Source organism: Saimiri boliviensis, chromosome 8 (genome assembly GCF_048565385.1).
Source record: "Saimiri boliviensis isolate mSaiBol1 chromosome 8, mSaiBol1.pri, whole genome shotgun sequence".
NCBI lineage: Eukaryota > Metazoa > Chordata > Mammalia > Primates > Cebidae > Saimiri > Saimiri boliviensis.
The window spans coordinates 20,840,026-20,983,362 of NC_133456.1; the positions used below are offsets into that span (position 1 = coordinate 20,840,026).

At 49.6% G+C, this 143,337-nt stretch overlaps 1 protein-coding gene across 1 annotated transcript; it reads right to left on the reverse strand.

Annotated features, from left to right (window-relative positions):
• Positions 1-40,488: 40,488 nt before the first annotated feature.
• On the reverse strand, positions 40,489-101,660 carry WNT7A (Wnt family member 7A). The gene is made up of 4 exons (XM_003926178.4): positions 101,322-101,660; positions 96,564-96,790; positions 77,781-78,052; positions 40,489-42,928 (listed from the first exon to the last, which is right to left on the reverse strand). Exons 1-4 carry the CDS (start codon positions 101,390-101,392, stop codon positions 42,449-42,451), a joined length of 1,050 nt encoding a protein of 349 aa, XP_003926227.1. The 5' UTR covers positions 101,393-101,660; the 3' UTR covers positions 40,489-42,448.
• Between the last annotated feature and the right edge of the window lie 41,677 nt (positions 101,661-143,337).

Sequence of the window (143,337 nt, forward strand, 5' to 3'; positions counted from 1 at the left end):
GAGGTGGATGACGGGAGGGCATCAGAAGGGTGCTGCTGGCCTCCAGGGCAAGGGTGGCCACTGCCGGGGCTGATTGAAGAAGGGCTGATTCCCAGGGGCAGAGGTGTTTCCACTGGTGGGAAGGCTGCCTGGGTCTCTGCAGGGCAGAGCAGGACAGCCTAGTGGGAGAAGAGCCAGGCAAAGGTGTGGGGATATTTGGGGCAGAAAGGAGGCCAATGAGGCTGGGAACTGGGGGCCCTGGGTCGTGGTAGAAGCTGGGAGGAGGGCTGGTCAGGGGCCTGGCTGCTCCCGAGTGGACGTGGCCTTCCATAGACTCTGTGGTCCTGGCGGGCATGGTGGCTACTGCTCCCAGTGTGCTCAGAATGGGGCCACCTTGGGTGATGAGGAGAACAAGGGACCCTGGGTATTCCTGCTGCAGGGGTGCTGGAAAGTCAGGCAGCCACCAACCCAGCAAAGATAGCCCCCAGAGGCTGGCCGGCAGCCCCAGCTGCACACGTTCCAGCACGAGGCAGCTGCTTCTCCACAGCGGCTCAGGGTGGGGACGGTCGTTCTCCACAGGGCACGTTGAGTCTGCCTTCCCGTGACCCCGCCCCTTCCCAGGCCAGGGCTCTGTCCTTGCAGACATAGGTGTAGAGCAGCCCTGCAGGGACTGAGGACCATGATGAATTCTCCAGCTACTCCTCGAAGCCTGTCTCCAGCCTGGTTCCTCCTCCCGTGACTCCCTGCCTGTCTCTGCTCTTCTTGCTGGGAGATGCAGAGCGAGAGGAAGCCCTGTCCTGCAGGACCAGCGCGTGGGGTACCCCCAGCTTACCTGTGACTTTGGGCATGTCACAGCCCTGCTCACAGCCTCAGTTTCCTGCTCCAGAATGTGGATATGAATCAGAGCTTCCCTCGCAGGGTGAGCATGAGGCCCTTGCAAATGGTGCCAGGTCTGGTCCCATGGGATTGCTGGGTGTCCCCCACTGCTTTCCTGAGGAGCTGGTTCTGAGCATGGGCTGCCAGGTGGGTGGGCAGGTGAGTGGGCAGGCCTGGCCCATTGCAGAGATTAATGGGTGGCTGGCTTTGGAATGATCACCCTGCCATACGTGGGAGGTGGGGTGGGGGGCAGCCAGGGAGCCAGGAGTGATTTCACACCTGCACATAATTACCAAAGGATCTGCCTCCTGGGAATTATTTTTATTTTAATATTTTATTTGGTTCCAAAAATTGGGAGAGCATTGAGCAGGACCTGGGACACAAGGAACAGGGGTTGTTGAGGCACCAGGAGGTCACTGCCCCTCATGGCTATCTGTCCAGGCACCTGGCACTGGAGTTTGCCTGCCGGGAGAGGATGCTCAGCTTCTCTGGGCCCTGCAGATCACCTGGGAAGGGTGAGAGAGAGCCCATTGAAGGCAATGGAGGCCCTATGCTGCTGTGTGCACATGTGTGTGCATGTGTGTGTGCAGTGTAGTGGGTGTGGCATAGTGGCTGAGTGAGTGAATTTAGATGAGATGTATCTGAGCAGGTGGGTGTGTGTGTCAGGGCAGCATGTGCCTGTGCCTCTGAGTGTGTCTTAGAGGAGGGCTGGGGTTGATCTTTAGTGGGGGCCGATTGTAGGTTTGGGTGCAGCACAGCACGATGGTATGTGTCTGCGCTGTGGGGTTGCATTTGGTTTGGGTGTGTGGCAGTGCTGGACTGTGAGTGTGCATCTCAACTGGGCAGGTACTGGGAGAGGTGAGGAGGTTGTGTGTGGGGTGGGATGTGTACACTGTGGGTGCTTAGGACCAGAGGGAGGTGCTGAGTCAGTGACAGTGAGGGGAGAACTGTGAGCGTGCAGTGGTGAAGGTGTGAGGGCTATTTGTGTATGACTGGGTGGGGATGAGTATGTATATTTGGTCTGAGCCCAGATAGGGTGTGTGTATGGGGGGAGGGAGAGAGGAAGGAGAGAGAGAGAGAGAAAGATGAGTGTGTGTGAGATGAGTGGGTGGGCGTATTTAAAGCTGTGCAGTTCTGTGGTTCCTACTTGGGTTGAGGGGCCCGTGTCTGAGTGCCTGTGGGATTGCCTGGCTGGGGCTGACCACCAGTGAGTGTGGGATGGCCCAACCAGTGAGGTGCCTGTAAGTGTTTAGCAAGGGTGCAATCTGGGCTCACTGTGACTTATACCTCCTGGACTCAAGTGATCCTCCTACTTCGGCCTCCCAAATAGCTGGAACCACAGGGATACACCACCATGGCTGGCTAATTTTCATAGAGTTAGGGTTTTGCCATGTTGCCCAGGCTGTCTGGAACTCCCGGCCCCATGTGATCCAACTGTCTTGGCTTCCCAAAGTGTTGGAATTACAGGCGTCAGCCACTGTGCTCGGCCAGATTGTTGTAAACTTAATGAGATGGTGGCTCAGTCGTGGCAGCTGCTCCGTGCTCATTTGCTTATTTCTAACCTAGAGCAAATCAGAACAGCCCCTTGCAGCTGGTGGCACCTGCTTTCTTTGTTCTTCTCGTTCACGGAGCCCTGGAAGCAGCTGGCTGCCATCTGGAGGGGCAGCAGCACCCCTGCCCTTCCTTCCCTCAGTGTTCTATCAATTCACCAGTCCTCCCTTGAAATCTAGAGCAGCCAGCCATCCTGCAGGCCACCATGCTGGTCGACTTCATTGATAACATGCCATTCGGACCTGGGAAATGAGAACCGTGAATATCTTAGCCACCTTGGTCAGATTCGTATTGTGAGGAGACAGGAAAAAAGCCGCAGAAAAATTCAGGAACCTGCCACCTTGGTGAAACTGCTAGGGGTCCCATAAGTTGGGGCATGTCAGGGTATCCCCTCCTGGGTGAAGGTGGCTGGATGGCTACACCTCGCTCCTCCTGCCACTAAGAAAGAAGCCATGACTAGTGGGCCTTGGATTGTGAGGACAGTGTTGAGTGTGTGACTCTCACCCAGATTGCTGCCAGTTTCTAGTGTGACCCCAAACAAGGAAAGGCTCTGCAATAGGTCCAGGTTGCTGTACAAAAGGCTTTGTCACTTGGGCCGTATGACCCAGCAGACCCAATGATGTTATAGGTGGCAATGGCAGATAGTGAAGCTACATGGAGCCTTGAGCAGCTCCTACAGGTGAATTACAGGAAGGACCCTTGGGGTATTGGAACAGAGCCATATGATCATCTTCAGAGAATTATTTCCCTTTGGAGAAAGAGTTACTGGGTTGTTACTGGACCTTGGAGAGACTGAATGCTCGATCAGGGAGCTGCCTGTCATGGCTTGAATGCTGTCTGGCTCACAAGGCATAGGGCTGGGTGCCCTCGGTAGCACTTCACCTGCAGGTGGAAATGGCCTATACAACACTGGGCTGGAACAGGCGCTGGAGACACAAGTGAGTAGCATAAACAAGCGACCCAGAACCCCGTGCCACCTGCTTCTCCTCTCCTCATACCTATGTTTTGTGGGGAGGTTGCTATGAGTACTTGGTGGAGGAAGAAAACATCCACCCCAGTTGACAGATGACTCTGCATGGTATGTTGGCACCACTCAACAGACAGCCATGGCACTCCAGCTCCTCTCAGTGTGGCCCTGAAGGACAGCAGTGAAGAGAAATCCTCTTTGTGGGAAGAACTTGAACAGTGCATCTGGATGGACATTTTGGCTTCAGGTAGAGATAAGGGTATGGATCTACACAGGTTCATGGGCAACAGCTAATGATTTGGCTGGATCATGAGGAACACAGAAGGATGGAAGGAATAGCGGAAAATGAGTGACAAGCAAGCCTGTGATGAAGTACGCAGCTAGACCTTTGCAAATGAGCACACGCTGTCAGACATGAGTATCCCATCATTGTGCCCACCAAAGGGCAAGCTCAGCAGAGGAACCTCCCAGCAATCCGATGGCAAGATGACCTGTCTTAAGGATGTCAGTCAGCCTCTTCCCTCAGCCACATCTGTCATTGACTAATGGCTTTATGAACAAAGTGGCCATGGTGGCAGAAATCGAGGTTCTGCTTGAGCTCAGCAAAACATGGATTTCCGCTTATTGAGGGTGATTTAGCTGCAGGCACTGCTGATATACTCCATCCCACCAACAGCAGACACGAGTACTGAGCTCCTCTAAGCCCTTACTGGGATAACACCAGCCAGACACCTCATGGCGGGTAGATGACACTGGAACACTTCCATCATGGAAAAGCAATGATTTGACATCACGGGAATTGTCACTTTTTCTGGATATGGATTTGCCTTCCATCTGCACTGCTTCTCCCAAAGCCACCATCTGTGGTCTCACAGAACGCTCCACCCACTGTCCACAGTATTCTGCACAGCATTCCATATAGGCAGGAAAACTCATTTTGTCGTGCATTAAGTGAAGCAACAGGCTTGTGATTGTGCAGTGAACTGGTCTTTACATCTCCCCATCTCCCTGAAGCAGCTGGCCTGATAGAACTGAGGAGTGGTTGCTTAAAGATTCCCAACTGCATGACAATTTGTGGAGCTGAGGGAAGGTTCTACAGGATGTGGCCTGTGCTCTGACACAGTGACCAATATATCTGTGTGGTTTCTCCCACAACCAGGATTCACAGATCTGAATGTCAAGGGCTAGAGCTGGGGGTGGATCTTCTCACCATGACCTCCGACATCCCATTCGCCAATGGTTTGCTTTCTCTCTCAACAACTTTATGCTATACTGGTTTAGAGATGTTGATTCTCAAGGAAGAAATGCTCCCACTAGGAGACATCAAAAAATCGTTCCAGCGATTGTAAGTCAAAACTGCCACCTAGCCTTTCATACCACTGAACTAATGGGCTCAGAGAGGTGTTTTTCTCATGACTGGGGCAATTGATACTGAGAATCAGAAACAGAGGGCAGACAGAGGGGAGTAGAGCTGGTACTTAGGTGTTCTCTGGGGCACCTCTTGGGACATTTGAATCTTGTTGTTACTAGAAAACTATAGCAGCCTGGTATAGGCAGAACCATGAATAACATCATCCCTCCAGGAATGCAGCTGTCAGGCTAGGAACTAAGCTCAGATGAGGGCAAAGGGGATATGGAATAGGGAAGGGAAGACGGAATTTGCAAATACAGCTGCATGACTAGTTGCAGAAATAGAGGCTGCAGAATTTTGTGTGTGTGTGTGTGTGTGTGTGTGTGTGTGTGTGTGTGTTTCTTGCTTTTCTGTGCATATATCTGTATAGATTAATCCACCCTCTTTCTCTTTCCTCCCTCTGCCATTTCCGTACTGTTGAAATCCAAACTAGATGAACAGTAACGAATCTGTATCTCTGCATTCAAGTTAAAGACATCAAAGGGGGCGTGTGCCTCAGCTAGCAGAGGGGAAGTGACCTGTGCAACATGTGTCTCCTCTTGGGGGAGAGGGTAGATGCTTCCAGTTGGTTGAGGGGTAGTTGTATTGGCTTTGACGTAAGTGCAGTATTAGGGTCTTCATTCAGGGGTTAAATGTGGTTAAAATAGGTGGGCAGAATGCCAACTGGACAAAGTGTGGTCGTGTTGGATCATCTGTCATTCAGCTTGGCACACTACAAAGGCTAGCAGCAATGTTTTCAGGGATCCCTTCCAGGTTGGTCCAGGGAAGAGTTTTTCCAATGAGTGGTATCCATGTGAGGTTGGGAGGTAGAGCAGACGTGGCTTGGACGTGGCAGGGTTAGATGCCATGGCCTGGGCAGACGTGGTGGCTTCTGTGAACCTCTGCATGAGCTCTCATTTCATAGCTGCCTCTTGGGAGGCAGACCCCACAGATTCTCAGATATCTTGACTTTTCCTACATGGAACTGTATTGATGGAATGACGTGTGATAAATGCCTACTGCTATGCCCTGAGTATTTGTGACCCCCTGAAATTCATATGTTGACATCCTCACCCCCAAGGTGATGGCATTAGGAGGTGGGGTCTTTGGGAGGTGATTAGGTCATGGGGCAGAGTTCTTATGAATGGGATTAGTGCCTTATGAAAGAGGCCTGAGAGAGCTTCCTGGCCCCATATACCATGTGAAGACACAGTGAAGGAAGCCATCTGTGAACTACAAAGTGGGCCCTCAAAAACCAGACACCCAATCTGCAGGCTCGCTAATCTCGGACTTCCAGCCTCTGGAACTATGAGAAACAAATTTCTGTTATTTATAAGCTACTGAGTCTATGGTATTTTTTTTCCCCATAGGGTCTTACTCTGTCACCCAGACTGGAGTGCAGTGATGCACTCTCAGCTCACTGCAGCTTTGACCTCCTGAGTACAAGCGATCCTCCCAGCCCAGCCTCCTGAGTAGCTGGGACTATAGGCGCACACCACTGTGTCCGGCTAAGTTTTGTATTTTTTTTGGTGGAGGCAGTATTTCTCCATGTTGCCTAGGCTGTCTCTAATTCCTGAGCTCAAATGGTCCACCTGCCTTGGCCTCCCACAGTGCAGGGATAACAGGCATGAGCCACTGTGTCTGGTATTACAGTATTTTGTTATAGCACCCTGAATGGGCTAAGACATATCTGTGCCAAGATGCTGAAGGGACAAGGGTATCTCCACATGGGTGGGGACCCCAATCTTGCAGAATTGTTAAAATGGTAGAGTCCAGGTCCTCACCCAAAAGCTACTAAATAGGCCAAGATTACTTGGAGCCAAGAAATCTGCATTTTTAGCAAGCTACATTGCTCCAGGCAATTGTAGAGGCAGCAAAGACAGGCTGGGAAGCTGAGAGAGAAGAGTCAGACCTTATCTCCTAATGGTGGTCAGCATCTTGCATTGAAGAAAGATAGAGCCAGCCAAGAGTTCTCATGGTTCTCATGACTCTTTCAAAACAACAGCAGTAATAATCATCAATAAACCAAAGCAGCATTTTGTACTCAAAAAAAAAAAATATCCTAAATAACAGGCATGTCCAATCTTTTGGCTTCCCTGGGTCACATTGGAAAAAGAATAATTGTCTTGGGCCACACATAGAATATACTAAGAATATACTAAGAATATACTAATTAGCTACTAAGTAGCTAATTAACTGGAAAAAAAAAAGAAATCACACACAAAAAAATCTCATAATGTCTTAAGAAAGTTTATGAATTTGTCTTGGGCAACATTCAAAGTTGCCCTGGGCCGCATGCTGCCTGTGGGCCGAGGGCTGGACGAGCTTGCTAAGTAATATATATCAGTATTTGTCAAAAGTGGCATCTGTAGCCTTGGAGGCCATTGAGATGATTTTAGGTGGCACAGGGAAAAGATATTTTCTGTTTTAGTAGCTGTAGCACGTCAAACCCATCACAGTTTGAGGGATGTTCTTGCTTACGGTTACATTAAATCAGGCAGTAAGTTTAAAAGAAGAGGGTGGGTTTAGGCAAAGACAGAGGTGACAGGAGAGGTGGGCAGTGATAAGACACACCATTGTGCACCCCCTGAGCAAGGCCTTGGGACGTGCCCCATGTCACTTCTGCAACATTCTTGCCAAAAATACATAACCTTGTTCTGATCATGAGAAAACATCAGACAGATCCAAACTGAAGCTCACTCTACAAAATAACTGACCTGTGTTCTTTAAAAACATCAAGTAAAACGTAAGTGACCAAGCATGACTGAGGAATGGTCCCAAGTTGGCAGAGACATGACAACTAAAGGCAATATGGGATCTTGATCAGATCTGAGACCAGAAGGACATTTTGGGAAAGTTGGCAAAATCCAAATGAGGTTCTTAGGTTGGTTAACAGTATTTTATTCATGACAATTTCCTGGTTTCAATTATTGTACTTTATTTTGCAAGATACAAACAGGGGGAAGGTGAGTGAAGGCTACACAGGAAAACTTTGTGAGTCTGAAATATTCCAAAATAACAAATTACAAAGGAAGATAAATGACATCTGACTGAATTGGAAAATGAAAGAAAATCAGTAGGGTCTATGTGGAGAGGGCAAAAGTTTTGCAGGATGTGTAAGAGTGTCTGACTCAGGAGAAATTCACTCAGAAGTTTCTGCTCATTTGAAAGTTTGAATAATTCTTTAAAAATCAAAACACTTGGAAGTTCTAAGGATTCCAAACATTCTCCCTCCTCTCTCAAATCGAATATTCCCCAATTCTAAAGATTTTAAGTGGCCTAAAAGATCAGATTATTGCAAAGTTCTCAAACTGCCAAAGCTCCTGCAGTGCTAAGGCAATGCTCTTCAAACTGGAGGATGCCCGGGGTCACACTGTTTAAAATGCAGATTCATGACCTTTGTCTCCAGAGATTTGGAATTGGTAGGTTTGGGATAAAGCCCGGGGAATCTGCATTGTGAATGCCCCATCTGTGAGGTGTTGTAAGCATTCCAGAGGCCGCTCTGAAATCTCTGTTCTAGGGGTCCCAAGCTGCCCCCCAGATTAGCCCAGTAGCAGGGACCAGCCCGACTGAGAAGGGGTCTGTGTGGAGCAGAGGATGGGGCATTCTCTGGTGGGTGTTGAACAGCAGCCCCGCAGTCCTTACCTGTCCCAGGCTTGAGCCTGGCTGTGCCAGGCGAATGGGGACGTGGAGAGGGGTATCTGGGGACTCAGGGTTCCTGCCCTGCCCTGATCCTTGCTTATCTGCTGCCCGGGAAGCCATGCCACTTTTGGGGCTGGATGTGTGGGGCAGGCAGTCTGGCTGGTTTGCTACCAGGTGCCCTGTATCTTGGGGCTGAAGCACGAATGCTTCCTGCCACAGGTTCGGGAAGGAGCCAGAGAGGGAGCAGGGGCCAGGCCTGCAGCAACAGGCTGGGGTGGTGACACAAAGCACCCATTCACCATCTCCAGGGCAGTGGCGACTCTCAGGGGACTCCGTCAGTGGCTGGGGGTGGAGAGAAGCCAGTTCCCAGGAGACAGCTTCATGCCTGTGTGGCGTGACATCTCTGTTTTCTCCCAAGGCTCTAGAACTCAGGGACCTGCAGCCTAGGTGCCCTCATCCTAAGTAACGGTGGCAGGCGCTCCTCTCAACACCTTAGCTGCTCTTACTTGCTGAATTCTCACAACAATCCTGTTAGCTGCGGGTGGGCAAACTGAGGCCCAGAGAAACCAGGATTCAAATCTATGTAGTTGGGCCCTAAAATCTACAAACCTGGACAAGTTGCTGTGCTGCAGGCTCTCTAACATCCCCAAACCCAGGTCTCATGGGAAGGTGAGTTGAGGGACATCACTGGGTAAGGATGTCATGATGGATCAAGGGCTCAAACCCCAACCCCGGGCTACGGTCAGCTCCCCAGCACCCCCATGCAGGCTGTTCTGTTACCCTGCTTGCACCCGTCCCTCAACACTTTAGACCACCCATTCAGTCCCACACAGCTCTGGCAGTGAAGATGTTCTTTCTTCCAGGGAACTTGAGTTGGCCTCCCTGTGAGTTTCCTTATGGTTCTGGCTCCTCCCAGGCTGGAATCTCCAGCCTGTCTCTTCCTCTCTCCTAAACGTACCTAGGATGCTCCTGCTTCTCCTCAAGGATAGGACCCAGTTCTTTCTAGGGTACTCTGCATAGTACAGGCTATAACTGAACAATCACCTCCCTTGTGCTGGGTATAGGTCTTGGTTAATGTGATCTGAACTATGCACTTCCTTCTTTAGAGAAGCTATCCTACTGTTGATGCCAGTCAGTTCTCAGGTAGGCCTTAAAGTATTAATGCTTTTCACTTGCCTTTACTATGACATCTGCATTTTGGGCATTTTACTTTTTGTCTCTTTTTAGCTCCATCATTCTCAAGGAATCATGGGGCATCCTTGCAGGGTCTGACTCTAGTGCCCTCACCCCAGCAATACCAATACCAATAGCACCCATCGCACACTCACTGCTTCACACAAACCTGCTTCCCCGCCACTGGTATCTCACAAACACTGTGCAAGCATCAGGAAACTGAGGCTTGGAAACGTGGAAGGACTTGCTCAAGGTCACACGGCAGAGAGGAGCAGAGCTGAAGACAGCACTAACTACAGCCTTTTTGGTTTTTTTTTTTTTTTTTTTTTTTTTGAGACAGAGTCTCGTACTGTCGCCAGGCTGGAGTGTAGTAGCCCGATCTTGGCTCACTGCAACTTCCACCTCCTGGGTTCAAGCAATTCTCCTGCCTCAGCCTCCAGAGTAGCTGGGACTGCAGGTGTGCGCCACCATGCCTGGCTAATTTTTGTATTTTTAGTACAGACGGGGTTTCACCATGTTGGTCAGGATGGTCTCGATCTCTTGACCTCGTGATCTGCCCGCCTCAGCCTCCCAAAGTGCTGGGATTACAGGCGTGAGCCACCACGCCTGGACCTAACTACCACTTTTTAACTTTGCTGTGTGCTAGATGTTGAGCGGGGTCTCTCTTACAGCTACCTACTGAGGTAGACCCCATGCTACTCGCTTTGTATAGGTGAGGGAACAGGTGCAGTGTGGTGTAATCACCCATCTGTGCCTTAGGTGCACAACCTGTGTGATATTTGAACCTGATGGGGAGGTTTGGGTCTACACTTTTCAGTCCTGAGCTGTTCTGCCTCCTGAGGCTGCAAGGCTTCCTCAGCCATGCCAGGCCCCTCTCAGGCTCTTTCCTCACTGTGACTTGGGGAGAATGGTCGCTTCCCCGTGGGCTTTGGGGCTGACTTGCATGAGCCAACCTCCCGTCTTGCACAGAGCATGTGGTCAGGGGATGAGCGTTTATAATGAAAGGAAAAGAAAGGAAATGCTCGAAAGCCTTTTCTGATGCCTGAATGGAGTTAGACTGCCTCTCAGGTTCCCTCCAGCTCCCCCAATTCATTCCTTCAACAAATATTTTTCAAGCACCCGCCCGAGTCCCTAGTGGCCTACAAGGCCCCTGTGATCCGGGTCCTGTGACCTCTCTCACTCCATCCCCTTCACCCTCTGTGGTCACTGCACTCTGGCCACGTGTTCTCAGCTTTGCCCAGTACTCTCCTGCCCCGGGCATTTGCACTGGCTGTTTCCTCTCCCAGAAATCTCTTCCCCCACATGTCCTGTTGGCTCACTGCCTCGGGTCCAAAGACCTTTCATTCCTCAGGGAGATCTTCTGCGACCACAGTGTCTAACATTTCCACACCTGGCCCACGCAGCACGTCCCATCTCCCTTCTCAGGGTCACGGTTTCTTGTTAGCCTTTATGGTGCTCTCCCACACCAAATACCTTCCTCACGTTTGCGGTTGTTGCTATTTGTCAGTTTCACTGGGAGGGATTGCTGCCTGGCACACTCATGGCTGTAACCTCAGCCCCTAGCTGGTGCCTGGCACCCGGAAGGTTCTCAGTGAACATCGATGGGATGAGTGCAGGCTGTGTGCCTGGAGTAGATGTATGGGACGCAGACTCTTCCTTAAGGAGCTGATGCCTGTCTTTGTTCATTCATGAATATTTCTTGGATATCCTCTGTTTCAAATTTCATGGCCCTCCTCAATTTTTTTTAGTGATCACGCATCATGAGCATGGATGGCTCATGAATTATTTAGTCAGCCCCATTTCTGCTAGATATTCGGACTGTTTCTGATTTTCACTATCATGAGCTACAAACCCCTGCGCTGGTGGCCACCACCCAGGAAGCTGCAAAGCCCTCACTGAAGCCAGCTTGGGTCCTCAGAAGAGCTGAAGTGGACCTTGAGCCCTTGGCTGGCTGGGAAAGGGCATCAGAGTTGGGGGAGGGGCAGAACTTACAAATTTGCCATTAATACCCCGGGACCTAATTCATAAAAGCATCTAATTACAGGGTGCCAGTGTTTAATTGTAATTTTGGTAATGACCTGCAACTGCATACAAATTATAGGGTAATCAACTCAAACGTGCTGACAGCTGTTATAAATGCCATTTAATCTGATGTGGAGCACCCCAGCCAGTGTCTCTGGGGCTCTGGCAAGGGCAGGGTGTGGAGGGTGGCCTGCATTTGGTTTCTAATACCAAGACAACAGGAATGGCATAAGGCCAGACTGCAAACACCAGCTGCCATGCATTTTTACTCACCCCTCGCCCCTGCCCATGAAGTGTGCCCCCTGCTAAGGGCCCAGGAAGGATTGCAGCAAGAGGTCAAACCCAGATTGAACCTCGAACAGTTTGGAAGATGGAAGAGGAAGGCGGCCTCCCTGGGCTGGCTTAGGGCAGGATAAGGAGCTCAGAGACAGGGATGTGGCTGAATTGGCTTCCTCTGCACCTTTGGCGGGGGACCAAGTCAGAGGTTAGAGAGTGGTGGCCCTTAATGTGTATTATCCGGCCTCACGTGCTCTGGAATAATACATCTGGAAACCTTAGGTGAGGCCCATGCTGCCTTTTAACCACACTCCCCACCATTCTCTATCATCTTTCCTGTGGCCTGCTGTCTTCCATTTTCACCTGTACCACCTGGAGCCTGTTGGCACTGAGTTGCCATCACCTTTCCAGAGATAGTGTCAGTGGTCAGGGGAACGCAGGCTTTGGAGCTGGACCCACAGCGTTAAAGTCTGCAGTCTATCCCTTACCAGCTGAGGGGCTGCAGGCAAGGAAGAGACCTCTCTGTGCTTTACCACATGCCAGAGAGAGTGTGCACACGTCTACAATGCCCCGCTTGAAGGGTTCCGTCAACAAGTTCTCTGGCTGCCAGGAGAATGTAGTGCAATGTGAGCTCAGGTGCAGATCGCCCGGGTACCCGTCCCAGCCCAGGCTCCAGCGTACTTCTGGAAGTTGGATTAGCTGCTTCAGCTCTTAAAGTCACAGCTTCTTTATCTATAAACTAGGGAAACTAATAGAGAGTGAGACCTACCTCGGAGGGTTATGTAAGAGTTTATGAATATGAAGGGCTAGAACAGTGCCTGGCACACAGCTGGCACTTTACAAGTGGTAGCTAACACTGATATATGCAATGTTGGCTTTTGATGTCTGATGGGACACTTGGAGTACATCTCAATGAGTGCCTACCATGTGCTGGGGAATTAAGGACAGGGTAGAGGACAAGACAGACAAAGACTTTCACACACACACACACACACACACACACCCACACCCCATCCCCTTTTCCTCTCTCTCTCTCTTTGAAAACTCTTCCTTGTTGATCTGCCCAGCAAACTCATACTCATCCTTTGAGACCCAGCTGGTTTCCCCGACTCTGTCCAGTCTTTGGCGCCCCCCTCCTCCCTCCTCTGGGGCAATATCTGATGCGCGCCGGCTGCCTTCATGGCATCCAGCTGAGGAGGCCATTGGCGTGTCTCTGTCTCTGAGTGGGGCTGTTTTGGTGGCTGGATCATGACCACACAGAACACAGCTCCCTGAAGAACTTGCTCAGTGTGGGTTGAACTGATCCTATTGAAATGGCAAGCCGGGAGGACCTTCTTAGAGGACTTCTGTGCCCGGGCGGTTGCCTTTCTATTATTTTACTTTTAAAGGAAATACATGTTCATAGGGGCAAAAATATATTACAGTAAAGAAGTGCATAAGCTACAAAGTAAAAATTTCCTTTTCAACCTCTTGAACTTTTTAGAGATGACCAATGTCAGCGGTTTTCTGTGCTTCGTTCTCTATGCGTCTCCACACCGTCTCTTTCCCCCTAAACACACTCGTCTGTACCTTTCATTATTCGTCTGCTAAATTTCTTGGACTCTTTCATTTCAAATTTCACAGCCCTCCCCCGTTCATTTTAGTGGCCACGTTGGGTCACAGCATATGGATGGTTTGTGATTTACTTAGCCGATCTCCTATTTATGGGCATTCGGGCTATTCTGAATTTTGCTATCCCCAGCCTCACTTTGCGAGTGCCTTGGTACGAACCTTCCCGTGCGTAATCTGCTGCTGGTGACATATTCGGCAGGGGTGCAGTCCCCTGAGTGAGCTGGCCTGTCCTCTATTGTTGGGCCTCCCTGTTGCTTTCAGTACTTTTGTATTTCACACACCTTTCATCTGCTGAGTGCTGCTACTAACCCGCTTTAGAAACAGCCTTATCCCACGGGGCTGTCCGTGATTCACGATCTCCAGAGTTTTGCTGGGAAACACCCCGAAGTTTGGACAGCCAGGCACATCCATGCCACCCTCTTGTCCTGCCCCCACCCAAGTGGGACAGCTGTGCTTTGTCCTGTATTGCATGCATTTTTTACTGTCAACTTGGAGTTTCTCAGCTACAGAACTAAGTCTGAAGGCGCTCATTTAGTTGGGAGCCTCCCTCTGCCTCCCTATTTCAGGCCTAGGGAAGCTGAGGCCCAGGGGACTGTGTGCCCCCAGGTCATCTGGGAACCTCAGCTGCAGGTTTGAGGCCTGCTCAGGCTGGGTGGGCAGCGGCCGATACCGGCCTTCCCTGGGGTGGCCCCCCCGCAAGGGCCGTCAGCCCAGTCCTTGGCCTAATCCCGTTTTCTGCCCAGCTGAACAGCCGAGAAGGCTTATTTCTCGTCCCATTTTAATGCAAAGGAGGCTGCTCAGCCTGGCCTGGCTTGTTCTGAGTGCAGTGACAGTGGCCGTGAATGGGGACCCCAGTAACGGGGACAAAAATGTGACAGGGCCCTCCATCATGGCATTGTGCGACAATCGGGACATTATGGTTGCTCCTGGAACCCTCTCCAGGAAGGGGTGGGAGCCTCCGCCTGGTATGCTAAGCAGACAGAGGCCAGGCCTGCCTTGGGCCCCCGGCCTTGGCCTGGTCAGTGATTCCATTGTGTGAGTCGCTTGGACCTGAGCAATTCAAAGGGATCCCCAGCTGCCTCCCTCCCTCCCACCTCCTGCTACCGAGGCCTGGGGTGTGGGTGGAGGGGCTCTCAGATCCCACTGCTGGTCCCACCATCCTGCTGCGTGTCCCCAGGGCAGCTGCTTCTCTCTCTGGGCCTAAGCTGGTGATAACAGTAGCAGCAGGCAACAACCACCACATAAGGGGGATATTTGAGCGTTGGCCACAGCGCTTGGCATACATTCCCTCTACCCTTCTCACTGCCTTCCGCTGATTGAGGAGGCCATGGAGGCCCCGGAAGTTAAATGATAGGTGTGAGAGGCACAGTGTGGCATAGGGAGTGGGCCTGACTGTCCCATAGAAACACAGTGCAAGCTTCACGCGAGATTTCCAACTTCATGGAAGTTAGATTAAAGAATGTATCAAAGGGAACAGGTGAAATCAGATTTAATTGTCTAATTTACATAACTCAATCTACCCAAAATATTATTTCAACATGTAATCTATATTTCAACTACTACAAATGAGACATTTTGCATTTTCTTTTTCTTCATGAAGTCTGGTGTGCCTTTGACGCTTAGAGCACATCTCAGTTCAGCACCAGCCACGTTTCAAGTGCTGAAGAGCCACACGTGGCTGGTGGCTGCCGGGCTGGGCAGGGCAGCTCTGAAGGGGACCCGCACACGTGCTCACTTCCAGCCTGGGCTGCTCACTCACTCCATGACCCCAGGCAGGTCACTCTGCCTCTCTGAGAATCAATTTCTGGGTGATGAAGAGGAGCAAAGTAATCCCGGGGTCTAGGCTGCTTGGGGATAGGTACCCTGAAAGGGCCTCTTGAAGGCCTCTGGGTCATTCTTCAGCTCCACTACCCACAGGGGTCTGCCCCTCAGACTGTGGCTGGGGTGGTCCCTTATCCATTAAGGCACCAGCAGAGCCCAGGTATCTTCAGTATACTGCATCCCGGGGTGGGGGGCCAGGGGTAATCTAGATGGGCCCTAAGTCAGGGATGGGGGTCCCCAAAAGATTGTTTCCCTGTGCTAAGTCTCCCCACAATGAATCTATTTTGCAGCAGTGGAAACAAAGGCCCCCTCACCCAAAGACACACAGGGAGGGAGTGGCTGAGCAGAACTTTCTCCTGCCTCTTGTCAAACTTTAGCTAGGAGCATCTCCCTGTCATCAGGTTCCTCAGGGCTCCATGAGATTCTCCTGCTGACAAACAGAAATCCTCCTACCCTGGATGTGCAAACCCAGCCAGCAGCTGCTGGGGAGAATTTTCCACCGGGAACTGAGGCTGGCCGACCTTGGTTCCAGCTGGGTCTATCTGCTGAGCAGCTTCCAGTGGGTCCTTTCCCCTCTCCACCTCAGTTTTTGCATGGGCGGGTCCGGTCCCTGCAGCGGGGGGCACGGGGTGTCAGTGTGTGCAGGCCACCACGGGGGGGTTCCAGGTCAGGGGCTGGAGGCCAAGGCAGGGGCAAGACATGGCTCTTTCCTCTCCCCCCGCAGCATTCTCCCCAGACCCCATTGATCGGAGGAGGCTCCCATCCTCAGAACCACAGACCCGCCTGCTCTGCCAACCCCTGGCGCCTTTCTATTTGTGACTGCACAACTTCCAGGGCCGGAGTTGGGATAGGCGGTAATGGACCACAGAGTGAGTTATGGAGGCATGCAAGGCGACCTCAGAGGTCACGGGGACTGGGTTGCAGAGGACACAGCCCCGGGGCTGCCGTGCAATGAAGGGGTGGTACCCTGCCTGTCCTCGCTCCCTCAGCCCCCAGCTCCTCCCCTGCGCCCCATCCTGTGCCTCCGCTGAGCCTCTCTCCAGCCCTCCTAGGTTAGCTAAATGGCTCCATTGTCCAGAATTGGAGACTGAGGCCTGGAGGAAGAAAGGAGTTTGTCCAAGGTCACGTCGTAAGTGAATCTGGAGTCCAAGCCCCTTCTTCCCCTGGTCTGGAGGTTCCAGCAGCCCAAGCCACAAGCCCACCCCACAACCTACTCCAGTGCTAAGGAGTCTAGCCTGAGGCTCCCAAATCTGTTCTTTCCCTACCTTGGATTGACTCTGTCTGCCCTAGGATGCTGGTCCTGCTGCTTCTCACCTTTATGTGCTGTGCGACTTTGGCCAGGTCACTTCTCACTGCGTCTCAGTTTTCTCATATATAAAATGGGGACAGGCACCCTGGTAGGTCCTCTGTGGGACCTCTGGATCATAGAGCAGTCAGGGACAATGTGAGAATTACCTGGGACCTTTATGACATGCAGGAAGATCCCAGAGAATAATCAGGAGCTTCGTATCAGCCTTATTATGTCGCACATGTGTGTGAGACCCTCAATGAACAGGACAATGGAGACAACAGGGAGGTAAGCCCACGGCTGGGTCAACTTGAACTCAGGTCCAATTAATCAAGGTCTATGCCAGAAATGAAGGAGGTGAATTTTGTGCTTTATGCTGCTTAGACTTTTCCTGGATCGTGTCCTTGGGGCTGGTTGAGAGAAGCCAATCATTTGGCTTCTCCGTTTGCTGGCAGTCACTGAAGTCTGCCCTAGGGCAGGGGAGGAAGTATGGTTGTGGGTAGAGAAGGCAGAGCTGGGCTCCAGTGGCCAGAGCACAGAGAGGTAGGCTCCAGGTTGGCAGGAGGGAAAGCTTGCTCCCAGGCAGGCTCCACAGGGCTGGGGCAGGCTGGCCCAAAAGGAGGTAGCTCCCTATTCGGGGAGCTATGTGAGCTGTGGATGGACAGCTCTGCATGGAGGAGGACACAAAGGGTCTCAAGCATCCGGTGGGGCTGGCCTCTGGGATCTGCAGGGCTCCTCCTGCTCAGAGATGCAGATGGGGAGCAATGTTCCCAGGGAGCAGCAAGAACCATGGCTGATTACAAATTGCTCTGTGATTTTCTCCTGTTACCATGGTGACAGCTGGTCTAGCATCTTAAGCAGCAGCAGGATGCAAGTGATCTTTAAAAGCCCTTCAGGCTTCTTCATCCTCCCTTTCTCTTTCCCCTCCCTGCCTCCGTAACGCTGTTGACTCGCTCCCTCATTCACACGTGATTACTCACCCTCTCTGTGCTTGGCATGAGGAATCACCCCTATTTCCTGCTCACCTTCCGAGTCCTGTACCTTCTCCTTGTAACTAATGCTGAGGCTCCTTGCTCACTTCTCTGGGCCTTAGTTTCCCCATCTGTAGAACAGGAAGGGCATGAGCCTGCGCCATCCTGTCTATCCCCATGTTTCCAAATACAGCTCACCCTTGGCTGTCCAATGCCAGAGCTGGTTCCCAGTGCAGCTGGAAGCCTTCCGCCCGCTCATCTCCACTTTCCACTCACAGCTTTATTTCCCCATGTTCTCCTCAACTTTCCTTTCCTTTTGGAAGCTGACCCAGTCAAGCAGTCCTGAAAGTGTGCTCCCAGCCCCGCCTTCGGAGGTGAGCTCGCACCTGGGGGAAGGCTCACAGGGCCGTGCCCTCTTCACACCTCACGCCACCTCCCGGCTGGCCTCGTCTGTCCCAGCTTCTCACCTTCTCGCTCCGCTGGCTGGCTCCCTGCCGCCTGTCCTGGGCATGCGGTGGATGGAGGCACATCAGCCAGGCCAGCAGCTCCGTGGGCCCTTCCCAGGGTGGGTGCACCCCCCTTGCCCGGCCGGCCGTGTAACTGGAGCTGCAGGCACTGGAGCTGAGTACCCCGGTGGCCAGATCGCACAGGTATCAGCTGACTGCCTGTGTCCCGTTTTCCTTCATACGCGGCACAGTTAACAATGGCTGACAGTCCTCACAGGGGGCCTGGGCCCCCCCCAGGGAGAGGCCCCGGCCTGCTATCGGGCCACACGATCTCACCCCTTAAAAGGCCTTCCCTCCCCGCTGACATAGCACACAAATGGGGCCTTCACTCTCTGCCAGCGACCGTCTGCCGCCCTGGGAGTGCGAGCCGGAACCAGGGCCCCTGTGCCAGCCAGGCCCGCAAGCCTCGCTCTCTCCCTCCATGTGAACCTGCCTCTCAATACACCTGACCATTCTTCTCCCCTCGGCCTGGATTACACCCCATGAAAGCCCTTTGTTCCTCAGCCCTGGACTAAACTGGACCTGGCACCGCAGGGGGCTCTGCCAATGTAGCCATCTGCCCCAACCCAGTGTTGGTGGGACACCAGCTCCGGGTGAGGAATCAGGTCGGGTGTGGTGAGCGAGGTGATGGGGGTGCTGCTGTTGTCCCAGGTAACCCTCGTGGGTCTCTGCAGCAAGACGCTGGGCTCCTTGGCTCTAGAAGTTTCTCTGCAGCAGTACATGGGAGGTCTGGGTTTATTGTCTTGTGCGGCCTCTGCTTTCCTCGGGGACCTGGAGAAGCCTCTGGCCCCTGCTGAATCTTTCCCCTCTTGCTCTGCAAAATGGGTAACAATGATTCCTCTCTCCCTGGGCATACCCGGCTCCTGGCAGGCCCCAATAGGGCCTGTCAGGGACCAGAATTTCTACGTGGGGTGGGGAGAAGGACTGGGCCCAGGTCCTAAAATTGGCATTGATACCTTTACAAATACACCTCTCAGATGGGGCAGTGGGGTGTCGGGGGAAGTAAGTTGAAGAGGCCCAACATAGGCAAGCATTTGGGGTCCTGAGGAGACCATTCTAAGCAAAGACCTGCCCTTGGAACCAAGTCGGAGTCTGTAGAGAACCCAGGTCCTGGGAAGACGCTAGGGCTGCTCTGTCCAATGCTGAAGCCACTAGCCACAGGTGACTATTTAAATTTACAAAAAGAAAAATGCAAAATCTAATTCCTCAGCTGTATCAGCCCTGTTTCAAGTACTCAGTAGCCACTCATGGCTAGTGGCTGCCACACTCAGCGGTGCAGAATACAATATTTTCATCATCACAGAAAGTTCGCCTGGACTGTGCCACTCTGCAGGCTGTGGGGATTAATTCAACATACACTGCTGAGCGCCTCCAATATGGCATGTCACATGAATATGACAGTCACAGGAGCCCTCTGATCTTCCATGGTTTGCTCCCTCCATGCCCGTTTATTAAACGTGACCGTGGGGTGGGCTGGCGCTAGAGAGAGGGGCACCAAGCTCTGCCCTCTGCAAACTCGCAGGCAAGTACCCCAGTTATTCAAACCTGCGTGTGCAGGCCAAGTGCTGGGGGCCCCGGGGAGGAGAAGTCACCCCCAGTGTAGGGCCAGGATGCTTCAGTGTTTCCAGATGGGCTAAGGATGGGTTCCCGGGTCTTCAGCTTCTGAGTTAAACATCCAGGAGCTTCACCACCAGATTTTCTAGTGGGCCCAAAATGTGCTTATAGACATCTAGGAAGGAGGAGATCATTGCCTCTGCCTTCAGCAAAACACCTGGCTCAGCTGTGGTGAGCAGGATAATGGGCTCCAAATATGTCCATGCTCTAGTCTCTGGGACCTGGGAGTATGTTACCTTACGTGGCAAAAGGGACTTTGATTCTGGGAAGGAATGAAAGCTCTTCAGATAGAAAGATCAACCTGGATTATACACGAGGGCCAGGCATGACCATGTAATGACAAGGGTCATTACAAGAGGGACGTGGGGGGTCCGAGTCAGAGGAGAAGGGGCAGGGAGGATGGAAGCAGAGTGGAGCCCTGTGCTCTGGAGCTGGGGAAGGAAGCTCAAGCCAAGGCGTGCAGGAGCTGAACAAGGCAAGGACGGCTTCTCCCCTCGGAGCTTCAGAGGAGCCAGCCCTGCCTACAACTTGACTTCAGCCCGGTGAAACTGATTACAGACTTCTGGCCCCCAGAACTGTAAGAAAATACATTTGTATTGTTTTAAGCCACTGAGTCTGTGGCCATTTGCTTCAGCAGCGAGAGGGAATTCATACACTAGCATGGAGGTGACAATCATAAGTTTTGGCACAGGATAGAAACAGGTTTGAATCCCAGCTAGTCCCTTTTCTAATGGGATAATCTTGAACAAGTGGCTCCATTTCTCTGCTCCTCAGTTTACCTTATCTAAAAATGGGAACATTAATGGTACCCACCTTCTAGGGTCATTATGGGGCCTGAAAGAAAGAAACCAAATGGCTTATTCCAAAACTGCTCCCTACTAGCCTCAGTATTGCTATCTCTTGGAAGGCAATCTGCGGTTTATTGACTGTGGAATGCCCAGAGCCGACCATCTGGGCTGTACTATTGCTCAACCCTGCCTCAGTTTCCTTAAGTGAGGGTAACAACAGAGGGTGCAATGATCACCAAATGAAATAATCTGCACGTGGCACTAAGAATAGCGCCTGGCCTCTAGCAGGCATTTTGTCAACAGTGATTATCACTGATGTCATTTTATTCCCAGCTCAAGCACCCCATGCTGAGGCCCCACACAGGCCTGTCCCCCTGACAGAAGGGCCCGAGGTTCGGGGCTGGGCACATGGCCAGAAAGACTGCCCAGCAGTGCCCTGGAGAGGAGCGGGGCGGAAGGGGGCTGTGCTAGGTCTGGCTCTCGCGTCTTTACTTTCTCTGCCCCCGCACCCCTCAAGCTGTCCAAACACCAGCCAGGCGCCCGAGGGGGACTCCCGAGGATCAGCCCTGGGAAAGGCTGGCCGTCCGCAGTGTGCGGTTGGAGGAAATGGCCCTTGTTTGCTTTCCCGCAGCCCGAGGAGCTTCCTTCCCTCTGCATGTTTGCTTTGCTTTCTTGCGGCTGCCTGCTGTCGAGAGCTGGCCGCCCAGTGGACCTGGGCCCTGGAGCCCCAGATGCTTCCAGACCTGGAGAAGCACCCACAACAAAAGCTCTGTCCCAGGCCTCTGCTCCCAGGATTGACTCCTGGACTCATTGCGGCTGAAGCTCAGGGCAAAGCTGCCAAAGCCAGCATGAGCTGCACACTCCCTGTGTGCTGCGCCCCACTTCAGTGCTCCCTAAATGCTCTCACGACACCACAAGCCCAGACATTCTCTCCCCATCTGCAACCCAGGAAATGGGCACAGAGCTGGCTGGCAATGTGCCCACGTTCTGCAAACTACTCGGAGTCAGACTTGGTCCTCAGTAGCCTCGCTCCAAAAACTCCTGCCCTGTGGGGCCTCCCTGGAGCTTCAACATAGAACGAGAGGCTCAGAATCATAAGATCAGAGCATTGAAAAAAGAATTACAGAATCCAGGAATCTGATTATGAAAATTCTCAACAGTATTACAGAATCTTGTAACGAAATCAGATTCTTGGAGTCTCTGGCTCATCATATTTCATTGCCAAAAGAGACCCTAAATATTCTAGGGTTGCCTCTCCTCTCCTCTTTACCATTTTACATGGTAAAATCCCATCTGCCTCTCCTCTGTCCCTCCGCTAATGCATTTCCTTGCAACCCCCAGCACAGGCCTCTCCCAGCCTGCCCATCCTATAGCACTGTGGTTAGAATTGTCTTCCTGCCACCTCCGCGGCCCCCCTCCCATCTTCCAGCTCCCTCTGCTCATCTCTCCTCTTCCTACTTGCCTGCATAAATTAGCACCCCAGCCTCTGAACATCTGGTGACAAACAGTGGCACTGATTCTAAAAGGCTGTGTATTTCTCGTATGTATTTCACAGGGCCGTCTCTGAGAGGTGGTTGGGAACATTTCATCTTCAAGCTGTTTGTTTGGCTCAGGGTTGCTCTAGTTCCGCCAAGCAGGCTCTGGGAGAGGGAACTTCAGCTGTGAAGGAACCTCACGCAGCTCTCAGCCAGGATCGGTCCCCAGAGGTTTGTATGAAAATAAAATCTGCTAGTGGGAACAAATGACAGGTCATCCTGGGCGCCCGGCGCTTGATGGAGAAACCCCGCCTACAGCATCCTTGTGGGTGGTTGTCTGAAGCCACTTGCATCCCTTCAGCAAAGGAAAGCTCACTACCTCCCGGGCTCTGCGAGGTTTATCCAGGGCCATGGTATAGAACGCACAATGCTCCAGCCCCCAGGTTCTGACACCCTCTGTTGAGTAGTCAATGGGGGCATCTCTTTTGACAGGGAATCTAACAAAAATGTAAAAGCCACCACTGTCAGCCCCAAAACCCTGCTTCCAGGAACCAATCTCACAGTAACACTTGTGCAAAAGAGAAATGTTTGAGGATCTTTGTTAGGATATCGTTTGTGATAGCAGCAAACCCATGAAATCTTATTCAATGTCCATAAATAGGAGACTGATGAAATACATTTGGATTTCATGATGCTCAGAAAATGTCATGATGCTCAGAAAAAAACTTGTAAAACAGTCACATAACGGGAATATGTGTGTATATGTTTATCATTCACATAGGCAAAACTGGTCATAGGGATTACTTCTGGGGAGTAGGATTATGGAGGAGATGGGTATATTTTAACCTTTTGCTTCAGATACTTCTACATTTTAAACTAGGGAACATGTATTACTTTTGTTAATAAAAATATAAAGGATATGACCACGCATGGTGGCTTACCCCTGTAATCCCAGCACTTTGGGTGGCTGAGGCGGGTGGATCACTTGAGGGCAGGAATTCGAGACCAGCCTGGCCAACATGGTAAAATCCCATCTCTACTAAAAATATGAAAAATAGCCAGACGTGGTCGCGCGTGCCTATAATCCCAGCTACTTGGGAGACAGAGGTGAGAGATTCACTTGAACCCAGGAGGCAGCAGTTGCAGTGAGCTGAGATTGTGCCTTTGCACTCCAGCCTGAGCGACGGAGTGAGACCCTGTTGAACAACAACAATAACTATAACTATATATATGGATATTACTTCCTTACACGGGAGGGAGCACAGAGAGGCAAGGGCTGGCTCATTTCATCCCATCTCTGCGGTCATTCACTGAGATGGATCGGGAACTGGCTTACTCTGGTTTCCACCTGCAGTGAATGTGATAGACCTGCCTCAATCCATGTTTTAGTTGGTTGTTCCAGTTGTGGCTAAACCGAGGCATCCTGGTGGCCCACTGTGGAGGTTGGTTTCTTGGGTTTCAGCAGTCCAGGAGGGCATGCAGGAAGGGGGTCCGCATGGGCAAGGTGGGGCCCAGCCTCCTGCCACCTGTGGCTCCTCTGTTAAGGTGACTGTCAGGAGTAGAGGTGGGCTAGGTCCACCGGCTTCCCCCACCCAGGTCTGGCTGTGGTGTGTTTCCACTCCTGCTCATAGTTCCCTGGAAAGAAGCGGTCCTACAGAACCATCCTCTAAGTGCGCGAGGCTGGGGCTGGGGCTGGGTGGGAGATCCGTGCTGGGGCCTGCGGGCAGTGGCTGTGCTCTGAGGAGGTGGAAGCACAAATGTGCTCGGCCTGTCCGTCTCCACTGCAAAGATCTTGTCTGGCACCGATTAAGCCGCCATGACTTAGGAGCAGTCAGGGGAGAGGTATTAGGTAGAATCTCATAAATACTAGAGTTTAAACAGCCCTGGGCACCACGTCAGGGTGGGGTGGGGAAGGCACCCAGGGGCCTGGGCTCCTGTACAGGGGCTACATTCTTTGTTACGGACTTGGTATTCATCAGCTGCCTCACCTCCAAAACCCCACAAAACATGCATGACCTAATGACCAGATTGGTAAGGGCCAGGAAAAGATGAGCTAGCTCATTGGTAGAGTGGAGGCAGGAATCCATGCACCGGTACTTCAGGCAGGGAGGCCAGGAAGGCCTCTGGGAGGAGGTGACTTTTTTTTTTTTTTTTTTTTTTTTTTGAGACAGAGTCTCACTCTGTTGCCCAGGCTGGAGTGCAGTGGCACGATCTCAGCTCACTGCAACCTCTGCCTCCTGGGTTCAAGCAATTCTCCTGCCTTAGCCTTCTGAGTAGCTGGGACTACAGGTACCTGCCACCATGCCTGGCTAATTCTTGTATTTTTGGTAGAGACGGGGTTTCACCATATTGGCCAGGCTTGTGTCAAACTCCTGACCTTGTGATCTGTCTGGCTCGCCCTCCCAAAGTGCTGGGATTATGGGCATGAGCCTGGCTGGGAGGCAGTGACTTCTAGAGGAGAACCTGCCTGAAGGAAGGGAGGGTGGGGTAGAGCATGGCAGGTCAGACCCAGCCAGGAAGCCCAAGTGGCTTAAACAAGCGAGCAGGCACATGAAGAGTGCTCAGCATCAGCTGGGGCCAGAGTGGACCCTCTGGCCGTGGTAAGGAGTTTGAATTTTATCCCAGATGTGAAGGGATCCCAGTGGGTGAGTGAGTGAGGCAGACAGGTGAGCAGGACTGAGGATGCAGCACAGTCTCTCCTCCAGCTGGGGAGGTGATGCCCAGGGAACTCCGGGAGTGCAGAGAGCCCAGGGCACGAGGGGCTGGTGCGGGCTTCCGAAGGAGCCAGGGAGGCTGGCCAGATGGGAAGCTCAGAGGAGGTTTTTCAGATAGAGGACCCAGTGGGAAAATGCACCAAAGGTATAAAATAGCAATTCACAGAAGTGGAAACAGAAAAGCCCAAACAGCTCAGGAAGAGATGGGCAAACTCATTAGTAAACAGAGAAACGCAAATTAAAATAACAATGACCTATCACCTTATATTGATTAGACTGGCAGGAATTAGAAAGCTGGGTTATGCCAAGTGCTGGCGTGGGCATAGAGACCCTCTGGTGTCCTGAGTGGGAGTGGTGACTGGTGGAACCAGTCAAGAAAGCCATCTCCTAATCTCCCAGTTCTTATGCACATAAAGTCACACCCACCCGAGAAGCATCAATTCTGCTCCTGAACGTTTATCCTGAGACATTCTCTTGGGTCCCTTAGGCCAGATGCAATCTGTGAGGATGTGCCCTGCAGGGTGCCCACCACTCAGGTGCTGATGGACCAGTTCTCACCAACCTCCACTTGCTGGGTGCGGTGAAAGGCATGTGATCTTGTTCCTTCACTGAAGAAAGAATCCCTTATCATTCCCATTTGACTGCTGAGGAGACAGGCCCTGGACCAAGACACGCAGAGAGTCAGTAGCTAAGGTGTGGGACGCTACCTCACCAAAGTCAGCCAAGGTCCCAATGTCTTCAATGGTTTTACTCTGCTCCCCTTTAAGGGGCAGTTCTTGCAGACATGGAGGCTGTCAGTTCGAGCGGAGTGTGGTCTTGCGGTACATACCCTGGCTATTTTTTGGGAGCCCAGGTGTGGATCCTGGCTCTGCCACTCAGCAGCCAGTGCTTGACAGGCTCAGGCTTCCCACCTGTGAAGTGGGCCCTCATGAGACCTGCCTCAGAGGCTTTAGTGAGATTTCTTATGCCAAGCTCCTGGCATCAGAAAGATGTTTCTTTCCCCTCTCCCCACGTCCCAAGTTGATGAGGGGGAAATCAGCCATCACTGCTCCACATTTAAATGAGAGTGGCTTATCACAGGGGTGTGTCTGATCATGGAAACCAGTTTTGCAAAGGAGAGTTCTGGGCAAACTGAGCTTTCGTGCCTGCTGCGCAGCCTCTGCTAAGTGCCCATTCATCTTGGGGCCTCCATCCCACCCATTGTTAAATGCAGAGGCCGACGGTGAGTAGATCCTTTATGACCCAACCAATGCTACTTGGTCAGGGACGAGGAGCACTGGATGCTCTTGAAGAAATTGCCCAGAGTGGGGAAGAGGGGAATCCCAAAGAAGCATGGAATGATCTACACACTGACTCATGTGGGGCACGTTAAAGGGTTCCAAGCAGCCAGAGGCTGCGTCCTGGTGCCTGCTAGATCCCCATCCTTGCCCTGACCAGGAGCCCCTCTCCCACGTAACCCCCTTAGCAAAGCCAGCTGGAGCTTAGCATACCCTGCCCTCCATCTGGGCCCAAATATATCCAACAGGGAAGCCTGACACTAAGCTGCAAGCCTTCCTTGGACAGCAAGCTGGAAGCTGGAATGGGGATGGCAAGAACCTGAATCATGAGAGAGGCAGAAACAGAACCACCTGATATGGGGCTCGCTTAAGAGTCCAGACCCTGGAGCTAGCCCGCCCGGGGTAAGTCCCAGCCCCAGCACCTCACAGCTCTGCACCTGGGCAAGTCTTCTTGCCCCTCTGTGCCTCCAAAGGGACAATAGCAGTACCTGGTCACTGGGTTGTGCTGAGGATGAAGTGGGACAGCTGTGGGGTGGTCCACACACAACACAGATAAACTACTGTTACTGCGACACCTGCCAGGCCACCCTCCCCAGTGTCCGGGGTGGGCAGCAGGGGCAGCATGCTCTTAGGGTAAAACATAGACAAAGATTGCAGATTCAGATCTGTCAGGATCAGAGCATATTCTGTTGGCATCAGTCAGGAGAGGCGAGGCAATGCTGCAGTGACAAAAGGCCCCAAATCCCAGTGGCTTAATACAACAAAGCTTATTGCTCATGCATGCCACACGTCCAAATGGGCCAGCAGCGGCTTTACTTTGTGCCATTCTCACTCGGGGAGCAGGCTGATGGGGCAGCCACTATTGGGAACACCGCCAATCTTTGGGCAGAGGGGAAAAGAGAGTAGTGAATCATACACCGGCAGTTATGGAGTCTCATCACTTCCTCTTCCGTTCAAACTGGCCAAGGTGTGTCACATGCTAAACCCCAATGGGGCAGGAGGCAGAGCCCAATTGTGTGCCTGGAAGTTGGACAGACGGAATATCCATGAGCATTCCAATGACTGCCATACCATCCACCCAATGGCAGCCAATGTCCTAGAGAGTCCTTCATTACATTGTTGTTGTTGCTATTGTTATTCTAAGGATGAGTATGCAGGAGCTCAGAGGGATTAAGGAGTTGGCCCCAGACCACAGAGCCGTCAGCGCAAAGCAAGAGCCATTTTCTCATTCAATAAGTATTTATTGGACACTCATGTTAGACAGACACTGTTTTAGGCACTGGGGAAATTACACAAAACAAAGATCTGTGTTTAAAACAATTGCTATTCCGGTGGCAGATGGGACACAGATGATAAGTGATAAACATAATAAGCAAGTGAAAGGGATCCTAAGTCAGGAGATGAAACAGCGGAGCAGCAGGGAGGGGAGGTTGGAGTCCTGGAAAGAAGCAGGTGCTTTCAGTTTCAAATAGGTTGGTCGGACCTCCTTGAGAAGGTGACATTTGAGCAAAGACTTGCAGGAGGCAAAAGTGTGAGCCATGGGGATATCTGGGGAAAGAGCGTTCCAGACAGAAGGTCCATTCTGTTATTCAATCAACAAACATTCATTAGGGTCTGCTCAGGCAAGGCCAGTGCTGAGAGTATGGCACACAGAGCAGAATAAAAGAATCCTTCACTTTGAATCCTTGGAGCCAATGGGGAGAAGGAAAAGACCTGATCATTAATGAATTTGTCATTCATCAATTCCCTCATTCGTTGAATTTGTTGACTCATTCACTAAGCATTTATTGGTATCCACAGTGTGCCTTGCTTGTGTAGGGTGCTGAGGCCTTGTTGCAGGATCGATGTGGTCCCTGTCCTTGAGGAGCCCCCTGTATGGTGGGGGGAGGCAGGAATAGATAGGCAGCTACTAGCCAATGGGAGAGAGAGAGGAATACAGGGTCAGAGGAGCCCAGAGAGGGACTGTAGCTTGGAGAGCTGGGAGACCTGGCCACATTTCGGGGAAAGACTGGGGAAGCCTGAGTAGGTGATGACAGTGGGTTTGGAGCAGGGAGATTTGGGAGATGGGATCAGTGGGACCCGGTGACTGATTAGATGGGCAAGCTGGGAGGAGAAGGGGAACCAAGATTGGCTTTGGCGGGGAGTCCCACCTTAGGTTACTGAAAATCTGGAGAAGGGACCATTCTCTGAGATCGCAAATAGGCAATGCAGAACGATTCTTGTAGAAAATGCTGAGTCTAGACTCGGCCATGTGGGGAGTGAGGCGTCTGTGCTGCATTATAGCAGGGAACAGGGTTCTAACCTAGGTCTGCCCTTGCCTGACTACGTGATCTGGGACAAGTCAGAACTCAGTCCCGTTCTGGGTCTTACTCTATCATCCGTAACTGAGGAATGCCGAATATCTGCCTTGCAGAGTTCTAGGGGGAGAGGGCAGTTCTAGGGAGGTCAAGTAAGCGATGCATCTGTGGTCACCAGCCCTGGCTGCTCCCCTGCCCAGCCCAAGGCTCTGGGCATTTGTCTTCTCTAAGCTCCACTGTCACGCTGATATGCAGCCAAGGTCGGGGACTGCTGTGGCATCTGCTGTGCCTGGTGCACCCAGGGAGCCTGACTGGTGGAGCCGCTTTTTTATTTATAGTTTTGATGCTATTAGTTTTTGTACTGTTATTCAGATGGCAACATCTAGGAGGCAAGTAGAGAGCTGGCTCTGGAGCGAGGTCCTGCTGGTGGCTGCAGGCCTCTGGGCTCCCATGTGGGCCACAGCATTTCCAAGTGGGAGTCCTGCTGCCTGGGGCTTCTTGAGATGGGGGCCCTGTGGAGACCTACTCAAAAATGGGTAAGAAAGGAAATAGATTGTGGAAACAGTCTCCACACCCCCATGAAACTAGGAGCTTTATTCTTCTCTAGGCAATTTAAAGTTTTTGTACCAAATCAGGATGAAGTAAAATTACAAAATGCAGGCTGGGCGTGGTGGCTCACGCCTATAATCCTAGCACTTTGGGAGGCTGAGGCGGATGGATCACCTGAGGTCAGGAGTTCGAGACCAGCCTGGCCAACATGGTAAAACCCCATGTCTACTAAAAGTACAGAAATTAGCCAGATGTGGTGGTTCACACCTGTAATTCCAGCTATTCGGGAGGCTGAGGCAGGAGAATTGCTTGAACCTGGGAGGCAGAGGTTGCAGTAAGCCAAGATCGCACCACTGGACTCTAGCCTGGGTCACAGAGCAAGACTCGTCTCCAAAAAAAAAAAGTTACGAAATACAGATAAGCAAAAAACTCCAGAAAACTCATAGGCCCACCACCTGGGAAAGCCACTATATACGCCATTCCAGGCAAATTTCATGCAAATAGATTCACTATCTAGGCATCTATATATGCACACATACATACATATATATGCATATGTAAGTATATCCACTCACAGCTGATCTTTGAGCAACGCAGTTGGAACTCCTTGGAGCCAATTATCCTCAGAGTTTCTTCTGTATTTGGCACCCCTGAGACAGCAGACCAATTCTTCCTCTTCCTCCTCCTCAGCCTACTCAATGGGAAGATGAGGGTGGAGACCTTTATGAACCTTTATGACGATCCACTTCCACTGAATGAACAGTAAATATCTTTTCTCTTCCTATGATTTTCTTACTAACATTTTATATTCTTAAGCTTACTTTACTGTAAGAATACAGTACATAGTATGCATTAACTGACTGCTGGTGTTACCAGTAAGGCTTCTGGTTAACAGTAGGCGATTAGTAGCTAAGTTTTTGGGGAGTCAAAAGTTATACATAGATTTTCAACTGCAAGAGGAGCCAGTTCCCCTAACCCCCATGTTGTTCCAGGGTCAACTGTACTTAAAACTAGTATATTTTCATTTCACCAAAAATGAAACCAAACTCTTAAAGCCTGGATTTACATTCACCCCATGTGCAGCAGGCGACTTACCCTTTCTGTCCCTCATTCTCCACGTTTAAATGATGACCTCTGCAACAGGCTGGTATTTTTGTTTAAACAGTCAGGTGTGGTGGGTTGTTCCTATAATCCCAGCTACCTGGGAGGCTGAGACAGGAGGATCCCGTGGGCTCAGGAGTTTGAGACCAGCTTGGGCAAAATAGTGAGATCCTATCTCTAAAACCACATTTTGAAACAACAGTCAATTATTCTTGAAAGATATTTAAATAACACAAAAATCATCTTTTACATCACCCCATGGAATGACCATTTCCAATACTGTTTGTTCCTTTGAATAAATCCAGCTTTCCAGCTGGTGTTGTTTTCCTTTTGCCTAAAGGGCATTCTTTAGAATTTCTTGCAGGTAGTGTGGGTCTGCTGGTAATGAATTCTTTCACCTTTTGTGTGTCTACAAAAGTAACGCCTTCTTTTCCTCTGGCTGCTTTTAGGATTTTCTCTTTTTCACTGGGTTTGAGCAATTTGATTCTGCTGTGCCTTGGTGTGGTTTCTTTCATGTTTCTGTGTTTGGGGTCTGTGGAGCCCTGGGCTCTGTGGGTTTATAGTTTTCCTTAGATTTGGAACATTTGGGGCCATTATTTTTTCAAATACTTTTTCTGTTCCCCTAACCCCTTCTCCTTCCCAGACCCAATTCCTTGCATGTTAGGCTGCCTGAAGTTGTCCCACAGATCACTGATGCACTTTTTTTGTTGAAAAGTTATGTTTTCTCTGTGTGTTTCATGTTGGATAGTTTCTATTGCTCTGTCTTCAAATTGCTAATTTTTTCTTCTACAGTGTCTAATCTACTGGTAACCCTGTCTGGTATATTTCTTCTTCTCAGAACCTGTATTTTTCATCTTTAGAAATTTCATCTCTAGAAGGCTTTTTTCATATCATACGTATCTCAACTTAACTTTCTGAACATACAGCATGCAGTTACAATGACGATTTTAATGTTCTCTGCTTATTCTACTGTCTGTAGCAGTTCTGTTTTTTCTTAGTTTTTTTTTTTTTTTTTTTTTTTTTGGAGTTGGAGAGAGGAAAGACAAGGTTTCTCTCTGTCATCATGCTGGAGGGCAGTGGTATGATCATAGCTTACTGCAGCCTCGACCTCCTGGGTTCAAGAGATCCTTCCACTTGAACCTCACCAGTAGCTGAGACTACAGATGCAAGCCACCGCACTCAGTTAATTTTTGTATATTTTGTAAAGACAGGGTTTTGCCATGTTGCCCAGGCTGGTTTCAATCTCCTGGGTTCAAACAATTTGCCTACCTCGGCCTCCCAAAATGTTGGGATTATAGGCATGAACCACCGAGCCCAGCTCTGCGTTGGTTTTGATTTTTCTCCTCATTGTGGTGTTTTCCTGTGCCTGCCTGGTAATCATAGAATGCCAGACACCATGAGTTTTTCTCTGTTGGGTGCTGAATATTTTTGTGTTCCTGTGAATCTCCTTGAGCTTTCAGGTCTTGCTTTTATGCTTTGATAGAGAAGTCTGAAACCTCTTCAGGTGCCCAGGCTAGGACTAATCATTCCCCGCTACGGAGGCAAGACTTCCCGAGCAGTCTAGCTGCTGCCCTGGCAGTTGTGAGGCTTTTCCGTCTGGCTGGCAGGAACATGTACTATCCCCAGCCGTGGGAGACTGCAGGCAACCTTCTCTCTAATCCTTTTGCATGGTTCTTCCCTCCTAGCCTCAACTAGTTTCCTCACGCACATGCCCTGACCAGTGCTCTGCAACTACTTGGGGGGACCCTCTACAGGTCTCCAGAGCTCCTCTCTTCTCCCTGGCACTTTGCTCTCTGAACCGTGGCTGCCCACATCTTCCTGGACTCCCAGGACCTCTCTGGGCTCTGTGTAGCCTCACCTTCCCGGGCCGCCACCTGGAAGCTCTCAAGGCCATAACTGGATGACCATTGCGTACTTTGTTGCCTGAAATCCAGCGCCTTGAAAGTCACTATCTCCAGGATTCTTTGCCTGTTTGTTTCATGTTAAGAGTCTAAATTTGGCTGCTGTGACTCCATCTTCCCCAGCGATTCTCTGCCTTCCTCACCTGAATAAACTCAGCTCTTCTCCTCTCCCCCTCTTCCCTTCTGCCAACCGAGGCTGATAGGTTGGGTCAGGCCCTCCACTGTGCCTCAAGGGAGGCCACGGGAAGGTGGAATTGCAAGGTCTAAAGAGCCTTGGACATCAACAGTCCCAGCAACTGGGGAGAAGGAGAAATGACTCACCTGGCAGTGCTGTTGCAGTGCCCAGGGGCCTGTGCTTAGGTGGACATCTGGGAGCCCGTCGGAACCTGGCAGCAGATGTCTGGGGAAGGATTGCTACCCAATCTGAGAGAGGAATGAAACCCTAACCCCTAGGCTGCAGAGCCATGAGAGATCAGGGCTGCATTTGAACCCAGGTCTGGCAGACTCTCATATTAACAACTAACAGGTACTGTTCCAAACACGTCCTATGGCTTACGGCATTTAATGTCCAGCACAGCCCTTGTGGCCTTGACAAAAAATAACCCTGCCCACACCTTGATTTTAAACTTCCTGCTGCTGAACGGTGAGGAAATGAATTTCCATTGTTGAAGCCCCCCAGTGTGCAGTACTTCATGACAGCAGCCCTAGCAAACAAATGCAGCCAGATTCCACAGCTCCAGGGACAGCCTCTCAAAGCAGGCCTCACTGGCTATGAGGGGAGACAGAATTTGGGGGAAAGTGTTGTCAGAAAGAAAAGTGCCCATAATCACCACAACATCTCAGCTGCCCACTCTACCTACCTCCGTCTCCGCCCTAGAGAGAGAGACCAGAATGCCTCCCTCTGCAGCTCAGAGAGGTGGAGGCCCTGGCTGCAGGTGCGCAGCTGGAAACAGCTGGGTAGTCCTGTCTGGGCCAGAAATCTAGGAGGCAGGGGTCTCCCTGTCTTATTCAGCATCCAGAGCAGCCTGGCGCAGTTAGGGTGGCCAGATTCAGCAAATAAAAATATAGGACACCAGTGAAAAGCGAAAGTTCAGATGAAATTCAAATGAACAATTTTTAGCATGTGTAATATTTGCAACGTATTTATACTAAATTTTGTTGTTGTCGTTTATCAGAAATTCTAATATAAACTGGGCATTTCTAGGCACAGGGAGAGCCAAGAGGGGGTGGGGTGGGGTGGACTCGCTTCATATTGCCTCGGTTTGAGACCTGACTCCGCCACTTGCAAGCACACAGCTTCATGAAGTTGCTGGAAACTCAGCCTTGGCTTCCTGCTCCATCTTTTCCTAAAATCATCCATTTAATGGTTTCATTTTATTGATTTACTTATTATTTCAATAGTTTTTTGGGGGGAACAGGTGTTGTTTGATTAGATGAATAAGTTCTTTAGTGATGGTTTCTGCGATTTTGGTGCACCCAGCACCCGAGCAGTGTACACTGTACCCAATATATAGTCTTTTATCCCTCGCTCCCTTCTCACACTGTCCCCCGAGTGCCCAAAATCCATTGTGTCATTCTTATGCCTTTGCGTCCTCATAACTTCACTCCCACTTATGAGTGAGAACACATGATGTTTGTTTTTCCATTCCTGAGTTACTTCACTTAGAATAATGGTCCCCAGTTCCATCCAGGTTACTGCAAGTGCCATTATCTCGTTCCTTTTCATGGCTGAGTAGTGTTCCATTGTGTATATATGATGGAACACTATATATATATATATATATATATATATATATATATATATATATATATATAACATAGTTGTCTATTATATAATATATATATATAACATTGTTGTTGATTGCTGGGCATTTGGGCTGGTTCCGTATTTTCGTACTTGTGAGTTGTGCTGCTATACACAGGTGTGTGCAGGTGTCTCAACAGCACCTATCTTGTAGGGCTGGACTCTGAGGTAACTCTTCTAATGCCCTCAGAATAGGGCCTGGCGCACAGTGAAGGCGTGATGATGTGCTCCCTATTTATATTACGTATTACAGGGGAGCTATAATTAATTGCCAGCAGTGTGTCTAAGACAGCAGTTCTCAAGCTTTTGGATCTCAGGACCCTTTAACCTTTAGAAAAGTTAGTGCAGACCTTGAGCTGATGTGTATGGGTCTGTCGTATCCATCCATATTCACAATAATGGGAATTAGAGCTGTGAAAAAATTAGTTCACTTGAAAATGTTAACGAACCTATTGTTTACATAAGTAATACATTTTTCATGAAAAATAGCTCTATGTTTTAAAACCAATAAAAGAACATGAAAGTGAGAAGTGACCTCATTTTACATTTTTGCAAACCTCTTCACTGCTTGGCTTACTAGAAGTCAGCTGGACTCTCACATCCACTGTTGTCTTCATTCTGCCACGGTATCATTCCACGTGTAGCCCTGGGAAACTCCACTGCACACCTGTGAGAGCAAGAGCGTGAGAAGGCAAATATCTTCCTATTGCTATGGAAATAGTTTTGGCCTTTTGCTTTCCTGATACTCTGAGAGACATCTTAGGACCTCACTTTGAGAATCACTGTCTAAGGTCTATTTCAGGCAGGGGCCTCTCCAGCCCCTGATGCCCACCTGGCACCTGCTGGGCTGGGGGCTGAGTCTAGCAGTAGCACTGGGGAGGCACACCTGGGACTTCCCTGCACTTTACAGTGAGGATGCGCGCGCTCAGAGGGTGGAAGGGCCTGACTCAACCTCTGCACACTAAGAGTGGCAAGCTATAATTGGAATCCAGCCTTTTGGGCCAAGAATGGGGGCTGTGCATGGGGCATGCTGCTCTGTGTGAGGTAGGAGGGAGCCTCAGAAGGGTGCTTTCTTGGGCCTTGGAGTTTGTCTCTATGCTCAAGAACCTCTTGCCCGATATGACCTCCGGGGAGGTGGCATTTGGTCTCTCTCCAACCTGCACATCCCCAAGTCCACCCCATCACCTTCTACCCAACACACCCTCACCTGCCTGCCTATCAGCTTCCCGCAGTCTACACACTGGGCCCACTGCTGGGCAGGGGTGGGACTGCAGGTAAATGATGTAGGTCAAGCCAGGGGCCCCTAGGTGAGACAGGTTTGCCAGGAGGCTCCCTGAGCCCCAGTCTGTGGCTTGTTTTTGAACCAGTGTGCATTATATGCCTTTGACCCTGTACCCCTGAGGGTGGCTTGTGTGTGTCTCTAAAGCCTCTCGCAGAGTCTGTCAGCACTCTGTCTCTCCCTCTGTGAGCATCTGCTTTCTCTCGGGGCTGTGTGGCTCATTCTGGGTCTCTTGCTCGGTGACTGCATGTGTGTGTGTGTATGTGTGTGTGTGCGCGCGCGCGCACGCGCACACGCATGCGTGATAGGATACTTTCTCTGGGTCAGGGCAGCTTGCCATCTCCAGACCTAAGCTGGGGAGTAGCTGCAGAGCTTTCCCTTTGTCTCCAGCACATTCTTCTGGGGCCAGAAGCGTTGTTGTGGCAACTGGTGGCTGCCCTGTCAATGGGGCAGATGTGCCTGTGACCACGTCGAGGGGCTTGATCTGTGTCCACTCCCCCACTGGCCCCTGAGCAAGCAGGCGGCCGTCGGGACAGACCCTCCGCTTGTCCTCCAACTTCTCCACTCAGACGCTCACCCAAGCCCACCGCCCCTGAGCTGGGCCCAGGCAGGGGGCCTGGCAAGTCTGGGAACAGGCTCCGATCTCATTCATTCTCATTCAACAAATATTTATTAACCCCAACTGTGTGCTGGCACTGAGGACCCAGCAGCCACAAAGACAGACAAAGTCCTGCTCTCATGAAACTTAATGACCATATTAATACGCAAAGCTCACACTTCCACACTCTCACGGCATGCCAGGCACTATGTTTAGCAACTTACATATATTAACTCATTTAGTCACTGTGATAATCCCATTACTCTTCCCATTTTACTAATGATGAAATACAGGCACAGAAATGTTAAGTTACTTGCCCCAAGCCACACAGCCAGTAAATAGAGCCAGGTCCATGCTCTTAATCACTATACTGTATAACCTCTAACTAATGAGAAGTATCATTTCAGATAGTGGTAAGAGCCACAGAGAAACAAAAATAGTAGGTGAGGGGGCACTGGGAGCCAGGTTGGTTGTGAGTATATCCTGAAGTGTTGGCATTTGATATGAGCCCTATTAACAAGAAAGAGCCGGCCATATGATGACCAGAGGGAGCAGCATGTGCGCAGGCCCAGAGGCAGGGTGGAAGCTGGCTTGTTAGAGGAACAGAAGGAGGGGGAAGGTCCTAGTAGCTGGATCCCGGATAGGAAGATAGGAAGGGGCTCTGTGATGTACTAGACTAACTCCTGGATCCCAGCCATGTAGTTCTTACCTGTGGATATTCCTGACCAGCAGGTTGACTTTCCTCTACTTGGCCAATCAGGAACCCAGGGCCCTTCCCTCTGTGGCTTCACAGTTGGCACCCCGTGGCCCACATGGGTAAGGAGTGTGGGGGGTGTCGATGGGCCAGGAAGTGGAGTACATGGCCTCTACTTCATCATCCAGAACCCAGTCACATGGCCAAGAACAAGAGGAACTAGGAGTGGCAAAAAGCCAGCCAAGGCTGGGTGCAGTGGCTCACACCTGCAATCCCAGCACTTTGGAAAGCCAAGGTGGGCAGATTACCTGAGGTCAGGGGTTCGAGACCAGCCTGGCCAACATGGCAAAACCCTGTCTTTACTAAAAATACAAAAATTTGCTGGGCGTGGTGGTGGGTGCCTGTAATCTCAGCTACTCCAGAGGCTGAGGCAGGAGAATTGCTTGAACCTGGAGGTGGAGGTTGCAGTGAGCCCAGATCACATGACTGTACTCCAGTCTGGGTGGCAAGAGAGAAACTCTGTCTCAAAAAAACAAAAATCAAGCAAAAGCCAGCCAGACTCAGATCCATGAATGGCTGGTGGCTGTGCAGACAGAGAGGGCTCAGATTTGGGTAGAGTTTGAGGTTGCATCAATGGGACTTGCTGCTGAATGGAGCAGAGGAAGACAAGACCCACTACTGACTCCAGGGCTGCACAGCTGTCAGGGTGAGCAGCTGAGGCTCCGGGATCCACATAGCAGAGTGCTGTGTCCCCACCACAGCATCGGTGCTAAGGAGCTCTCCTTCTGATTAAATGTCTTCTATCCCATGGTTGAGTTCTGGGAACTCATTCCCTTCCCTGTTCCCATACCCTTTACTATGTAGCTGGGCAGGTCTTCCTGGTAAGAGGTGGCATCTGCGTCCCTATACCTTGAATCTGGGCTGGCCCAGACTTGCTTTTGCCAGTAGGACATGGAGGAACTAAGTGTAGTGATGCTTTGAGCCAGGTCCTCAAGAAGGCTTGCAGCAACTGTTCCCACTTTAGGAGTACTTCCTCTCTGATGGAAACCAGCTTGGGCCCGCCTGCTGAAGGATGAGACCATGAGAAAGAGGCCCTGGTCTTCCTAGCAGAAGCCATCCTAGAACAGCCTGTAGACAGCTGATCCCAAAAATACGTGGAAGGTTCTGTTAAACTCAGCAGGACCACCTACATGACCCATAGTTGACCATAGGTGTATGAGAGAGCCCAGTAGAAACTAGAAGTGCCCAGCACACCCATGGACTCATCAATCCATATTGTCTGGAGGCAGTGAGTTTGGGGGTAGTTTGTTATTCAGCCATAGCTCACTGACATAAATCCATAAGCAGGAAAGGAGCCTGGTCATCGAGCCTGGGACATGGGCTCCAGTCCTGTGCCTGTCAGTGACTTTTCATGTGAATGGGTCCTGTAGCAGGCTCTGGAGCACCATCAGGGAGTGTGGTCTGATTCTAGCAGGCCAGGGAGAGAGTGTGGGCAAGGGTTGCATGTGGGTGGCCCCGGGTCTCATCCTCCCTGCAGCAGCACAAACAGACTCTTCAGAGGCATCTTCAGAGGAGTTTTTCAGGTGGGAGAAAAAAAGGTGAGTGCTCCAGGCAGAAGGGACAGCAAAGGACAATATGTACAGGGACATGGGACCACTGTGATTCTGTGCTGGAGACAAATAGGGTGTGGTGATGAGAGAGAGGGCATGAGAACAGCTAGAACCTTGTCTGGCAGAGTGCTTGTCTCCTAAGTGGCAGGAAATAAGCTACTACTGCTGTGCAAAAGGCTGCCAGCATGGCAGGTGCAAGGTCATTTGCATAAGAATGGGTCACTGGGATAAGAAACTTGGACTTTACCTACAGGACAATGGGAAGCTGTGGGTGGTAGTAGCTATGGTGTGGGTTGGTCTGGCCAGAACTTGGTGGTCTGGCCAGAACTTGGGGTATGAGTGGAAGCAGGGAGACATGGAGGAGGCCTTGGCATTCTTTCAGGTTCTCACCTGAAAGAGAAAATGGTGGCCAAAGGAGGTGATGGGCAGTGAGAAAACTCATGAGATGCCCCAGGGAGAAACTGCCAGAGCTTGGCAGCCTGTTGAATGTACCTGGTGATGGGGAGGAAGTTGACAATGGCAATCTGCATCTGGTGTGGACAACCTGTGTGGTCTACAGCCTGAACCTTTTCTTTCCATCTTCCTCAAGCCTCTGTTTGAGGTGGTGGAAGGCTCAGGTGATGATGGCTCAGATGATGTGGGACAGTCCAAACGATAGTCTTCCTTCCCTTGCTTCTGGGTGGTGGGTCCTTAAAGAGGTGAGACTGGTCACCTACAGGACAATGGGAAGCCATGGCTGGTGGTAGGTATGATGTGGTTTGGTCTGGCAGAGCTTGGAGGTCTGGCCAGAGCTTGGGGTATGAGTGGAAGCAGGGAGACCTGGAGGAGACTGCTCACCTCTTCAAGGCCCCACCATCCAGAAGCAAGAGGTAACAAACTGAGACTGGTTGTCATCTGTAAAGTGGAAGCAAGAGGCTTCCTAGGGGCTGAGAAAACAAGTCTTGGACTTGATGTGTGCAGGGGACAGCCCCACCTCAGGTGGGAAGAGCCTCCCCGGGACTGTCCTGACCTTGGGTGGAAAAGTCTCCCCAAGACTGTCCTGACCTCAGGTGGGAAAAGCTTCCCTAGGACTGTCCTGACCTTGGGTGGAAAAGCCTCCCCAAAACTATCCTGACCTTGGGTGGGAAAAGCCTCCCCAGGTCTGTTCTGACCCAGGTCTTGCAGAGGGGCTCCCTTGCTAACTGGCAGGGCACCCTCTGCAGAGGGGTTCAGGCACTGGCTAATCTCCTCAGGGCTTTTGTGAAAGCCTGGTTCCTGCTCCATGAAGTCCTGAGCTAGTTTTAAATTCAAGTCCTCACCCCAACCCCTGTGTGTGTGTGTGTGTGTGTGTGTGTGTGTGTGTATGTAGGAATTTTATCCCTCTTAACCCCCTCCCTCAAATTATTTTGCTGCCTCCATCAGTGCACTATGTTGGTGCAAGACCATCCTGGGGAGGCACACATCCTGGGCTTGGTTTTCTTTCTGCCAGACTTGCTTTGTGGCCTTGAGTAAAGCCCTGCCCCTTTCTGGGCCTCAGTTTCTCCAATTCTAAAACAAGAGATGGGCCCAAGTCAGAGACTGTATGCTGGTAGCATAAAGGCCAAGTTCAGCCTGCAGTCATGTTTTGCTGCATCCTCATGGTGTTTGTCAAAGTATTGAAAAGTGGGAGATTTTACTTAAAAACCTGGATGTTTGTCCTTTCTTGAAAAATCAGAGGATTTGACCAGGTAGAGGCACACATTCCCATGTGGCAAAAATGTCCTTGTGTTGAGCATCTCACTTTCTGAGACTGGGTTCCTGCTAAGACCCCAGGCATCTGCTTTCTCATCACTATAGTCCTGGGCTTTCTGATGTTTTATTCAGCCTCTAACAATTTTGGCCTTTGTAATGTCAGTTTTGTTGAAAAGCCACTTTAGGAAAAGACCAGAGGGGCTGGTGGATACCTCTGCCCAACACAGAACCAAATATTTATTACCATAAGCCATGTTTGAAGAATCCCATAGTTGTGGAGAGAATAGTGATAATAATAATTAATAATATTTTGCATTCATCCATTGCTTTGCAACTCAAAGTTCCATACAGTCATTACTGGGAGGGTCCTCACAACAGCCCTGTGAGGTAGGTGTTATTATTCTGATTTCACAGGTGGAGAAACTGGGGCTCAGAGCACAGCTGAGTAGGGTACCCAGATAGAGGGCAGGCCCCAGGGTTGGGAACCTACAGTGAGGAAGGACACAAGAATGACTCTTCTGAGGTTGTTACATAATTAGAATGAACACTCATCTGGAAAGGCTGGTCAGAATCTCCCCCATTCCCAGGTGCTAAGGAGGTCTGAAGCAGAAGTGTTGCAGGATTGGGAAGCCACCCTGCTCATGGCAGACCCAGTAGGTTTTCCAAGGCAAAGATAAAATGTGACCTGTGGACTCCCAAGAAACTCCTCACCTACCTATCTGTAGGTGTACCTACTTCATCCACTCACCTACTCTCCTATCTATTCATCCATTCATCCATCCACTTATCTATCCATCTACCCATCTGTTTATCCCTTCATCCATCCATCTATCCATCCATCCATCCATTTATTCATCTACCCGCCCACCTGCTTATTCATCTATACATTCACCCATTTACCTACCTCCAACCATTCACTCCATGGCTCCTTCACATGCCCACTCCTCCAGACACCCAAGTAAAAGAAAAATGAGGGGGAAAAGGTCCAACGGAAGAAACCAAGCAACCATCCAGTCACTTTTATTTGCCCATGCTGTGATCCAGGCTCAGTGTGGACATTGAGGAATCAGACACAACCTAGATACTGAAGGGCTCCTAGCAGGTGGGGCCATGGGGCTGTGGTCTCAGAGGCATCTGATTTTCACCCATGGCTGTGGGGACAGAGTTCAGAGGTGCCATCTCTTGGTGGCTCAACACAATCACACACAGTCTCTGCTGTCTGCCTCACACCACCAGCCCCCACATGCAAGCAGAGACCCTGGGGAGCAGCAGATACAAAAGCACGCAGCTCCATGCCTGAGACCTGATCTCCCAGGCACATGGAGAGAAAGAGACACTTGGGTAGCCTGGAAACACACAAACACATATACACAGGAGCACAGCAGAGGCACTGGAAGGCATCAAGTCATGTGGCTACCTCCAAGTCCCTAAGGACACACGCACACACAGAAATGCAAATGGACACATATTAGAACACCCCCAGCCTGCTGGAGGACAGCTTTCACGCTGAGGCTCTGGGCATAGCTGGACCCAAAGCAAAGTGGGCTCACTCACACCTCTCCCTGCTGCTTGGCCTTAGGAGCAGGATATCCAGGAAGCCCCACTGGGCCCAGCTGCTCATCGGCCCCTCACCCCACCTTTTTTTTGGCCCCTCATCTGAGGACTGCATCTCACCTTCCAGGACACGTAGGCAATGGCAGGTGTCTTGGTGAGGTGTGGGGCTCCCTGAGCAGGCCTCTGCTGCATGATGACGGCCAAGTCCCTGTGACGGGCACTATGACCACCCACCACAGTGACTCATTTTGAGGCCACTACTCAGAGGCCCTGCTTGAAAGGTCTGAGCTTAACAGGCTGAGGCTGGGGATTTGATTCCTTTCCCGGCTAACACAGATGAGATGACGCCTCAACCCCAGGCATCCAGGGGGAGCTTGTGCCCACTTGGCAAACCGAACTCAAGAATCCAGCTGTGTGAGGGGTCCCATGAGGCCTGACCCCACACCCAGGCATTGCCCCTCCTTACCCCAAATTGAGTACCAGAATTAAGAAAAAGCACAGGCCGTGAAATGATACAGCAGACTCAATATAAATAAAATATTCATATAAAAATAGTCTCTTACAAAATATTCTCTCTTATCCAGTGGCTCACTTTCCGAAAGATGGAAACTGCTGGGAATTTATTATTATTTTTCCTCTCTATATATTCCAAACTGGATTTTTCTAATGGTGACATTTGAACTTGGTGGGGGTAGCGGGGCAAAAGGATGGGAAACATACTCTGGAAAAAACATCTCCAAATCTAGACCAGCTTAAATTTCTGGATAAGTAGCAGCAAACAGCAAAAAAATATAAATGTGTGTGTATATAGATCTATATATGTATAAAGGATGCCTGCTCTTGTACTTAAACATCTAGTGCTGTGGGGGGGGGGGCAGGTACTTGCAAAATCAACTAGTAGAAATGTCTGCATAAAGAAGAGTTATGTACAGTTTTACACGGCTCCTCGTCCTAGCAACAAAATCATCCCGCTAGGAAAGCAAGCAGTCCACTTTGATTGCAGAAAACGGATCCCGACGAGGTGGAAGAATTCTTTTTAATTAAATAAATTAATATTATTTTTATCAGAATAAATTGTTAAATATTGCTATGGTGAGGCCCAGGGGTCCAGAGTTCCTGCTGCAAAAGGCTTCACTCCAGCCGCAGAGGGACCTGGGCTGTGTCTGGGGGAGGGTGGAGCAGCATTGGGTGTGGAACAGAATAGCTGAGGGCTCTGAGAGATTTTTTTCCCGCAGATACCTGCAGGAAACCCAGGAAAAGTACCCTCCTCAGCAGAAAAGACAAGCTCAGAATTCCTGTGGTTCCCTGTGAAGATCCAGGCAGTGACCTGCCAGGGAGCCCGCAGCTTGGAAATGGTCCGGTCCTCCCAGCAATCTAACTTACAGCAGGAGGGTGGTGTGCACACGAGGCTCACTTGCACGTGTACATCTCCGTGCGCTCGCTGCACGTGTTGCACTTGACATAGCAGCACCAGTGGAACTTACAGTTGCACTGCCACACTCGGGCATACTGGTGGGTGTTGTAGCCACGCCCACAGCACATGAGGTCACAGCCGCTGGCTTGGGGGGCCGTCTTGTTGCAAGCGCGGCCCTGGGTGCCCACGCTGCCGGTCACCGGGTCCTCCTCGCAGTAGTTGGGCGACTTCTCTATGTACACCAGGTCCGTGTCCATGGGCTTGCGGTAGGACAGTGGCTTCTTGATCTTCAGGAAGGTGGGCCGCTTGTTGCGGCTGGCGCGCACGGGCTCCACGTGTACGGCCTCGTTGTACTTGTCCTTGAGCACGTAGCCCAGCTCCCGAAACTGTGGCAGTGTGGTCCAGCACGTCTTGGTGGTGCACGAGCCTGATACGCCGTGGCACTTACATTCCAGCTTCATGTTCTCCTCCAGGATCTGCAGGGGAGGGCAGGGAAGAGCACAGCACAGGTCACTGCACGCCAAGGCCAAGAGCAGCCCCCAGCCCGCCCCACCCCTGCCCCACCTGGGTCTGACTTGAGTTTTCTTTCTGGTGTAGGAAACTCAGACCTGGATTCCAGGCCCTCTCACTCAAGCCTTTGTGCTGTGCAAGCCACGTCAGCCCTCTGTGCAGCAGTTTCCGCTTATGTAGAATGAGGATAACAGTACAGCTTAATTATACTCATACAACAAAATACTACACAGCAAGAAGAACAAATGGATTGCTCACACATGCACAAAGACTGGATCTTTGAGAGGCAATGTTGAGTGAAAGAAGTTGGACACCAAAGAGGACATACTTTATGATTCCACTTATATGAAGTTCAAGAATTGACTAGTGGATGTTCTTCATTTAAACTTTATTCACTTACGAAGACAGTGGACTAGAGTTGGGCCATGAGCCATATTTTGCATACCTTTGTTTTAGAATAGCCCAGCAATATGAGAAGGCAAGATTTTACCCAGTGTACAGGATATTCAGGTTGTTTTTAGGGTACTTATTTAGAGTACTTTAAAAATTGTTTTTCTTTCTTTATCTTGCTTTCCTTCCTCCCTCCCTCCGTCCCTTTCTTCCTTTTTCAACTACAAAGAAACATCTTTGGGACTAAAGCTTCTCTTCCTTCCTCCTCCATCCTAAGACACGAATGGAGCTTCTACTGGGTACCAGGCATGGAGATGGGGATTTCCCGGTGAGCACAGCTGCTTGGTCACTGTGTATGAGCATTTCCATCATCCTTCATTCAGGTTGTCAGATTGCTTTTGCCTGTTATATCATGAAAGAATGAATGGATGAAGGGGTAACTGAGTGGACATTTGTTAACCCCCTGCACACACACTGGCCCATGCCTTTATGTTTGGCATCTTATTAAGTCCATGAAGCTAGTATGATTATGACTCCTTCTTACAGAAAAAAAACCTTTGCGGCTCAACTAAGTCTCAGAGCTGGTCTATGAGACAGTCTGAGGCAAGGGACTTGGAGCTGAGGGGTGAGTTCAGTGCCTGCTGGCCACTTAGTTTCCATGTGGTGCTTCTTTTCTGGGCCTCAGTTTCCTTAACTCTAACATATAGGGAAGACAATTCCATCTTTTCTGCCAAAATCAGGGTGCTGAAACAGAATCAGACATTCAAGAAACACTCACTGGCCTCGCCTCTGGCCCTAGACCTGTTCAGGATGCTGGGGATTCCGAGGTGAAAAGATTAAGTCCCTGTCTCCGAAAATTGGGTCCATGTTCAGGGTCCTCCTAGCCCTGAGACCTCTGCTTCCAGGAGTGGTGACCAGTATTTGGTCAACAGAACCACCAGGGAGGGAGCGCCACCACATTTCAACCTCAGTATCTACAGTCAATGAGCCAGTGATGCCACAGGCATCCAGGGTGTTCAGGAACAGGACTGGCTGGTTGAAGGCTCTGGTTCCAGAACACCTGGCATCACAGAACACCTCCTGTAGGCAGCACTGTCCCAGAACCCCCATACATGCAGCCCACAATGGATGAGCAGCCCCTTCAAATGCAGGCTGTGTCCCCAAAACAACATAGATATCCCTTTTGGTTGTCAGTGAGGGGATAGTTCCCAAATGTCCAGCCTGTCTTTCTGCCTTGGCTTAAGTGGTAAGAGAAAGAGCAAAGACTTGGAGGTGTGATGACACAACTGGGGGCAGAGCTAGGCAGCTGTTTCGGATGCACTCAGGCCCAGCTGAGCTGGAGGCTTCAATGCAGAGATGCCTGGGGGATGCTCAAAATGGATTTTGACAATAGTGAGTGTTGGCGAGCATACGGAGCACCTGGAATGCTCAGACACACGTGGTACACATATGTTGGAAACCCCTTTTCCAGTATCTAGTAAGGCTGAAGATCCACATGCCTATGACTCAGACCTTCCATTTCCAAGACATATACTCTAGAGATTTACACTGTGTGTGCAAAGGAAACAGGTTCAAGAATGTCCACACAGCAATGTTCATAATCACTCTGACCTGGGCACCATCCAGATGACCATCCACAGTGAGTGGAGAAACCACAGCGTGTGCATTTCAATGGAACACAATAGGGCAGTGACAATGAACAGCTCTAGCAAGCCACACTGACAGGGACTAACTCAGAAACACAGTGTGGAGGGAAAGAAGCAAGTCAGAAATCATTTCCGCAGAGTGATTTCATTTGGATCGCGTTCAAAGGCAGGCAGAACTGGATTGTATTGTTTAGGAGTCCATCCACCAATATCAAGACAAGGTCGGCCCCAGGGTGGGGAGGGGCTGCGGTTGGCCAGGAGCACCCAGTGGTCTTCTGCGGGTCCTGACAATATTCTCCTTGATGTGGGTTATGGTTGCATGGATCATGCTTTGTAACTATTCTTTTAAGTGAACAGGGGTGCTCTGTGCACCTTTTTCACATAAGCAATATCTCAATTTATAAAAATGCAGTGGGTACAATCAACGGCCAACAAGCACATGAGAAGATATTCAGTAGCACTGGTCCCCAGGGAAAGGCAAATTGGAACCACAACCAGATGCTCATTTATGCTCACAAGGAGGCTAAGACAATAACAGGTGTCAGCGAGGGTGTGAAGCCATCAGAACCCTCCTGCACTGTCAGCAGGCATCTGAAATGAGGCAGCCACCCTGGAAGACAGTCTGGCAGCTTCTCAGAAAGTTAGTCACAGAGTGTGTGACTCAACAATTCCACTCCTAAGTGTATGCCCAAGAGAAATGGAAACATATGCCCACAATAAAATGAGTATATGATTGCTCACAGCAGCATTATTCACAACAGCTAAAACATGAGGGCATAACTCCATCAACTATTAATTGATAAACAAAATGAGGTATACAATGGAATGTTATTCAGCCATAAAAAGGAGTGAAGTACTGACGCACACTACAACACGGATGAGCCTTGGAAACATTATATGCTAAGTGAAAGTAGCCAGACGCAAAAGGCCACATGTCGTGTGATTGCATTTAGATGTAATGCCTAGAATAGGCAAATCCATAATGACATGTGAGATATTAGTGGCTGGGGGAAGATGGGAATGGGGAGTGGTGGCTAACGGGTAAAAGCTTCTTTTTGAGGTGACGAAAAAGATGTAAAATTGATTGTGGTGATGCACATACCTGTGAGTATATATTAAAAGCCACTGAATTGCACACTTTAAGTGGTGACACTGTATGACGTGTGAATTATACCTCAGTAAAGTTGTTTTCTTAAAGGCAATGGGAAGCCCCTGGAAGGTTCTCATGGGAAAGCAATACCAAGGTTTGTGTGTTTCCACGTCTGTGATACCAAGGGTTTCTACTGTGGCGGGTCCTAAGCAATGGCCCCAGTGCAGAAGGCGGCTCCCGGGTCCTGGGTGGGAGTCGCTGTCCCTTCTGCCCTCTTGGCCCCTGATGTGGCCTCCCTGTTCCTCTGAGGCCACTGATGGCCTGACATTGTGGTAGTATTGAATGGGCCCCAATCAGGTGACATCCCTCCCGCTAGCCCTGCACACTCTGCATTTTGAGAGCTGCAGTGACTGCATTATGTCCACATTAAGCCAGGCATAATCATAGCTGCCTGGCCAGGGCTGGTCACCAGATGGGCACTCAGCCCTCTCCCCAAGGCAGGGAACAACAGCAGAGGAAGTGTATGAGGGACAAAGCTACACTCTTTGCACCCCGCTGCTCGAGGCCAGGCTTCTGAGCTGCCTGAGGGACCTTCTGAGCTCCTTCCCCACTTGAACAGCCTGGGCTCTGTGCTTAAGTGTCAGGAGCTCTGACGGCTTTCAGGCTCAGGCTTTAAGATAACATGGCTCCGTGCAGCTTCCCAGAGCCTGGCACACAGCAGGTGTGCAGAAAATGCCTGAAGACAATTCACCAACAGAGTGCATTCAAATCACTCCACAAACAGTGTGTCCCAGGCCTGAGCAATTGTCAGTTGAATGTTCAGAGTCCCACGGGCCCTGCAAGGATAGCCAGGCATCAACCCCCCATTGGTGGATACAGATGAAGTCAAGAGGATTCAGGAAAAAGCCTTGGCAAGGCAGGGGGACAATCAAGGGGCTTGGAGCAGTGGCAGAATGTCAGTATTTTGTGTTGGCGGTTGCACCATTGGGTTGCAGGTTAAAGACCAGCTGCATGAAACTGCTAGAGTTTGCCATTTTGCCATCTTGTGATCCTGAGATTTCACAATACATGCGAAAAATAAATGAGGAAGTAAATCTGTGAATCTGGTGTCTGGCCTCAGTAGGCCCTTTCAGATGGTTTGGCCAGTGGAAGGCACTGGCAGGAAATCAGAGGACTGGAGGAAAGTTCTAAGAGTTATTCGCCCTGCTTGCTACCTGCTGGGCCCTTCAAGATGTCTGCATTCCCCTATCAAAGGGCACAGCTCCTGCTGGGAAGTCCTGTCTATACAGCCCCCTGGACTCTAGCAGCTCAGCCTCCCCTGTCTTCAGGCCTAAGGAGTAATGGCTCCCCAGTGTAGCCAGTTCCAGGGTGCTGCACCATCTCGTTGGGTTCCTTTACCTTTGTCCTGTTTTATTAGCAAACTCTTTCATTTTAAAAATAGCTTACTGCAGTACAATTCACATACCATACAATTCACTCATCGAAAGTGTGCAGTTCAATGGTTTTTAGCATATTCAGAGTTATGCAACTATCATTACAATCTAATTCTGGAACATTTTAGTCACCCCCGCAAAAGAAACCCCCTACCCATTCCAGTCACTCCCCATTTCCCCTCTTCCCAGTCCCAGACAGCCTCTAATCTACCTGTGGTCTTTGTAGATGTGTCTGTTCTAGACAGATGTATTTTATAAATGGAATCACGCAGTATGTGGCATTTTGTGTGTCTAGCTTCCTTCACTCAGCATGAAGTTTTCAGGGTCTGCACATATAGCATGTGTCCGAATTCTCTTCCTTTTCACGGCTGAATAACATAACATGGTACAGGTATGCCACATTTTATCCATCGGTTGTTGGACATCGGTCTCTTTCTAAACACTCCTTAATTTCCCAGTCTGAGTGTGCCTGTGGCATCCAGCCATGACCACAGTGGATACACCTGGCTCCTCTGCGGCAGGACGGAGCCGGGCCCCACCCTCCTGGCCTCCAGGCCCGTGCTCTCTCCGCAGCAGCCACCTTCGCTTGAACAAGCTCACCCTTCCATGTCTCTCAGCCCTGCACCTGCCATTCCTTATCTGGAAGACCAATCTTTATCACCATTGCAGATGATGGCCCCACAATCCCACTACCGAATATCTACCCTGTGGGGAGGCGTGTGCTTGTGTAAAATGTCAGCCTCACGGAGGCCTTATCTGAAAGAGCCAAAGGCCAAAAGAATCTGAAGATCTGCCAGTGGGGACTGGATATATAAATTATGGCACACCTAGGAGCTAGAATGTCCTATAGCTGCTAAAGAGAATGAGGTGGTTCTTACTAACCAGGGCTACTCCATAGTTAAGAGAGCAAAGCAAGGTGCAGAAAAGCTTGCAGCATGGGAGCTTGTGTGTATGAGAAAGAAGACTCATATATGTGTGCTTGTAAGAGCACAGGGTATTTCTGGAATTATATGAGGGGAATTGGTAAGAGCAGCTGTCTCTGGGGAGGACACCAGTGCCAGGGGACCAGGTGGACAAACAGGAGCCTTACTTTTCATGGGATTGTCTTTTGTAGTATTTAAATCTTCTGCCATGTCAGGACAAAGTCACCTCCTCACAAAGCCTTCCCTGATTGTCAGGATAGACAGTCACTCCCTCATGGTTTCTGAGTCTGGCCTGCACTGCTAGAGTCCTTGTCTCCTTCGAACTGGAATGATCTGCCTATCTGTCAGCATCCCCCCAGGCCAGCAGTTCTTTGTGGTGGACACAGAGACAGAGCATCCCAATTGCCCTCCGAGGGAGGACTTGCTTCATAGCTACAGGTAGTGGTATGCTGCCCAAACTGGCTCTCGGAAAAAAAAAACAAAAAGCCCTGGTATGTAGTGTTTCCCAATTTCTGAGGAATAAAGTAAACGCTCCCACCGTGACTGGCTTTAAGCCACCGGCAGTTCAACAATTGACAAATCCCTGAATATTTAGTAGTGGGTCTTCCAGCCCAACGGAGTGGGCTCCAACACACCGCTGGCCTGGAAGTGTGATTAGCACACAGCCTCCAGCTGTCAGATCCTTCAGGGTGTGTAGCCCTGCACCTGGGGACCGAGAGAGTCAGGGTTTAAGGGTCTGGCCATTTTAGCCAGAGGCAGTCCACTGTGATGGGCAGGACTGAGTCCAGCACTCCCCATCAAGGCTTTGCTGGCCAGCATCCAAGCTCAAGTCCTCCCTCCGTCCAGCCCTGCTCCTCCTCTTCCCCTGTATACAGACCCCTAGTAAATAGCCGGGACCTGAAACTCCATGTCAGCCTCTGCTTCCAGAGAACCCCACCAGCCACACTCATTGGGCCCCAGGCCAGGTCATTCACCTCTAAATTCCCAGCCTCTGACGAAGAACCTTGCATGCAAGTGGTGCTGCCTGGTGTTTGTAAGGGGAATGGGATCTAGGGTGTGTCTGTCCACACACACATTCCCTCATGCACCTGTTTTACAGTGAGCACCTACTGTGTGCTATTTGGCGTCACCCCTGCAGGAGAGTCCCCGTGAGGATGATGACACAAGCAGATGCTGTTGCAGTCTTCTCTGAGCTTCCAGTCCCCACCTTCCCTGAGTTTGCAGTCCTTGCCACCTCTGAGCTTGTGATTCCAAACCAGAAGTAGCTATGGAATAGTAATTCCCCCGAGTCGAATCGTACACTGTAAGTTCTGTGAAGGAATGAAAGGGACAGAGAAGGAAACTTGAACCTGTGGGAGCTGCTCCTGTGTGCATCTCAGGGAAGCCTCCCCCAAGAAGGCCGGGCTGAGCTGGAGTCAGATGACAGGAGGGATAACTTAGAACTGGCCAAACTCAGGGAGACGGGGAAAAGGCATTTCAGACTGGAGAACAGAGCAGAGAACCGGAAGAGGGAGCAGGCTTAAGGAAGAGCATATATGAGCACATCGTGAGGACATTGCAGGCACAGTGAGTGGCTGGGAAGAAGGGCACCTGGGGAGTAGAAGGGTCTTTTGGTGCTACTGAAATCTGACTCCAGCCAGCTCAGGCACCTACAGAGGATAATAGGAGTGAAGTGCCAGGCAGACTTCAGTCCCTTGCACAGAATAAAACAAGTGGCTGAAACCAGCCAGAAGAGGGCTAAACACCTACAGTTTTTGATATCTAAAAAACTGATTGCAAAATCACAATATGGGAGAGACTGAGAAAGATTGAAAGTAACCACAAGTTCAATATGAGCTAAGAGGCTACTAAAAAGCCAACACTCGGGAGCCATATTAACTAAGGCCTAATGCCAACAATAAAGGAGGGGATAGTCTTGCTATGCAGTTTTCAGAACTGGAGAATGCCTGAGGAGATGGAAAGAAACAGAGCATGTCTACAGGAGAGGGCTGGAGGACCCACATTGAATGAGCTGGAGCTGCTCAGCCTGGAGAAGGTAGTTTCTGGGGTCCCTGGTCACTACTCCACATGCTCTGCAGGCCTGACCCAGGACAGAGAGAGCAGGAGAGACTGTGTGTCCAGAAGGCAGAACTGGGACCCCAGTTGATGGCTGGAGTCACAGAACAGTAGATTCCAGCTCAGTGAGAGGCCAACCTCCCCAACAAAGCTCACCAGGGCTCAGGAGGGTTGCTGGTGAGGTAATGAGCTCCCTGTCCTGGAATGTGTGTAAGCAGCAGCTGGGGTCTGTAAAGGGGATTCCTGTACCATGTTGGGTGGGGCTGCAACCCAGAGCATTCTCTGCCTCCCAGCCATGCCCCAAACCTGTCTGGAGCAGCAGGAAGGATTTTCTGCACCACTGGAGGGAGAAAAATCAATCTCTTTCTGACAGGTCCCCCAGGAAGAGCCAACAATGTACCAGGTGCTGCCCAGAGCCCGGAATTATTCAGGGTGGGGTTCTCAGGCCTGGGAGGGGCCCGGAGAGAAACTTGGCTCCAGAAAATTCCTTGATTCATTATGCCAAATAGATACTATCGAATTCGGCACTTCTGGGCCTGTCCCAGACCCTCAGGCTGCCCAGGTGACTTGGGGGTGAACTTCCTGGAAGAAGGAAGGAGTCTTGGGAGGGGGAGGCAGACAGCGACCTCTGGCTCCCATAGGGTCCATGCCACATGGTGCTCCTGTGGCTGGAAGTATTCGCCACCCTCCATAGCATTCTGAGGGACATCTAATTTTAAAAACCAAAAGCTCCTTCCCAGCGTTAAACACGCTGCTCACTGTCATCCCTGTCCCCAGCACCCACGGCAGGCACCCTGAAGCACTGGGCGCTCCGGGATCGATCCTGCACTGCCTTCGTCCAGGAATGTGTCCCCATTCATCTCCACAGGCCCAGCCCAGCCCAGCCCTCCACAGCCCTCCACGGTGCCACCTCCTCCGCAGAGCCTTCTGTCCCAGCCCCACCCAACCCCAGCACCTGATGTCCTTATCTTGATGCTTTATTTTCTAGCAAGTCCAGCGAGCCCTTGAAGCTTTGCAAACAGTGACTCCTCAGTGAAGCCTTCCCTAGCCCCCAACACTGTAGTAGCCCCACTGGTCATTGCTAAGGATGGGTGACTCAGACCAGTCAGGGTCAAACTGAAGTGGGTCGTGGGGATTCTGTTGGTTATCTCCCACCAGATATGAACATGGGGGAATGCAGGGGCCAGAGCTGTGGACAGGCATCGTGCAACCACATGGGGCTGAGAATGGCCCCGACTAGGAAAGCAGAACTGAGAAACAGAGAGGGAGTGAGGGAGGCGTGTATGCAGCTGGGTCCTGGGAATATCATTTACACCCTGGATCACGCTGGACCTGAATTCATTAACTCAAGACCATTGCGCTTCAGGAACTAACAAATATCCTTTGTTCTTAAGCAAGCTTGAGTTGGGTTTCTATCCATTACAGCTTGAAGTACCCTAACTGGAACACAAATCCTTTCATCTGGGTGGTGGAGATGCCCTTTGTAAAGCAGATAGTCAGCCCCTAAATGACGGGTTTTAAGCCACACATGGCATGGAGTGGGTCTGGGGAGCCAAGGACTGATATGCCTAAAAAGGCCTTTGGAAGGCCAGGACCTTGAGGGCTGGAGATCGAGACTCTGGGTTAGCGGGGTATCTGCTGCTGCCTCCCCTCTGGAGCCCCTCTGAGGTTGGCCAGCCTGGCTCCTCTTCAAACAGTGGTCAGTTCTGGACCACCTGCACCTCAGGTTATGAGCAGTGACCTGGGCAATGAGAACCAGTCTCCACAAAAGCACAGTGTGACGAAAGGCAGCCTAAAGCAGAAGGGCAGGCACCACGGTAGGGTCAGGTTGCCCAAGAAGCTCAGTTCAAATCCCACCCCTGCCACCACATGCTGGTGATGGTGGAAATGGCCCAAGGGAACATGGTATACACTCTCTGGCTCTCCATTTCCTCATTGCTGCTGGCCTACTTCTGAGCACGGAGGCTGAAAACACAACGCACCGCCTGAAAAACAGAGAGAACCAGGAGAGCAACTTCTCACTTTCTACATTTGGATGCTGTGGTGTCAGAGTGTGATTTTGTGACCATTAGGCAAGACCGAGGGGCTGCCAAAGTGACAATGGCAGAGTGAAAGGGCGAAAAGAGCCGGGGCCTAAGAAGAGACTATTGAGCCTCTGAAACCACGTCCAGACTTTTATTCTGCAGGAAAAAGAATCTCCTATCATCAAAGCCACTTTTGGTAATAGTAAGGCATTCTGTTACTTGCAACCAAATGCATCCTAAGTGATTTTTTCCTCCTTGTAAAGTAGGGACAAGTCCTTTCAAAGGCAACAGTGGGTTAAACGAGACAGCTGTTTGAGGCCTGGCACCATGCATCTCACAGAACTGGCGCCCAGCCTGTGGAACTTTTCTCATTCTGAGCAGTGGCTGCTGGGATGAGCGCGCACAGGGCTGGAAGGGCAGGCAGGGAGAGCGGCGCTGTGGGGTGGAAGGAGCCGTTGGATGGAGGTCCTGCTTCTGTCTGTACACTGCTGTGTGGCTGCAGGCAAGTCCCTTTCCTTCTCCGAGCCTCAGTTTTCCCTACCAATGAAGGCACCACAGGGTGATCTCGGCGAGAAAAGATGGGGACAGAGGGAGACAGGGAGGTCAGGGGGAGGAGAGAAGCAGGTTGGCTGAAGTTGTCCATACTCTCCCAGATGTCCGTGGGGTGCAAGTCCATTTCTGTGCAGGGCAACAGCTGCAGAGATGTGAGGAAGTGACCATTTCCCCGAGAGGTCATTAGGAGTTCCTGGGGAGCCCTGCTGTTGAAGCCCCAGCCATTTGTCCTTTCTTCTGCCTTCTCCCACACCCAGGTCAACTCACCAAAGAACCCCTGTCCTTTGCAAATGCTTCCCCAGTGCCTGAAGCTTGTCTGTGCTGCTGCCACCTGGCGTGGCAGCCCCAGGGCATCTTTAGGCAGCCCTTGCAGTAGCTACCTTTGTTCTCCCCTCACACGAACGGCAGCGTCCTCTCCCATCCACATTGCTGGTACCGCTGTCTCCTATGCTCAGACCCCAGCCACCCTCTCCCCAACCTTCTCCAAAAAGATCCAAGTCAGTCTGACCACATGGCAAAGGCGGGTCTGGTCAAGGAGATGCTCAGAAAGCAGGCGGGAGCTTTGCTGGGCGTGGAGGCCCCTCACCCTCAGGCTGGAGGGCTGATGGCTTGGTTTCCACAGAAGGCCATGCTTGGGTCAGACTCCAGAGACTCGAGGCAGGAGATGGTCACCAAGTCCTGCTGGCTTCCTCTTCTGTGCCCCGTGCCTCAGCTCTTCACGTTTCTTGTCTCCAAGCACCCACCCTACAGCAACCAAGTGACACATGGGTCCAATGTCCCCTGTATGTGGGGAAAGGTATCCCTAGCTGCTGCTCACCCCGCTCTGCCTCAGGGAAATCCAACTGGGACTGGAGGGCAGGAGAAGATACAGGCTGGACTTTGACACGCTGGACCCCCTGTCCATGGACCACATGGCAGCTGTGACTGCTTCCCTACCTCGAACCACAGCACCTGCCTGGTGGCGCCTCTCCCCAAGCCTCACTCTCTCCACTAACACTGCCTTCTAGGACAGTCAGAACTCCCCACTGTTGTCAGCCCCAAGGTCTTTTTAGGATTCCCTAAATCCTGCCCTCACCCCTGTGGTCATCCTTAACCCAAACTTTCCTCTGTTACCCCTGACTATGCCATCTCCCAGACCCTGGCTCCTCATGACCTCAGCTCAATGGAATACACCTGGTGGTGCAGCATGGGGGTTAGATGACTGAAGGTAGAGTCCCAGGGGAAGGAGGTGCTCATAATCACTGCTGTGATGATGTAGGCTTGTGCCATGGTTCAAGGCTCTGCAGGGGGACAATTTCTCGGCCTAGGGCTCAACGCTGGCCTTAGGCCCAAGCTGCTTGGTGTCATTTCTTCCTATGTGTATGCCTGAACTTCTCAGCAGACTGAGCAGCACAAGGGCAGCATCCATGCCCACCTCTGATCAAAGCCGCTGCCTCCCAGGTAGCTGTGGTGCCGAGTGCCTGACACAAATGCACACAGAAACCTTCTGAGGCAGGTTGACCATCATCAGCCCGTTTCACAGATAAGCAGACTGGGGAGCCAAGGGATGGCAGTGTTGGCCACAGTCAAGACAGTCGGGAAGCGCGGAACTGGTATTGGAACCCAGCAGTCTGGCTCTGGAGCTGTGATGCGGTGTAATAGAAGGAAGGTGGGTGGGCTAGGATGGGCTTGTGGCCTTGGTGATGGTCCCTGGGCCAGTTTATGTAGTGGACACTGTCGCATGCCACCAGGATCTGTCCTTCAGGACCAGGCACTCCCTCTGCAGCTGCTGGGAGTGTTGCAGCTAATGGCTAGCAGCTGAGTTTCTTCCTTGGCACTACCCTCCTTTAATGGAAGCTGTCTCACCCAAGGCTGTGACCCCCTCCCTGGGCAGTCCCCCAGCCAAAGACTGGTTGGTGCTGGGCACAAAGGCCTGTCTCCCTGCCTCCATGGGGCTAACCTAGCTCCAGATTTCTCATGGGACCAGCAGAAGCCCCTGTGGCTGCTGCCTCACTGGCCAGCTTCTCTCGATGCCCAGGGCTGCCTTCCTCACTGCTTAGGTGTGTCTCCCCAGAGTCCTGCCCAGGACCTGTCCTGCTTGCAAATGTCCACATCAGGGGCCCTTTCCAAGGCACTGAATGAAGACAACGTGGAGCTCAGTGGGCAGGCAGACTTGGAACCCCCACCCCAGGAGACAATGAGCGTGGATGCCGACACAGGAGAGGCACTGCAGAGCTGCCATCACCTGCTCCCCTCCTGTTCCTGCTCCTGCTTCTCCTGCTCCTGATGATGTTCCTCCTCTTCCTCCCCCTATTCTTCCTCCTCAATATCCTCCTGCTCTTCCTTCTCAGGCTCTTCCTGTTCCTCCTTCTCCCTCTCTGCCTCCTCTTGCTCCGCCCCTCCTCCTGCTCCTTCTCTTCCTCTGCAGGCTTCTCCTCCTCCACAGGTTCCTCCTTCTTCCCAGGCTTCTCCTGCTCTTCGTCCTTCTCCTCCTCCTCCTCCTGCTCCTATTCCTCCACAGGCTCCTCCCATTCCTCCTCCTCCACAGGCTTCTCCCACTCCTTCATCTCCACAGGCTCCTCCCACTCCTCCTCCTCCACGGGCTCCTCTTGCTCCTCCTCCTTCTCAAGCTCTTCCTTCTTCCCAAGCTTCTCCTGCTCTTCCTCCTCCTCCTCCTCTTCAGGCTCCTCCTACTCTTTCTCCTGCTCCTCCTCCTCCTATTCTCCTCTCCCTCCCCATGTCGATCCATCTTCAGAAAGCTGCATTTCAGCCAGCTGCAGCTGTATACCTCTGGGCGACTCAGATGAAAGAGTGGAAAAAACGGCTTTTTTTTTCTGTAAACATTTGAAGTATTTTCTTTTTGGTGCATTCTTTAAGTCATTCTGGATGCACTGACTTCAAGCAAATATTCCCGCCTGACACTGTGTGGATGGCAGGGAAAAGGTGTACCCCATAGGACAGGGCCCCTGGAATGCAGCCTGGGAGGTCCAGGAAGAGGGGTTTCCACCCAAACCAGAGAGTTTTCCTGGTCTACATTGGGGACCTTCTGAAACTCAGTGTTGGCCAAGTTACAACTGCTCAAATGCCCTCTATGGCTCCTGAGGCTGAGGCGGAGATTCCACTGCCTGGCTCTCGAGGCCCTCCATGAACTGGTCTCTGCCCAACTTTGGGTCCTTGTAGGAGCCCAAGAACTGTGGGCACATAGCCCCTCACCCCAGTCTCATCTCTTTCTAGGCTTCTACCCCTCCAAGTAACCTGTGAGGCTTGCACAAAGTCATCCCCCCATGTGCTTACACACATGCAACCTCCCCAGACACAGCCCCATGCAACCCCCCGCAGGCTTACACCTTCACACTCACTGCACACTCAAAGCACACACCCTCACACCTGTGCCCACATACCCACAGTGTGCACCATCACAGGCAGTTATGCACAACCCACATGCTCACAGACAGGTACTTGTCATGCTGTCCATCCCTACACAACATATGCACACATCGCCCTTCACACACAGTCCTGCTCACACACTTCCCGGCACACAAGCTCACACACACTCACACACCCTCAAACATGAAGGGAGCCCATATGGTGGCAGTTACCAGATGGACCCACTGCACACTGGCCCCGTGGGCCCTGGGCCGGGTCTCAGCTTTGCTACCCTGTAAACTGGAGCATTTAAAGTAGCAGACCCATTTCAGAGGGGGAATAGTAGAGCCCCACACAGTGCAGCCCCACACAGTGCAGCCTCTCACAGTGCAGCCTCTCTCCCATAAGCGACCTTCCTGGAGCCTGCTAGGTTGACGACGGGTCAGGGGTTGCCTTGGGCAGGCCTGTCCTAGAGTCTAGGTTAGTGGGGACTGCGACCTGTGGCCTGGGGTGAGGCAATCAGGTGACCGCAACCACAACATGAGGGACAGGGAGGCTGACCAGGGGACATGGAGCTCCTGAACCCATGTGCTTCTCCCAACTACTGGAGCACCATAAAATGGACTTGGGATTCAGTCATTCATTCACTCATTCATTCATTCATTCATTCACTCATTCATCTTTCCACTACACATTAACTTAATCCCTTCCCTAGCCAGGTGCTGAGGTTGGTGGTCAGGTGGACAGAAAGAGGCAAGCCTCCGACTCCCTTGAAGCTTAAGCTCTGGAGGAGAGGGGTGGCTGTGCCGCCAACTGTCACACGGGCATGAAGCTGGTACCAGCTTCCACCAATGGTGGTTCTGAAGGAAAGTGCAAACCTGCCCCTGCTCCTGTGGTCACCGCTCTCAGAAGTTCCCTCCACAGCCTGGCTGGAAAATGTTTTTAAGAGAAATCTGAATCAGGAAGAGTATTAGACTGCATTGGGCAATTGCTGATTTTACTCAGGGTGGTAATGATACTATGGTTATTTTTTTTTTTAGATGTCCCTATTGATTTGAGATACACTGTCATGTGCGGGTTAAATAACATGCTGTCTAGAGTTTTCCTTAAACCTTTCCAGTTGTGGGGACCTGAGGAGAGAAAATGAAGTAGAGGATTTGGGCCACAAGCTGGGGTTGCTTATGCGGAGGGTCAGGTGCATGCTGGGGACTGGGTGCACACTGGAGGTCGGGTGTATGCCGTGGGTCAGGTGCATGCTGTATGGATCAGGTGCGTGCTGTGGGTTGAGTACATGCTGGAGGTCAGGTGCATGCTGTGGGTTGGGTGCAGAAAATATGGATTGGTGCATGTTGTGGGTTGGGTACATGCTGGAAGTCGGGTGCATGCTGTGGGTTAAATGCAGAGCATATGGGTTGGTGCATGCTGTGGGTTGGGTGCATGCTGGAAGTCAGGTGCATGCTGGGAGTAGGGTGCATGGAGCTCCTTACACTGTTTTCTCTCCATCTGTCTTTCAGGCATCCCTTGCTGCCTCTTTGATCTCAGCTCCTATGCCCTCGTTCACTCCATGCTGGTCACAGTGGGTTCCTTGCTGTTCCTGCAGCACCCCAGGCACACTCCTGCCTCAGGGCCTTTGCACCTGCTGCTGTCTGCCTTGGGTACTCTTCCCCACTCTCCATGTGGCTCCCTTCCTCGGTCCTTCCAGCCTTTGCTCAAATCTCACCTTCCCTGTGAGGCTCTCCCTGACTTCTGCCCTTGTTCCCCTCTGCGCCACCCACCCCCCTGGCTTGTTTTGCTCCCTCGCTTGCGTCGAATGTGTCACAGCACACATTTTAGTTGTGTTTATCATGTCTCCCTCTAGAATGTAAACTGCCCAGGGGCAAGGACTTAGTCTGTCCATACTCTTCAGTGTCCCAGCAGCTCAACCAGTGCCAGGAACATAGCCGGTGCTCAGTAAATACTTGCAAATGAATGAGAGCAGTAAAAAAGAAAGTGGCTGGAGTGATGAGGTGAGGAAGTGACCTTCTTGAGCTGAGAACCAGATATTGAGGAGGAGTTGATGAGGCAAAAAGGGAGGAAAGGGCAGGCCAGGCAGAGGGAAGAGCATGGGCAAAGGCCGAGGGCAGAAGGAAGCAGGGAGCGGTCAGGAAACAGGACAGAGGGCAGTAGGCCAGGCTGGAAGGCCTGCGGGGTCTTCGTCCTGATGGTTCTCACTGGGGTCAGAGGAGCGCATGTGGAATGGCATTGGAGAAGCTCTCTCAGGCATTCATGCAGAGGACAGACTAGAGACCTGAGCAGGAAGGTCCTATGATGCAGGAAGACGCAGGGTGGAGGCTCAGTCAGGCAGAACCAGAGAGAACGGGGAAGCATGCAGAAACCAGAGGACTGCCCACCTGGCCAGCTCCCAGGACAAGGCCTCTGTGAGCCCCTTTGGTGGTAAATCAGCTACAATCTGTGCAACTGATGAGGGCCGAGCCAGCGTCCACAGCTCCTGCTGACCTGCCTGGCTCTGGCCAACCCCGCTGGCATGCAGAGCTATAGCACACAGAGCTAGAGGACCCAGGGCACGGGCCCCTACATCAGTTCAGATGCTCCTCTCTTGGCCAGAGACCTTGGGTCTTTCAGGGACAACCCCAAAGATGGTGGACTTCAAAGATGGATGGGGCCTCCCCACGAGGCTGGTAGAACAGTGACACCAGAAACACATACACAAACTTGTCCACAAATGTCCGTAACAGCATTATTCATGATAACCAAAAGGCGAAACAACTCAAACGTTCATCAGTGGATGAATGGGTAAACACAATATTGTCTTTCTGTACAACGGAATAGTATTCGACTATAAAAAGGAATGAAGTACTGACACATGTTGCAACATGGATGAGCCCTGAAGACATTATGCTGAGTGAAAGACCGCAGACACAAAAGCCCACTGCGTGTATGCTTCCATGTGTATGCAATGTCCAGGACAGGAGAGCCACAGAGACAGAAAGCAGAGGAGTGGCTGCCAGGGCCTGGGAGACAGGGTATGAGGAGTGACTAATGGGTACAGGGTTTCTTTGACGGGTGCTGAGAAGTTTCAAAATTGATCGTGGTGATGGTTGCACAACTGTGAATACCCTAAAAACCATGGACTTGTACACTCTAAGAGGGTGGATTGTACGGCATGATAATTGTATCTCAGTAACACTGTTTAAAAAAGAAAAAGACCAGAGACTCTATTGGGCCAGTGTCCCTAGGGACTTGGGCCCATGGGGCATAGCTGCTAGTGTGGTGACAGGGCGTCAGCCCTCGTGTGGGTGTGCAGGGCTCAGCCCCGGCCCCCGGATGGGCATGGCCGCATCCGCACACTCTCCCAAGCCTCTGCTTCAGGGTCACCTGCAGAGTCCCAGGCTTTTAGAATCTGCTGATGCCTGGGCCCTAGCTGCAGAGGTTAGATTTCATTGGTCTCAGGTGTGGCCAGGTGTCTGCTATTTTAAAAAGCTCCTCGGGAACGTCACATGTGGCCAGGGGTGGAGAGCCCTGGTCATGTCCTCCATCCACACGGGTGTTCCTGAACCCTCCAGTGGAAGCTCCCGCTGCAGGGCCTCTGCTGGGTGCCAGTAAAGTGAGGGTGGTTGGACAAAGTCTCTGTCTTCAAGAAACACCCAGGTAGTCAAGGAGACAAGCAGATCTGTAGAAGGGAGACTGGTCCATGACGAAGGCCTGTATGTACTGCCATGGGGCCCGTGAGCAGTTGGAGGAGGTGACCTGTGGGGTCTGAAGGATGAAGAGGAGTTCACCACTGGAATTGCGAGGGAAGGGTGTCACCGGTGCCTGAGCAGGAGCGCAATGCCCTGGGGCTGGAAAAACCAAGGGAGCGGGTGTGGGTGCAGAAGAGAGGCTTGGTGCAGCCGTGACAGCCCCAGGTAGGAAAGAAAGGCAAGTTGGAACCTGAAGGGAGGCCTGGATGGAACTGCCACAAGACGTGAGTGCTGAGGCCCAGGGGCCTTGCTCCTCCTGGCTGGAGCCCAGCATACTGCGGGGCACTACTGGGGGGGTCTGGTGTGGGAGTGCTGGCAGCTACCCGAGGCCAAGTGGTAGCTTCTGATGACAACGTCATCTTTGCCCTGTCCCCTGAGGCCCCAGGGCACCTACTGCCTCAGCCCTGCCAAAACCCTCTGTGAACACATAATGTTAGGTATTCCAGGACCACACCAAGCCCGTTCCTGCACCAGGACTCTGCAGCAGCTGTTCCTTCTGCCTGTGACACCCTTCCTCCAATTCCTCAGCTCTGGCTCAGCAACATAAAGCCACCCTGGCTGCCCCTCTCCACAGTGTCCCGTGCCAGCCCCTCTCACATCCCTGTCTCACGTCCCCACAGCCATGTGGGGCACTTCGGGATGACTTGCTTGCTCTCCCTCCCCTGAATGTCAGCTCCAGAAACACAGAGCCCCCATCTGCTGTATTCAGGAGCATCTAGAGGAGGTCTGCCTCTTGGGAGACACCCAGCAAGCATTTGCTGAGTGAATGAATGAATTCACCCTTGCTCAGGAGTCTAGATAGCCATTCTTTCACGGTGGGTTCTTTTAGAAGAGGCCCTGACTTAGTCCACAGAAGATCAAGGCTGAAGCATCCTGAGAGTCTCTGGGACAGGGACACAGGTGGCGATGCTCTGGAACATGGAGAAAGGGCCCAGGAGCCAGGTCACACCTAACTGAACACCCTCTGTGCCCTTAACTACCTCCATCTGAGCTGCCGGGGCTCCAGCAAGGCCCTGCCCAGATGGCCAGCTACGAATGAAGCCCTATGAACCTCCCATCCCAGACAGGAGCTCCCTGAGACACAAGGAGCATCTCTAGCCTCTTTTGACTTGTGTTGGCATCCAGCATGCAGGAGCTGGCGTCCAGGAGGCTGGACTGGCCTGAACTGAGGTTCCATGCTGCCCTGCAACAGCACTGGGACGTGCGCAAAGACACCTCCTCTGAGATACTCTGTTCCGGCCCCTGGTTGGGTAGAGGTTTTCCAGCCAGGAGAATGGGAATATACCCCCGATAATCTCTGCGTGTCTGCAGTTTCCAGCTGAGGGTGCGGTGGGGCCTCTTCTCCTGGGCAGAGCGGGTGGGGGGCATGATTGAGAAATAATCAATTTCTCAGTGCACTGAGCTACAAGGAGCTGCTGCAGGAGCAGAGAGCCAGGGCCCAGACGGACGTGGGTTTCTGTCTCAGCTGCGCAGCTTCAGGTCCTCACCCTCCTGCAGTCCCTGAGGCTCTGCTAGCACCATCAAGGCCTGCTGGCTGGCGCGTATGCGGGAGCAACACTGGACCTGAAAGGTCCTCTGAAACCATGGTGTGCGGAAGGAACTGAAGTCTCCTATGGCAGAGGCAGAAAAGGTTTTAAAGTCCTTACTTCAAGCCCCAGCTCTGCCACCTGTTGGCTGGGTCACTCTCAGGATACCACTTAACCTCTCTGAGGCTGGTCCTTCAACAAGAAAATCAGAGATTACGAACTACCTCAAAAACCATCCCAGGGCTGCTGTGGGGGCTGGCTGAGGCAGAGACTCACAGGAGGAGCTCCTGGTTGGAGCCCCCAAAGATTTGCAGGACTGTCCTGGACAGAGAATGCCAACTGGCTTAGGGACCCAGAGAGTGAAGCTGGGTCTCCCCAGCTAACCTCAAGGGGCAACTATCAGCTAGGATTCTGTAGGTATGGAGTGGACTTTCCAGAAGGTAGCAAGCTCCCTATCAGCAGGGGTATTTAAGCTGGATTTAGATCTGCAGCCTCCAAAACGGGAGCCATGAGCCATATGAATGCTGGAACTGTGGCTGGTCTGAACTGAGATGTGCTGTAAATGTAAAGCAAATGCCAGACTTCAAAGACTTATTACAGAAACATAGTCTCTCAGTCTCTGTATATTGATTACATATTTAAATGATACATAATCAATATCAGATAGATATTTGGGATATCTTAGATGAAATAAAATATCTTATTAAGTTTAATGTGACCTGACCTCCTTTTACCTTTTTGATGTGGCAACTAGCAAATGTCATATGACCCATGTGGTTGGTATTATATTTCTACCGCATGGTGCTGGTTGAAATCCTTGCTGCTCAAAGTGTGGTTCCTGGGCCTGTGCCATCCACATCACCTGGGACCTTGTCGGAAATGCAGAATCTCAGTCCTCACCCCAGACCCACACATGGAATCAGGAGTTGATTTTCCACACACTCCCCAGGTGAAGTTTGAGAAGCTTGGAAGAGCCTGAGGCTGGCAGTCTCAGAGGGGAGCCCAGATAGGGGGTGGGAGCACGTGGCCTGAAGCCCAGCCTGTATCAGGTGAAATATTAAGTCATCGAAGCCTTTGCCCCTTAGTCACACCCTCAGCCCGTGGTGTCCTTTAAACCCAACCCTCACTAGGAAGTGCACACAGACTTTAAGGGCGGGCAGCTTTGCAAGGGATTCGGCTCTCTGGCTTAGCAACGAACACTATCAGGGAATACACCAGGAGCTGGTCCGCCTGTAACTTTTTAAAGGCTGGGAAATAATCTCAGAAAACAACTGAAAAATACATCTGGGTGTTTTAAAAACAAACAAACAAAACTTAACCGACCCCTTCCCCACTCTACAACCAAATTCCTCCTTCTTTTACTCTCTGAAAACTTGGCCAACAAGCATTAAATGGCACTAAATATAGAAATGGTGAGCAAGTAAATCACTCAGAGGTGCCGCATGTTGCCCAGGGCCTGTTTTACGGTCGAGTTGTAAACCATTGAAAGCGTGGAGCTGTAATTAAAATGCTGACAGCCTCCCAACTGCCAAGCAGCCAGGAGGGAGCAGGGCTGGGAACCAGCGATTGGGGCGCAGGCAGGGTGGTGCCCTTCCTAACGCTGATCAGCCCAGGTTCAATGTCCTCTGTAGGCTTCCAAGACAAGCCAACCCAAGCTCTCTCGCAGGCGAGCAGTGCCCTGCACTCCTCACTTTCTAACACACCTCTCTGTGACTTCATCTCCTCTCTAAGATCCACACTGGCCTCTTTGCCTCTGGGTTCTTGACCTTGCAATTCCCTCTGACTCGAATGCAGTTCCCCAGATGGCTCATTTCCTTACTTCCTGTTCAGAACTTACCTTCTCCAGGAGGCTTCTCCTAGCATCTCTGCCTTCTTATCCTGCTTCGTTTGTTCATCATAGCATTTATAACTCTCTGACAATAGATTCCATATATATTTGATTATTTGTTTGCTGTCTCCCTTCCCCCAGAATGTCAGCTCCAAAAGGCAAGTACCATGTCTAATCCAGGAGCCTAAAACAGTACAAGACACATAAATAGGTACTTAGTAAATATTTGTTGAATGAATGAATGAATGAATGCATGGATTTCCATCCCTTTCTTTCAGCTGGTCTGGTGATCTCACTGGGAAAATGTCCAACTTTCCAGCAGTGAGCTCAGCTTTTTGCTCATCCATTCACCCAACCATCCTTCCAAATAGCTAGCCATCTATCTATCCATTCATCCAGCCAGCCAGCCAGCCAGCCAGCCATCTATCCAACTACCCAAACATGCATCCAACCATCTGCTAAGATCTATCCATTTAACCATCCATCCATCTATTCATTCATATTCCATTCATTCAACCAGCTTTCCCATTACTATCTATCTAGCAAATATCCATCCATCCATCCATATATCCATCCATATATCCATCCTACCACTCAGCCATGCACCCATCCAAACCGATCCCCAAATGGTTAGAGCTCCTATCCTGGGGTCCCATAGTCCTCTACATGCTCCTCTACCAAATCCAGTTCATGCTGTCATATTTACATGCAGTAATTCCCTCTTCTTCCTCTATCACTAGAATGTAACCCCCCTCAAATTCAGAAATGGTGTATTATTTATCTCAGACCTCAGTGCCTAAAACAGAGTTGGCATATAGGGATTTGGCTCTCTGGCTTAGAAGTGAACACTATCAGGGAACACACCAGGGGCTGGCCCCCTCTAACTTTTTAAAGGCTGGGAAATAATCTCAGGTGCCAGTGAATGCTGGCTGAATAAATGTTTTTCCTTTTCCCTTATTTACTTGTTCAGCGTTTCCAATTAGACTGAGCTTCCTGATGGCAGGGATCAGTTTTTAGTCATCTGTTGGTGTCTAAAATCTTGCACCTAAGGCAAAGAAGACACTATAAATTCTTAATGAATGAGTAAGTGGATGAATACACAGAAGAGAGGAAGCAGCGCTAGAGTGCTGCCTCTGAAGCCAGACTGCCTGAGTTCATATCCTGGCTCTCTGCTTATCAACAACTGTATGACCTTGGGTGAGCCGCTGAACCTCTCTGTGCCTCAATGTCCTCATTTGTAAAAGGGAGACAATGCCAGGGCTGACTTCACAGAGTTCTTATGAGAATTTTGGGAACTCATGCACATCAAGTAATTAGAACCGTGCTGGAGTAAGACAAAAGCTGTACAGGTATAAAATGTTCATGTGCTGCTGGCCCACTGGACCCAATATCGAAGGCGCAGAGGGAAAAAGGTGGGAGGGCTTCTGTCTGGGCCTGTGCTGTTCCCACAGGAGGCCTTCTGCAGCAGCCACTCTAACTTTTCCCAGCCACAGTGGGATCACTTGGCAAAGTACCAATATTATGTCAGGTGGCCATGAGCGCGACACGGAAAAACAAAACGTGGAAAGGAGCAGGAAGCGGCGAGACTGACTGGTGGGCGAGTTCAAATACGGTGCTCAGGAAAGGCGTCCTTGAGAGGTGATATTTGAGCAAAGACTTGAGGAGGTGAGAGGGTGGGTGTCTGCGGGGAGAGCGTTCCAGGCAGAGGGCATGGCAAGTGCGAGGAACCTGGGGCAGGGACATATCTAGTGGGTGTGAGGAGCAGCAGGAAGACCGCTGCAGCGGGACGGAGAGAGCAAAGGGAAAGGAGACAGGGTGAGGGAGGGGCCTGTGAGCCACGGTAAAGGCTTCTGCATGTACTCTGGGTGAGATGGGAGCCATTGTGAGATTATAAGTGAGGTGGCAGGGTTTAACCCACATTTGAAAAGCCTGCAGGGGCCCAAGTTAGTAGGCCGACATGCTCCTGCAGGGAAGAGATGCTGATAGATAGGACCTGGGGACGAGGGGACTGCTGTGCTATGTCAGGGAAGAGATGCTGGTGGCTAGGACCCTGGAGTAAGGAGATTATCGTGCTATGTCAGGGAAGAGATGCTGGTAGCTAGGACCCTGGAGTAAGGAGATTATCGTGCTATGTCAGGGAAGAGATGCTGGTGGCTAGGACCCCGGAGTAAGGGGATTATCGTGCTATGTCAGGGAAGAGATGCTGGTGGCTTGGACTCTGGGGTAGAGGACTGTTGTGTCACCGTCAGGAAGAGATGCTGATGGCTTAGACCATGAGCTCAGCGGTATAAGTTATTAGGCGGCAAATTCTGGACAGATGTAGGGGAACTGACATGTTGAATGTGGGGTGTGAAAGAAAGAAAAGTGTCATGGCCAAGGCCAGGGCCAGAGTTTGGCTCATACAACTAGAAGACTGCAAACACTATTTACTGAACCAGGGGATGGAGACAAAGGCACGATCAGTTTTGCGGGAGAAAGATCAGGAGTTAGGTTGGGATAGATGAGTGCTCACGGACCAGTAGACATCCAGAGCAGGGAGAGAGGGTGGGCGGCTGAATGCGCGGGGCTCATGTTTGGGAGGCAGGTCTGGGCTGGAGACTGGACTTTATGGACAACTTTAAAGGTCCTGGCAGGTGGTGTGTACTTGGTACATGTGGCATGTGGCTGAAAGGACAAGGGCAGAGGCCCCCTCTGGAGGTGGCTACTCAGCAGGACTGAAAGACCCAGGTGGACATCACCTATCTTGGATAAAGGAGGACCAGTGTGGCCTTGCCATGGCTTGGTGTCCTGTGGCCCTCCCTGCTCAGTGCAGCAGAAAATCTCAGTGATGCCCTGGACTGCTCCTTCTCTCGAGTCCACTAGCACACTCCATAGCCAGTACCTGGACAAGGCAGAGTTTCAGAGCTAGGACAGTCCTTAGGAATAAAATGTCACAATTAAGACTTGCCTGTGGCTTTAAAATCACTACTATTGCTGATACTAACAGTGATATTCATAACAGCAGCAACTGCTTTCCAAGCACTCATCGTGCCTGAGAGCGTAGGACGAGGTACTCTAGGGTCATTACTCACGTGAGCCGCACAGCAGCTCTGACAAGTACAGATTCTCACTGCCTTCTTCTCAATGAGGAAACTGAGGCTTGGGAACGGCGACTGCCCAGCAACACAGAGGAAACAAGTGCACAGTCAGGGCTCTTATCGGAGCTCTTTCCCCCTTCCCACATCCAGGCCATCGCACCTCCCTGCATGGTCTGGCCAGGAGCTCCTGACCTGCCTCCCATCCAAAAGTCTCAGCCCAGCGGAGAACACCTCCAGGGTACTGAGCAGTACCCATCCAGAGCCTCAGCTGCCTCACCTGCAAAACGAGCACAGTTATACTGCTCACCTGGAGGACAGCTGTGAGAGTTGGCCAAGAAAAGATGCTTAAAAAAAAAAAAGGTCTTGCAAATCACAAAGTGTTTTACCAATGTCATATTGGAATCTTTTTTGTTGTTTGTTTTTCCCTGAGATGGAGTCTCACTCTGTCAGCCAGGCTGGAGTACAACGGCACAATCTCATCTCACTGCAACCTCTGCCTCCCAGGTTCAAGCGATTCTCTGCCTCAGCCTCCTGAGTAGCTGGGATTACAGGCGCACACCACCTCACCCAGCTAATTTTTGTATTTTTAGTAGAGATGGGTTTCTCCATGTTGGCCAGGCTGGTCTTGAATTCCTGACCTCAGGTGATCCACCTACCCTCGGCCTCCTAAAGTGCTGGGATTACAGGTGTGAGCCACCATGCCTGGCTTTGTTGGAATCTTTATTATTTCAAAATACTACCAATCCATCCAGGTCCAAACACACACTCACACACACACATACGCACACACACACACACACACACACAATTGAGGACTAACAAGAGGCTGCACCAAGGATGGACAGAAGTTGGGTTGCAGAGTTGGGATGGCTGGAGGGAATCCTGGCTCAGATGCTTTCTACCTGGGCAACCTCAAGCACACCACTGACCTGCTCAGTGCCTCAGTTTTCCTCATCTGTTAAATAGAAATGACAACTGACCCTTCCTCGTGAGGTTGTTTACAAAGAGCACTTGGGATGAAGCCAGCACATGGAAGGGCAGGCCTGGAGAGGGGCACACAGTGCCTTGCAGCGAGCAGCTGAGTGCTGGCCTCACTGCCCATGCCCGCCATGGCCTGGGGAGGCTGTGAGACCCTGAGTCCAGCTCTCCTGCCCAGGAGCCTGGGATCCTGCTCACATTCACTGCCCAGATCTCAGCTGCCCATCCGAGAAATGGAGTTACCAAGGTACCCCAAAGATGTTGGGCCAATTAAATGGAATAACCCGGGGAAAGCACCTAGAACCCCACCCAGGACAGAGCAAGAGCAAGCGCTCGCCACTGAGCAGCCTTGGCAGTGTCTCTGTGCACACTGAAAGGCAGTGATTTAAAGAAGTGCCTTTGTCAGGCAAGGAGTCCTTCCCAGGGACACAGTTGCAACTGGATTTCTCTTCAAAAGACACAAGTGTTGAGGAATAGGAAAAGTGACAGCTGCCAGCTCCTGGTGCCAGACCCTCCAGAACACCTCGTTTCTCCCTCCCTCTGGAACCGCTCCTGCCCCTCTTCTTGCCCACCTTCCTCCCATCACTCGGCTACCCTCCCTCCCTCTTCCCCGCAGACTGATAACACCCAGGAGTCCCAGGCCCCCTCCCGAGAACAAAGGTGGCAATTGTCTGTGGTGGGCGCCTTTTGACTTGGTCTCACCGTGGTGTAACTGAGCCCCTGACTCTACCTCACCTGGGGGGCTCTCAGGGCCTCGCCATGCTGCCCCTCCTCCACCTCAGGTGGGTTTCAAATGAGTTCCCAGCTGCAGGGCCAGCAGCCACACTGGGAATTCCTTCTAAGAGAAATCAGATGGCCAGCATCTGAGACTCCCTTGGGCTGGCAGAAGGCCAGGGAGGTGACAGGATGAGCTTCCACTGCATCTGAGACCTCCACAGGTCCCTTAGCAGTAGCACCAACATCTCAGCCCTTACTCCATGCCCACCACTCTAAGACAGTGATGTCCAACAGAACTTCCTGCCACCACAGAACCATCTAGTAGGAAGCCATGATCCATAGGTGGCTACCGAGCACTTGAAACATGGACTGTGAAACAGAATTTTAAATCTTACTTATCTCGAATTCATTTAAATTTAAGAAGCCCCATGTGGCTTGTGATCATATTGGACAGTGCAGCTATAAGCACTTTAAATTCTTTTAATCATGTAACCCTCATAATAGTCTAGGGTGCTATTAAGTGTCCCTGGAGAAACTGAGGCACAGAGAGGCAGAGTAACATGGCCAAGACCACACAGCCTGCAAGCAGCAAAGCCAGGAGTGGACTCTAGAGCCCACCTCAAAGCACAAGGCGCACCCTCCTCCTGCCTGTCCCCTGTGCAAGCGTGGGAATGAGAAGGCAGAGACAGATACACCCAGCCCCACTGCCTGCGGTGCTCTGGTGGCTGTTTGTGACATGGTCTAGGATGTGTGCCACTTTATGTCACCAAGAGTATGCCAGGCCCAGGCGGGGCTCTGGGAGAAACTGAGGAGAGTCTCATGACTGCCTGGAAGGCTCCCTCACTGTCCTTCATCAGGCTGAACAAGCCCAGAAACTCTGCTAAAATAGGAGGTACCCTGGTCCCTGCACCAGGCATGGGTCCCTGTCTGGGCATCTCCTTGTCCAGTGTCACCCTGAACCCCCATGATAGCCTGGGGCCCCTCCCCTGCCAGGGTGCTATGCAGAATCACCTTCTCTTACAACCGGGTTCCTCCCGTGTCCTCTCCTAGGCAGAGGGTGGTGGCCCAAGGACTGTCCTAAGGCTGCAGTGACAGGGTGGGAGAGGACACACATGTGCATGCCTGAATAACCCACAACCCAAATGACCGCATAGCATTTGGGGACTGAGGACTGTAGTCTCCAAGTTCCCCAGTGCAGAGGATCTGTGAATCTTAGGGTAACATCTTGGAATCACAGCGTTTTAGGATCAGGAGACTGCGGGCATAAAAGCATCTGAGTCCAAGACCCCTGGGGCTGGTAGCATAGTTTGAGCTTAAGACCTGCATCTGGAGCTGGACTACTTGGGTTTACAGCCCAGGGCTGCACCTGCCAGCTGTGTTGCATTGAGCAACTTTCTTAACCTCTCTGTGCTTCCGTTTTCTTATTTGTAAAACCGAGAGAACAGAGAATGCTAACCTCATAAGACTAAGGTGGGTATTAAATTAGTACCTATATTTCGAGTGATATATTAGAGTTGTGTCCATGTTCTCCCAACAAATGAAAACCTTCCCTCCACCTGCACCACCTGCTGACAGGGACCACATCCTGCTTCCCGAGAGGAAGTTCCTTCTCAGTTGAACTGCCTTTTCCCCATATTCTTCCATCCCGTGGGTCCTGGTCCTGCCTGCCACCCTCCCAACCACACCACCCCCAGTCCTCCGGGACCGCAGGATGGTGACTTCCTGAGGCTGCCCCACACAAGGCTGAGCCATCTGACTCCTCCCGGGCCTAGGTGTCCAGTGCTTCCTCAGGGCCTGCTCCGGCCGCCCATGTCCATCCGGGGTGGGGGTTGGGTGGTCTTAGCAGCTCAGCGCAAAGTGGGATGCCAGGGACCAGGTCCTGTGAAGCTGGGGCCACAGATGTTTCCAGTCTCTGGGAAGGGCTGCCCCTGCCTCTACCCATGCGGCCTCTCTTATCTCATCCCCTTCCTCCCTGGGCACCATCCACTGCTATCACTGTGGCATCACTGACAGGACCTGGCTGGGCCCTGCCCTTGCTGTGTCATCGGAGAAAACTGGCAAAACCTCCGGCCTCGTGGGCACCCTCCACCCCAGCCTGGGCTGGTCCTCCTCCAACCCGTCCTTGGTAGCTTCCTCTCTGGTCTTGTCTGGGTTCCTTCCTCTGGGCCCACACACCCTGGCCTGGTCATCCCACGAGGCTTTTCTCAAGCCCACCATGGACCTCCTGGCCCCTCCCCCAGCCTCTCATCCAGCCCAGCTCCCCTGCCCTGGCCAGCTCCAGGGAGCGGAAGGGAGGTCTGAGCCGGGAGCCAGGCCCTGGGTGCAGCTCTCGCCCCTCCACTCCCTTGGTGCGTGTGGCCTTGGCAGGGGCCCTCCAGGTCTGGGTCTTAGTCTCTCATTGATTACATGCTCACAGAAGAGGGAATCTCCAGCTCTAAAACAATCCTACAGTTTTCCTTCGCACTGTCCTGAGGCCACTGTTCTTGACAGAGGAGGCTAGGAAGGGTTCTCAGATTTAGCGCATAAATAGGCTGAGAAATGAACCCTGACCTAAACTTACACCTCATGGAAAAGTTAATTCAAAGCGATCACAGAACCTTTCAGACATTATGCTAACTGAAATAAGCCAGGCACAAAAGAACAAAAAGTATGTAATTGCCTCTTATGTGGGGTGCCTAGAGCAGTCAGATTCATAGAGATGGGAAGTGGAAAGGTGGGTGCCAGGGGCTTGGGTGTGTGTGGGTGGGGGGCGGACATGGGAGGTGGTTGTTGAACAGGGACAGAGAATCCATTTGGGAAGATGGTAAAGTTCTGAGATGGAAAGTGGGGCTGGCACCCAACAGTGCAAGTGTGCGTAATGCCACTGGGTGCACGCCTCAGAATGCCTGACACGAAGTTTCATGCTAGGTATATTTTATCACAATTAAAAATAAATAAACATGTAACATACAATTTGAAAAAGAAAGAAATTTTAGTTGATTTTTTTAATTAACAAATTTTTTGAAAAAGCAAGTCACAGAGTTAAATGCAAAACATAAAACTTTTAGGGAAAAAAAACAGGAAAATCTTTGGGATCAAGGGCTGAGCAAAGAGTTTTTAGACAATATCAAAGGCACAATCCATTTGAGCAAAAATAGATACGCTGAACCTTATCAATGAAAACACAGTTAAACACTTTTGCTCAGTGAAAGACCCTATGAAGATGATAAAAAAGACAAGCTACAGACTGGGAAAATATATTTGCCCACCGCATGTATGACCAAATACTAGGTTCTAGAATTTATAAAGAAATATCCAAACTCACTAGTAAAAAGTAAACTACCTATTTAGAGAACAGGCAAAAAGACATAAACAGATGCTACGCCAGAGACACCACCCAGATGGCAAGCACCTGACAAGATGTTCAGCGTCATTAGCCATTCAGGAAATGCTGATCAAAGCCATGAGGTATAACATACATCTATCAGAATGGCAGAAAAAAAAATTAAAAACAGTGATAAACCAAATGCTGCCAAGGATGTGGAAAAACGGTGCCACTCACACATTGATAGCAGGAATATAAAACGGCACAAACACTCTTCCACAAAACGGAAAACAGTTTGGCCCCTTCTTACAAAGCTATATAGATAGCTGCTGCGCATTTATGCCCTTGGACATTTTATTCTAGAGAAATCGAACCTTACACTGACAAAAAACCTGTACACATATGTTCGCAGCAGCTTTATGTGTAATAGTCAAAACCTGCAAACAACCCAGACACCCTTCAACAGGTGAATGGCAAAACTAACTGTGGAGCCTCTGCGCCCTGGAATACTATTCAGCAAGGTAAAGGAACCAGCCACTGATCCACAACACTTGAAGGAGGCTTGAGCGAATTGTGCTGAATGAAAAGCAGCTCATCTCGAGAGGTTATACTGTAAGATTCACCTGCGTGACATTGTTAAAATAATGAAATTATAAAAGTGGAAAACAGATCACCCGTGTGATATTGTTAAAACAACAAAAATTATAAAAGCGGAGAAGAAATCAGCACTTGCTGGGGATTAGGGAGGGGACGGAATTAGAAGTGGCTATACAGGGCAGCCTGGGGACCACTGCGTGCTCTGCATCTTGACTGTCCCAGCATCAGCATCCTAGTTGTGACGTTGTCTTATAGTTTTGCAGGCTGTCACCATCGGGAGAAACAGGGCAAAGGGTACACAGAATCTCTCCATATTCTACAATTGCATGTGAATCTGCAATTATCTCCATATCAGCTCAACTCAAAAACACAAACTCAGTTAAATCTGAATTTGAGATAAATGACAAATCATTTTTTAGCATGTCTTGTGCAATAGTTGGGACATACTTATAAGAATATTATTTGTTGTTTATCTCAAATTCAACTCTAAGTGGGAGTCTTGTATATACCTGGCAACCCTCCTCCTGGAAATCCCCCCAAGAAAGAGCAAGCCCTTGCCATGTCATTTGTTCACTCAACAGATATTTCTTGAGCACTTACTATGCGCCAGGCACTGTTCTAGGCACAGGGGTGAACTTAGGCCATCGCTACCCTTGTGGTGCTGACCCTGCAGTGGGAGGCAACAAGCAGTAAAGATACAAAGAGCTGTGCAAATGAGATCATTCTGTGCGGTGGTTCCACATACAAGGAAAGCAGGGTGATGGGGAAAGGGGAGGCAGACGGTGGGGAGGGAAGTCAGGGGGACTTCCCTGGCAAGGCAACATCTGAGCAGGGACTTCAGGGATAGAAGGAGCTAGTTCTGCAAAGATTCAAGGGGAGAGCTTTTCTGACAGAGGAAGCAGCCGTGGAAAGCCTCTGGAGTGGGAACAAGCTTGGTTGACGGCGGAAGTGTGTGATTGGAGGGTGGTGTGTGTGGGAGAGTAGCTGGAGACAAGGTTGGGGTCCAATGGTTCCAAGAACCCCGTGTCATTCCCCACCCTGCGTGTCAGACCTGGAGACCCTCCCTTCTTCCTGCCTTGGAAGAAGCCAAGGCTCTGAAGGGCTACCATGTGCCCAAGGCTATTCTTGATCCAAGTCCCCTGAGTCGTGGCTGCAAGCCTTTCCATTCTCAAAGGTGAGAACCCACACCTGTGCCCAGGGGCGGGGCAGGAATTGAGGGCACGGCAGCCTGAGGATGCCTCCTCCTAGCCTGGCCTGGCCAGTCAGCTTCGGGCTGGGCGGGGCCTGGCTCCTCAGGCCCTTAACATGCCACCACTGGCCACTCTATCTGGTCAAATATGCAAGTGGCCCTCGGGACTGCAGAGAGGAGCATAGCTGAGCAGGTCTTATCTGGGCTCCACCCCAGCTGCCAGGGGCTGGTCCCTGGTGTCCCCTGACTCACACGCCCGCCTGCAGCCAGGGCAGGGGTGGGAATCCAGCTCCCAGGAGCACCCAGACCAGACGGGGCAGGGCAGGAAGGGACAAGACCGACACCCCTCCGTGTGCAAGAGGCTGGGCAGGGACTGGGAGGTGACTTTTCACTCCGGTGGAATTCCATCCCCCTGAGCTCACCTCCCTTGGAGCAATCGGCGCATTCCAGCAGGGGCCAGCCCCGTCCCAGCTGGGCCCCCATCCCCAGGGCTGCCTCTCTTGGGCTCAGTCACCGCACTCTCATGAAGGGGTTGCTGAGGGCCCCCCTCCCCCAAGCCCCCTGGAGCTCCCTGGTGCACTTTTCTCTCCGTACAGTAAGTCCTCGAAAGCCTGGCCTGCCAGGTACAATATTATCATGGAGGCTCAGAGACCCCTGGCTCTTGGCTGGCTTTCCAGGTCTAGGAAGCAGCTGCCCAGGCTTCTCTGCACCCCCGCGGAGGGGTGTCTACACGCACTCATCAATGCACCCAGAAGGCCCGGGTTCTCCTGCTTCTCCTCCAGCCTCCCTGACTGCCCTTCCCTTCCCATAGCCCTCCTGTCTGAGTGCCCATTTGCTCAGGCTGTGGCCCAGGCTCTCTCCTGCTTTCCCTCTTTAACCCTCCCAGCAGGCAATCCTACAAATACTAGGGCTTCCGTTACCGCCCTGCCCCTCTACCCCAAACACACCTGAGACAGCTTCTACCCATTATGCCTCCTAAACAGCCTCCCGAGCCACGCACCCTGAGGCCCCTGCTGGGTTTAGGCACCAACCGTGGCCACAGCCCCTTGACTCTGTACTCCACTCTATCCCAGACAGGGCCAGAAACCTGCCAAGCACTGCCCCACCGAAGCCTCTTCTGGGCACCTCTGGCCTAAGACGAAGTCCCACTCCTTGTTCTGACATTCAAGGCCAAGTGTTCGATGCAGCCCCCTCTGCAGCCTCATCACTCATCCTCCCCACCCTCAGCCACAGGGAGCCCCCACGGCTTGCTTTGTTAGGAATTCATGCTTTTTGAACATGCCTGTGCTGCTGGGACTGCCCTCTTCCTTCCTGATGCTTCGTCCACCTGGAGGACTCCTTATCCTTCAAAGCGCTGCTAAGACTTCCCTTCTGCCCAGCACTCTTGTCTTCAAGAGGAAACAAAGCACTCTTCCTCTGACCTCTTTTCTGCACTTCCTGTATCACATTTCTCCTACAATGTGTAGCCCTGAATCACAAGTTTTGCTTCTCGTACCTGATTCTCTCACTAGACTGAGCATCTAGTCTTGAGGCCAAAAACTGTGGGTCATTTCCTTGCTGTCCAAAAGGCTGGAAAGAAATTATTCAAAGCCACAAAGATTCCACCATCCGATGATTTCAACACAATGCCTCTGATCCTTCCCTTCCTCCCAGCTGAGGAGCCTGTGATCCCACACATCACATGCTAGGCTGTGAACTTCGTATTCTAGGACCCCGACCTGAGCGGCCATTGATTTCAGTCCAAAATGCCAATAGGGGAAACTATCATTCTAAAATCACGTCGCCAAAAGATGTTGGCACCTAACCATTCTGATTCGGCCTGCAGACCACCCAGTTGATGAGGCAGTGAGGGAAAGGAGGGATGCCCTGCAGCCCCCTCGCGGTGCTGCCCCTGCCCTGTGGCCCACACCCTGCTGGGCTCAGACTCAACCTGGAGACCTGTAAGAGCAGGACGTCCCTGCAGCATTTACTCTCCCTTGTCTGCCAGGGAAGCCGGGGGCTCTCCTGCAGCCCTGGGGCAGCCCCTCATCAGGTCTGCAGAAGCCACATGGTGCACCCCCCCACCCTGGCCTCCCCACTTCCCCTTCTCTCACACCAGCTGCCAACAAGCCCCAGAGCCTGTGGTCAGGTTGAGTCTTGTTTCCTCGCAGCAGGAGTGAGGGAACGGGTGATAAACACATCTGCGAGCCTTTCCGAGGCGCTCAGCCAGGAGCAGCGGCAGTCTGGCCCGTTTGCTCCCGTTGGTTCCCCAGCTCTGCCATGCGTGGGGTCCATGGCAGCCTGTCGGGTGGGGGCTTCTGGGGTGGGGTCCCATGCCTTCGAGTAAATGTGTGTTGCAAAATCCTGGGGAACCGACTGGCACTAGTCAGAACAGGGTGAGGGTCATAGTCTTAAACAGATGTGGCAACTGAGGTCACAAGAGGGTCTGGAACCCACAGCAGCTGGTGGCTCTTTGTTTCTGTCCTTGTCAGGGCTCTTGGGGTGACCCATGGCAGCATGTGAGGGTCTAGCCATCTGGGGCCAGGCCAGAAGACCACCTTACCGTGCTCTGGCTGAGTGGTGTGTGTGGTCACTGACCTAAGTCCCAAAGGGTCAGCTGGTACCCTCGCTGAGCCTCCATTTCTACCCCTGTGGCCCAAAGGGGCGGGGCAGGTGTGGCTCAGGCCTTTCTCTGCATATACCTGGGAGCCCAAAGGCCCACCTCTTGGCTCAGGAAGTACATAGTGTCTATAGAACTGCTTTTCTAGAAAGCCAGCCCCATGGGTCCTCCCTAACCAGAGAGCACGGAGCAGGCAGGGGGATGTACGGCCCTCCGCTGGGCTTCCCTGAGCTGGGAGAGCTGTTCCTGCTCAGAAACATCAGGTCAGGCCCGGCCTGCACTCCACCCAGACCCAGTTCCTGACCCCACTCAAGGTAGCCTTCTGCCTCCCAAGGGTCTCTGACTTGTGCCCCTCTCCTGCCCCAGAACCATCAGTGGCTCCCCAGCAACCACAAGGCACTCATCCGTGCATTCCACACCTATTTGTAGAGTGCCTACTGTGTGCCCTACTGTGGAGTGCTGCTGTGGCTGAGACAGCCCAGGCCTCCGTCCTCAGGGTGCTCACAGTCTAGAGAGGGGAGAAAGCCATGGAACGAGGTGACCTCCGAGAAAAGGCTAGGAAGGAATGGAAAGGGAGGCCCCTCTGGGGATAGAACATCATGGCTGAAACCTGGAGGACAAGGAGATGGCAGCCACAGTCAGATCCAGGAGCAGAACATAAGGCTGTGCTCCTCAGCCCATCCCGCAGGGGCTCCCCTTTCAGGGGTCCACAGACCAGCCAGTGTGGTTCCTCACTGGTCCCCTACCCCTAACTCTGGGCTTGTGTCCATTTCTCCCCCACTCACAGATCTTGGCTGCCTCCATCTCCCTTCCCTGCCTAGTCAAACCTCGCTCATCTTTTGGGGGTTGTCTCCTCCAGGAAGCCCACTGAGATTGGTCTTATAACCTCTGACACTTCCCTGTGTCTGTGTCACCCACAGGCTCATGGCAGCATGACAGAGCAACCACCATAAGCCTCACACCCAGTGGAGCTGTGTGGCTCACAGAAAACACTCCCACAGGACCCCACCTGGCCCTGACTTGCTGCAGGCCACGTGCTATTCTCTCCTTTAATTCTCACCATGACCCAGCCAGGTGAGGAAACCGAGGCTGGAGAGGGAAGCCACTTGTCCTCCTCCAGTCTGCCTGGAGAAAGTGAGGGCTTTAAGGGCAGGAGGGAGCCTGGGACCTGGGACCTGGGACCTGTAGAGTCATCTGATCACAAAAACCAGGAGGAGGGAGCAGCTGGGACCCCTGCAGGGATATGCCACCCTGGGCAGGAGCTCCCAGCCATGGGACCAGACAGGCAGGGCCTGGTAATTTCCCCCAGGACATCATCCTGGGGCAGACCAGGTGAGCAATTCTGTGTGACTCATCAGGGCCACCTGGGAGGCTCTGACACACAGGATGTGGCCAGAAGCCTGAGAAAAGGGAGGGAGGGAGGGAGGGAAGGAGGGAAGGAGGGAAGGAGGGAGGGAGGGAGGGAGAAAAAAAAGGAGGGAGGGAGGCAGGAAGGGAGCAAGGGAGAAAGGCTTATTTGGCCCCTCCCAAGGATAAGAGTTCACATCTGTCCCTCTTCCCATCTTGCTGGGTAACATCCAATTCATGTTAAGGGAGACTCAGTTACCCAACTTCTCCAGTAACTGACGAGCTTCATGCCATACACAAATCCTGACCAGCCACAAGCTGATGCCAGCGCCAAGCAGAATGTGGCTGGGGGCAGAGCCCTGTGGCTCCTCCGCAGACACCCAGCACCAGACGTTCCAAACAAGCCATTTTGCAGCGTCGCCACGAGCGCCGCCCAGCTGCCCTCCCTGGCTGCCTACCTTCCGGCCTGCCTCGTTATTGTGCAAGTTCATGAGAGTCCGGGCATTCTGCTTGATCTCCCGGGCATCCACAAAGACCTTGGCGAAGCCGATGCCGTAGCGGATGTCGGCAGAGCAGCCACCCCACTTCCAGCCCTCGTCCCGGTGGTACTGGCCTTGCTTCTCCTTGTCGCAGCCGCAGTCGCTCAGGTTGCCCTGGGTACAGGCAGCTGTGATGGCGTGGGCTACGCCGGCGGCAATGATGGCGTAGGTGAACGCGGCCTCCCGGCTCCCTGCGAGGAGGAGAGAAGAGGAGACAAGCTGGGGTCAGGTTCCAGGCATCTGGGAGGAGGCTGGGCCTGAGTAAGGAGTGAGGCTGAGCTGGATGCAATGGCTCTCCAAAGCTCCACTGAGTACCCGTTCCTGACTTCCAACAAAGCTCCCTCTCGGGGTGCTGAGTTGAGCACCTCCCATTATGCACACATCTATTCAACCCCCAGTTCCCTGGGGAGTCAACTGGGCGATAAAGGAGGAAGGCATGCGGGCTGGTTGTCCAGGCTCTGGAAGGCCAGATCGGTGGGGGGGGGGACTTCTCTAGCTCATCAGTCCCCACTCCTCACTCCTGAGCACACGTGACATGACCGTGTAACCTGCACATGGGCACGAAGCTCGCAGCATCGTAAAGCAGTGTTTCTCCAACACCCACAGAGGGCACTGGCTCTGGAGCCAGAAGGCCTGAGTTTGAATCCCAGGAACATGAATCTCTGGCTCTGTGACTATTAGCCAAGGACTGCCCCTTCCTGCACCTCAGTCTCTCTGACTGTAAAATGGGGACATATCATTGGTAGCTTTCTCATGGCCATGAGGGAGAACAAGAGTTGGTTCATGCAAAGCTCTTGGCCCCATGTTTGGTTCATGGCACCCGCCTGCACCCTACCTCTTGTTTCCATGGCCACTGTTATTCCTTCTGTGTGTCACCTGCTATTTCAGATGTCTATCCCCTCCTTTCTTCTGTGGCCTCCTCACTAGACTGTATCTCCAGTGGACGGACAGGGTCCTGAGCAGCTGGGGTGCAGGAGACAGTGGGGGCAGGCAGGCACTCAGAGCTGGCGTAAATATGGTGCTGCTACCTAGCCTCTTAGCCTCTCTGGGCTTCAGTCTCCTCAGCTGCAAAATGGGTTCGAGGGCCATGTCTGCTTTGCAGGTGAAGACAGGCCAAAGCAACCGAGGAGAAGCCCTGTGAGTGGTGTGAGCCCTGAGGGGCACTGGGCAAGTTCTCGCTCATGTAGCCTGGGTGGGTTTCAGGGAAGGCACCTGGAAGAAGAGGCCCCTGAGCCCAGAGCAGGCAAAGGGGGGCCAGAGAAGGTGTTTCAGAATACTGGGATGGAGATGGCTTAAGCAGTGCGTGAGGAGGTGGATGAATTGCTCCAAGCTGCTTCCAGCCTCAGGTCACTTTGTCCCATGCCCAGGGAGGTCCTTTCCTCACCCACCTCCTCATTCGCCTTGGGACCTCTCCCCAGGAGGGAGATCAATACAAACAACTTGCCCCCCCACCCAAGTCACTGCCCTCCTACCCTGCAGAAGGTAGGCCTGTCCACCTGCTGGCCTGGACAGCTTCCATGCCAGGGCTGGCTTTGCCGTGGCGTGCCATGCCAGCCCACCCACGGCGTCCCTGCTAACACAGGGGCTCTGGAGACAGAAGGCCTGGGCTCAAGTCCCAGCTCCACCACTTACTGACTGGGACTTGGGCAAGCTCCTTCTCCTCTCGGCACCTCAGTCTCCTTGTTGATGAAACGTGGAGAGTGCCAACATCTACCTGACAGGAGCTGCTGAGAAGGCAGAGGAGAGGGGGCATGCCAAAGGCAGAAGTGCATAGCCAGTGCCTGGCTCCACAAACATGAAACTTGGCACCAAGGGAAATGGAGCCCCTGGGGAACTCAACTCAACCTTCGGGATCGGGAAAGGATATTATTTGAGCACCTACTGGGCTCCTTACTCTCTGTATTTGTCATTTCCTTTGTACTAGAAAACATCTCTGAGGGGGCTGGGTGTGGTGGTTCACACCTGTAATCCCAGCACTTTGGGAGGCTGAGGTGGGGCGGGTGGATCACTTGAGGTCAGGAGTTCAAGACCAGCCTGGCCAACATGGTGAAACCCCATCCTTACTAAAAATACAAAAATTAGCTGGTCATGGTGGCATACACCTATAATCCCAGCTACTTGGAAGACTGAGGCAGGGGACTCGCTTGAACCCAGGAGGTGGAGGTTGCAGTGAGCTGAGACTGTGCCACAGCACTCCAGCCCGGGTGACAGAGTGAGACTCCATCTTAAACAAAAAAGACAGAGAAAAGAAAAGAAAAAGAAAACATCTCTGAGCAACACATGCCCATCAGAGGGCCTGGCACAGGGCAGCAGGGACAGGGAAGCCTGCTGCATGGCGCACATGCACAGGCTCAACTTCCGGTCCAGCAATAAAACCAACAATGCTTTTGCTACATGAAATCAAGAAACGCTGTGTCAGATTTGCCATGCTGGACTGGGCCACGGGACGACAAGGGAAACTGCCTCAGCCACAAGTCGCAGACAGAACTGCCAGCAAGATAGGTGGGAACAGAATTCACGCTGCTGAGCTCCGCAAAGGAGGGAGCTTTGGGATTAAGCCCACGAGGTGACAGAAGACCAGTCTTTGAGCACTGCTGAGGCAGGACCTTGGAAAAGAGATAGAGCCTGATGGATAGGTCCTGGGGCAGAGAAAGGGCAGACAGGGAAAGTCTGCACCTGTCCCCACCCTCCAGCAAAGCTAGACAAGCATGCAGGTCCACAGCCAGCGCAGGAGGTGGGCAGGTGGGGTTGGAGGAAGCCAGAATCTCCTGGAAATTGGTCGCCGCTTCCTGCATTTGCACAGATTTGAGGTTCAAACATATCCCCCTGCATGCTCCAGCGGCTCCAAGGCAAGTGGGAAGACTCACCTCTGGTCCAGTGATTCCCCAGACCCCTAGAGGAGCAAAGATAAAGCTCTCCAACCGCAGTCACCAGCTCACACTCCAGAGTATCAAACGCACAAGAAAACCAAGCCCTCGGGAGACAGTCAACATCAGTATAGACCCTCAAGGACATGAGAGAAAAGGACAATCAGATGGAGGGTGGGGAAGAAATCTGTTCCACTGCTGTCTCGATGTGTGACCTTGAGTGAGTCACCTAACCTCTCTGTGCTCCAGTTCCCCTGTTGTAAAATGTGATGGTAAAGATTAACAATACTAAAGCACTTAGCACAGAGGTTGGCATGAGAATGTGGCCCCAAATACTCCAATTATTACAGTTCTTATCTATGATGGAGGTAACAAGTCTCTACAAGTACAGGAGGGCTGAGAGGTGAAGAGGAGGGCTTTTCATTTATAGTTGAAGAGACTGAGGCCAAGGGAAAGTTTTGGCTTGCTCAGGACACTCAACATGCAGGCAGCAGAGCGGAGCTGCAGACCCAGCCTGTGGGCACCCCTTACAGACTAACAGCCGCTCCCAGGGATGAACTGACTCCCAAGTGGGGGGAGAAGGCGCCACTGGCTGGCTCCTGCAGTTGACAGGAGACTGTGTTCTCTTTATCAGACCAGGAATGGACTGTGTGAATCGAGGGGGCGCAGAGAGCCTGGCCTGTCCTCCAAGACCGGCCCCCCTCCCTGGCTTCTCTCTGGTGGGGGGAGCAGATGGCACAGGAGGAGGCTGCCCGCCCAAGACTCCTGTGGTAATTCTGTGTGTCGTCTGCTCTACAGCCCAGTGGTGACTGTCCCTGGGCCTCTGTCTCTGGAGCAGTGCACAATGGTGCAGATGGTGAGAGATGGACAGCTAACTGCAGAAGGCTTCCATCCCCATCCCACCCCCAAGGTGGGAAAGGGCAGCTGTACCCTGGGGCACATTTCACTTCCCTGAGCTCCAGAGGGAGAGCGTTCTCCCCCAGAGCCCAGAGTGAGGTCTCATCAGGTGCAGTGGGCTTCCCTCCCCGCCGAGCTGGGCTTCCTCAGCACCCACTGCCCTGAGAAGTGAAGGCTGTAGTCAAGGGGTGGATGAAGGGCAGTTATTCTTGGCTTCAGAGCTCTCGGGGACCCAGATACAGGCTGGTAAAGTCCAATCCTTCCGGACGCAAAATAGTCACTTTTGACTATTGCCATTACCTTTAACATTGCCCTTACCCACCCACGTTAGACTGGGATGGTCCACACCCACTCCAGCCACACTGACCATGGAGAAAGCTGCCCTGGACATCCGGCTGGCTGAGTCACTAACGTCAGGCCTGTTATCCTCTTTGACCCTTCGTTGTCTCCTCTGTGAAATGGGTACAATATCACAGCACGATGTGTCTGAGTGAACCGAATTACGACCTGGGGTGCTGAGTGGTGCTGAGCACAGTGCCCGGCAGGTAGTGAGTGCTTGGTAAACATCAGTCATTGCGTTGTAGTTTTGTTGTTGTTGCTATCACCGAGTCCCATTTCACAATGTCCTGAAGGTCACGACAGCCTCTGGCAGAGGCAAGTGTGTGAGGCTGATCCAGTGTCTGTCTGCCCAGCCAAGTTTCAGGTTTACAAGACGACAGGGATCATGTCTGTCACTCCCACTGTCTCCAACACCCTCCAACGCCCTCCAAAATGTGTGGGGGGTGAGACAGACCTGAGTCCCAATTTCAACCCTGCCAAAAGCTGTGTGACCTTGGGCAAGTCACTTAACCTCTCTGAGCCTCCACCTCCTCATTTGTTATTAGCAGTTACCCTGTAGGAAGAGGTAGACATCACCTGGCACCTAGCAGGTACTTAAACAGTATTGAGCATTATAATTATAATAATTGATGAAATGACAGGCGCCACTGGGAGGTACGAGGAGGAACTTGCCCTGCCTCTGTTTACCCATGGCCCTTATCGCTCCCCGCCATTTTAGACTTATCTGCTGATTGTCTGCTCCCCTTACCAGCCCTACCACCATGTCCCCTGCCCCTCTAGGATATAATTCCTTTGAAGATAAGCACTTTGTCATGTCCCTCGCTATGTCCTCAGGGCCTGGCACACAGTAGGTACCCAGGAAATAGCAGTGGAATGAATAAATGAATGAAAGCAAGCTCTGACTTGGTCACCACGGACTGTGCGCCTTCAACCACATGGTCTTTAATGGCTGCTTATTGTTCGCCAGACTCCGTGCTCAGCACTTTAGAAGATGCCCATCTATTCCCTAGGAAAACAACCCTCAGGGGAGGTAATAACCGCCTCTCCATTGTGCAGATGAGGAAACTGAGGCTCCAAGAGGCTCTAACCAGGCAGATATGGAGCCTGTGAGAAACCCCAGCCCCTTACAGCCCAACTCCTAGCCCCTTCATCAAAACAAGACTGCCCCAGGGCATCAGCACAGAGTTAGCCAGACACTTGTTTTTTGTTTTTTTTTTTTTTTTTTTTTTGTTTTCCAGGAAGATGGGAAAGAGTGGAGAGAAGGTAACATTTGCTGGGCACCTACTAGGTTTCAGACCCAGGACTGGCCCCCTGTGCAGTGTTTTCAACATTCCCCAGCATAGACACCATTCCCCACGGTATTACACTTGAGGAAATGGAGGCTCTGAGGTACAGTGATTTGCTGAGCTCACCCAGCTAGAAACAGGCCAGAGCTGGGATTCAAGGCCCAAGTTGGGCAGTATCCTTCCTCAGCCCCACCCCAGCTCCCTTCTTGGCCCGTCAATGCATGGAAACCCCACGGTTAGAGATTCTTCTGGCTTATGACATCAACTCTTGTCAAAATGTGCTTCTAAAATGAGATGGCGTTCAGTTGTTCAGTTAAAACTTATCGATAAATCATGGATCAGAAGCATTTAAATTGGATGGCCTGCTGAGCTGAGAACAGGGCTCGATGGTAGGAAGAAAGTAGAAATGGCTCCTGGAATCTTAAAATAAATCTCAGACTCCATCCATGCCTGCCTCCTTTACTCATCCCAGGTGAGGTGGGGAGATTGAGGCTTGGGGAGGTGAAGTGACTTGCTCAAGAAGAGGCAGGATGCAAACCTGAAGGTCACCTGCTGTGCCTCCCCAATCCTGAGAACTCCCCTGGACCCTGGGCCTGCCCACTGCTCCGGGAACAGCCCTTCACTCAGCTGCCTGGGGCAGCCCTTCATTCAGGTGGGTAATTTCCCGAATGCCATCTCATTTCTCTTAGGAGATACCGGTAAGAGTGGTTCGAAGATGTCTGTTGTATTGCTGTGGGAATGGGATGAGATCATATGCCCAATGGCATATAGTTCATAGAAAGCTGAGCAAAGACATATGAAATGTTTCTTATTCACCAGGCTCTGTTCTAAGCACTCAGTATAGATCTACAATATACGGCAACAACCCTGCGAGGTGGGGGTTGCTATTATCTCCAGTTTACAGATGTGGAAACTGTGGCCCATATGATACAACCTGTGAAAATTCAAACTTGGGCAGCCTGACCCCAGAGTTTGATCCACTCCCCTGCCTCAAGGTCTTGATAATCATTCCAATCCTACTGACTCCAGGCCCACATTCTTGCCCAGATCATCCATGTGAAGCCTGTGAGTGGACCCTGAGCTTGGCCACCACGGCTTGTGTACCCTCTAGGATACACTCCTGGCAGTGGGGACAGCCTGTTATGAAGGACCTGCCTCTCACTCCTGCCCAGGAGCAGAGGAAGAACCTTGCTCAAATCTTGCCCTCCCCTCTGCCTCCCTGACCAAGCCATCTGTTCCTTCACTCAGCAGATATTTCTTGAGCATGTACTATGTGCCAGGCACTGTTCAAGGGCATGGGAATACTCAGATGAGGAGTTCAGACATGGCTTTGCCTTCGTAGAAGGACAAGTAGCAGGATCATGCCACTCTGTGGCAGCTGAGGACTTTAAAGAAGGTAACACGGGGCAGTGATGGGAGTGGGGAACATCTGGACTGGTGACTTGAGCGGGGAGGTCATGAGGCTCTCTGGGGGCAGAGAAGGCATCAGTCCAAGGGACACCGTGAGCGATGGCCTGACATGGTGTGGTCAGCTAGTGGCGAAAGCTGGGGAGCCAGTGCGGCACCGGACGAGGTGAGGCTGTGGACGGCTGTAAATTCTGCCAGCCCTACCTCTCCCCAGAATCTGAGAAGAGATTCCTAGAGCCACAGACACAAAGCCCGAGGGCTCCTACTGGAATGATAGCCTCCAGGAGGATGGGAGACTTGCCCAAGGTCGCCAGTGACTCAGCAAGACCAGAAGCTCCTCTGGCTCCTAGAAGCCCAGGGACCTTCCCTCCTGGGATATCCCAGGTGACTTCAGCTCAGAACTCTGATAAGATGGAACTTGTCAGTCTCTCCTGTCTACTTCTTATTCACAGGGGCGTCCCAAGCAAGAACTCTGCCTCTCTGAGTCTCAGCTTCCCCATCTATGAAATGGGAACTCTTAGGAGGACATTGCCAAGTTGTGAAAATTAAATGAGACCTCTGTGGAATGAAGCCTCTATGGAGCCCTCAGAAGGTGCTCGATAAAGAACAATGAGTATTATCACTGTGATGAAAATGGGGAGCCCAGCTGACACCCTCTGTGGTTCCAGCTCCATAACGATCCCGGCGGGTACAGAGGAAATAAACTGATGTCCAAGCCTGCCTGAAAGATTCCATTCCACCGCCCTATGCAGCCACAGTAAATGATTGCACCGGAATATTATCTGGGTGTATTTACGGTATCTTACTGGAAACCACAAAGTGCATTGTATTTTTTTTTCTTTTGCTATTTAAAGCCAATGGGTCAGAGAGCAAGCAATCTGCAGTGACACAAGCTGAAATATATGATTTGGAAAATATACAGATGGAAAAATGTTGCTCTTGCCAGCCTCGTGGCATGGCAGTTCACAGCCCCTCTGGGCTCAGAATGCCACATGGGGCTATCTTATCAAGAGGAAGTAGGGAGCCTCTCAGTGAACAACTGGAAGATTTGGGGGTACAGGGAGCTGTGTCTGGGCTGAGCTTGGTAAGGTAACAGCCCCACAGCTAGGGAAACTGGGGAAGGGCATGTGCAAGCCCCAGCCACTGTCTTTCCCTGTCCAAGCGTCTCTCTTCCCAGTGAGCAAGGCCAGAGCACACTGCTGACCACTTCCCAACAGTCACCGTCTGCTCCTTCCTGGCTTCACGCCTTTGCATATGCTGTTCCCTCAGCCTGCAATGGCCCTTCTTGTTCCATCTGCCTGCTGAGGAGCAGTGAATGTAGCCCAGGAGGTTTTAAAGCAGAGCCCTGGAGGCAGATAAATCCGGGTTTCCGTCCTGGCTGCCTCTTCCTGGTGGTGGGATCTTGAGTGAGTTAACTCACCTCTCAAGGCCTCAATTTCCTCATTGGTAAAGTGGGAATAGCAAAATATCTACCTCCCAGGGTTGCTGCGAGGATTGAATAAGCCAATGCACATGGTAAGCTCAGCCTGCACTTGGTAAGGGATCAATAAACAGTAGCTCCTATTAGATACATTATTGGTTAGCACCATATCCATCAAGCCACGGCTCCCAAGTTCCCTATTCTGAGAGGCCTCCCAGATATCCCCTCCCTCCACTTGTGGCCCAGAACCTTGTTCAACCTTGTTTTGTACTGAATTCAATGATCGGTTTCTTGCTGCTAGGTTGTGGGGACCTAGATTGTTTATCTGTGAAGCCTCAACAGTTGAATGAATGAATGAATGTGCTTGTGAAAGCAAGTGTGTGTGTCTGTGTGTGCATGTGTGTGCACATGCCTGCCTGCCTACCATATGAAAGCTGGAAAGAGAACATTATAACAAAAGACTCATCTCAAAGAATAGTGTCAGGAGAGCTAAAACCCAGGATGAACTGCGGCTTGCAAAAAAAAAAAAAATGCAAACGAGACAAAAAGTCCTTTGTTAGCTGCATTCTAAGCAAGAATCAGGAAAGAATAGGTCTTTTGCTTGGGCAAGATGGCGCATTGTTAAGAAATGGCAGAGAGAAAGTGGAGCTGGCCCGCCCCTTGCTTCTGTCTCTCTCACTGGAAAGGTCTTCAAATCCATCCTTCCAAGCATTCAACAGCTCACCAGACATGGTGTTGCACTCTGACAGCCCTAGAGGGAAAAAATGATGGAGTCCTTTTTGCAAGGTGTGTGGATCCCCAGACATGGGACCCTCATCCCAGGCAGTCACCTCAGAGAGAGGAGAGAGCTGCTTAAGTGACTGCCCAAGAGAAATGGTGACAAATTCAACAGAGGCAGAAGCCCAGCAATGCATCAGAGTTTCCCAGATTGTAGACAGAGGAGGGTGGACTCCAGGGGTTGACTCCTAGGTCATTTGTGCCCATCCCTGGAAAAATTCTGGCAGGAGGGTACCAAACAGGAGGTCGTGAGCATGTGGAAAAGAATGCAGGAGCACATGGCGGGAAATCACCATTTCTTTGCCGATGATAATACTGGAGACATAGCAAAGTTCTGTGTGTGCAAAGAATTTGATTATCTTCCTACATCCTGTCTCTCCTCTGATTAAATCCTTCTGACAGCTGCCCTCCCAAGCAAAGCCCCTGAGGCTGATCCCAAAACCCTGTGGGATGCTTGGCCCCACCTCTTTGCCCAGCCTCTTCTGCCCTCCACACCCCACACCGTGCAGTCTCGTGTGCCAAGCCGCTCTGGATCCCAGAGCTCCTGTCTGGGTCACCCCACCAAGCCCTTCCTGCCGCCTCTCCTCTTCCCCTCCTGGGTTGTGGAGGGCCCCTACTTCAGGTGACCCCTGAAGGCAGCTCTGTGCTCATCTCCCAGTGCCTGTGTCTCTTCCACCAGATCCCCAGAGCACTCTTCAGCCTTGACTTCCCAGTTTACCCCCACCAGACAGCAAGCGCCCCAGACAGAGTCTGCACCCCAGCATCTACTGCAGAGATTCTAGTAAATTTCTGTGGGATGAAGACATGAATAAGTGAGTGAACATAGAGGTGAGAGAGTCTTATCCCATGAACATTTAGCTCACATAAATTGAACCAAATGTACCAGAAAAAAAGTCAAAATATTTTAGACTTATATTGTAGATACATACTCTTCATTCTATATACTGCATTGCTGTATATACATTTTACATGTATGTTCATGCTCTCCTGTACTTGCATGGAAACTCAGGTATTCTGAATTTTATGCATGATTGAAGGGACTTTCAAGGGTAATATGGATTAGAATACATTTCCCTGGCCATGGCAAAGTCAGAAGCTGGGATGTGCCTCTTCTGTACCTTTGGGGAAAGATAGGGAAATTGGTGGTGGGTGAATATACTTTTTGGTAGATTCCAAGTTGATCCATAAACCATGTTCTGAGTATGGTCATTCTGTGAGGCTCTCCAGGGTGATACTCTCCAGTGTGTGTGCCCCTGAAGAGCAGCTCCACTGTACAGTCAGTGAGTCCATGGATGGAAATAAGTAGACCCTGCAGATTGAGTCGGCTCAAGCTGCTATCTTATCTGCAGGACTTTTCAGAGCCTTTAATAGGCTGGCAGGCATCCTGACTCTCCAGGAGCAGGGAGCACAATATGCTGAGTCCTCCCATTTTATCGTCCATGGAAATATCCTTTTCTCCCCAGGGCAGCTGGCAGTAGCGGGGGTGTGGAGCCCGGGACTTGGTGATTTGCTGAGAAGATCCTGGGCACAGCTCCTCTTGAATCATGCCGTAGGGGGTCTTTCCTAGGCACTGACTTAGTCAACATTTTTATCCCGTTTTAAGCCAATGCAGAGATGGACAGGAGAGCTAACAGAATGGTTGGTCAAACTGACATTCAAAAAATCCTGATGAATGTGACTGCCTGGCTAGAATGGATCTAAATGAAGATGTGCAGACATGAACGTGCAGTTTTGTATTTGGGGTCAGAAATGAACAGTGGTCACTCACACAACAGAGAAAACGGAGCACTTACTGTGCATGAGTCACTCCCCAGACCCAGCATGCAGAAGGTACACAAGGCCAGGCCTGTCCTCAAGGGCTCAGAGCAACTGGGGCCATACGAGGTAGAAAGGAGCTGACCTGCCTGGGGGCCATGTACCTCTCCACGTGTTCCATGAGGACCTATTGTGTGCTAGGCCCCAGGAAAGACGCAGGGGGTATGGGGAGAAGATCAGCAGATCTGGGCCCCATGGAGCCTCATGATGGCAGGGAAAACAAATGTCAGACAGGTTCTCACAAAAGTAAACAGAGTCACTTCCCAAAGTGGTAAGTGCTATAAAGGCAACAGGGCAGGGTGCCCTGCGCAGGAAGGGTGGAGGGTGCCGTCTCAGGCAGAACGGTCCAGGAAGACCTCCCGGAGGATGCGGCCTTTGAGTGGAGACCCGCATATGCAGGCGAGGACAGGTTGTCCCCCATCACTCAGCTGCTTCTCCCAAGTGCCCTCTGCATCATCTCCTGCTGCAGAGAGGAGTTGGGGCAGGGGGCTGCTCTGGTACTTGTGGTGTCCCTACATCCACTGAGCACCTCCACAGGGACTGCGCCCTCCATGTGCCAAGCACTGGGTCAGAGGCCCCTGCTCCCTCATAGAGCTGCCTTCTGGCCAGAGAGACAGACAATAGTAACAACAAAGCTACAACGCACGCGGCACTCCCTGTGTGCCAAGCACAGTTCTGAGGGCAGTACGTAACCTCACCATCCCACCTGTAAGAACGGTGCCATCATCACTCCCGTTTGGTCAAGGCTCACTGTTGGTCAGTGACCAAGCAGGAAGCTTCAGGGCTGCACTGCTACTCAGTGCTGCACAGATGAGCAAGTCAGAGAGAATACATCCTGGAGTGACAAAGTGACAAGGACAGGCAGTGTACACTAGAGAGGGGTAACGACGGCTTCTCCGAGGGGCTGATAGGTGAGCAGAGGATAGAAAGACAGAGGGAGCGAGCCAAGCTGGCAAAGAGCATCCAGGCAGCGGGAACAGCGAGGGAAAGGCCCTGAGGCAGGAGGGACTTTGGCAGAGGTCCATAAAGGAGCAGGGGATGGTGTGCATTTTATTCTCAGAACAACGGGAAACCGCGGGAGGGTTTTACATAGCAGGATGCCACGCTCCGAGCAACACGGGAAGATGTCATGCTGGATGGCTGCACGGGTTGCAGGAGGAAAGGGAGGAGGTGGGGTGCAGCTGGAGGCTGATGTCATTGTCCTGGCAACAAGTCCCTGAAGATGGCAGTTTGAATCAGGAGGTGGTGGTGAAGGTGGTGAAAACTGGACACATTGGGGATATGTTTTGGAGATAGAGTCAAAATGGTCAGCTTAGGTTCATAATCACCAATAAAATCTTGAGCATTTTATTCGTCCCGGGTTCCTTGAGCTTGTGTTCATGTGACATGGGCACACAGGCCTCCTGGAAGCAGGAAGGGGACAGCATCCAATTGATAACGGTGTGCCAGGCTCTTACATCCCGTATCATGTAATGCCACTGCCACCTAGCATGGTGGGTGTGTGACTCCCCCATTCTGTAGACTATCGGAAAGGCGAAGTACTCACTTAAAGTCATCTGCAAGGAAGGGATGGGGCTAGGATGCAAACCTGGCCATGTGACTCTGATTTCAGTGCTCACTTGGCAGCCCCACACCTGCAACAAGACAGGGGGTTCTCAGATACATGGCCGACTTGACAATCTCAACTCTGGCAGGATCACGCAAACAGAAGAATCCCTCGAGCAAGCGGGAGCTCACGACGGATTCCGGCTCTGCCACAAAACCCAGCCACAGGATCTTGGTCAGCCTCTGCCTGATTCTAAGCCTGCCTCCCAGGAATGAGACGGAGGTGGACACACTTTCTTTCAGGGGTGCCAAGGACCCAATGAGGTGATGGATGAGAAAGGGCTGTCTTGGCTCCTGGTCCACACCGATCCTCAGTGAAAAGATACAAGATAGAGGGAAGCCCCCCACAGCCCACTCATCCCAAGGAACCCACTCATCCCGAGGCATTGCCTGGTTTCCCTGCACTGTGACTACAACCGCATTGGCCAAACCCAATGGGAGAACCCACAACCCAACAGAAAAATGGGCAAAAAGCACCAAGAGATAACTCATGGAAGAGCGAACACGCACACCCAGGAAGAGATTTCAAGCTCATCACTTCTCAGGGAAGTGAAAATCAGGATGCTGGTGAGATTGCCTTTCTTACCCACTCACTGGGCAGACGTGCAGCCGGCCAGTCCCGGTGTTGGAGATGTGCTGCTGGCCAGCGGAGGAGGAACTTGGCACAACAGCAACTCAATCCAACCAAAATGAAGTCATTAACTTTTGGGGAAGATCTCCATGTGAAATATTAACATAAATAAGCAAGGGAATGGGAAACTCAAGATTCCAGATAGGGAAAGCGTAGCCAGGAAGGGAGAGACAGGAGGGAGGCTCACAGAGGTGGATGACAAGTTGTGTTGGGGGTGAATGCAAGGAAGGTCACTGTATTATTTAAGAAAATAAATGGCCAGGTGCAGTGGCTCATGCCTGTAATCCTATTGCTTTGGGAGGCCAAGGCAGAACTGCTTGAAGTTGGGAATTTGAGACCAGCCTGGGCAACACAGTAAGACCCCCATCTCTACAAAACAATACAATAAGACCCCCATCTCTACAAAACCACAGAAAAAGAATTTACCAGGTGAGGTCGCTTGTGCCCGTAATCCCAGTGGAAGGATTCCTGGAGCCCAGGAGGTTGAGACTGCAGTGAGCTATGATTGCACCACTGCACTATAGCCTGGGTGACAGAGCAAGACCCTGCCAGGAAGGAAGGAGGGAAGGAAGGAAGGAAGGAGGGAAGGAAGGAAGGAAGGAGGGAGGGAGGCAGGGAGAGTGAAAGGAAGGAAAGAAAGGGAGAAAGAGAGCGAGGGAGGGAGGAAGGAAAGAAGGGAACGAAAGAAGAAAGTCTGCAGGGAAGCGAAGGCCCTTCTTAGACCCCTCAAAGGTCACACTGTACCTCGGTAGCAGTTGGTCAAACTGATGTGGGGCCACACTCCACTCAAATAATCCCTGGCATTCAAGGGTCTTCACAGCTAGCCTGCCGTCTCACAGAGGGCTCCCTGAGCATCGCCTCTTGCATCCGCAGGCCCCTGCTCGCTCCCTCCTTAGCTCTCACATGACCATGTCTTTGCCTTGTGGTTTCCTCTGCCTGGGAGCCCATTCACTGACTGGTAAATTTCTCCCCACCTTCTAAGTCCCAGCTCAAGAGCCATCTCTACGGTTCAGACCCCTCCTCCATCCTGAGCTCTCACTTCTGAGAGTCCACCACAGCCCCTATGCCTCTCCCTAAAGCCTGGTCCATGCTGCACTCTGGTTATTCATTGCTATGGACTGAGTCAATACCTCAGAGTGTGGCTGCATCTGGAGATAGGAACTTTAGTCTTATAATTAGGTTAAAATGAGACTGTTAGTATGGGCCCTAATCCTATATGACTCGTGTCCTTATAAAAAAGGAGACCAGGACACGAGATGCCTGGGGCACACGTACAAGGGGAAAGGCCATGTGAGAACCCACGGAGAAGGTGGCGAGCACAAGAGAGGCTCCTGAGACACCTGGATCTCAGACGTCCAGCCTCTCACACTGGGCAGTACATTTCTGCTCTTTAAGCTACCTGGTCTGCAGGGCTTTGTTCTGGCAGCCCTAGCAGACTAGTACACTCGTGAGCAGTTCCTCTCCCCTGAGAGATGGTCTGGGTGGGGCTCCCACGCTGGGCCAGAAATAGCACTGTTGCCCTTGGCTACTGTGATTAGTTTGGGATGGGTACACAACCGCAAGTCAAGCCCCATTAGCTGGTCCAATCCGAATGAATCTTAGAACTTCTGCAGGTGCTCCCAGAGAAAGGCCAAGGCCTGAGGGTACTTAAACCTGGAAGTTGTGGCACTGGAGGTGCAAAGGCCATCCTGCTGCCCCAAGAGGTGGCCCTGGGGTTGCTGGATGCCAACACTACCTCTGATCCAGCCCATTCCAAAAGTGAGCACCTTCCCCTGGCACTCCACTTCCTTAGGTGTACACGAGTCCCCCTTTCACCAGAGGTGGCTTGAATTGGCATTCAGTTTCTAGCAGGCAAGGGGGCCTTGCCTGGTACATGCCCATTGCTGCCCCTCAGCTCTGTGCAGGAAACCAGAGCACTCAGAAGGGAACCAAGCATGGGATGAAGAACTTTTCCTCTTCAGTCACAGAGCTCCAGTTGGTATCATGTCCACTCTGAATACAAGACTATGCTTCCCAGCTTCCCTTGCAGCTAGGTGTGGCCATGTGACTAAGTAAGCAGAAGTATGGGGTGGAGCTTTGGGAAGTTTCTCTTTAAAGGCAGGCAATGGGTCCTGTTGTTCAAAGTCAAGACTTGATGGCCACAGCTCCAAATGCAGAAGAGCACAGCCCTGATCCTCACCCCTGCAAGACAGCCCTTGTTAGTTGGTCATCCCCAGAAAGTTGCAACCCGACGGGGTTGAGAGCACTGGGGAGGAGCCCAGAGACCCTAAATGTGATGCTTGCTTCTCGATGTTCTGGAGCAGGACACCTGTCTACATATGAGGAAACCTAAGCTCAGGGGGGTTTCAAACTGTTAGGGCTCTTGTCTTGATTCATATTCCTCTTCCCACTGCCCAGGCCAGGGTGACTCCCTCCTTCCTAGCAAGTCTTTAGGTTGTCACTCTTGCTCCTTCCTAGCAGGCCTTTAGGTTATCACCCTCTCTCCTATCTGGCTCTTGGTTTGTCACCCTTCCTCCCTCCTAGCTGGCCTTTAATTTGTCACTCTCCCTCCCTACTGGCTGGTGGCTTTCAAAGCGGGTCTCCATGGCTATCACAGGCTGAGCCACCATCACCTCCCTCCTGGAAGAGTCAACCAGACTCCTGACTCCCACTGCTGCCCCACCCTGCAGTTCATGCTTTTTCTAGCAGCCAGAGTGATGCTGCAAAACCCAGAGTTGGATGCTGTCTCTCCCTTACTGTCGCCCCTTCAGGAGATCTCCATTCCCATGAAGGGAAATCCAGACCCCTGCCCTGGCCTGAGGGATGTTACACCATCCAGCTCCTGGCTCCCTAAGCCTTCCCCTTCAGCCTCCCTCACTCTACTTCAGCCACCCCAGCTCCCTTGCTGTTCCTCAAGCCACCCCCAAAGCATGTTCTACCTCAGAGCCTTTGCACCTACTGTTCCTTTTGCCTGACATGCTCTCCCCCCAGACATGCCCATACCTCACCTCTCTCACAAATCCAGAGCCCTTCCCTGGCCACACACACTGGAACAGCCGCCTCCAGCCACAATGGACAACCAATAACGTGGTGAATGCATGAATAAATCGACAAGTATAATGAATTGACCTTATACCCACTCTTTCATGAATCTTCTAAAATTCCTTTTGGGTTGAATCATATTATGTTGCCATTTTTGTGGGCCAAAAATCATTGCGTAGTGACAATTTCCTAAATTCAGCCTATCCTCTGGTAGTCACTCCCACACTCAAAATCCTCCAGCAGCTCCCACCCAGAAATTCAGACTTGTTACATTGGTATCTGTATCTGGCTACATACCTCCTGGCTCCAGCTCCTACTTCCTTCCAGGCTCCCCAGGCCAACTGTCCTAGCATCGCCGTTCCATGGATTTTCTTGGGCACCTCTCTTTGCTGGAATTTCCCCAGCCCCCTCTGCCTGCCAAGCCCACTAGAATGCCTCTTGTCAGTGGACTCTGCTCCTCGCTGGTGTGCACTGGCAGTGTTCCTCCCCAGCCTCACTTCTACAACCCTGGCCAGCTGGGGGCTGCTCAACAGGAGAGGATCCTTGTCCAGGCACTGCCCTGCACTGCAGCCCTCCTGCCAAGCCCCGGACCTCTGTGGGGACTATTCCAATACCAGCTGATGTACTGGCTGTTCTGAGACTGAAAGTTGTACTGGAATGAACCCAGTCCTGAGAGACCCTGCCACTCACTTTTTTTGACTTTGGGTGAGGCCCTTTTGAGCCTCAGTTTCCTCATCTGTAACATTTTATACATTGGAAGCCACAGGTTTAAAACAATGCTGGGTCCCAGGCCTGGGTCCCAGGAATGGTGTGTGTATGTGTGTGTGTGTGTGTGTGTGTGTGTGTGTGTGTGTGTCTGTGTGTGTCTGTGTGTGTGTGTGATGTCTGAGTAGAAGACAGCACAAAAACCACAGGTGACAAGCAAGGGAAGGCTCACAAGACAGATTCTGCAATCTAACTTGAGTCCTAGTGTTGATGCCACTCACTATGTGACCTGGGACAGTCCCATTCTCTCTCTGGGCCTCTGTTTCCACCTGATAACTGAGCCCTAGGGTTGGGAAGAGGGAGAAGCAGGGAAGATGGTGGAAGGCACAACAAAGACCCAGGAAAAGGCTTACCTGTGGAAAGGCCCTCTGCCAACTTCACCAGTGACCCAAATGACACCAGTGACCGTGGGTATCACTGGGTGACATTTGGGTCACTGCTTGCTGGTTTGCACCTCTGTCCATAAACTATCAGGTGGTATGGATTTGACCAGAGACCTGGCCCTCACTAGGAGTCTGGAATGCAAGTCAATGCCCCTGTAGGATACTGAGATCCTGCCTGCAGTTCCATATGGTGTGAGTAAGAAGGCACTCACAGAATATGGGGACAAAACCAGGCCTGCTGCAGGCTGGGTGAGGCTGTGCTTCCTTCCAAAAGGCAAGGGGAAGCAAGTGTTCATGGTAAGCATGGGCGTGGAGCCCTGCCCTCATGAGGCTGATATTGCCAACCAGCTGGGAATGGATTCAGACAGTGTGGAGTGCTTGGCTGAGGGGGTGGAGCTCTGAGGTAAGAGGGGACTTTTGATAGGTGATCAACAGCGCTCTGAATGGGTGGTGTCCAGTGCAATGTGTTTGGGAAAAAGGACAAGGCTGAGTGAGCAAGGCGAAGGGGGAAGATGGAAGCAGAGGCAGGCGGAGGTCAGCAGCAGCCAGATGAGCAGGGGGATTTCATTCTGATGCAAGAAAGCCTCCAGAGGGGTCTAAGCAGCGCAGTGACATGATCTGATTTCCATTTTAAAAGGATGATCCTGCCTGCTGAGGGGGAGGCAGTGGGGGATACCCAAAGATATCCGAGGCCGACCTTGCTTTCAGGAAGTTCACGGTGCAGAAGCGAGCCTGCGGCAGTTTCTGGTCCCCTAATGCGCATGCACGCAGGCCAGAAGACACACAATGTGGCCTCCCCACACTGACCAGGGCCTCCTGGAGACCAGTATTGCTCTCTCTGACCCTTTTCTATGGACTTGTGTTATAATTGCCTCCGATGTCAAATGAGTGTCTCAAAACTCTGTGTATATGTGTGTGTCTGCAGGCACCATTCCCATAAGACAGTTGCAGAGTAAAAGTCCATAGGAGTCCAGCGGATCATGTCACAGGACTGTGCAGGCTGGGTAGCAGTAGGGAGTGGTGGGGACTGCAGCGGTGAATGGGTTGCCTATTCACTGCTACAACTAAAGGGTTCTCAGTTTCAGTACTTTGCAACCACGCGGGTACACATGTAAATTTTGAGTAGATCTGTTCACTTTTCAAAAGAAGCCAGAAATTTCTATTTTTTAGGTGTAACAACAAGTTTTAAAGTTTGGGCTTCGATTCAAAACACAACATCAGCACTGTGTGTATCAGAGGTTAGCATTCGGGTCACTGGTTTCTGGTTTGCACCTCTTTCAATAAACAGTCGGGGGGTGGGGGGGCATGGATTCAACCAGAGACCTGACCCTCATTGCAAGTCCTAAATGCAAGTGAATGCACCTGCAGGACCCCATACTGAAGGGCATTCTAGCAGGGGTAGGCAAGGGAGTTCCAGAGGATACCCGAGGGTATTCTGGTCTCCCTATAGTCTGTAAGACCCTGCTGGGGTGTTTGGGTGAGCACATACCCACTTTGAGCTCCTTCCCGAAGACGGTGCGCTCCCCCAGTGCAGAGCAGTTCCAGCGGCCATTGCGGAACTGAAACTGACACTCGTCCAGGCCCATTTGTGAGCCTTCTCCAATGACGATGATGGCGTCGGGCCGGCTCTGGCAGATCGCCCGCTGTCTGGGAGCCAGGCCTGGGATCTTGTTACAGATGATGCTTGCGCCCAGAGCTACCACTGAGGAGAAGCCACTGGAGGGAGAGACACAGAGAGATGGAGCGTTAGGCCAGCAAAAGGGCATGGCCTAGGGACCCTTCCTAGGTGTCCAGCCCTGGCCACTCCACCCCCCAGCAGTGGTCTCCCAACTTTTTTATCCTGTACCCCTAACTCATGTCCATTCGCCTAGAAACCCTACAATTTCTACATAGGCTCTTGTATCAGTGTGTACACTCAGTATCAGTGAAACTTGATTTCCTTTTTGGAAACAAAAAAAGATGATGTATGTCACAAACATTATGTTGAGTGAGAAAGGCAAGTTGCCTTTGAGTTTATGGTAGGATGTAATCGAGATGAAGTTCAGAAACATGCAAAAGAAACCCTGTATTGCTAAGGAATTATCTCTTTGGCAAAATTGTAAAGGCAAGCAAGGAAATGATGACTTCAAAGTTTCATGCAGCAGGTGCCTCTGAAGGAGGGATGGGTGCACTAATGTTCATTTAAAAAATCTGTTTTTTAAATGTATATGTAACATATACTCTCATGTATACATACACTTTATTATTGAAAATACCTTAAAAAGTAATTGTAAGTAGAAGTCCTGGCATTTTCTTCCTGCTGCCAATGGAGTATATGCATCCCACTCTGGGCATGACTGGCTTAAAGGATGTGTGTGACTATTACAAGGGGAATTCTTATCTTCCTCAGCTCACTCACTGATATATATGGGATATCCATCATATGGCAGGTACCATGCTGGCAGACAGCTATGCACCTGACCGGCAAGACCCTGCCCTCAAGGAACTAGGGAGGGTGGCAACACAGGTGTCAAAAATGAATAAAACAGTCCATCTCTGACAATTATATGCACTAGGAAGAAAGTAAAGGAAGATGGTGGGATGGCAACTAGAGTGTGGGGGTGGTGAGGGAAGTGGGAGCCACTTTAGCTGAGGTGATCAAGGAGGATTTCCTTGAGAAGGTGACACTGGAACACAGATCTGAATGGCCAGGAGGCAGCTGTGGGAAGATCTGGAGAAGTGTGTTCTGTGCAGAGGGAACAGAAAATGCAAAGTTTTAGGAGGGAGACAAGCTTCGGATCTTCAAGGAATAGAAGCTGATGCAAAACTGGGCCTTGAGAAACAGGGAGATCCTGGGGAGGGGAGACAGCTGAGGGCATCAGGCAGCATCAGGAAGCAGTGAAGGGCATAAGCAGGACATTAACATGATCTGGTGGTCCCCGCTCCATGCAGGAAAGGCCTGTGCAGTGCTAGAGCAGGAGCCGTGGGACCAGGCAGGCTAAGGGTGGTGGTGGCTTGGCCTGGTGGCAGTGTTACAGCTACAGGTAGAGCCATTGGGCAAGTGCCTTGTCCTGGGGCTCAGCTGCGGGCAGTTGTTCTGGAATTGTAATTTGTTACAGTGAGGTTCTCCTGTATCAATAACTTCCCGAGGTGAAGTAGGCCCACACCCTCCCTCCAAGTGCACAGCTGAGCAGTCCTGCCGTTTCCCTAGGTTCCGCCAACGTGCCAGCCTTCTTGCAGTAGGCACTCCGTCCTTGCTGGCTCCTCTCCCTGGAAGTGCTGTCACCCCTGATCTTCACAAGCTTGGCTTCTTGCCATTATTCACATGACCTCAAGGGTCACCTCCCTGCCCAGCCCAGCTAAGGGAGCCTCCCTCCCCTCCCTACCCCTAATAACTTTCCATCACAATCTCTGTTTTGTTTACTGGGTATTCTTGATTACTCATGGTCTACTGAAATGTTTTCATGTATGTGTTTGCTTTTAATTTTCGTGCTCACTTGATCACTTGTCTTCCTCCTGAGAGGATGAGCTGCTTGAGGGCAGGGAGGCTGTCTGTTGGTTCACTAAATGACGACTGAAAAAATGGATTGTGGCACTTCAAAGATGTGGCTCTGGATGAGTACCTACTACATGGCAGGTGCCCCCAGATATGCATGAAATGCGTCAGTAAACTTGGGCCGTGTCCCTACTATGTGCCAAGGCAGTATGCTGGATGCTGCCACAAGCAGCAGCTCATGTAACCTTTCCACACAGCTCGGTGGGGCAGCAATCATCACACCCATTTCACATATCCAAAAATTGAGGCTCACAGAGGTTGGGACCTGGAGGAAGGTCCTCAGCTAGCAGGTGTTGGAGGCGGGAGAGCCTGGCTTTGCATCTGCGTCTCAGCCCTAAACCAGAGTCTAACACACACTAGAATGCTGGGAATGTCTGGGGAAGAAGCAGCATGAGAAAATTAAGTGGAGATGTTTTGGCATCATTTGTCAGGAGGACCCTCTGAGCACCTAGCTGGTCACCAGGGCATTTCTACACCAGCAGAGAGTGGATGCGTTGGCACACTGGGGCCAAAAATTCACAGGTGTAATAGACTAGCCCCTAAGGCTCTGGCCTAGGTTCCGATCTAAGCTTCCCTCACTTACTAGCTGTGCCATCTTATGCAAGCTTCCTTCCTTTTCTGCACTTCAGTTTCTCCATAGCTAAATTAGGGTATTGATAACTAGTTCCACCTCATTGGCTATTGTGAAAACCAAATGTGCTAGAACATGGAAAGTGCTTAGAAGGTGCCAGACACATAGTGAGTGCCCCATAAATGTGGTAGTGGTGTCGTAATTATCATTGTTCTTACTGAATCTGATTGTTGTAATAGGCTCGTGCTGGAGTCACCTGAACTATCCGAGTAAAGTAAGAATACCACGGATGCCCCACCATCAGCCAGAAGCAGGTAGAACCCAGTCACATCTGGGGAACCGGAAAAACCCTTTTAGGGACGTTAAGACGTCAACCATTACGCCCACTTCACAGATGAGTAACCCGAGGTGCAGGGAGCAGCAGTTCCTGACCCCAAGTCACCTGCAACTCCCACCTCCCCGACCTGGACCTGTCCCCACCCCAGAGGGCAGCTTGGGGCGGAAGGCCAGCGCCCTGCAGAACTCCCTCCCTTCCTCCCTCCCTCCCGGGCAGCTGGGTCCCCGAAGGGCCAATCCGGGGAGGCCGCGGCGCTGGCGGGAGGGCGGCCCGCGGGCGGGCGGGGCGGCCAGGGGAGGTTATTTTCTGCTGTTTTCCCTTTCTCTCTTCCCCACCACCCGGGTCCCTCCTCCCCGTTTCTAATTAAAAAGGAGATAAAGCCGCACGCGGCCCGAGCTAATCGGCCCGACAGGCTTCCTGGATGCTGGATGTGCGCGGGGCGGCGGGGCGCGGGCCAAGATGAAGATTAAAGCCGGGGAAAAAAGAAAAGCCACCCAGACGCGGGCGAATCAATAACACTTAAAACACTCCGGCAGGCTGGCAGTGCGCGAGCCCCGCAGCCGCCTCTCCGCCGCTCGTCTGGCTGGCGTACCCTGGTCCGCTCCGCACGCACCTGCTAGCCGCCGCGGCCCGACAGCTTGCGAAATCCCCGCTCCAGAGACGCGGGCTGGGAAACGACAGGGAGATGGTGGGGGTAGTAGTGACAAAACACAAAGGATCTGCCACACACACCCCCTCGCCGCAGCCTCGCGGTCTACCCCTCCCGAAAAGGAGCGGTAGCGGGTTCACTGCTGGGGGCTGGAGGGGCAGGGTGCGTGAGACCTACCAAGCGGGCCCTTCAGCGCCAGCATCTCTATCCATGCCTAGACGCCCCCAACCCCCACCGCTCCGAGCCTCACACCCATTATGTCTTAAATACAAAGGGTGACTGGCTTTGCACAAGCAGCCCCAGGACGGGTCCCGAGCTGCCCCCTCCCACCTTCCAGCCAGAGCGCCCCTGTGCCCCACCTCCACAGAAATGCTGGGTGAAGCCGGGGGGCTGCTCGCGCGCCCGGCCGCCTAGGCTGCCCAGTTCCAGGAGGCGGGGTGTCCCGCCTCTCTCTAGCGCTTGTCTCCCTGGGTGTCTCGGGCCGCCTCTCGTCCCACCTTTGTGTGTGTTTGTTGCGGGGTGGGACGTGCTGTCCCCTTGGCCCTGGAAGGGGCTCTGGAAGTCTAAGGGTCCCTGGAAATTGGGTGGTGCCAAGGCTCCGGGTGGCGGTTTCTGTTTTTGTCAGCGAATGTCCTTTCCGAGGGTACCTGTTCCCTGTGTGCACGGACCGGCCCCGCCTGCCACCTGGGGACTGCCCAGTCTCTAGAGCGGCAGTGGCCGCGCCTCCGGAGAGAGTTCCTCTCGGGCTTCAGGGACTGAGCTCCCTGAGAGCGGCTGTGGTCCTGGCTTGGTGTTCCTGGGGGACCTGCTGCCCTGTGAGCGGGTCCGAAAGGTTGCCGGGATGGGCTGAACCTTTGTAGCAGCTAGCCCTCCCCAGAGTCCCTCAGGCTGGAGCGTCCCTACCGGCTGTCTCTGGTCCTGGGGGATTCCAGACTCAGACATCCTCAGGATGGCCATTCCCCCTGCCTATATCTCCTGGGGCGTCCGCCTGCTGGGGGCCTTTGTGCGCCCACCGCTCCCACACCGCGCCCACCCGGCCTCTAGGAGAAGCTGTGGAAGTTGTGGCCCGCAGAGGCTCGCAGGCGGCACACCTCCCTCCCTGGGCCGTGCCAACTTTGCCGAGACACGCGCGGAAAGGGCGCAGGCAGCCCTTACCCGATCCGGAGGTAGACCATGCCCAGGCTGAGAAAGAGGTGGCCCAGGCAGCGCCGCGCTTTCCGGTTCATAGTCCCTGCTGGCCGCCGGGGCCGCGGGCCGGGCTGTGCTGATCCCGCGGGCCGGCCCCGGCTGGGCAATCAACATAGCCCGCCCGGGAGGCGCGGGCCGAAGGGTCCTCGGGGCTGGCTGTCTGTGCGCCCGTCCGCGCGCTCGGCGCCTGAGCCTCGCCAGGAGCGCGGGAGCCACGGAGCGGGAGGAGGGAGGGAGGAGCGAGCGCGGCGTGGGGCGACGCCGGGCTGCGCGCTAGCGACCGGTGCAAGTGTGTGAGACGCGGGGAGTGCGGGGGCGCTGCTACCTCCCGCCCCCGCCCCACCCTCCTTTCCCCGTCCCTCCCCCGCCCCCTCCCCCGCCCGCCTCCCTGGAGCGCCCGCCCCGCACCCCTGCGCCCGCGGGACGGGACCGCCTGCACCAGGTGCGCGCTCACGCCTTTCCATGCGCGCTCCCGGGGGCCCCCTCCCTGATCCGGGGTGCATGTGGGAGGCCGGGGAGCACAGCCCAGTTGGAGGCGGCAGGAGCCCTCTCGCCTCCACCCGTCGCTAACTCACAGGTTGCGGGACGAGTGGGCGTCCAGAGGCTGCCCTCGGGTGGAGGGGACCAGACTCGGCAGAGAGCCCTAGTGCCTTGGTCTGCCGCCCCGCTCCCTGAAGCCCGGGGCAGGGAGTTGGGGCTGACAGGATACACCCCAGTTCCTCAACCCCAGCTTCAGGGGAGGGCGCCCCCTTTTGCGGAGCGACGGGCGGACCGTGATAACTGGCTCAGTGTACTTCTTCTTTACCCCCACCTATCGAGGGTGGCGGCAAGGGGGGTGCCCAGGTGAGGCAGCGTCCTCTGGGGTCCTGCTGTTAGCGGCAGACGGAGTCGGGCCGAGGCCCAGTGGCCTCGCGCTGAACGGCTGCGGGGCGCCTGAGCCGCGGGAGTGTGAGGGCCGCAGCCGGCCGCTCAGAGCGCGCTCGCGGCGACACCAGGCGGACGCGGCGGGTGGTACACCTCGGCCTCGCTCCCGGGGACAGAGTGCTGTGAGCTGCCAGCCGAGGGAGAGGGCTGACCCCCTTCTTTGGCGTACACCCCATTCAGTGAGCTAAGGAAGTCTAAATGTCCCTGGAAGTCGGGTGTTGCCAAGACCCCGAGCGGTGGTTTATGTTTTTGTCAGTGAATGTCCTTCCCCCTGGGTACCTGTCCCGCCTGCCACCTGGGGGACTGCCCGGTCTCTAGGAGCGGCTATGCCCGTGCCTCCTGAGAGCGTTCCTTTCGGGCTCCAGGGACTGAGCGCCCTGGGGGCGGCTGTGGTCCTGGTGTTCCGGCTGGAACTGCTGTCCTTGTGCCCGGATCCGGCAAACGTGGACTCAGGTTTTAGCTGAAGAAACTGAGGCTCAAGGAGTTGAAGGTGTTTGCCCAGAGTCACCAGCTGGCGAGTGGCACAGCTGGTGTGAAACAAAGTGTGCCCACCTGTAGTAACCTCCCACCCCCAGGCCTGCCTATCTTTCAAAATTGCCTTTCTAAATTACACACACACACACACACACACACACACACGCACACACCTGAAAGCCACCATTCATGCATTCATTCACATTCCATATTCTGTGCCAACCATGATATGATTGTGGGCACCATGGATACAAGGAAGAAGAAAGGCGAGAGTCTCTCCTCTTGGGGCCAGGGAATGGGAGAGGGAATACTGGGTGTTGGCGTGTACATTTAGATCTGAGGAGGTGGCATTTGAGCTGAGGCCTGAAGGACACAGTATCACGGGTCCAACACTGCAGGAAGGGGACTGGCAGGTGCAAAAGCTCAGAGGTGGATATGAGCCCCAGGGAGGACATGGTGGGCTGTGACAGAGAGAGAGAGAGAGAAGGCCTGGGCTTGAAGGGAGTAGATGGGGCTATACAGATCCGCAAAGCTGTGTGGACACATCAGGGAGGTTGGATTTCAGGGGTGTATTCAGTTGGGAGGCATCGGAGGGACGAAGAAGGGGCGACTCATCTAATTTGTGTGTTCAGAAGCTCCCTGTGGCTGTCCTAGGGGAGCAGAGCATACGGATGGAGCTAGGCCTGTAAAGTGCACCGTCAAGCAGACCAGAGAGGAGATGGCAGCGGGAGTCCAGGTGAGCAGGTGAGACATTGGTGGTTTGGGTTAGGGCGGTGCTTTTAGAACATGACCACAAAATTATTTGATCCTCCTCCCATGAAGAGCTGGGTTCTCTGTGCTCTTCCTGCTTGAATTTGGGGCGGGGAGGGCGGCTTGTGATGGCTTCCCCCAATAAGGTGTAGTATAAGCGAAGCTCAAAAATGACAAGTCTTCACAACAGAAGACAGTGAATGCAGCAGTCTTTGTTTTGTTGCCTGGAGCAGTGGTGCTGGGGCCCCAAGCACCATGGAAGAGGCCTGGAGGCCACCGTGCTGTGAGGAAGCCCAGGCATAGGCAGGGGCCACCTGTGCGTGATCCAGTCCCAGTCCCAGGTGAGTCCAGCACTAGAGTCACCTTGCCCAGGTGCCAGAAATGTGGGTAAAGTTACCCCCACCATCATGCCATGCTGACTTTGTGTCTGCCAAGCTAAGGCATGGTGGACGGTGTCTGTGTAGTATTCCCAGTGTACCCTGCCCAAGTTCCTGAGCCTGTAACTTGTGGATCTATTGATTGTTTTACTCCACTACGTTTTTTTGGGGGGGGGTGCTTGTTACACAGCAATTGTAACTGGGACAGTAAAGGTGGAAGTAGGGCACAGAGAGAAGGGGACCGTGGACATAAGGTCTGTGCACTGATAAGACTTGAAAGGATTTAGGGGAGAGGGGGAGGAGTGGAGAAAGAGGATGACAAGTGACCCGATGTTGGCTGGAGTATTTGGGTGAGTGGAGGTGCCATGTAGTGCTGTGGAGTTGGTTGGAGGAGCTAAGGGTTTGGGAAGGGAAATCAGTAGGTCTCTCATGGCCACGTTCTTCCCTCCTGCGTTCTTCCTCCTCCTTTTCCTCCTCTTCCACCCTCAGATGCAGTCAGCACAAGCTCTGAGCAGTCTACCTCCAATGAATCTCTCAAATATGCCCTTCATTTTTTGCATTCACCATCATTCCTAAACCAAACATTCATTCATGCCATGAATGCTGGGGTGTACTTGTGACCCGCCGTCAGGGCAGGTGCTGCATGCATTGGAAGGCGACAGAAAAGGAAGAGGAAGAAGAGGAGGAATATGGGAGGGAAGAATAGGGCCAAGACAGATCAGTAGATCAAATAAATCCAGTCTGTGCCCCTCCTGGGGCAACCCGTCTGAGGACAGACCTAATGATCAAATATGTAGGTAGCACTATTACATGCCAGGCACTGTCATTTGTGGCCTCAGCACATCAACTTACTGAATACCCTGAAAATGCCAAGAGATGGGTGCTCCACTTGTTGATATAATTATCACAGCCATCATTGTTTGATAGTATGAGGAAAGTGAATCAGGTAGGGATTAAATAAATTATCAAATTCCCACAGACAATGCATGGCTGAGTTGGGCTTCAAACCTAGAGAATATTGACTTCAGCATCTGTTTGTAACCCCCCCCCCAACCCTGTCCCATTAGGCTGCCCATCTCTTGGAGGTCGGGGGAAGACTTGGGACACTCCAATAGGATTAGGCACCAAGATGTGTGATGCGCAAAGGGCCGTTGGAACACAGAGGAGTTTCTCATCCAGTCTCAGTGGATCAGGGAAGGCTTCCTGGAGGAAGCGTTCCTAAAGTGGGGTGCTAAAAAGATGAGTTGGTATTAAGCAAGTAGAGTTTTTGAAACCAGAGGAAACAGGACCATGGAGATTCAAGATACCTGGAGATTGGGGGATTAGAGGGAATAAGGGTGGAAGGAGATGTGCGGGGAAGAGGCCCAATAGGGAGTCTAGGGACACAGGGCATATTAAGGGGGTAGGGGTGTTACATGATCAGCTTTATATTTCAGAAGGTTCATGTGGCTGCCGTGGGAGCCAACATAAGGGACAAGAGAGGAGGGCAAGTCAGGAGGTCTCAGTTACCCGTGGGAGAGAAGGCTCAGCCTGGACGAGATGGTGGCGGATGGTGGGGAGAGAAGGGAGTGGATTTGAGAGTAAGTTTGAGGCAGGGTGGACAGGATGAAAAAGGCCTTCAGGACAGTGTCCTGTCCTGTGAGTGTGGCTGGTGAGAAAAACACAGAGGGGGAAGCTAGGGAGCAGAAAGTCTCAGGGAGTGGAACTTGGTTTTGGGCATGCTGAGTCTGAAGTGTCTGTAGGTCACTGAAGGGTGACTGGTGCTTGGGGAGACGCTTGAGGCTGTCACTTCTGGCTTGGATCTTCCCAGCTAGGTGGAAATGGGCAGACATTCAAATCAAGGCATGGAGAGGATATCCTGGGAGACCAGGAGAGATGAGTGGGGAAGGCACAGTGCAGAGCCCCAGGAATTCAGCATGATGTAAAGAACCAGGTGGGGAAAGGGAGTGACTAACGTTAACAAAGACAAGCCTAAAAGACAGGGAGTTCATCAGAAAGCCAGAGAAGGAAAAAAGGAATTTGCAGGGTCTGGCTTCACAGAGAGGAAGGAGAGGCAGAACTAAAAAGGGTTCCATCTTATCAGCCTAGCGTCGAGAGATCTTTATAGTCTAGCTCAAAATTACCTTTACAGCCTCCACCTTCCCCAAACATTTGTGCCCGTATCACAACAAATTAGTGGGTTGCCACTAGCATTTACCAAAAGAGATAGATCAGGAAATAACAGAGGGCATTATGCGTAAGGTTCCAACTCTGTGTGTGTGTTCATGTGTGTCTGTGTGTGTTGGATGTGTATGTGTATACATCGCGGGTTGTGATTTTTTTTTAAAGTTGAGAGACCGCTTTTTAAAAACTTGAGAGAGTCTGCCATTCCTTTGCATGTGTCTAGAATGCTTTTAGGTGTCTTTTCTACCTGGGAAACTCCCAACTTATCTTCCAAATCCCACCCAAATATCAACTCATCTGAAAGCCTTCCTTGATCTGCATTACTCCTAGGCCCTTGGTCTCTTCCTCATTCATTCAGTCATCAAACACTTGTTGAGGATTAAACTGTGCCAGGCCCTTGGCTGGGTTCGATGCTGGGGTACAGCCATGAACACAGTGAACATGATCTTCAAAGGGACCACCTTTTAACGCATCTCTTCCTCTGTGCTCCCACCTGTCTTGTGCTGATCTGGCAGAGCCCTTCCCACCCTGAATGTTGTCTAAACTCACTCCCCTCTTTCCTCCATCAGGACATAATCTCCCTGTGGGAAAGATGCTGTATTCTGTTCCCAGCACCCAGGACAGGGCTTGCATCAACTGAGGACCATGCTTTGGTAAAAGGAATGCAGACTTTTGGGTCACATAAGTCTGAGTTTGAATCCCAGCTCTGCTACTCAGTAGCTTCATGATCCAGAACAGTTTATTTTTAACTTGTTCGGATTTCTGTGGGCCGAATAATGTTCAGGTCATTTAATCCTTCACTTCACTGGGAGCTCCCCCAAGGGGAAAACTATACTTGATTCATTCCAAAACCTGGAACCTAGTGTGAATAACGGTTTCATGACTGTTTCGATGGGACGACCCATTGCAGAAAGTTCTTCTTTGGCCGAGTCATGCTAGTCCAGAATTTTCTCTCCATTTAGCTCCCTCTGCCTGGATTAAGGAGTAAGGATATCTCTTCAGCAGGTACTGTTTCTCTTTAAGCCAAGCCAACCATACCTGGGGCAGGTGCACAGTCAGCCAGGTGCTTTGTCGCCCCCTGGTGGATACAGAAGGAGATCAGCTTAGCCCTCTGGCAGCAACGATAATCACTAAGGGAAATGGAGTCCTGCTGTATACCAGGCACTGCTGTCAGTGAGGCCTCTAAAGGGGTCCACATTCTGGCTCCACCATTTATTATCTCTGTGACCTTGGGAAAGTTACTTAAATCCCTCCTTGCCTCAGTTTATTTGTAAACTGGGAACATTAATGGTTTCTACCTCCTTGGGTTGTTTTGAGGTTTAAGATACTATACGTCAAGTTTATCGCATTGCTGGGAACATTGCCAGTGCTGCGTACATGCTTGTAAATTAAATTAAGAGAGAGGCCACTGGTGCTGCCACGGATCAAGAAAGGGTGTTTGTGTTTAAGGCGGTCTCCGATGGCAGGTCCCCAGGTGAGCCTTTCGCCTGTGTTTGATCCCTTCATTTTCTTCATTTATGCTTTGAAGAAAATTTCAGCAGCACAAACCATAGCCAAAGCTTTTAGTACTAAAATGTTTGGAGCTGCTGGGAGCCCTGTATTGGGAGCATTATTTTTGTTGAATGAATGGATGAAGGAGAGAAATACTCTCGTATGAAGTAGTGCTCAGAAGAAAATGAAATTCAGAGTTATGACGCAGAGCAGCTCGGTGGGAAACCTCAGGTAGTGTGACCAGAGAAGGCCTCTCTGAAGAGCAGACATGTGCTGAGAACTGAACAATGAAAAACACCCTTGAAGCTTCATTTTGCCTCCCCAAGAAGCCATCCCTGGTCAACTCCTCCAAGGAGATATTGACCTTCACAGCCCCTACGCTGGCCCCTGCACAAGCAGCCACCATGCCGACTGAGCCTTACCTGTGTGTTTGTCTGCTCCCCATCCCTGACATGAGCACCTCCAGAGGGGACCCGGAGCTGCACACCCAGCGATGCGCACAGGACCCCAGGTAATCTGCCCGTGGAGAGCAGAGGATTTGGAAAGAAGAAGAGCTGGGAAGGAGGTGGCAGAGGCCATTAGGGTGTCAATTGTAAAGGACTGTAGGCTTCATCCTGTTGATGGGAAGGTACCCACATTGTCAGAGCAGGGCTGTGATAGAAATAATAGTAATAAACCCACAGTCCCATGTGGGTTTTCACAAGTGAGATCAGCCTCTATTATTTTGTGGCTGTCCAGCATTCAACCCCATGACTGGCACCATGGTGTCTGCCTGGGGAGCCCCCCTCTGTGTGCCAGGCTGGTGGGAGGTTGTGCTGCCTCTGATGGAATCTCTTCTTCCTCCTGCCTTGCAGCTTTTGGCCCACAGGTCCTCACTCCCTGGATGAGACCAGGCGGGGCAAAATGGTGGGGCCTGAAGACTACATTCCTATAGCTGGGGAGCAGCAGGAACACAGAGACCATTCATCTGCTCAGATAAGGAAATGGTCTCTCTCTTTGCACTGTCATAGCATCCATGATTTACTGAGGACCTACTATGTGCTACGCTGTCTGATGGATGCCTTACATTTCTTTGCTACTGGTAGCAATTTTCCCAGATAGCTGTATGGTTCACCCATTACTTCATTCAAGCAAAATATCACCTCTCACATGGCTACCCTAGGGGGGTGGCCCCTGAGTACCCTGCCCTTTCATGACACTTTCTAGACTACCTCTTACCCTGGCTTTATTTATCTGCCTGGCTTAATTTATCAGTACCACCCCAACCTTACATTGTATCTTTGTTTGTTGACATGTTTGTCTTCCTCATTGCACTGTCAGCCCCACAATGTAGGGATATTTGTTCCTTAATGGCTGCATTTCCCAGAAAGATGCCTGGCACACGGGCAGCCCTCGATGAATAGTTTTTAGACAAATGAATAACTGGATGATTCCCATGCACTCCTCAAAACAACCTCCTTTTCCAGAAGAGAAAATTGAGATGCTGAGGGGTTAAGTTACTTACCCAGCATCCAGCTGGGCACCTAGCTGAGTGTCTGGCACTTAAGTTAGCACATGTCACCATTCCCTTTTTGTCTTCTCCCACATCTCATCCCTGCCAAGAATAGGGCCCTTTGCACTGATTTCACCCACATAGCTTTCATCTTCATCCCAGCATTCCTAATGCCCACTGTTATGCAAGAGGTGGGTCTCACCCAGGCTGGTGACTCAGTGTTATCAAGGGAACTCGAGGTGGGGGCAGAACGGGTAAGGTCATTCTGACTGGGATGAGCTGAAACATGGGCCTTGGGGCTGGAAAATTGGTGTCGCTCTCCTCCTGCTGCCAAAGTCCTATTGACTCCCCTGCTGAACCATCAACCTATTTGTGAATCTGGGGGACAAGATTGTGGAAGAGGCTGCAAAGAGACAATCCATCCCACAGGTGGGGAGACAGCCCCAAAGCAGGCCCGAGAGGCTCCCAAGGCACATGGTCAGCTAGGGACAGAGTTGGATGTGAAATACTGCTGAGGGCACTGGAGCAACACACCCAGCTTTGAGTGTCGGCTCAGCATCTTGCTGTGTGACCTTAGGAAAATGGTGAACTTCCTTTAGCCTGTTTCTTCATCTGTGTGGAGATGGTAATAATAATGCCACCTCATGAGTTATAGCTATCATATATGTAACACATTTAGCAGAGCATCTGACACATGGCATGCATTCAACACATGATAGTTATTTGATGATGATGATTATAGCGATAATGATATGTATTGGAATCCAGCCCTCTACGATCAGTAGGAATCTTTTTTTTTTTTTTTTTCTTTTTTGAGACAGAGCCTCACTCTTTCTCCAGGCTGTAGTGCAGTAGCACAATCTTGGCTCACTGCAATCTCCACCTCCTGGGTTCAAGCAATTCTCCTGCCTCAGCCTCCTAAGTAGCTGGGTCTACAGGCGCGCACCACCATGCCTGGCTAATTTTTGTATTTTTTTTACTAAAGCCAGGGTTTCACCATGTTGGCCAGCATGGTCTCAATCTCTTGAACTTGTGATCCGCCCGCCTCAGCCTCCCAAAGTCCTGGGATTACAGGCGTGAGCCACCGCACCCGGCCCAGAAGGAATCTTAAAGATCATTGGGGCCACTGTTTCTCAAACTTCTATGTGCATCTAAAGTACTTGGGTATGAAACAGATGCCCAGGACCCCCTCAAGACCTCCCAAGTTGGACTTTCTGGAAGAGGTGGAGAGAAGTCTATCCCATCTCCACTGAGTAGTGGCCAACTGTGCTCAGACGTCTCTCAGGGAGAGCAGCTCACTCATCCCAAGGGCGCCCCTTACATTTGGGTACAATGGTGACTGGGACAGTTCTTCCTCATACCAGTGAGAAATCAGCTGATAGAGGTTAGAGGAATCAGAGAAGGGAAAAGTGGGTCCCCCCTGTTCTCTGGGCCTTGATTTCTCCAGCTCAAAAATGGGATAAGGCATCCTATCTCTAAGTCTGTATCTCTCCAAAAGGAGTCTATGGACTCCCAGGTTTCCAGAGAGGCATGCTCAGGGCTCCAAGAGTGAGAATTTCAAAATAATCTTTTTTTTTTTTTTTCATTTTAACATGAATCTAACGTCCTCATATTTCAGACTATCAGGATGACCTCATTATAACTGAGAACTGTCCTCTAATTACCTTTCCTGTTTGAGTTTGCATTTTTGCTTATGGTCATAAGGTTCCCAGGAAAACCACTTTTGTGATTTGGAGCCCAGGAGAAGAAAGCAATAATGCACTGAAGCCCCTGCCCTGTGTGAAGAAAGGGTTAGGAGCAGGAGGGCTAGAGGAGAGGGGTTGGGAGGTTGATTCATCTCATGATGGACAGTGACACATGGTGCCAAATTTAAAGGGCCCCACGTGGTGGCAGGTGACACCATGGTCAGGCTACAAGCTGCCACTCAACTTTAGCAAAGTAACATTCTCTGGCACATGTCAATTATCATTCATTTAAAAGTGAGGTTTTGTAGTGTTGATGTTAGTTTATATTTCTTCTGGAACTTGCAGATTTTAATAGCATAAGAGCCTACACTTGGTGTCATGATAGTCTATACCTAAGCAATGGTGTCATAAAAATTAGTTAAACCACCATTGTGTTGTGTTGCGGGGGTTAGTAACATACAAGCGGCTTCCCCTTTCAAGGAGCCCACATATCCCTCAAGTTTGAGAAACACATTCCTGTTGATTTTGAAAGACCTGTGCACTCTCATGGTTTGTGAGCCCATGGATGGACCATCAGGTGGATGGGACTGTTTTAATTGAATTTGAGGTAAAGACCAGTGTGAGGCCAACTGATGAGTGTGTGTGTGTGTGTGTGTGTGTGTGTGTGTGTGTGTACTTTGGGTTTTGCTGGCATGAGAATCCCCTGCAGTAGGACTTGTTAACACACAGAGGGATGCCCACTGCTCAGGTTCACATTCAGTCCATCTGGAGCTGAATGAAATGCACCCCAAAATGTGCATTTCTAACAAGTTCCCAGGTGATGCTGATGGCCATACTTAGAGATCCAGAAGATCATCACCTGTGGACTGGGAGGCAGGACTCAGGTCCACTGGCCTCTGTCCAGCCTGCTCTGGAGTCCTGGGTAAGTCCCTTGTTCTGGGTAAGCTTCTGGACTCCTGACTTCCCATTCCTGTAATAAGAAGCTGGGATAAGTCTAGTGCCTCATCCAGGAACAAGCATAAGCTCGGACACCTGGTTTGCCATTTGGAGTCTAAAGCCTGGTATTTTATCTGTGAAGCTTCATGTCCACCCAGGAAGCCCCTGGAGCAGGAGGGCAGTGGCAGTCTTAGCTGCCTGCTTTGGGGAGACAAGCTGCGGAAGCAGAAAGGCACACTCCCACTCCAAACCTGGTCTCTGGCCCTGTGACTTTGTGCAAGTGACTGGTCTCCAGGGCTTCCCCTTGTGTTGTAGGGCCACTGAGACATCCCTTCCGGAAAGCACCTGGAGCTGGTGGGCACTCTGAGATTCATCTGTGTGCTCCCAGCCACACTTTGCCTCGACGGCCACTGGCCGACTTCCCGTGGGCTCCTGGTCACCTCGGGAGGAGAGCACTTATCGCCATTCCAGCCCCAAGGTCTTCCTCAGGATAATCTCTGGCCCGGGTGATTCATCTCATGGGCTGGGCCCTTCCTCTCGGGCCTGAAATATCTCCCTCCCCTCACCATTCCTGGGTCATGCCTGTGCCCCCAGCCATGTGACTTCCTCTGGGGACTGGCCCTGGGCCCCTGCCCGCCTGCTAGCCCTCCAGTCCCGAGCTAGTGACCCACTCTGGGCCTGCCATATCAGGGAGGGCTCAGCTGGGAGGGAGGAAGCCCACAGCTTGTTGTGCTGGGGAAAAACTGCATCCCCGCATCCGGCCCCCACCCCAGCCCAGCCACACCTCTGCCTTCAGTGGGCTGGGCTTCCGGCACATATCCTGGCACGTCCTGGCCTGTTTATCACTCAGTTGCCACCTGGCCCTCTGCCCCTCATGCACATTCCCTGGGAGGCTTCTGGGGCTGGAGCAGAGGGATTGGCCAGTATATCTCCCAGCTTTAGGGAGGCTGCCTTTTTCTGGAGCTAAGGACAGCTCTTTGGAGAAGATGGATGTGAACACATATCCTAGTTCCACTGTGGAATTGCTGTGTGACTTTAGGCAAGTGAGCCCACATCTCTGGGTCTTAGTTTCCCTGATTTTAAATAGAAAGATAAATACCTCTGTCTCCAGTTGTGTGGATTAAACAAGATAATTACAAATATACTGATGCTTGGACCCTACCTCCAACCACTTAAATCAGAATCTCTGTGAATCATATAAAAAGCTTTCAGAGAGGTTCTAAGACACAGCTAGGGATGGAATCTACTAGAATGGAATAATTAATGGCTGAAGCTCTGGACTAGATCAACATGGGTTTGAATTCTGGTTCCATTATATAATTATGGAGCCTTGAGTAGATCATTAGCCTCTCAGAGCTTCTGCTTACTGGTCTGTAGGTTGGGGATAATATTACTTACTTCCTAGTAGTGTTATGAACATTAAATGAAGTAGTAGATATTAAGTGTTTTGAACACAGTGACTATTCCCTAAGTAAGTCAGGTGAGGATAGGACAAGCCCTTCTTTCATCAGTTTACACAAGGCAACTAGCTCTGTGCCTAGTCCCTAGATGGCACTTCAAATGAGTATCTACAAATGACTAAGTGTAGCTGTTTTCATTATTGTAGACTAAAAAGTGGTGGAAAATCTCAATTATCCTGAAAATAAACTTCTTTCTGGCTTGTGACCGACTTTAGAAACTACACCTCCCAGCATCCTTTGCAGCTAGGGGCAGCCATGACTTTGTTCTGTTGAGGGAGATGTAATCGGAAGCCCCTGGGCTTTTAGCTCCCTGAGTTTCCCCTTCCTGCGGCAGCCATCTTGAGAAGGATGGTTGAATGGAAAGCAAGAAGGAACCTGGGACACAATGGCATGGTTGAGCTGCCATAGCAGCCTCACAGCCTGCCTCTGAGCTAGATTTTTTTTTTTTTTTTAAGTGACAGAAAAATCTCATTGTTTAGGCCTCTGGGTTAGGGGATTTTTGTTTCTAGTGGAAGAAAAACAGATGCATTGGGCCTTCTCATTGTCCTACTTTCTGTTCTCAGTGCTCAATCTCAAGAAAAATCTAGGCCAAGAGAATCAGCCACCTTCTAAGGAAGGAATCACTAATGCCCTCCTTAGATCTCTAGAGCTGGGCTAGAGGCACTATGGGAAACCTGTTCAACTCCTAATCTGACCCCTTGAAGCAGAGTTAGCCCCAAGTCCTGACCAGGTTCCACTGGCAGCCCCAAAAAGTTCAAGAAGAGAAGGTGACCCCCTCCTTCCCTGGATGCCAACACCCAAGTCCAAAATCTCACAGCTGCCGTGGGTCTCCTGAGCTCTTCCTCTGGAGTCAGGCAAATATTTGTCAGAATCTTGGCTCTGCACTGATGTGCCACAGGCAATGTGTCTTTGAATGAGCTTTCATGTTCCTATCCATAAGGTGGGTCTACACCAAACAAGAGATAAATCTGAATAAGAAACGCAGAAAGGGATATGGTGGCTCTTGCCTGTAATACCAGCACTTTGGAAGGCCGAGGCAGTCGGATTACTTGAGGCCAGGAGTTCAAGACCAGCCTGGCCAACATGGTGAAACCTCATTTCTACAAAAAAACCAAAAAAATTAGCCAGGTGTGGTGGTGCATGCCTGTAATCCCAGTTACTAAGGAGGCTGAGGCATGAGAATTGCTTGAACCCAGGAGGCAGAGGTTGTAGTGAGCTGAGATCATGCCACTGGCACTCCAGCCTGGATGACAGACCCAGACTCTGTCTCAAAAAAAAAAAAGAAGAAGAAAAGAAAAGAAAAGAAAGAAAGAAGGGAACTAAGAAAGGGACTATAGGTGAGCAATGCTAACAAACCAACCCAGAACTAGGATTAAATATTCAAGGGAAGGGAGGTGGCAGAATATTACAAGGTCTGTGAATATTGCAGACCTTAGCATTATAAAATCAATAGCCCTCCTGGGTGTGGTGGCTCTTGCCTATAATCCCAGCACTTTGGGAGGGTGTGCCAGGCAGATCACTTGCGGTCAGGAGTCCAAGACCAGCCTGACCAACATGGTGAAACTGTGTGTCTACTAAAAAATACACAAAAATTAGCTGGGTGTTGTGGTGGGTGCCTGTAATCCCAGCTACTCAGGAGGCTGAAGCAGGAGAATTGCTTGAACCTGGCGGGTGGAGGTTGCAGTGAGCAGAGATCATGCCACTGCATTCCAGTCTGAGAGACAGAGTGAGACTATTTCCAAAAAATAATGAATAAATAAATAAAATCAATAACCAACAGCAATTCTGTGTGGGCATGATAGAAAGTGTGAAGGATTTAACTTTCTCATTCTTCATAACAGGGAAAAATAAATGCTAAGATTTAAACATGTAATTTAGGGAGGAAATGGCCCTTAATCTCAATGTTCTCCACAAACCTGGGGGAGTCTTGTAAAAAAATACTCATTTTGGTAACAAATCAAATATGTAAAGTTAACAACTGCTTTTATTTCACTCAAATTTCCTTTTCTTTTGGTAAATTCATGTGGAAATATGCTCCAATATTTTATTTTTTAAATTGGCACATGTAATATAATCTCGTTTTAATAAAATTCTTTTCCTTCCTTCCTTGCATCCTGCCTCTCTCCTTTCCCTCCTGCTCCCCATCCTCCCTCTCTTCTTTCCCTCCTGCTCCCCATCCTCTCTCTCTTCCATCTCCCTTCCTTTCTTCCATTCCCACCCCTCCTTCCAAGTATATGCCTAGAAAAACATCTGGAGTGATGCTGCCTTGTATTAGTTCTGGGGTGGTTTGGAGCACTACGGCTTGTAGTGATTGCTCTCCTCTCTCCATTTTGGCAACACTGCTATATAGCTTGAATGGTTTATAAAAGCACTTTGCCTTTTAATAAAAGACAATACAATACTTTTTTTTCCAAAAAATCAGTCATATCCCTTTTATAGGGTTCTCTTGAGCACTGAATGACATGACCGGGAAAGCACCTGGGACACTGAGGCAAGCACAAGTCCAAGATGGCCCTGAGATTTCTTTCCAGTGATGTACATGCCCTGTACATGCTGGTCCTTCCACCTGAAATGTCCTTTCCTTCTCCTTTTAGCAAATTTCTACTCGTCCTTCAAGACCTAGTTCAGTGTGAAGAAGTCGCAGACACCTACACCCAGCCAATCAGAATCTCTCTCTGGAGACTTAACCGGGACAGCAGAAAGGCATCACATAGCAGTAGTGTCCAGGTGTGACTGTTCAGAGGGTTTTGGCATCAAGATCACCTGACGTAGCCCAGCTTCTGCTTTATTGGATCTTGTCTTCAAGCTTCCCTTATTCCACCACCTCCCCAGTATCCTCCCAACAAATTGTTTTTATTTAAAGTGGCCAAGTCAGTTTCTGCAGCTTGCAACTTAAGTACCCAACTGTTTCCCTGTCTCCCCAGCATTGTGTTCCAGGCCCTGAGGTTTGTGGAATGAATTGCAGTCATGCAGAAGGTCATTATAAGAGGCCATCCTTCCTGCGACCCAACCTTCTGAAGGATGGTGCAGGACACACACCTGTGCTGCCTCTGTGAGATGTCTGGGACTAGAGAGCAAGGCACACACAAACAGTTCTTGCTTGTCAAGGAGCTCTGCCCATTTTAGGAAGGAGAAACGGCTCGAGAGGCTAGACCACTTGCTCAAAGTCTCACAGCCATCGGAAAAGGCCGAGGGCCAGGCGTTTTTGCAAACAGGCAGGTTTAATCTTCCGTGTGCGCCTCCATACGCAGGGCCGTGACCTCTGCCTAAAACACAGAGGGCGCTCAACACGTGCTCACTGGCCCCTAATTCTCCCGCCGGACCCGGAAGAGGAGAATTAGCAACAGCTGCATTTTGCAGATGGGGAAACTGAGACTTAGATGTGAGAGGGCTGCCCTAGAGCATCCAGTTGTAATGTGGGGGCTCCAGACGCGTCGCCAAGTTAAGATACGGAGCTCAGTTCGTTCTTCAGGCCGCGCGGTGCCCGCGACGATGGAAGACTTTGCAAGAGACCTCCTGTGTCGTTTCGAGCGGAGCTGCCCCAGAGCGGTGGGGTAGGTGAGACGGAGACAGGTGCACGAGTGGACCCCATAGGTGACCGACGTCGGGGAGCGAAGCAGGCCCGATGGAGACGACCTGTATGTACCCGACGCAAACCGCTGTGAGCCGAAATGGGCTAAGCCAGATGGAGCAGATAGCTCCACCGGAGGCCGGCGGGGTGAACAGGATACCGCCGTGTTCCACCTGCCAAACAGGGTGAGAGCGCTGGCCGCGCACAGCCGAGCGAGGGGGCGGGGCCAAGCGGAGCCGGTGGGGCCGAGTGGACGAGCCGAGGGAGTTGGGCGCAGCCGAAAGTAGCCGAGTGGAACCGAACGTAGAGGAGGAGGGGGTCCGGTGAGGCCAAGCGGAAATGAGTGGGTCCGAGCCGTTGCCGGGCGGAGCCGAGCGGGGGGTGGGCGGAGCCGAATGTGTGAACTGGAGGCGGAGCGGGTCGGGCCAACTTGGGGCGGTGGGAGTTGTTGAGATGGGGCTGCCCTGGAAATCCTGTCATACTGTCGGTTTTGGATCCCCCCGTTTCCGTCCCAACGGGAAACTAGGGCTCCTGGGTTCCTCCGGCCCAAGTTGTAACCACCGACGAGAATCTTTTTCATTGGCGGGCTCAGCGTCCTCACTGATAACATTAGGGCAGAGGAGGGGGCCTGAAGACACGTGTGTGGAGCTTTAGGCTTCCCGCTCCGGTCCACTTTTCGTATATTCGGGTGGGATCGGATGTGGTGTCTTCCGCTGGATTCCGTGGGGTCTAGTTCACCTGGGAGCGAGTGGGGGTTCTGGGGAATGTCACTTTAAAGACTTTGCTTTTGGGGAATGGTCCTGGCGCCTCCTGTGTAGATGCTGCAATTTGAAGGTCCAGAGAGGGTCAGTGCGTGATGCAGCTGACGCCGGAGAAGCCTGGTCTGGATCCCGAAGTCCAGCTCCTTTACCTGCAACAGGCAGGGGGGTCCCTGCAGCCTGGCTGTGAAATAATTATACACGAGGGGCTGCGCCTCTGCCCTTGCCAGGGCAACCTCACTGAGCCCCTCTGTTTTCATCTGTAAGATGAGGAAAGCGATGCCTTCCTCTCAGGCTGCTGTGAAGCTGGATGGGGTGAGGGCTCTGTATTTTAACGGTGTTATCATGTAGTCATATATGGAAGAAAATGCCCTTTTATTTTAAAATAAAAACGTTTAAGTACCAGGCACTGTTCTAGGCAGCGGGAATATAGATGTGAACAAATCAACCAGTAATGCCTGCATACATCCTGGTAGGAGCTGCTGATCCAGTGGTTTGGCACAAGACTTCACGCAGTGAACATGGGTATGGAGCAGTGAGCCCTCAGGTGTCTGATCTGTCGTCACCGACCGTGCCTGTGTGCCTCCTGCTGAATTACTCCAAAACACAGATCTGATCATGTCGCTTAGCTGCTAAAAACCTTTCAGTGCCTGTGAGATGAAGACTATCATGAGCGGGCCCTAACCTACTTTTCCAGTTGCATCTCCCCTTCCCTCCTGCAAATTTTCACGGACACGTGGCCTCTCACTCCTTCCAGGACATTCCTCGGCTCTATGTATTTTCTAAGTGTCGGGCTCAATGTTAGACACGAGATGGCGCCAGAACTGTACTAAAGACTTTCTCTAATGGCCACCGAGTATTGGCTTACCTGTTAACTGACTTGGTTATTGGAACTTTTAGAAAGCCCCTTAGCATTTGTTTTATAAACAGCGCGTATATTTTTTAGTACAATTCTCAATGAATTCCATGTGTTGAATAAAATTCTAGGTATAAAAAGGAAGGGGAGAATTATGACACTTACTGTCCCCAAGGGTTTCAGTACCGTCATCTACTTCCCAGAGAGCAAGCCATGCCATTTTACTCAGAAGCTCATTAAGGATTTGAATTCACTCACAGGCTTTTCCTGCAATGTTGTTGCCAGAATACTTTAGGGGACTTGGCCAAGGTAGAGGAAATTCCCTTCTCTTGGTTGGGCTCTGGTTTTTTTAACCCAAGAAAATTTGGGGAGAATTTCGCTAAAGTCCCGTTTATTTTTCTCCCCAAGCTAGTACTTGGTAAGAATCAGATATTACCTGCCCTGGTTTCTCAGCAAAATTTATTTCAAATATGCGAGATTGCAGGCCCCTCCCCATCTGAGGAGGAGCCATAAAATGGAATTTCATCCAAAATTAAAACAGAGACATGACCTGGTCTCTGCTGGCATCCTTTATAGATGAGTTTCCTACAAAGACAATCTATTGGAGTAGGGGAAATCTTAGAACGACAGAAGTCGTTAGTATTTCACCTCATCTTTTAAAATTTGTATTTGTGGCTAGGTAAGGTAGTGTACACCATGAGTCAGTTGTATACATCAAACCTGTGTTTTTCCACATGACAAAAAGATTGCCAGAAGACAAATGGCCAAGAGTTTTGTTGGTTTTCTCAGGATCTTCTAGCCAAAGGGGAATCCCTGGAACCTGTGGAGACTCCTCTAGGAATGGCTCCTGTAGGTTTTGTCTTTTCACATCTCAGCCTCAGTTTCTTCATCTAGAAAATAGTGTTCACAATCCCTTCTTCATGGAGTTGTGAGAACACAGAACATGGAGTTGTGTGTAAAAAGGCTTTGAAGGTGTGATGCCAGAGGCAGGATAAACAGGGCTTCTGTTAGAACACACAGCACCTTTGGGCACTGTGGAAATGGCACCCCTTTCTCCTGGTGGATCAAAATCTGTGACAGGGTACATGACTTGGTGAGCTGAACCTTACTGAATTTCAGTCCCACTTGCCCCTTTGACCAGCCACCCGAAGGCACAATCGGCATAGGGTTGTGGCAACCCCGTGGATTAAGTCCAAGTCCATATACAGGAACCTACCCTGACTGCCTCTCTCATTCCTGCACCCTGTGTCTCTACCAAACTGACATGCAAAGGATTATAAATTATTCTGCTATAAAGACACATGCACATGCATGTTTATTGCGGCACTATTCACAATAGCAAAGACTTGGAACCAACCCAAATGCCCATCAATGATAGACTGGATAAAGAAAATGTGGCACATATGCACCATGGAATACTATGCAGCCATAAAAAAGGAAGAGTTCATGTCTTTTGCAGGTACATGGATGAAGCTAGAAAGCATCATTCTCAGCAAACTAACACAAGAACAGAAAACCAAACACCACGTTCTCATTCATAAGTGGGAGTTGAACAATGAAAACACATGGACACAGGGAGGGGAACATCACACACTGGAGCCTGTCAGGGGGTGGGGGGCTAGGGGAGGTATAGCAATAGGAGAAATACCTAATATAGATAATGGGTTGACAGGTGCAGCAAACCATCATGGCATGTGTATATCTATTTAACAAACTTGCGTGTGCTGCACATGTACTCCAAAACTTTAAGTATATATTTTTTAAAAAGATCTCAATCCAGACCCCAAGAGAGGCTTCTTGGATCTTACTCAAGAAAGAATTCAAGGCGAGTCTGCAGTGCAAAGTAAGTTTATTAAGAAAGTCAAGTAGTAAAAGTACAGCTACTTCCTGGAGTAGGGTGTTCCTGAATGTAAGAGGAGAAACACATCCACCCTAGGTATAATGCTTGTTTATATATAGGATTGAAAGATTTTCAGGAGATGTGCTCTGCTACAAGGGTTTGGGATAAAAGATTACTTTTCTTAATTACTATATTTTGCAAGAACTAGTATTATTTTTAAAGCAAAATTAGGAATGCCATTGTTCTCGGGATATTGGGATATCTGGACTCCCAAGTCTGGGTCTGTTTAGTAAACATTATTAATTTGTTCCCTTAACTGTAAACATCTAGAGGCTAGGAATGTCTAACTTTTTGGGAATGCCTCCCAGCAAGTATCAGCCTCATTTTCCTAGCTCTCACTCAAAATGGAGTCCCTCTGGTTTGAATGCCTCCAGCAGTGCCCTGAGCTAAATTTCTGAATTGAAGTCTTTAAGAGCTACATCTAAGCTGATTTTTAACAATTGATTCACTTTGAAAGTGAGAGCAAAACACCGAAGTTATTGAACAGTGGGCGTATTCTGACCTCACCTTCCCAAGACTATCTGAATGCCCCTCATTGATCATCTCGAGTGGATAATTGCCAAATCTTGCCATTCCTTGTGGAATTGTGGACGCAACTTAAAGGTGATGCAATTCACCCTGCACCATCCACACTGTTTGGGGGCACCTGATCTGAATTAATGAAAAAACAAAACAGTTGTGAGTTTAAGAGAAACCCTCTGATTCTTCTTCCTCATGTGCAGGAACTTAAACCAGTCCTACACAGCTGTTGCTGCTAGGAATTCCTAGGGGACCCGAAGTCTTACCTAGATAAGGGTGATTTGCAATTAGCATTAGCTGTTGTTGGAGTAGAGCTGCCAGGAAGTGTTCGTGTGGATAATTCTCTCCAGTATTCTGCGTGGTTCCCCGTCCCGGCTCCATCTTCTCCCTATCCCGAGTCTGGGTAAGGCTATTTATTTATTGGTTCTTTCTAGGATGAAAGGATGTGTTTGCCAGAGCAAAGGTAAAAACCAGCATGGCCCGGGAGACTGAGTTTAATTTGGGGAATGTGGACTTGTGCAAGCTGCAGCAGGGGTAGAGAGGCAGAACCAAGCCCATTGCATTAATAACTGTCTGCAGGTGTGGACAATACCCAGGCCTCCCGGCACTGGGGAAGGTCGAACCAGGCTTTACAACAATAAACTCTCCACGCTGGAAGAGACCGCCCACCTCTAACAGGTGCTTACCCAGTATACTTGAAATCCTCCAGCCATGGGGAGCCCATCACTCCCAGAGCTGCCTCTTCGGTGCTGGGTGCACTGATCATGAAGAAGAGTTTATTGCTGAATGAGGCATAAACTGTTCCCCTCTAATATCCCTCCGTAACTCATGGTTCTTCTCTCTTAAGCCAGGCAAAGGAGCTTATTTCATATTTTGTACAGTAGCCCTTCAAAAATTGAAATCTGCTTCTGTAGAATTACAGAATTTTATAGCAGGAGGAAACTTCAGACACAAGTCCCGTTACAGAAGAGGAAACTGTGGCAGAGAGAGAGAAAGGGACTTGCATAAGTCCTCTCGGTAAGTTACTGGAGAAATGAGTGTCCAAACTCAGACTTCTTGACTTCTGGATCAGGAATTTGTAGTGACTTAGATGAAGGGATACCAGGTCTGGTTGTGCAGACTGCGCACTGTACAATCCCAAGAGCAACTCCTTCACCTTTTGGTCTATGTATGGTGCCACCTGGGGTGTGCAGGGCACAGGCTGCTTGGCTGTATGTGAACGACCTGTTGCCTTGGTCTGCACTTTTTAAAAAGTTTTTTTTTTAATCTATAGCTTTTGAGGTACAAGTATTATTTTGTTACATTGGTGAATTATATAGTGGTGAATTCTGAGATTTCAGTGCACTGGACACCTGGGTAGTGAACATTGTACCTAATGGATAATTTTTTATTCCTGTCCTCTCCCTGCTTCCCCCTTTCTCCCCCCGTTCTGAGTTTCTGAAGATCATTATATCACTCTGTGTGGCTTTATGTACTCATAGCTTATAAGTGAGAACACATGGCTTTTGGTTTGCCGTTCCTGAGTTACTCATCAGTTAGAGTAATGACCTCCACCTCCATCCAGGTTGCTGCAATATGCATTATTTTATTATGGCTAAGTAGTACTGCATGGTGTATATTTATCACATTTTCCTTATTCGCTCATTAGTTGATAGGCACTTAAGTGAGTTCCACATCTTTGCAGTTGTGAATTGTGCTGCTATAAACATACACGTGTCCAAGTGTCTTTTTCATATACTCTTTTTTCCTTTAGGTTAGATACCCAGTAGCAGGATTGCAGGATTAAATGGTAGAGTTACTTTTAGCTCTTTAAGGAAACTTCGTACTGTTTTCCATGGAGGGTGTACTGATCGACATTCCCAGCAGCAGTGTGTAAGCATTCCCTTTTCACCACACCCTTGCCAACATCTACTGTTTTGTAACTTTAATAATGACTGTAGGGCACCCACTAGTTGGGTGCCAGATGTAGGGTACCCACATGTTGGGCACTAGATGTAGGGCTGTGGAGGCCCCACAGGGTCATGGGGTGTCCCTTATGCTGTGTTGAGGTGCAGGATCCAAGAGGTAAAGAGACAGGACACTGGAGAACTGGTGAAGAGCATCTGGACTCGGGGTGCCACACCACTTGTGAGTGGAGATCAGCGGTGGCCCCAAATGCCCAAGAGCATCTGTATTTATTAGGTACAAGCAGGGGGCAGGGTCGTGAGGTCATCATCTCTAGGCTTAGTAATAGAGCATACATAATCACGTGAGTTACAAGCGAGGGGACCACCCAATTATGTCGCCTGGGCAGAGAGGTGGGCCGTGTGTAGCAGGGGGCTGTGCCGTGCACAGTAGTAGAGGGTTGCATACAGAAAAGGGATCTACCCCCATTAGGTCACCGAGGCAAGGAGGTGGGCTGTGTCCAGCAGGAGTCGTGCACAACACTTTGGGCTGAAGACTTCAAAGGATTTCTTTTCTTTTCTTTTTCTTTTTTTTGAGACGGAGTTTCGCTCTTGTTACCCAGGCTGGAGTGCAATGGCGCGATCTCGGCTCACCGCAACCTCCGCCTCCTGGGTTCAGGCAATTCTCCTGCCTCAGCCTCCTGAGTAGCTGGGATTACAGGCACGTGCTACCATGCCCAGCTAATTTTTTGTATTTTTAGTAGAGACGGGGTTTCACCAAGTTGACCAGAATGGTCTCGATCTCTAGCCCTCGCAATCCACCTGCCTCGGCCTCCCAAAGTGCTGGGATTACAGGCTTGAGCCACCGCACCCGGCCGGCTTCAAAGGATTTCTAATAGAAGGATACTGTAAGCCAATGCAGTGGGAGCTGACAGACTTGTGCTCTTCTCAAGATATTTTTGGGAGGATTCTTTGAGCTAGCACAGACGTGAGAAAAGACTGACAGGGTGTATAGCTGACTGGTCATACCCGAGGGGTTCTCTCTAGGTTACTTCCAGGATCTCGGGATCTGCATTCCACTTTCCACAGGAACTGGATGCAAGGTACTACAACTCCTTTATCAGGAGAGGCTCTTGCTCCAAGCCTGCCATACCGCGTATGCCCTTTCAGGCAGGAATGCCACCGCCTGGATCTTTGGTTCTCATCCTGCTGATCTGGCTGTTTTCCCATGTACTGCTTCTGTTCTGCGACTGCTCTAGGCATTCCTTCTATTACAAACTACTATATGGTTACATAGAAGGATTATATAAATCAGCACTAAATGTGTCAGTATAGCTCTGACTACAATACCTATATGATTGTATAGAAAGATTATATAGAACGAAGTATGCTAGATATATGTAAGCAGTAAGTTACTCTTTAAGCACTAATTCTATAAACAACGATATGATTATATATGAATAATTATATAAAGGAAATAGCTGAGCAATAACACTATAAATTGAGATATTCTTCAGGCACTAATTGTGCCTGGGGTCTTGACAGTTCTCCTTCCTTGGTGACCATGGGGGTTGTTACCCACAATGACCATTCTTGCAGGTGTAAGGTGGTATCTCATTGTGGTTTTAATTTGCATTTCTTTATGATAAGTAATGTTGAACTTTTTTTTCATGTTTGTTGGCCATTGTATATCATCTTTGAGAAAGATGTATTCATGTCCTTGCCCACTTTTTGATGAGATTTTTTTTTTTTCTTGTTTGAGTTCTTAGTAGATTCTGGATACTAATTCTTTGTCAGATGTGTAGTTTGCAAATATTTTTTACATTCTGTGGGTTGTCTGTTTGCTGAGTATTTCTTTTGCTGTGCAGAAGATTTTTAGTTTAATTAGGTCCCATTTATTTTGCTTTTGTTGCATTTGCTTTTGGGGTTGTCATTGTAAATTCTTTTTAATGTGCTGTTGGATTCAGTTAGCTAGTATTTTGTTGAGGATTATTGCATTTATGTTCATCAGGGACATTGGTTTGTAGTTGTCTTTTTTTGTTATGTCCTTTCCTTGTTTGGGTGTCAGGATGATACTGGCTTCATAGGATGGTTTAGGGTGGATTCCTTCTTTCGCAATCTTTTGGAATAGTTACAGTAGAATCGGTACCAATCCTTCTTGAGTATCTGGTAGAATTTAGCTTTGAATCCATCAAATCCTGGGCTTTTTTGTTGGCAATTTTAAAATTACTGATTCAGTCTCACTTTTTGTTATTCTGTTCAGAGTTTCTATTTCTTCCTGATTTAATCTAGGAGGGTTGTATGTTTCCAGGAATTTCCTCTAGGTTTTCTAGTTTGTGTGCATAAAGGTGTTTGTAGTAGTCGCAAGTGATCTTTTGTATTTCTGTGGTATAACAGTTAAATATCTCGTTTCATTTCTAACTGTGTTTATTTGTATCATCTTTTCTTGGTTAAATTAGTTAGTAGTCTATCAATTTGGTCTACCTTTTCAGATAATCAGCCTTTTGCTTCATTGATATTTTGTATTTTGTATTTGAATTTGTTCAAACAAAATTCAACCAAAACCAGCCTTTTGTTTCACTGGTATTTTGTTTTTGTTTGAATTTCACTTAGTTCTTCTCTAATCTTTGTTATTTCTTTCCTGTTGCTAGCTTTAGGTTTAGATTGTTCTTGTTTCTCTAGTTTCTTGACATGTGACACTAGGTTGTTAATTTGTGCTCTTTCAGACTTTTTGATGTAGGCATTTAGCACTATAAACTTTCCTCTTAGCACTGCTTTTACTGTATCCTCGGTTTTGATACTTGTGTCATTATTATCATTCAGTCCAAAGGATTTAAAAATTCTCATCTTGATTTCAATGTTAACTCAGAAATCACTCAGGAGCAGATTATTTAATTTCCATGTATTTGCATAGTTTTGAGGGCTCCTTTTTGGAATTGATTTCTAGATTTATTCCACTATTGTCTAAGGAGATACTTGACGTTATTTTGACCTTAACATTTATTGAGACATGGTTGATGGTCTATCTTGGAGAATGTTCCACATGCTGATGAGAAGAATGTATATTCTGTAGTTCTTTGGTAGAATGTTCTGTAAATATGAGTCTGTTCTAGTGTATCATTTAAGTCCTTCATCTCCTTCCATCATTAAGTCCATTTCTGTCTCTGTGATGTGTCTAGTGCATCAGTAGTGCATTGAAGTCTCCCACTATTACTGTGTTGCTGTCTATCTCATTTTTTAGGTCTAATAGTCATTGTCTTATGAATCTGGGAGCTCCAGTGTTAGGTGCATATAAATTTAGGATTATAATATATTCTTCTTGGAGTGATCCTTTTATCATATAATGACTTTCTTTGTCTTTTTTTTTTTTTTTTTTTGTGTGTGTGTGTGTGTGTGTGTGTGTGTGTGTGTGTGTTGTTGCTTTGAAGTCTGTTTTTTTCTGATACAAGAATAGCTACTCCTGCTCACTTTTGGTTTTTATTTGTGTGGAATATCTTTTTCCACTCCTTTCCTTGAGTTTATATGAAACCTTCTGTGTGTAGTGAGTCTCTGGAAGACAGCAGATATTTGGTTTGTGATTTTAAAAAATCCATTCTGTATCTTTTAAGTGGAGCATTTAGGCCATTTACATTCAACATTAATGTTGAGATATGAGATACTGTTCTCTTCATCAAGGTAATTGTTACCTAGTTTTGTTTTTGTGCTCCCAGGTTGCACACTCAAATACACAATGTTAGGTGGTAGGGTCCAGGCAGATTGTTTTGTACCATAGGATTCACGTTTTAAAATGTTAATCATTCTTGGTGGTCAAAGGTCATACAAGAAAGAGTTAAGATAACTTAGAATTTTAGCCTGACTGAATCAGGGTGGTAGCGTTGACTGCTACCTTAAAGGGGATTCAAGGATTTGTATAATAAGAAATGTTGCCATCTTCCCTACTTCCCCCAGATCAGAGCCACTTGCACAGATAACTTAAGCAGAGACATATTCCAAATATTTAATATACCACACTTACAAATTAGAAGTACAGAAACTTGCTCTGTGCATAGAAGTGTAAGTGAAATTATATTCTCCACTGTGGGGGACGGGAGTCTGTTCTTGTTTCTGGGGAGCATACAGAGCAATACAAATGTGCTGTGACAGTAGAAAAAGAACATTTTCTGTTCCTGTTTTCTTACACTGAAATGACACATTAAAACTGTAATAAACGGCAGAAAGAGTGGGTCAGATTTTATCAGAAAAAAACCTAATGAAAGACTTTTCACGAGTTAACAATTCTCATAGGTTTCCCTCAACAATGTTGGGCGTTATCCCACATTCGGGATTGTGTTGTGCCTCACTTTTATGCAAACTTCTAGATTGCTTTCTAAAGCATATGCAGTTAAATCTATCTGCTTAACGCCGCCGTGTGATAAAACTGCTCATTTACCATTCCAGTATATTTTCTGAGGATGCTCCAGATACTGGAGTATCTGGAAAAAAGGGGGAGGGCAAACTTGTTCTAAAAAAAAGAAAAACAAAAAGTTCATTTCAATACCATTGACATTGGGAAGGACAAACTATTGTTTATTAACATGAGAGCTGCAGGCATACAGATATTAAGAGACTTTGAAAATGTGCATCCTCATAGACAGGGCCAAACAGGGCCCATCTGGGGTTGCCCCTGTTCACTGCTACTTTGGTCCCTGAAAAGTTCTGTAGCAAATCAACTGGCCCTGTGTTTGCAGCACTGTTCTGATCTGAACTCTTAGTTCTCGCAGTCCTTTGGGTAAAGATGTCAGGTCACCTCAGAGGCCTACTCTCCTTTCACGTCCTGGCACATCTGACCCTGTTGTTTGAGTCAAGGCACATCTACCACGTTCTAATACTTAAATTATTGTTGTGTAGCTGCCAAGTAATGTAAACTAAGTGCCATCTCAGAGCCTAGCTACAGAGTTTTAAGAAATGAAATGGGAAAATGGAAACAAACTATAAAAGCCAGAGTAAAACCCAGACCCTGCATGGTATGTTAGTACTTCCCCAAGGACACTGAATTGAACAAAATTTAGTAACTTTGGATATACTGGAAACTCCTTTACCAATTAACCTAGACATAAAAAGTATCAAGGCCTCTGCAGGCATTTGGATGTAGCCAGAAGGATGCTGTCTGCCAGGGTGAAAGGTCTGTGGCTTGGATAAGCAGCAAATTTAAGCCAGGTCTGGTAGGCAGAGAGCCAGCCCCATGTCTACAGATCAGAAGGGCAGCATCATTGGGTGTGGGATTATGTAAGAAGTGCCTAGATCAACCTTCTAGAAAACCTATTAAAGTTTTCCAGTTGCCTTCTGAAGTATAACTGTGTAGCTAAAATATTAAAGAAAATATTATTTCATTGTCTCTTTGTTTTGTTTTATTTTTGAGATGGAGTCTCACACTGTCAATCGGGCTGGAGTGCAATGGCGCGATCTCGGCTCACTGCAACCTCCACCTCCCGGGTTCAGGCAGTTCTCCTGCCTCAACCTCCCGAGTAGCTGAGACTACAGGCCTGTGCCACTATGCCCAGCTAATTTTTGTATCTTTAGTCAGGATGAGGGTTCACCATCCTGACTAGGGTAGTCTGGATCTCTTGACCTTGTGATCCGCCTACCTTGGCCTCCCAAAGTGGTGGGATTACAGGCGTGAGCCATGGGGGGATGGGGGGTGCCTGGCCTTAAAATTGTCTTCTAAAAACCTCTAATTAATTTGTACTGTAGAAGTTAATAAAATTTTATATTTTAAAATGAATAATATTCTTTTTCAAATCCTCCACAGTAGAATTCTTCGAGTTACTTTTTCTTTTTTAGGAACTCACACTGCCCGTTTGGTAGATCTGCCGTCTGGCCAATCTGCTGGACAAGCATCCACAGATTTCAGTCAGATTCCCCACTGTCCAAAAGTATCAATCTTGGATAGTCTTAGATACCAGACAATGGATACCAAGGATAAGAATCCCTGCTATTACCTACCATTCGTTTGTCTAAAATAGTTTTAGAAATGTCTGTGAACTAAATTTGCCATCTACTGTCTTGGAAAAGTCTATGAGAAATGTAGCAGATCTAGAGAGTTGTAAGCCTGAAAGCAGCTGCTTGGAGAGTGAATGAGGGCTATCATTCACCCCTACAAATGCTTAGATTAAATGTACAGATAGATGCTACCATTCCAATTAAAGGCAAGAAAAGTAACAAATATCTTGGAGGCATTTACTGGAGGAAGAAGATGGGAGACACCAGAGTTTTGTACATATTCTCAGCTTAGACATTGTCAGAGGACTGTGAGGTCCACCCAGGAATATTCTATACTCATTTTTATGTACAAAACTTTTTGTGATTATTAGAAAGTAATCATTTGGTGGCATTACTCCAGACCCTGCATGGTACATTAAGCAATTAAGAAATAAGAACAGAGAGCAGCAATCAGAATTTTCAGGCTGAAATCACAGATTAGTGATTCTCTTTCAGTGGAGTTCTTCTGAGGGTTGTTATTACTGAACTCTATGCTTCCTTTTTCCCTTCATACAGAGAGAAAACTTCTAGTTCTTGGGACTGGCAGTGACATGTCCTGGTTCTATTTTTAACCATACAAATGACATTATGACTATCTAAACAACAAAATAACTGTTTTTTTTTTTTAAATGGGAAGTCTCCTCACAGTTGTTTTATCTATGGGATGCAATGGCTCTGCTTATCATCCCATCATCATTTTCCTGCTACACAGCATTGTAGACAGACCCCAAAGAACCAAATTAATTTATGAAGTGTGACTAACAGATGCTGTGCTTGAATCTCCCTCATTCTGAGAAGTTGAGCAAGGTCAGGAGATCACTATCCCCCAAATCATTAAATGTTATTTGGATGGAAGAAATTATATGCTATTTGGGAGCTGAGACTTGCAAATTCTCATAACTGCACAATTGACATACTGTACAGGTCCCCTTCATCCACCTGCTGGACACTGAGCCTGCTTCCTGCTTCTGCTCCATGGATTGCCAGGTTAAACACACAACACTGTGTGCTCAAGAGACCCTCTGCAGAGAAGAAAAAGATAAAGGTAGGCAAAATTAAGCTTCACCTGGAATTGGCTGCCAGGTGTTTCATGCTTTACAGGTTTGCTTCAATTTGCATGAGATACACATGAGCTCTTCTGGGTCTCTGTATGGGTATGTCTATTTTTACCAAAATAGCCCTATACTTTGTAGGAGGTTGGGGGGCTCATCTTTTTCATGGACAATATAAAAGAACCATGGGATGGGAAACAGAGGTACAGCACCCTCTTGCTACTGGATAACATGGGACAGATCTTCCAAGCTGAAGCTACCCAGCTGTGCAGTTGACCTGATTTTGGCAGCTAGCTCTTCAGTAAGCAAAATAATACCCAGACAATTAAAGCCTCTTGGAAATGAAGCTTCACTTTCTTATTTGTATGTCAGTTTTAAAGAATTTGTTTTAGAGTTTTTGTTTGTTTGTTTGTTTGTTTTTTTGAGACAGAGTCTTGCTCTTTCGTCCAGGCTGGAGTGAAGTGGTGTGATCTTGGCTCACTGTAACCTCCTGGCTCAAGCAATTCTCCTGCCTCAGCCTCCCAAGTAGCTAAGATTACAGCCACATGCCACCATGCCCAGCTAGTTTTTTGTATTTTTAGTAGAGATAGGGTTTCACCGTGTTGGCCAGGCTGCTCTCGAACTCCTGACCTTATGATCCACCCGACTTGCCTTCCCAAAGTGCCTGGATTACAGGTGTGAGCCACTGTGCCCAGCCCATTGTTATTTTTATAAAGTACAAACATACTAAGATAAAAATATTTATTGTCAGTGGTGATATTATCTGTCCACTAAATTATCGTCTCACTTTGTAGAAGCTCTTTGTATATTTTAGATATTTTATTCACTACCTACATTACAGATAATTTTTTGCAAGTCTAGCATTGGTCTTAGGATTTTGTTTATACTATGTCTCTGTTTCTGTTTATAGTGTGATTTACAGTTTAGTTACCAAACCAACTTGATTTACCTGTGAAGACCATACATTTTATTATCATAATCTATATATGCCTACATATGGATTTCTTGATATTTATCCTGCATGTTGTTTAAAATTCCTGGGTCTGTGGTTTGGTTTCAGATGTCAGTTTTGTGAAATGTTCAGTCATTATTGCTTCAAATGTTTCTTTGATCCTTTCTGTCATTCTTCTCCTTCTGGTTTTCTCATTAACAGTGTATGTTACACCTTTTGTAGTTGTCTCATGATTCTTGGATATTCTGGGATTTTTATCTTTTTTTTTTTTTTTTTTTGAGTTATGCTCTGTCCCTCAGGATGGAGTGTGAAGAGTCAGTCTCAGCTCACTGCAACCTCCTTGTCCCAGGTTCAAGCAATTTTCCTGCCTCAGCCTCCAAAGTAGCTAGGATTACAGGCATGCACTACCATGCCCAGCTAATTTTTTTGCACCTTTAGTAGAGATGGGTTTTTGCCATGTTGGCCAGGCTGGTCTCAAACTCCTGACCTCAAGCAATCCTCCCACTTCATCCCCCCAAAGTCCAGGGATTGCAAGTGTGAGCCATCATACCTGGCCCATCATTGGTTTTTACTTTAGGAAGTTTCTATTCACATAAATTCAGGCTCACTAATTCTTTGTCATGTCCACTCTAGTAATGAGAATCAAAGGTATTCTTCAGCTCTTTAAAAAAATTTGTATTTTTAAACATTGTGGGTTCATAGTATATATTTATGGGGTATATGAGATGTTTTGATACAGGTATGCATGCATAATAATCACATGATGGAAATGGGGTACCCATCTCCTCAAGCATTTATCCTTTGTGTTATAAGCAATCCAGTCATACTCTTTTATTCTATTTTATTTTATTTTTTGAGACAGTCTCACTCTGCTACCCAGGCTGGAGTGCAGTGATGTGATCTTGGCTTACTGTAACCTCTGCCTCCCAGGCTCAAGTGATTCTCCTGCCTCTGCCTGTAGCTGGGATTACAGGTGCCTGCTCCATGCCTGGCTAATTTTACTATTTTTGTAGAGACAGGGTTTCACCATGTTAGCCAGGCTGGTCTTGAATTCCTGACCTCAAGTGATCTGCCTGCCTTGACCTCGCAAAGTGCTGAGATTACAGGTGTGAGCCACCATGCCTGGCCTCTTTAGTTATTTTGAAATGTACAATTAAATTATTACTGACAGTAGTCACCATGTTGTGCTAGTAAATAGTGGGTCTTATTCACTCTTTCTATTGACAACTTTTTTGTACCAATTAACCATCTCCACCTTCTCATGCCCCCATTACCCTTCTCAGCCTCTGGTAACCATCCTTTTGCTGTCTCCATGAGTTCAATTGTTTTAAGTTTTAGATCCCACAAATAAGTGAGAACATGTGATGTTCATCTTTCTGTACCTAGTTTATTTCACTTAACATAGTGACCTCCAGTTTCATTCATACTGTTGCAAATGACAGAATGTCATTCTTGTTTATGGCTAAATAGTACTTCATATACAGAGTACTACAGTTTCCCTTACCCATTCATCTGCTGATGGACATTTAGGTTGCTTCAAAATTTTGGCTACTGTGAACAGTGCTGCAACAAACATGGAAGTGCAGATACCTCTTCAGTATTCTGATTGCCTTTCTTTGGGGTTTATACTCAGCAGTGGGATTGCTGGATCATTTGGTAGCTCTATTTTTAGTTTTTTGGGGAACCTCCAACCTCTTCTCCATAGTGGTTGTGCTAATTTACATTCCCACCAACAGTCCACGAGGGTTCCCTTTACTTCACATCCTTGACGGCATTTGTTATTGCCTGTCTTTTGCATGTAAGCCACTTTTAACCGGGGTGAGATGATGTATCAGTGTCGTTTTGATTTGCATGTCTCTGGTAATCGCTGATGTCAAGCATCTTTTTGTATGTGAGTTTGTCCTTGTGTGTCTTCTTTTAAGAAAGATTCTATTCAAATCCTTTACCCTTTTAAAAATCAGATTATTTGATTTATTATACACAGAGTTGTTTGAGCTTCTTAAATATTCTGGTTATTAATCCCTCGTCAAATGGGTAATTTACAAGTATTTTATCTGATTGCATGGGGTGTCCTTTCCCTTTGTTGATTGTTTCCTTTGCTGTACAGAAGCTTTTTTTCCCCAACCTGATGTGATCTCATTTGTCCATTTTTACCTTGGTTGCCTGTGCTTGTCGGGTATTACTCAAGAACTTTTTGCCCAGACCAATGTCCTGGAGAATCTCTAATATTTTTTTGCAGTAGTTTTCTAGTTTGAGGTCTTAAAGCCTTTAATCCATTTTGATTAGATTTTTGTGAGAGATAGTGATGTAGTTTCACTCTTCTGCTTATGGATATCCAGTTTTCCCAGCACCATTTATAGAAGAGACTCTGTTCCCCAATGTTCATTCCTGGCATCTTTGTCAAAAATGAATTTACTGTAGGTGTATGAATTTGTTTGTCAATTCTCTAATCTGTTCTAATGGTCTGTGTGTCTGTTTCTGTGTCAGTACCTTCCTATTTTGTTTACCATAGCTCTGTAGTATAACTTGAAGTCAGATAATGTGATTCCTGCAGGTTTGTTCTTTTCTCTCAGGATAGTTTTGGCTATTCTGAGTCTTTTGTGGTTCCAAATAAATTTTAGGATTCTTTATTCTATTATTGTGATGAATGTAATTGGTATTGCAATGAAAATTGCATTGAACCTGTGGATTGCTTTGGGTAGTATGGACTTTTAACTAGTATGGACTTCCATCCGTGAATGTGGAATACCATTCCATATTTTTGTGGGCCCTCTTCTATTTCTGTCATTAATATTTTATAGTTGTTGTTATTATAGAGCTCTTTTACTTTCTTTAAATTTAATTCCTAGGTATTGTATTTGTGGCCATTGTAAATAGGATTATGTTTTAATTTCTTTTTCAGATTATTCACTGTTGGCATATAGAAATGTTACTGACTTTTGTGTGTAGATTTTGTATCCTGCAAATTTACTGAATTTGTTTGTGAGGTCTAACACTTTCTTAAGCAGTTGTTTAGGTTTTTCCAAATATGAGATCATATTATCTACAAAGATAATTTGACTTCTTCCTTTTTGGATGCCTTTTATTTATTTCTCTTGTCTGATTGCTCTAGCTAGGAATTCCAGTACAATCTGTTGAATAACAGGGTTGACCATGGGCAGCCTTGTTGTGTTCCAGACCTTAGAGGAAGGTCTTTTGGTTTTCCCCATTCATTATGATACATATTCCCCATTCATTATAATGTCATATATGGCTTTTATTATGTTGAGGTATGTTCCCTCTATTTCCAGTTTTTTAAGGGTTTTTTTTTTATCAGAAAGGGATGTTGAATTTTATCAAGTGCTTTTTCAGCATCAATTGAAATGATCATATGATTTTTGTCCTTTATTCTGTTGATATGATAGATCACACTGATTGATTTGCGTATGTTGAACCATCCCTGCATCCCAGGGATAAATCCCACTTGGTTATTATAAATGACATTGTATTTATTTTTATATTTTAAATTCTGGGGTATATGTGCAGAACATGCAGGTTTGTTACATAGGTACACATGCGCTATGGTGATTTGCTACATCCATCACTCCATCATCTACATTAGGTATTTCTCCCAATGCTATCCCTCTCCTATTCCCTCAACCCCTGCTACCCTCCCCTAGCCCACCATCCCCCAAAGGTCCCAGTGTGTGATGTTTCCCTCCTTGTGTCCACGTATCCCCATTGTCTAACACACACTTATGAGCGAGAACATGCGGCATTTGGTTTTCTGTTCTTGTGTCAGGTAACCAGCTTTATCCATGTTCCTGCAAAGAACATGAACTCATCCTTTTTTATGGCTGCATAGTATTCCATGGTGTATATGTGCCATATTTTCTTTATCCAGTCTATCATTGATGGGCATTTGGATTGGTTCCAAGTCTTTGCTATTGTGAACACTGCCACAATAAACATATGTGTGCATGTGTCTTTATAATAGGATGATTTATAATCCTTTAGGTATATACCCAGTAATGGGATTGCTGGGTCAAATGGTATTTCTAGTTCTAGATCCTTGAGGAATCATCACACTGTCTTCCACAATAGTTGAACTAGTTTACACTCTGACCCACAGTGTAAAAGCATTCCTATTTCTCCATGTCCTCTCTAGCATCTGCTGTCTCCTGACTTTTTAATGATCACCATTCTAACTGGTGTGAGATGGTATCTCATTGTGGTTTTACTTTGCATTTCTCTAATGACCAGTGATGATAAGCTTTTTAAAAAATTGTTATACTATAAGTTCCGGAGTACATGTGCAGAACGTGTAGGTTTGTCACATAGGTATACACGTGACATGGTGGTTTGCTGCATCCATCCCCCTGTCATCTACATTAGGTATTTCTCTTAATGCTATCCCTCCATTAGCCCCCCACCTCTGACAGGCCCTGGTATGTGATTTTTCCCCTCCCTGTGTCCATGTGTTCTCATTGTTCAACACCCACTTATGAGTGAGAACATGTAGTGTTTGGTTTTTTGTTCTGGCGTCAGTTTGCTAAGAATTATGGTTTCCAGCTTCATCCATGTCCCTGCAAAGGACATGAACTCATTATTTTTTATGGCTGCATAGTATTCCATGGTGTATATGTGTCACTTTTTTTTTATCCAGCCTATCATTGATGGACATTTGGGTTGGTTCTAAGTCTTTATCACTGTGAACGGTGCCACAATAAACATACTTGTGCATGTGTCTTTATAATAGAATGATTTATAATCCTTCAGGTGTATATCCAGTAATGGAATTGCTAACTCAAATGGTATTTCTAGTTCTAGATCCTTGAATCACCATGCTGTCTTTCACAATTTGTCTTTGAACTAATTTACACTCCCACCAACAGTGTAAAAGCATTCCTATTTCTCAACATCCTCTCTAGCATCTATTGTCTCCTGATTATTTTAATGATTGCCATTCTAACTGGCTTGAGATGGTATCTCAATGCAGTTTTAATTTGCATTTCTCTAATGACCAGTGACGATGAGCTTTTTTTCATATGTTGGCTGCATAAATCTTCACTTTTGAGAAGTGTCTGTTCATATCCTTCACCCACTTTTTTATGGTGGTGTTTTTTTTCTTGCAAATTTAAGTTCTTTGTAGATTATAGCTATTCTCCCTTTGTCAGATGGATAGATTGCAAGAATTTTCTGTAGTTTGTTCACTCTGATGATAGATTATTTTGCTGTGTAGAAGCTCTTTAGTTTAATTAGATTCCATTTGTCAATTTTGGCTTTTGTTGCCCTTGCTTTTGGTGTTTTAGTCATGAAGTCCTTGCCCATGCCTGTGTCCTGAATGGTATTGCCAAAGTTTTTTCTTCTAGGGGTGTTATGGTTTTGGGTCTTACATTTAAGTGTTTAATCCATCTTGAGTTAATTTTTGTATGAAGTGTAAGGAAGGGATCCAGTTTTAGCTTTTGGCATATGGCTAGCCAGTTTTCCAAACAACATTTATTAAATAGGGAATCCTTTCTTGTTTTTGTTAGGTTTGTCAAAGAACAGATGGTTGTAGATCTGTGGTGTTATTTCTGAGACCTCTGCTCTGTCCCATTGGTCTATATATCTGTTTTGGTACCAGTCCCATGCTGTTTTTGTTACTGTAGCCTTGTAATACAGTTTGAAGTCAGGTAGCATGATACCTCCAGCTTTGTTCTTTTTTCTTAAGATTGACTTCGCGGCTGGGCGCGGTGGCTCAAGCCTGTAATCCCAGCACTTTGGGAGGCCGAGGCAGGTGGATCACAAGGTCGAGAGATCGAGACCAACCTGGTCAACATGGTGAAACCCCGTCTCTACTAAAAATACAAAAAATTAGCTGGGCATGGTGGCGCGTGCCTATAATCCCAGCTACTCAGGAGGCTGAGGCAGGAGAATTGCCTGAACCCAGGAGGCGGAGGTTGCGGTGAGCCGAGATCACGCCATTGCACTCCAGCCTTGGTAACAAGAGCGAAACTCCGTCTCAAAAAAAAAAAAAAAAGAAAAAAGATTGACTTCGCTATGCAGGCCCTTTTTTGGTTCCATATGAAATTTAAAGTAGTTTTTTCCAATTCTGTGAAGAAAGTCAATGGTAGCTTGATGGGGATAGCATTGAATCTAGAAATTACTTTGGCAGTAAGCCTATTTTCATGATATTGGTTCTTCCTATTCATGACAATGGAATGTTTTTCCATTTTTTGTGTTCTCTCCTTTTTTTTTTTTTTTTTGGCTGGAGTGCAATGGCGCGATCTCGGCTCACCGCAACCTCCGCCTCCTGGGCTCAGGCAATTCTCCTGCCTCAGCCTCCTGAGTAGCTGGGATTACAGGCACACGCCACCACGCCCAGCTAGTGTTTTGTATTTTTAGTAGAGACGGGGTTTCACCATGTTGACCAGGATGGTCTCGATCTCTTGACATCTCAATCCACCCGCCTCGGCCTCCCAAAGTGCTGGGATTACAGGCTTGAGCCACCGCGCCCGGCCTGTGTTCTCTCTTACTTCCTTGAGCCGTGGTTTGTAGTTCTCCTTGAAGTCCTTTCCATCCCTTGTAAGTTGTATTCCTAGGTATTTTATTCTCTTTGTAGCAATTGTGAAAAGCAGTTCACTCATGATTTTGTTCTGTTATTGGTGTATAGGAATGCTTGTAATTTTTGCACACTCATTTTGTATCCTGAGACTTTGCTGAAGTTGCTTAACAGCTTCAAGAGATTTTGGGTTGAGATTGATAGGGTTTTCTAAATATACAACCATATCATCTGCAAACAGAGACAATTTGACTTCCTCCTTTCCTAATTGAATACCCTTTATTTCTTTATCTTACCTGATTGGCCTAGCCAGAACTTCCAATACTATGTTGAATAGGAGTGGTGAAAGAGAGCACTCTTGTGCCAATTTTCAAAGAGCATGCTACCAATTTTTGCCTATTCACTATGATATTGGCTGTGAGTTTGTCGTAAATAGCTCTTATTATTTTGAGATATGTGCCATTGATACCTAGTTTATGGAGAGTTTTTAACATGAAGGGCTGTTGAATTTTGTCAAAGGCCCTTTCTGCATTTATTGAGATAATCATGTGGTTTTTGTCATCGGTTCTGTTTATACAGTGGATTATATTTATTGGTTTGCATATGCTGAACCAGCCTTGCATCCCAGGGATGAAGCTGACTTGATTGTGGTGGATAAGCTTTTTGATGTGTTGCTGGATTCAGTTTGCCAGTATTTTACTGAGGATTTTTGTATCAGTGTTGATCAGGGATATTGGCCTGAAAGTTTCTTTTTCTGTTATGTCTCTACCAGGATTTGGTGTCAGGATGCTGCTGGCCTCATAAAATGAATTAGAGAGGATTCCCTCTTTTTCTATGGTTTGGAATAGTTTCAGGTGGAATGGTACCAGCTCCTCTTTGTACATCTGATAGAATTTGGCTGTGAATCTGTCTGGTCCTGGACTATTTTTGGTTGGTAGGCTCTTAATTGCTGCCTAAATTTCAGAACTTGTTATTGGTCTATTCAGGGATTCAGTTTCTTCCTGGATCAGTCTTGGAAGGGTGTTTGTGTCCAGGAATTTATCTATTTTTTTCTAATTTTTCTATTTTTATTTGCATAGAGGTGTTTATAGTATTCTTTGGTGGTAGTATTTCTGTGAGATAGGTAGTGCTATCCCCTTTATAATTTTATATTGCATTTATTTGATTCTTCTCTCTTCTTTATTAGTCTGGCTAGCGATCTATTTATTTTGTCAATCTTTTCAAAAAAACACCTCCTGGATTCATTGCTATATATATATATATATATATATATATATATATATATATATATATATATTTTTGGAAGGGTTTTTTCCTATCTCTACTTCCTTCAGTTCTGCTCTGATCTTAGTTATTTCTTGTCTTCTGCTAGCTTTTGAATTTGTTTGCTCTTGCTTCTCTAGTTCTTTTAATTGTGATGTTAGGGTGTTGATTTTAGATCTTTTTTCTCTTGTGGGCACTTAGTGCTATACATTTTCCTCTACACACTGCTTTAAATGTGTCCCAGTGATTCTGGTACATTGTGTCTTTGTTCTCATTGGTTTCAAATAACTTTTTTCCTGCCTTAATTTTTTTATTTACCCAGTAGTCATTCAGGAGCAGGTTGTTCAGTTTCCATGTAGTTGTGTGGTTCTGAGTGAGTTTCTTAATCCTGAGTTCTAATTTGATTGCACTACGGTCTGGGAGACTGTTTGTTATGATTTCCTTTATTTTGCATTTGCTGAGGAATGTTTTACTTCCTATTATGTGGTCAGTCTTAGAATAAGTGTGATGTGGTACTGAGAAGAATGTATATTCTGTTGATTTGGGGTGGAGAGTTCTGTACATGTCTGTTAGGTCCACTTGGTCCAGAACTGAGTTCAAGTCCTGGATACCTTGTTAATTTTCTGTCTCGTTGATCTGTCTAATATTGACAGTCGGGTGTTAAAGTCTCCCAGTATTATTGTGTGGGAGTCTAAGTCTCTTTGTAGGTCTCTAAGAACTTGCTTTATGAACCTGGGTACTCCCGTATTGGGTGCATATATATTTAGGATAATTAGCTCTTCTTGTTGCATTGATCCCTTTACCATTATGTAATGCCCTTTTTTGTCTCTTTTGATCTTTGTTGGTTTAAATTCTGTTTTATTAGAGACTAGGATTGCAACCGTTTCTCTTTTTTGCTTTCCATTTGTTTAGTAAATATTTTTTGCATCTTTTTATTTTGAACCTTTGTCATTGCACATGAGATAGGTCTCCTGAATACAGGACATCAATGTGTCTTGAATCTTGATCCAATTTGCCAGTATGTGTCTTTTAATTGGGGCATTTAACCTGTTACTTTTAAGGTTAATCTTGTTATGTGTGAATTTGATTGTCATTATGATGCTAGCTGGTTATTTTGCCTGTCAGTTGACAAAGTTTCTTCATAATGTTGATGGTCTTTACAATTTGGTATGTTTTTGCAGTGGCTGGTATTTCCATGTTTAGTGCTTCCTGCAGGAGCTCTTGTAAGGCTGGCCTGGTGGTAACAAAGTCTCTTAGCATTTGCTTGTCTGTAAAGGATTTTATTTCTCCTTCACTTATGAAGCTTAGTTTGGCTGGATACGAAATTCTGTGTTGAAAATTCTTATATTTAAAAATGTTGAATATTGGCCTGCACTCTATTCTGTCTTGGAGGCTTCTGCTGAGGATCCATTGTTAGTCTGATAGGCTTCCCTTCGCAGGTAACCTGACCTTGCTCTTTGGCTGCCCTTAACATTTTTTCCTTCATGAATCTGATGATTATGTGTCTCAGGGTTTGCCTTCTTGAGGAATGTCTGTGATAGTCTCTGTGTTTCCTGAATTTGAATGTTGGCCTGCCTTGCTAGGCGGGAGAATTTCTCCTGGATAATATCCTGAAGAATGTTTTCCCACGTGGTTCTATTCTCCCTGTCACTTTCATGTATACAATCAAACGTAGATTTGGTCTTTTCACATAGTCCCATATTTCTTGGAGGCCTTGTTTGTTTCTTTTCACTCTTTGTCCTCTAATCTTGTCTTCTGACTTTATTTCATTGAGTTGGTCTCCAATCCTTAATATCCTTTCTTCTGCTTGGTCAATTCAGCTATTGATACTTGTGTGTGCTTCATGAAGTTCTCATGCTGTGTTTTTCAGCTCCATCAGGTCATTTATATTCTAGTTAGCAATTTGTCTAACCTTTTTCAAGGTTCTTAGCTTCCTTGTATTGGGTTAGAACATGCTCCTTTAGTACAGAGGAGTTTGTTATTACCCACCTTCTGAAGTCTACTTCTGTCAGTTCATCAATTCATTCTCCCTCCAGTTTCGTTCCCTTGCTGGCTGTGAGTTGTGATCTTCTGGAGAAGAGGCGTTCTGTTTTTGGAATTTTCAGCCTTTTTGTGCTGGTTTCTCCTCATCTTCATGGATTTATCTACCTTTGGTCTTTGTTGTTGGGGACCTTCAGATGGGGTCTCTTAGTGGATGTCCTTTTTGTTGATGTTGATATTATTCCTTTGTTTGTTAGTTTTCCTTCTAACAGTCAGGCCCCTCTGCTGCAGGTCTTGGGGTTTGCTGGAAGTTTACTCCAGACCCTGTTCGCCTGGGTATCAACAGTGGATGCTGCAGAATAGCAAAGATTGCTGCCTGCTTCTTCCTCTGGAAGCTTCATTCCAGAGGGTCACCCACCAGATGCCAGCCAGAGCTCTCCTGTATAAGGTGTCTCTTGGCCCCTACTGGGAGGTGTCTCCCAGTCAGGATATATGGGGGTCAGGGACCCACTTGAGGAGGCAGCCTGTCCCTTATCAGAGCTTGAACACTATGCTGGGAGACCTGCTAGTTTCTTCAGAGCTGTCAGGCAAGGATGTTTAAGTCAGCTGAAGCTGCACCCACAGCCGCCCCTTCCCCTAGGCGTTCTGTCACCAGAAGATGGGGATTTTATCTATAAGTCTCTGACTTGGGCTCCTATTTTTTTTTTCTTTTTCAGAGAAGCCCTGCCCAGATAGGAGGAATCTAGAAAGGCAGTGTGGTTTCAGTGGCCTTGTTGAGCTGTGGTGGGGTCTGCCCATTTCAAACTTCCTGGCAGCTTTTTTTACACTGTGAGGGTAAAACCACCTACTGAAGCCTCAACAATGGCAGATGCCCCTCTCCGCACCAAGCTTGAGTGTCCCAGGTTGATCTCAGACTGCTGTGCTGGTAGTGAGAATTTCAAGCCAGTGGATCTTAGCTTGCTGGCCTCCATGGGGGTCAGACCCACTGAGCCAGAACACTTGGCTCCCTGGCTTCAGCTCCCTTTCCAGGGGGATGAATGGTTCTGTCTTGCTGGCATTCCAGGCGCCACTGGGATATGAAAAAACAAAAAACAAAAAACCTCCTGCCACTAGCTGGGTGTCTGCCCAAACAGTCTCCCAGTTTTGTGCTTGAAATCCAGAGCCCTGGTGATGTAGGCACCGGAGGGAATCTCCTTGTCTGCTGGTTATGAAGAGTGTGGGAAAAGCACAGTATCTGGTCTGGAATGTACTTTTCTTCCCAGCACAGTCTCTCAAGGCTTCCCTTATCGAGGGGAATGAAATCCCCTGATTCCTTGCACTTCCTAGGTGAGGCAATGCCACACCCTGCTTCAGTTCACCCTTTGTGGGCTACACTCACTGTCCAACCAGTCTCAGTGAGATGACCCAGATACCTCATTTGGAAATGCAGAAATCACCCACTTTCTGCGTCGATCTCCGTCAGAGCTGCAAACCAGAGCTGTTCCTATTTGGCCATCTTGCCAGGGGAACTGTAGATCAGAGTCTTACGGGTGTGTGGCTTTATTTCCGAGTTTTCTATTCTGTTCCATTGGTCTATGCATCTGTTTTTGTACAAGAACCATGCTGTTTGGTTTACTGTAACCTTATAGCCTGAAGTTGGATAGCGTAAGGCCTCAGGCTTTATCCTTTTTGCCTAGGATGGGATTGGCTATTCAGACTTTTTGTTGTTGTTGTTCCATATTGATATGGTTTGGATTTGTGTTCCCACTAAATCTCACGTCCAGTTATCATCTCCAGTGTTGGAGGTGGGGCCTGGTGGGAGGTGACTGGATTGTGGGGGGCGGTTTATCTTGAATGGTTTAGCACCATCCTCTTGATGCTGTTCTTGTGATTGTGAGTTCTCACAAGATCTTGTTGTTTAAAAGTGTGTAGCACCTCCCCCAACTTTTTCTCAGTCCTGCCCCTGCCATTTAAGATGTCTGCTCCTGCTTTGCCTTCTGATATAAGTAGATGCTTCCTAAGGCCTCCCCAGAAACAGACGCTGTCATATTCCCTGTACAGCCTGCAGAACTATGAATCAATTAAACCTCTTTTCTTTATAAACTACCCATTTTCAGATATTTCTTTATAGCAATGTGCTAACAGCCTAATATGCATATGAATTTTAGAAACTTTTTGCAGTTTCATAGGAATACTGTTGAATACATAAATTTCTTTGGGTAGTATGACCATTTTAATGATATTGATTCTTTCATTCTAGGAATATGTCATGTATTTCCATTTATTTGTGTCATCTCTGATTTCTTTTGGCAGTATTTTGTAGTTCTCCTTGTAGAGATCATTCACCTCCTTGGTTAGCTGTATTCCTAGGGATTTCAGTTTCTTTGTAGCTATTGTAAATGGAATTGTGTTCTTGACTTGACTCTCAGCCTTGATGTATTGGTGTATAGAAATGCTACTTATTCTTGTACATTGATTTTATATCCTGAAGCCTTGCTAAAATCATTTATCAGTTCTAGTAGCCTTATGGCAGTCTTTAGCATTGTCTAAGTATAAATCATATTATCGGCAAAGAGATGGTTTGCCTTACTCTTTTACTACTTGGAAGCCTTTTATTTTTTTTTCCACAATGCTTTTTATTATTATTATTATTATTATTATTGTAAATAAAACTACTGTCCAATAAGCAAGTGGTTATTAATTTTTTCCTTCATTATTCAACCCCAAATTAGTCAAAGCATGTTAGTTATTTACAAGTAACCCTAAAGTAAGCACAAATGACAAGCACAGGTTACAATGTTAAAAATGTAAAGCTTGAAGGCATCAGAGTGCTAATAACATCATAACATCAAAAGATTATTAGATAAGTTTCAGAAGGGATAAGAACCCCAGAGAGATTAGCCCCACTTTAGGGGTCACTTTTGAAGGTATCTCCAATGTGAAGAACTGGCTAGGACTGCCAGTACTCTGTTGAAGA

What these genes read in the sequence shown, in the direction of transcription:
- WNT7A (XM_003926178.4), bottom strand. Translation starts at nt 101,392, where the DNA reads ATGAACCGGAAAGCGCGGCGCTGCCTGGGCCACCTCTTTCTCAGCCTG. An exon ending in CGGGAAGGAGCTCAAAGTGG is followed by an intron (nt 78,053 to 96,563) that starts GTATGTGCTCAC and finishes TCCTCCTCGCAG; the next exon opens with GGAGCCGGGAGGCCGCGTTC. An exon ending in ATAACGAGGCAGGCCGGAAG is followed by an intron (nt 42,929 to 77,780) that starts GTAGGCAGCCAG and finishes CCTCCCCTGCAG; the next exon opens with ATCCTGGAGGAGAACATGAA.